The sequence below is a fragment of the Falco punctatus genome (assembly GCF_963210335.1).
Source record: "Falco punctatus genome assembly, chromosome: 16".
Classification (NCBI taxonomy): Eukaryota; Metazoa; Chordata; class Aves; order Falconiformes; family Falconidae; genus Falco; species Falco punctatus.
In genome coordinates this window covers 3,148,060-3,289,509 of record NC_137596.1, presented here as the reverse complement: position 1 = coordinate 3,289,509, position 141,450 = coordinate 3,148,060, and the positions used below count along the sequence as shown (strand labels likewise).

The following is a 141,450-nucleotide window of genomic DNA, read 5'->3' as shown; positions in this document are numbered from 1 at the left end:
AGCCCAGGATCATCCTGACCACATCTATTTTCTGCCCGTGCTGTTTCCCCAGGCGAACCCTTAGGACAGCTCAGGGCTACAGTGGACTTACTCCTTTACTGCAAAGCTACCCTGCAGTTGAGCAGGTTTGCAGTTAAGTTATTCGACAGAGGCAAAACCAGCCATCAGAGAGGCTGTTATTAAACTTTCTGAATGGCACAAAAAGATTAAGAGGAAAGTACCAAATACTGGAGATTGTAGAATGAAGCAAGAGATTTTTAGAGTAGACTAGATTCAGAATCTTTTTGCATCTGCCAAGCGTGCAGTTTAAAGGTTTTGGCTCAATTAAAACAATTAGTCCATGGAATAGTTTTGCGTAGACTTGAAAAGAAGGGTCACTTCTTGTTTAAATTGCTCAAGAAAGCAATCATCTGGAATGCATAGCCCTCTGCCATATCTCTCCTGTGCTGCATAGCATTTATCTTCTACACAGGCAGGTATATTTCTGAGTTTATGGAGGGAAGCACTTCTTAACCATGCCAGTACACAGATTTCATCTGGTACTTGCTCACTGTGTCCTTGCTTTAGGTAATGGAAGAGCCTTTTTCTCTGTTTTTCTTGCTCTCTAGTCACTTATGTGCATCTCTCTGCTATGTTATTTCCCCACACAGCTTTAGATAAATCAATGCGTATACCCTACAGGAGAGCAGACCTAAGGGTACGATTGTTTTTAAATTGCTTTCCTCTGGATACAGTACGGGTTTGCTTTACTATGTTTTAGAATTTAGAAAACCTACCCTGAAGCACAGGTTATATATAGAGCTCAGCACATTAAAAACATGTAAGCATCTCAAGCCACATCCTCTCCCATTGCCCTTCACCTGAGACAAGCTGCGCAAAGTGGCCTAACCCCTTCCTTTTAGTGGTGAGCTGCAGCAAATCTGTCTGGTTTGTCAGGTTTGATATTCCTTGGGAAGCCACTCTTTTTCTCCCTGCTAAGAAAATTGGCAAGAAGTCTCAGATAATCCTGAGTACGCTACAGGAGCAGTGATCTAAACGCATGGTACAGAAAAGGTGTAAATTACACAAGGTGGCAAGCAGGACATGGGGACCTGCAGCAGCTTGCTGATGATCCTGGAACTGCTCAGTAAATGAACCCAGGAGGAGACTGGTGTATCTGGATCCCATCTCTCTTAGCTCAAACAGCTAAAAAATTATTTCTGGATTGCAGGTAAAGCAGGACAATATGAGAAAAGGCTGCAGAGCAGTTGGCGGGCAGATCCAGGAGCCAGGGCAGTGACCTGGGATGCGGCTGAGTTCCTCCTTTCGCCACAGCCTCCCCAACATGACTGTAAGCCTCCCTGCCAAGTTGTCACAGTTCCTCATCTCCAAACTGGGGGCAGGGGGGTAGCAATAATACCTTGCAACACGGGGTGAGTAGGGAGAGGAGGAGCTCCCAGTAGGCACCATGAGCTACGTGGGCCATGGGAATACTTCAGCACCTTTCAGAGGACGGTGCAGGGAGGCTCGTGGCCTGAGCAGAAAAGCAAGTCCATGTGTGCACCACTGCAAATGTACAGATGGGAAATTTCTGCACTTTCACTGCACAGTATTTAGGGCTCTACAAATCAAAGAAGGTTGTGGTGCACTAAACTTATCCTGAATGAGGCCCAGGTTACTTTTACTACAGATTTGAGGAGGTGGTAGGGGAAACATGTCTTATTCCTGCCATATCTCCCAAATTTTGTGCTTTCAACACTCCTGCTTTCTCTCTTCCTTTCTGACATTCACCCTTTCTTTCCCTCATTCTTTCTTCTTTCCATTTACTCTTCCTGCCCATCTCCTTCCCTCCCCCTTCTTTTAAGACCCTTCCAAACAGTGCACTTGTCACAAGCTGCAATCTAAGGGAGAAAGTTTCAGTTCCTGCCAGTTTGCAGCATCTTTCTCCCTGGGTCAGCAAAAAAGAAAAAAAAAAATAATAAAAAAAAAATTTAAAAGAGACGACTTTTAAGAAGAGATCAACACCCCACCCAGGCGATAGGCATCTTTCGAAATCCTCCAACCCAAACACACCCACAGAGCCTCTCCCTTCAAGGCTCTTCTGTTCAAGCTGCTTCTGTACTATAGAGCTCCCTCAAGAAGAGCCCGTAAGAACTGCACAAGGGTCCCCCAAAGCAGGAAAGTCAACCTTCTGCTGTCTAAGATTTGAGAAACTGTGCGAGTCACCTCAAGGGGCTTGGAAGAGGCTTGGTTTATCTTTGCAGAGGCCGAAGGACCGGCCGCTCGGATGAGGGGAAGGAGGGGGAGCCGCTCTCCAAGTTCCAGCAGCGTCCTCCGTTGCTCAAGGCCACCAGAGGTTGGTTATGTTCGTGGTTTTTTACCACACCCTTTGCTTCCCCTTCCCCATGACTCGCCCCAAGCGAGGGTGATGTTTCTCCTCCAAACCGCCCTGTCCCTCGCTGGTCGTGTCGTCCCGTCCCGTCCCCCCCCCCCCCCCCAAAAAAAAAAAAAAATCAACCCCCCCAAAAAAAGAAACAAACTGCCGGAGGAAACGCGCGGGCGACCACCAGAACGGGCAGAGCATTTCAACCGGGGCCGGGCGAGGAAAGCAGAGCCGGGGGCGCACATCTGGGGCCAGCCCGGAGCCCCTCCGGCCGCCACCGCCTCCCAGCCGTGCTCGCCGCCGGCCCGGGCCCCCCCGCTCCCCGCGGCGCCTCGCAGCCCCGGGCGGCGCGGAGCCCCGCGGGCAGGAGCTGTCACCGCCTTTCGCCAGGTCCCCGCGGCCCCTGCTCGGCCCCTCTGCGGGGGCAGCCCGGCGGCCGGCCCCGCACCGCCCCGCCGAAGCCGGCTGCGGAGCCCCCCGAGCGGCGGGGAGGCGGAGGGGAGAGCCCCGGCCGCTGCGGGGCGGGGGGACGGAGCCCGACCCCGGCCCCGCGCCCCTGCCCAGCGCCCCCGCCCCGCCGGAGGGGTCCCCCAGCCCCTCTGCCCCCCTTACCTTAATAGTGCCGTCCATCTAGAATAACTTCCAGCCGGTACCAGCAATATTCCACACATTGACCCGGTTTAGCCTGCAACCGAAGCCTCCTGAAGTTTTTTATCCTTCTATTTTCGCTGCTCTCCCTGCCCTGCCAGCGGGTTTGCTTTTCGCTCTGTATCCCCTCTCCTCCTCTCTCCCTCTCCCTCCCTCCCTCTCTCTGTCTCTCTCTTTTTTTAACTTTGGTTGTTGCAGCAGAGCGAAAAAGACAGTTAACCGGATGAAACGTTTTTTTCTGCTAATTTTGGGAAGTGAAGTCACTCGAGGAGGAAACTTTCGTCTCTCCACTGGTCCTGCCTTCTTGATGAAAATATATATATTTTACATACAGGATATTTGCTCCATTTAGATAAGAAGGGGCAGAACAATAGCTACCTCTGTCAGCTCGTTTGTCGCTAGGGCAGCCAGTCCAACGCAGACCTTGCCTTGCACCCCAGACCGTATTAGCGAGCGCCGTGTGTCATCCCACAGTTTAGTTTAACGTGTTTTTTGCAATTTTTTTTTTTTTTTTTTTTTGGCTGGAGCAGCTCTTTAGCCTGACTCACTGAATTTCCGTCTCTTCCCACAGATTTTTTTATTAATGCGTTTTCCAGTCACAGGCAAAAAAATTAAGGAGAGAAAACCGTAAATACAATTCGGTCGCGGCAGGCAGAGAGAGAAAATAAAAAGTCTGGCGATTAAAACGTACTTAGAACATACTTCGGCCCCTCTCCTTCACGCCTCTCAGCACGGAGCGTGAGACGAGGGTCCAGTCCCTGCCAGAAATGAGCGGTAAGTGCAATAATGCAAGACAGACGAACAACTCCAGCAATTAAACACAGGCTGGAAATGGGGCTGCAGGGAAGCGGAGGCTCTTTTCCACTTTCACCCTTCTCTCCCGGTCCTCTCGAGGGTTGGGATATCGGGCTCTGAAGCAAAGCTACTGAGATGGATGGAAGTCCATCCATTTCACCCCAGGGGCTGGGAGTACTTTCCCCAGTCTCCTCTCACAGTGAGAGTTTCTCGCTAAGCTGTTAAAACCCCACTTAGGGGGGGGGGGGAAAGCCCAGCCCACTTTATAAGCTAAAAATGACCAAAATTTACAATAATTGTCAGATCAGCTGCATTTTCCATTCCTGGATGCCGTGTCGGAATGGGCACTGCAAAACCCCAACCACCAGCCTTTAAATCTCATTTTAGACCTGGCGAGCCCCTGACGTGCAATCTCTTTCATTCAAACGGGAGCGATCACCAGAAAAAAAGAGACGCGCTTTCCTTTTTCCGGGAAAAGCTGAAACCCTCCAAAGAACCCGAGGAAAGGAGACAATACCCGCCTGTACAGCTCACCCGCTTCCCCCCACACACACCCCTTGCAAAAATAACAAGCGGCTAACAGCGGAACACATCATGCAACGCTTTGGGCGTCCTTTTATGCCCCACTTCTGCAAACGGCTGCAGACCGAGGAAAAGAGCGGAGGGTGGAATAAAAAAGGAGGGTGAAGCCAAGAAAGAATAGTGTCAAGGCAGGAGGACACCCCTGCACGTTAGATCTCTCGATGGAGAGGATTACCTTGTCCAGTGCCAGTTGTGTCCAGTCTTTTTGTTTCCCCCTGTCTTTAGTCCAACCACGGGGGGTGGGGGGGGGGGAGGGGGGGGATATCAAAATTATATCCAAAGTTATTCTGCACCCGCCCCTTCCAAAAGGGAAATGCAATAATGCCACTAGTGTTTCTACTCGGCTGCGGCAGAGATGCCTTATTAATACTTTATTTCTCCAAGACCGGAGCTGGCAGGAGAGAGCTGTAGATCCCCCCTTGCCCCTCCCTCCCCTCCCTCCCCCTCCTCTGAAATTAGCCTCATCAATTCAGCTACAATTTTTTAGTTCAGATGCAGACACGGGACTGAACGTGACCAGACCTGGAGGTTTTGGCTTGCTGCTTGCCAGCGATTGAGGCCGTCTGCAGCCAGGAGGTGAAAGGGGGGGAGCAGAGGGGACAGCCCCACCGCCTTCCCTCTCCCCACACCCCCGTCCTCCCCCTGTCTGCTTTACAATCCAGGGGTCTGCGCCGCGGTCCCCGGAGAGCAGCACATCTGGATGCTGCTAGCGGGGTCAGGTCCCCCCTTGCCTAGGGCCACAAGAACTGGAGTTCAATTAAAAGAAATCACGGTTAACCCTTTGCTTTCCTCATTACTCTTTCTTTTCCCCTGCCCTCTGTTCCCCCACCCACCCCCCGCAAATACTCTCTTTGCCACTCCCGCTTCAGCGTTACCACATGGCAGGCTGCAGCAACCAGAAAAGCAAGAGGTTAAAGGGAAGAGTGAAATGCATCCTTTCAAAACCCAAATGGTTTCCTCTCTAGACAACACTCTCTACCAGCCCCGAAAAACAACGGGGGTGGGGGTGAGAGAGAGGACAGGCTGAGGATCTTAACCGCGAAAGGAAGGGGGAAAAAATACCCTGGAAGGAGCCTCTGTCATCCACGGACCTCACAGAGCAGCTTGGTTTTGGGCTGCGTGACCGACAGGTCTTGGACGGGCTGGCGGTGGGGGAGAACCGGGGAGCTGAGAGCGGCAGAGAGAAACCACCTGAAAACGTGCCCAGTTTGTGGGAGAGGAGCCCAGCATTCGCAGAACACCCTTTCCCCAGCGCCGGGCTGGAGAGACAAACAAGTCCGGCACTCGCGGGGAGTCCCCAGTGCTCCCAAAGGCTGGAAGATGTCAGGCAGACCCCCCGCCATCCCACCTGGAGATATTTTAGGAACCCAGCTTTGCATTTTATTGCCAGACGGGCACCGTGACCCGCAGGGGTTTATTTTGCATGTCTGAGGATGACTGTAAATGAAGCCTGGTAGGGTCACTTGCTAGATCGGCTCCATCCATCAGGGATGTTCTGTGCTTTACCTTTTGTGTTTGGTCTAAAATCAGACTTGCGAAAAGCTCGAGAGATAAGGTATTGAGTGAGGTTGTTAAACATTGTAACAGACAAGCCGAACAATCTCCTGTTTTCCTCCCAAATAATGCAACAATAGAACCTTTACTTCATCTTTTCTCTCCCCCCGCTCCCCCCCTCCCCCCAAAAAAAGGAAAAAAACCCAACCCAAACCACCCTTGAATTATCTCAAACTTTTTGAAAAAAGCTGGAATATTCATAACCTCCGCACGCCAAGCTCTGAATCATCCTAGGTGATTGTTCAGTGACTTTGGGTATTTAACTGTTTGAGAAGAAGGGAGCACAGACAGGCGGGGGAAAGCAAAGCCATCGCCGGGCAGGCTGCTGATCAATGTGCGCAACTTTTAATTTGATGCTCGACTTTTGGATGCATATGTATATACAGTAAAGGAATTATGATCTGTTTAATGTGGTTACCACCAGACATCTGGAAAATCATTTGATCTTGGCAACCACGGAAGATTTCAAATGCTTACATTGGGACAGGCTGGTAGAAATCAGTTACTCCTCAATTATTATTATTTATTTCACTCTGCTTATGAATGAAATGAAATTCTCGACCCAAGTTTTTAATTAGTTCAATACTGGTCTCTAGCGCTTGGCATATCCCCACCTCCTCTTTTCGTCCTTATAATAGGGTTACACCGAGTGCAGCCTCACACAGGGAGGGTGAAAACGTCGGGTTTGTCGTGATCCGATTGGAATTAATAAGGGCACGCTGGGGGAAATTTGGCCCATAACTATTTCACGTTCAGAATCAAAGGAATTAACCACTCGGTGTAGTTCAATGCCAGTCCTTGGCGGGACTACATAACCTCAGAGATACGGATTTTCTGTCTGTAATTCACGCGGGATTAGTGGTCACCGCTTCATAATTAAAACCGTCTAGTTATTCTATAGGAATAAACCTAATTAAAACCTTCCCGGGCCTCAGTTGCAGGTTAGAAATATTATCTTCGGCGAATGGGAAAAGGGGTTGGCTTATTTCACCCTCTCTTACCCGAACAGCATCAGCTGAGCTCTCGTTAACCACAGCCTGGGACTGTGGCTTTGAGCTAAGGCGGTAAATAGGGGAGGGGAGCCCCAGAAACCAGCAGCTACGCCCGGACTTTGTCGCTAGAAAGCGGCTCATTTCCCACTAGCTGTAACAAAGCGTCCTTTTTTTTTTTTTTTTTTTAAACTAGCTTTCTCTATGCACATATTTACACACCTTGTGCCAGGTATATTGTGTGCAGTCATTATATATGTGCAAAACTTCCTATGTATTCTATCCTCTATGAAGATATTTACAATCTTTACCACCATTCTTTGCCTGGAGCCGTGTGTGCAGAAGGCCATGGTCTATTCTGTTCTAGTCTTTACTACAGGGAAAATCTCCACCAACTTCAGTGAACTTTTAAAATTTCCGTGTCTGAGTTTCCTCTGGCACCGACTCCGTTGCAGAATGAAAAACGCAACGTGTTTTGTTTATTTTCTAAACCCCCATTCTTACAAGCAAAAAGCCCAAACTACAGCCCTGGGATTTGAACCCCAGAAACGAATCCCAATTCTAAACTAAAGTAACTGGGCAAACCTCTGCTTTTCAGCTCCAGAAATAAAAAGTAGTCAGTAGAGTTTGCCAGCCCCAGGACTGAAGGATCGGGTCCCTCCTACCTCCTACCTCTACCTACCATGGTCTACAGGAATAGCCCATGGGATCTAGGAACTTGAAGCCGGAAAGTTATTCACTGCTAATCGGTACGAAGTAAAATATAATGTCTTAAAAGTGGTGTGGAGAAGATGCAGTAGCTTTGAAGCTGCGTCGCAATTAGGCGAAGAGTGGGGTAAGCAGTGTCCTGGCTAGTTTTATTTGAGCTCCATGTCCCAATAAAACAGCCCCCGCCCTCCCTTCCTCCCCCATCCCGCAATTATTGAAAAGCTAAGGCACAAAAAAACAAAAATACTGAAGGCCAAAAGAACAGACTGCAGTGCACTAGCTCCAAACGTCTGGCCCCTCGCTTGAGGCCATAATTAATTTGAGATTTATTTTTATTAGAGAACCCAGTCTCGTCTGACCTTAGCCAAACAAGACTTCAGCTAGACCCTTGATGCGCTTGAATGGAACAGAATATTTCTCTCTAACTTCTCTTCAGGCGTCCGTGCCTGCTTTGAATTTGTTCCTCAGACTTCATATATTTGGAGATTTGCAGGAAAGATTTAAAGCATTTTTCCCCCTTAGCATTCACTTTCTTTTTCTTCCCTTTTTGCTCCCCATTCCCTCCACACCTCCCCTCTTCCTAAACACAAAGCTGGGAGAGCATAGGAAAGGCTGGAATACAAAATTCCCTGCACACAACATGTTGGCGGGGGGCGTTTTTTTCTGTAAATTGTGAAAGAATGGAGCCATTAGAAGGTCGCAGAGTTTGGGAAGGGGACTGGTTGCTCGAATGCTGCTGTCTAAAGGCGGGAGTCACTGTAAAAGTTTGTCCCTTGTGCCCAAGAGCCTGGTTTATTTTAGAAAGCTCCATCATGCTGCATTTCCAGGAGAGAAATAACATTTCTCCCACCTTCTTAACCTAAATTCAAAGCGTGTCTTGTAGGTAAAACGGGGAACAAACAATGCCAGTCCTTCCCCAAGCAGCCCTGGGGTTGAGCACGGGAAAAAATGTCAGGCAGGATTCTCTGGACGGCGGGAAATGGAAAGGGATTTTTCTATTTAAAATAGAGAGGTAGGTGCAAACGAGTACTAAATCCTGAAGCACCAAGTTGTCATAAGACATTCATCAACGACTTGCCAAAGTGCAACAATTTATCAGTGTTTCTACCTCAAGAAATGACCCCCCTCCAAAAAAACAAACACCACCACCCCCCCCACCCCCCCCAAGAACGACTCAGTATATACGTAGATTAATCACGAAGTGTGAGAATGACGTAAGGAGTTCACAGCAGCTTCTGCTCACTCTACCCCAGCCGACAAAGCTACTGCAACTCCCACCTTCTCTGGAGGTGCCTGGTCTCGTCCTCCCGAGCCCAAGTGGGAGGAATCGAAATTCTACGGGACGCCAGGAATTGGGGCTGGGGGTGGGGGGTGGGAAGAGAAAAAAAGGGGGAAGAAAAAAAAAAAAAAAAAAGAGGCAGAAACGGATAACGCACTAGAGGATGCTCTCAGTAGGAGCAACACTAGCTGTTCCTAAGAGCGCGGTGCAGGTTTCTATCCGCTCCACATTTCGAGCATCCTTGAGCACCTGTGGGGTGACCCGTGCGCAGGTCCCGCTGCAGCGCCTTCCCCTCGTTGATTCACCGGGCAGTATCTCTACCGCCAGATATATGTTGAGAAAAAAAAAATAATCACGGGATATTCTGTCCTTGCAACCTGTCCCCGAGCAGCCTCTGGCTGCTACTGTTGAGCGGCAAAGATGCCGTGCCAGGGTTTGTCAGGAGCCTTCGCATTGCCCGCTCCAAAGAAAATCTCGCTGTTTTGTCCTTAATAAAAAAAATATTAAAAATTAACCTCCCCTTCTCTATTTAGGGCTTCTGTAAACCTTCTAGGCAGAGTGAAAGCAAGAACAAACCAAATATTGTTTCCAGCTACCCAGACTATTTACCTCCATGAATATGCTCCTTTGTGCGGTACCACAAACGCTACGCCTGCGTGAAACCCGCTCCTGCAGCGCCCAGCCCCGCGCCCGCGGGTGGCAGGTCCGTCGCGCCCCTGCGGAGCGCTGGGCTGCAGGCCCTTTTCCGACCCAGGTCGCCAAGGGGAGCCCGCAGGCTCCTGATGGGTGTCCCCCCAAGCCCTCCGGGGGGTCGGGTCGGGGGGCGAGCCCGCTGCCCTCCTCCGAGAGCGCCGGGTGTGCGCGGGTCCAAGGCACCCCAGCCCTTGCCGGAGCTGTTTTTGGGGAACCCCCTCACACACCCCCACCTCGGGGGACGGCTTTAAGCATCACCCCGCTGCGCGGCGGAGGAAAGGGGGAGAGCAGGGGTGATGCCGGGATGCCCGCTCCCGTGTGCGGGGGAGCATCACCGCCCGCTCCTTCGGCTTCTCCTCCTCCTGCACAGGCCAAGAGGCTTCACCCTCAAGTCGTGCCTCAAGCTGGCGGGGCTGGTACCTGGAAAGGGGGCTCCAGGAGAAGGGGGCGGGGGGTCACCCCGGCCCCGGGATGCTCTGCAGAGCCCCGAGAGCTCCAGGCGCTGCCGGGGGGGGGGGGGGGGGGGGGGGGGGGTGGTGTGCAGGAGCTGTGTTTACAAGCTGAGGAACCGAAAGCAGAAGCAATGACTTTGTGCGGAGGGGAGCGATCAGAGATCAGTTGCCAAAGGGCCTAAGAAAAGCGCGGGTGAATAACACACCCTCAAAATTATTCTTGTACTGCCTTTAAACACATATTAAACCGCAAACTGGCAGTACAGAAGGGAAGCAAAGGCTGCCGTGGCTGGGAGTAGCTTGTGGCAATGGTAATAATTAAAAATCCAGTATTCAGAGGTCATGTTGCTTTGCTTATAGCCCTAATTCTTTCCATATCCCTACAGTCAGGTCTTCAGTGCTGTCTTTTAAAATTTAATTTCCCAATTATATTACATGTTTCATTCTCTAAAGTCAAATACTCATGTTTAGATGAGATTAGCACCCTCTGATATACTGTAAATTATTAAGTACTTGCAGATCAGTAAGTCCCATAACGGTATGATGAATAGAAATACTTTATCAGTTATGTAGAATAAACCAGTAAACATCAAAATGATCTTTTACATTTATGATTTCCTACCCCTCTATCGCATTAAGGCCCATAAAAGAAGCATGTATGAGAGAGAAGATGGGGCAGTCCTTTTGTGAGGTTATACAGGATCTTTCAACAGTGCTTTAGATACAGAACCATAGGTCCTATGTGGTTGTGATGCAAATCAAGGTTACAACACTGAGAAGCTGAACTTCACCAGTATGACTCAACATAAACTACCCTTGTTAAAACATTTTAAAAATTAAATCCTCCTCTTCCTCCTCCAGCTACCTAGCTCCACCCCTCCCTTTTGCATTTTGAAAGCCACGACAAGAAAAACAGTGTGGCCTGAAGGTGGTCATAGGCTATTTTGTACCCCAGCGATATGGCAGCGAATTTGTTCCTCCTGGGAGCTCCTGTGGAACGCCCTGCTAGTGACCCTCTCTTTGTTACAACATCTTAGAGACAAGGCATTTTTATGTACAAGCACTTAATAGAGTTTATATACATGGTGCATTTGTTGAAGAGGATTTATAGAAGACATTGATCTCAATCTTGCTTTTTCTGCTGTGTAATGCAGGTAGTGTACACATCACCAGCTGAAATCCCACAAAAGTAATAAATAAAATACTTCTCCCTCCCACAAGATGAGCAAATAAGTTTTTCTGGAGAAGGAATGACATGAAAGAAAATATTTTTTTAAAAAAGAAAAAAGATCTGGGAAGAGAGGAACTGGTACTCAGCCTCCTGCTTTTCAAACTTCTTGCTCACCACAGCTTGGGAAGTCCTCAGAGATCAGCATGGGGAAGCAGGAAAGAGAAGGCAAGTGCTGTCTAAATCTGAAAAGCACCTTGTCCTTACACAGCACTTCCATCCATGCTTTAAAGATGAAGAAATAGAGGAACAGAGAGTTGAAGTGTCTTGCTCAGGAACATTGAGCCCACTCTGTCAGGGCTTGGATCTGTACCCATGTTTCCCGACTATCTGTCTGTATCATCAGCCAATCCCACCTCTTCTATAAATAAGCTGGTTACCATCAGACTCCCTGTTGGCTCTGGATGCATTCAAGTCAGTAGAAACTGTCATCAAACTCAGAGGGACCAGAGGTTGTCCTCACCTATGTGTTTAAGCTTCTAATTCTCTTGAATTTAACCATGTTCCTACTTACATGAACAGCCCCACTGGTCTGAATGACATACTCAGGAACTGTTTTGCACTACTGGTACCAGTAAGCCCAACTTAAAACTTCTAAGAATCAATGGGAGATATTTCCTTTGTCTTCAGAAGACTTTGGATCAGTCTTAAGAGACTTCTGTCAAAATCCCATTGAGTTTTTTTCAGCACAGGAACAAGTCATTTCCCCAATGACATTGGTGTGAATGAAGCTTTACAGACAAAGTATCAATGACAAGGTCCTTGCCCAAAATAACAGCAGCTGACGGTGAAGGGTTGTAATAAAAGGCAGAGTTCAGCATCACACAGCTCTCTTATCCCTCTGCCACTGAAGCACTGGATGCAAGTCCAGCCTGAGGAGTTCTTCCTGGTAGATAAAACACATACTTATGCAAAGAGAACTTTGTCCAAGCACTTTGCCTGCAGGATTGTACTTAATGAGAAGACTATCCCAACACTGTTATGGACAGACTCACTCAATCCTGCTGGAATTATTTAGGCCTCGATCTTGGTTCCACTTAATTCAAAAGGAATTTTACTACTAACTGGAACGGCAGCTGGATCTAGCCTCACAACAAAAGGCAATGATACCATAATATAGGATGTCAAAGGGCCTTCATCTCTTCATTGTAAACAGAACACATCTCAGATCATTTCCCACATACAGGAACTCCAAAGAGAAATGAACACTAAAGCTAGGCACAGACTGTGTAACATGTTTCTTTACTTGAACTTTGAATTTGCTTTCATGAGACTTGAATTTAATTTGTTTTCCACCGAGCTTCTATCCTTCCAGAATCTGGTCCAAAGCTATATGAATTTAATAAGCAACATTAAACCATTAACATTTCCTGAGATACCGAGGTAGGAGTGTGGTTTTAGGGGTTATCAACTGAATGTGGAATCTTGACCATTCCTGGTCAGATTTGCTCTAGAAACCTGGTCCAGAGTGTGACACAAGTTCACCCAATCAGGGAATACAAGTAATGCCACATGATCTGGGATTCATCCCACCAAGTTTGCATTTTAAATACTAATATTCCTAACAAACTATCTGCAAAATGAGCCATAGCCTAGAGATTATATAAAGAAATAATTCTGTGAATCATTTCTAATAATGTGTACATACATGAAAATCACAATTGGTGCATGGATCATTGACTACGAGGAAAGGAGAAAAAAAAAAGATACTAAATTCCTGTAATAAATTATTCATTACAAATTATCCACCCAGCTCTAGTTAACACCCTTCTGTGTTTCTTCAGCTTGGGAGAGAAGAGGCTTGTGTTTTAGATTTTCCCTAAGTGCTGTTGCATGCAGGGTTTGCCTTAAACGTGTAACCCAGATGTCCCAGGCTTGGTTTATTTACATTCTTGGGAACTGTTGTGGAAAAAAACCTATATGATGTCAAATATAATATAGCACTCAATTGAGCTATAAAGGGGCAAGGCTGTGCCAACCCTTCTTTGGTATTTGTTTTAATCTTATGAAAAAGAGAGGCAGAAGTGGCCCATCAAAATACATTCTAAGATCCACTTTTTTTACTAAAACCAGAGATACACAAACAACTATTTAGAGTGCGAGATCTGGTAGTATCTGGCATTAGCCCTTATCAGTAAAACCAGCTGAAGTCATATTGCCTGCTAAACTGTATGGAAACATTGCTCAAGAAAAACCATAAGTAACACTGTGAAAGAGATCCCAGTATTATATAGCGTTGCCTGGTGTGACAATCCAATTCTTCAGTAACTGAAAGATATGTTTTGGTTTAACTCATCAAATATTTTTTCCCCTCTAAATCCATTCTGAAATGTACCTTCCAAAAAGCTATAACCTCACATATCATCTTGCACATTGAATTCAGTAGTTGGCACAACAGAGAAGTAGTGGGATATTAAATGAAATTTAGCTCTGGTTCAAGACTAAATGGTATCTAGGAAATCAGAAAATTAGAAGCCAATTTAAGAAACCACTATGATATAACGTTGGTAGCACACCACCACTATCATATTGGTTTCAGAACAACAAACCACTACTATAACATAATTCAGGACACCCTCACTGTAATTCTGGTTATAGTATAGCTCATCAAACCAAACATCAATACATTATAAAAGACAAGACCACTTTAAGATACAGTTGGTCCCTGATGATGCAACTTTTGACTGAACCCTGCATATTTCCAGAATGGTAACTGTGATACTTGGAGACCCTAACACCTCTCCCACTGGAGGTAGAGGGATTTTATTATTAATTTTTTTTTCCTGCTAAATTCAGTGAGAATGGAAATGAGATTTTAAACTAACACAAATGACTATGAATTTTGGAGGATTGTAATTTTAGACATTACCTGTTTAAAGATGCTGTCATGTCTTACCTTGACGTAAGACGAAGTGTCTGGTACAGTCTGAAACATCCTTACTTGTTTAGTAGATATATTTAAAGGTCCTAAAATTGATCTGAAATTAAAAAAAATCATATATATGTACATAGAAAAGTAAAGAAACAAAGCATTGTTTAAAAAGTAAGATTAGCAATAAAATTCAAAGAGAAGTGATCAAGCATTTAGGTGTACTTTTCCAAGGACCCAGAAGGACGTCCACCACAGTAACTAAAAGTCAAGTAATAGACAGGTTTTCATAAAGCAGCGGTTTATTTCCATGCTTTAATAAGAGTTTGGTTCTGCTTTCAGATTCTGCCCCTCTCCTCAGGAAACGAGCCTTCTTCACTTTTGACCAGAGCAGAGGGAAATGTTTGACATTTGATTAACTGAATTTCTTAGCCAACAATTAAAAGCCAGCTGAAATACTCATGTTTTCATGTCGAGACTAGTTAACCCTATTGACTTGTATCCAAGGGTTTCACTTGGCTAAATGAAGGGCAGTTGCCTTTTGTGACTCATTGAAACCATTCCGAGCCATTAACCTGCCGGCCTCTATTGATTTAAAGAACCTTTCTCACCAATAATAATTAAACAATAAATTTAAAAAAAAATAGCGAACGGAAGTATCATTCCAAATAGCAATAAACCCTCCCCGGGTTGTCAATCTCAGCCCTTCTTTTTCGGATAGTGCCGTTACTCAGTCAAACTTAGCTATGCTTTATCTCAGGCGTGCATCAATGCAGTACATCTGTTTTTCTGTACTTCTAAGACTTGATGATCTCCTGATGAACAGGTTTTTTTGCCTCCCCCCCCCGCCCCCCCGCAAGTCATCACTACAGAGATGCAGAGATTAACAACGATCGTGAAAAATGTAATGGTGTGTGGGAAAATAAATCTGCAGTCACTAAAATACCGACAACTGTTTTTTGCCCCCCGCTCTTCTCGGGATCTTTAGTCCCCTTGGCAAGCGCCAGAAAGCGATTAGCTTAGTGTAATTAGTGCATCGTTAAGAAGTACGACCCCCCGCCCCCCCCACCTCTCCGTTAGCATGCAGCTCCTAAGTGCTGTTATCCTGACGGTCCCATTTTCCTGGGGGTCCCATTTTAGTGGGGTAGGAAAAGTTAGAAATTTACCCAGAATTTACTATAGAAAATTTATGCTACAGAATTAGAAATATGCATAAAGAGTTGTGCGCAAGTGGTCAGTGCTCTTGGGTCGGGTGCTTTTTTGCAAGCCCTTCAGGAAAAGCTGTGGGGTCCTAACTTTGCAGCTAGTTCAGTTTGTCCAGCTGTAACACAAGCCAGACGCCGCCGGTTAATCGCGATATATCCTTCGTTTGGTTAATGAAGAAGCCCTGGGCGCGCTGGAGCTGCCTGCTCCCTCACCCCGGGAGCTGCGAGCCCTCCACCGCGCTCAGCGCCCATCCTCGCCCCCAGCAACGCCGAGCAGCCGGGGGGACACCCTCCGTGCCCCCAAACCAGCGCCACGGACTTGCTTCGAAACATCTGCTGATTTAAAAAAAAACACCCACACAAACAACCCAAAAAAACCCTACAGCCCAATAACTCTGGAAAATAAAAGTTCGCTATCTGCACGTACCACCCCCCCAGCCCCCCACCCCTTTTATTGATTTTTAAAGCATTTATTACGCGGCCAGCTGGCACAGAAGGGCAACTGATTATAAAATCGACAATGTGTTTCTGATAAGTACAATTCTTTTTTCTGTCGTCCTCCCTCCTAACACATTCCAGTTTCTTTTGCTTCTGAACTTGCAACGGGGGTGGCGTGGGGGTAGACAGAGTTGAGGGACAATTTTGCTTAGCCAGTAAATTTTCTAGGGTCAAGGATTCACATATCAGTTTCCCCTGCTCCCCTCTTTACCCCTGATTAGCACTCCCCCCCCCCCCCTTTATAATTACGCATGTTCATATAAATAAATACATCTGCGTATTTGGAGCTAGTCTTACCAAGTCTGCTGTGGATTATTTATCCATCGTATTGCCCTGCCAGCATCAGTCGCTATATAAAAGGGCCTCTTAAAACTACTTTTAGATTCGCCTCTTGCTTATTCTTATTACTATTATTTAAATGACTCACCTTTTATACCCTTTCCCCTCAACCAGTGGCAGACCAGTGTGTAAAGATCCAGGTTGAGACCAAAAATAAAACTCCCCACCAGTTCTGGATTACTACCCTGCCGCTGCAGTTTTGCAAAGAGGAGAGATTAAACTTGTTAGATCCAAAGCAGCGCTGAAGTTAAAATTCCCAGCCCATCCAGACAGGCTGCATCAACCAGGCATTTCCTCAGGGGGCTTCTGTAATGCTCGCAGCTCCAGGACGTGCTTTCCTTTCCCTCTCTTCTGTGCCCTCTACTTTTCATTTGATTTCCGTTTTCCCCCTTATCAATATTTCAGCTGCTCCCTCAGATTAATCATAGCTATGTGACATCTTCGCCCAATGAGCCTGCCTGGCGCTATTCGCAACTTTATAGAAAAAAAAAAAAAAAAAAAAGGAAGGGAAAAAAAAAGAAAAATTCACAACTTTCTTAAAAAAATATTACTGAGGAGTCAAGCCCAAAAGAGACGCTGAGTGGAGCTCAAGTGCTACTTTAAATCCCCTTTTTTTAAATAAGGAAGTTTCAAATATCCGTTTTTAAATCATTGTTCCTTACTTTGAGCTTTTTTTCCTGACTCTTACCTTGAAAATAGTTAACCCATTTCCCCCTGAAGTAGAACTGAAAATATGACAGACGGTGCTGCAGATGCACATGACTGGAAAAGCAAGATGAAATTGTCTCGAAACTATTCTCTCTATTGGATCAAGAATTCAGCATTTCCCTCTGCAAGCCGAAACCTCCAGATCCTTTTAGCTATTTAATAATACTCTATGAAATAGTAACGCGTTTAGGGAGGGAAAGGAAACACATCTTCAATTCAGGGGTGGATTTTCCCCCAACGGGGTCGTGTTTCTGGTGCATATTGTCATCTCAGAAGGGTTCGCAGATAATATTTTGCACTAACTTGGGGAAGGAACTTCCAGGGGTTTTAGTACGACATCAATTTTAAATGTAACCCTCAGAAGGGTTACCAAAACTATTTGGAAAATGTCCTTCCACGCTCTATTCTCTTTCTCTCCTTCCCGCTTTGCCCCAAATTCCAACATATTGAAACATTTTTCTCCTTAATAAGAGGAACATATAAAGTGAAGGGGTGAAAGGGCAACTTGGGAGCCGTGCCTAGAGCTCCGCACACCATTTACTCTCTGGTAGACGAGGCATTTAGCATTCCTCCCAATTTCCAAAGAAAACAGACTCAGACCTGTACCCAGTGACCAGGGACCTCGCTAGAGCCACTTTTTAATATAGAAATTCTTTGGATTCTTTGTTATTATAATTGTTGTTGTTGTTTTTTGTGTTAAGAGAAATAGTTTCCTAGGCAAGGTAAAGCAAGAGGGATTTTAGGGAGAAGCTAACTTCTAATGGAAGGAAAAAAAATCAAAGCGACAGGGGGAACTTGTGAGGTGCGTAGGAAAGAAAGGGAATGGGAACAAAAATAATCAGCATTGCCACTTCTAAATGGCTTAAAAAAAATAATCGCTTACATTGGGGTAAAAATGTCATTTGCAAGCCTTAATCTCATTATTCTGTGGGGATGTGAACAACTCTTTCTGCATACTCACAACTGAGCTAGCTAGTGACCGAATCAGATCACATTTCAAAGTCATTTTTCATTCTTTTCTCACGTTTCCACGTGTGAATTACACAAAACTCGTAGCTGAAGAGGAGCCCCGAGGGTTTACTATTGTGTTAACAAAACCCTCTTCCTCTTATTTTTGTTGAGGGGCAGCTAACAGGCATGTGCTTCTCTCCTCTGTGCCTTTCCCCCCACAGGTTTCCTTTATTTTTTAAGCAAACGTACCCAAAAATCTCTGACAGGGACCCCTGAGCACACACTTACTAAGCTGCAATGAAATAAACTTTAAAGGTTGGTGTTAACAAAAACTTAGGACGTTAAGCACTTACAAGTTCAGGGGAAATACTCGCCCTGAATCCTGAGTTGTGCTTGCTACCTCTTGTAATCAAACCCCACAATCGAGTCAAGAAACCCATGTGGCTAGTTGCAGTCATCTTGGGAGCTTTACTAGCCCAAAAGAAAATTGCTGGCAAATTGGAAACAGCTGTAGCATTGGAGACAAAAAAAACCCCAACCAAAACCAAACCAAAAAAACCCCACACCACCACCACCCCCCCCCCCGCTACACTCCTGAGCAGAGAAAGTTACAGAAGTTTTATTTATACAAATAGCTCCAACTGCAGACATGACATTTCAAGTTTTTATCAACAAACTGTAGGTGACTTGTGTATAAGCAACATTTCAACATTCATCACTGGCAGGGATTTTGTAAAGATACTTATGAACCCTCTCCCTCTCGCACACAGGCGCTGCCAGTTTGCTCCTGTGGCAGCTGCTCTTGCCTGTGCCTATGCCCCCTTTAACAGGGTGCTAGCAACACAAACAGTGACATAAAACCCACAGAGAATTTTATCCAAGGGGTGGGATTGGGGGGGAACCTGACAAATGCTTGATTCTCATAAGCCTGTCGGACAATTGCTAGAACAAATGAAACAGTGGAAAAGCTCGGAGTCCTGCAAAATGTGCTCTTTTCATGTTTTCTATTTATTAGATACGCTAAGAGAAAACAGACTCATATGAGTCCCAAATGTAGGCAGAGTATTAAAAGAGGCATGTGTATGCTCCAGCAATTACAGCTGAATTTGATTAAAAACGTCATGAGGACTGCAAAAGCAGGAGTTACCTGATACACTAACCCTGAGGTTCCTTTAGGATGAATTATAACACAATTCATTTTATTTTAATAGGTCACTATAAGATTAACTGTTTAAGGATGGAGCTGTGCTATAAATGTTTACATCAAACCAGAAATAAGCAAGCTTTACTTTCTGGTTGTTTAGAAATAATGTTTATTACATTTTAAAATTCCTCAACATGTTGATTAGAAATAAGGGGAAAGTATGTGAAGTCCAAAGGAGTTCCAGTGCTTGACATGTAACCACACACACACTTATGTGCTTCAGTTTCTCTTTCCTAGGAGGAAAATGTGGTGATTTTTAAACTGGCCGTCATCATTTCCACATGCTATGGGAGAATAATGACAAATTTTTCCCCGCCCTGCACCTTTCACGGTCTTGGTTCAAAATTTGAATGCACTTTGTAGCCTGGGCCCATGGTCAGGAAGACCACCCAGCACCTGGGTGACAACTCTGCCTCAGTGGGCCAGAGAAATCAGCCCCCACAACAGCCAGATTTGTGTGTGGGGGAGGGAGAAAGCTTGAAGACCCATCCGTGACCGAGGGGCAAAATTTCACAGGCATGAAGGGCTTCAAAACACTTTCCCACTTTCTGTTCCCAAAGCGGGGACCCTGTCTTTGAACTTGCTTTAGCTGGTACAAACATATCCCACAGACAGGTCCAAGAGACCGAATAAAATTAGCTTCATAAATTTTCCCCTCAAGAAAGAAAGAAAGGGTGAAACAGAACTACCATGAAGAGATGATCATCTGATTTTTCATCTGGTGTACTTCTGGGGAGTTTTTGGATGAGATAAGAACCCCTCTGCGGCTGCAAGGTTTTTTTCTCCTGTGCTGTCTTTAAGCAACATCTGATATAATAGGTACTTGTGTATGGCTGGAACTCCAAGGAGCAGTTGAATTTAATTTTCATTAGTCATAATAGCACCATATTTCTGAAACTAAAATATTAATTATATAGGAAATTCCTACCTGTTAAAGTGTATTTTCATTTACAATTGACAAGCCAGGCAAATTTCAAATTTTAGCATGAAAAGAGATTTCTGTAACGTTTACTTCGAGGAAAACTGAAATTATAATCTCAAAAAGGTTTCATTCAGAGAAATCAGAAAGACCCATTTCAATGAAGATAGGCTGTTTCATTTCCACTAGTCGATGTAACTAAAAGCACTTTGACAAATTCCACTGAAAATCAGCAAAACCATTATAAATATTTTTGGGGAAAACCTTCCAGCTTTGCTAAATCGCTCTCTACCAGGACAAACACCTTTGAAACAGAATATGTTTCACCCTGGTCTAATATTAATGATGAATGTGATTGGTATATTAAAATAAATAATCATAAATTATTGATAAAATCATTATCACAACAAAAGAAAAGCTTTAGTTACAGAGATAAAATGAGGGGATAGGAGAAAAGAAATTGCCATAATTGTTAGATTCTGTATTATTCTTGAAAAAGGAATGTTGGGTGAAGGTTCATGTATGTCTCAGGAATTATAAATTTTGCTTAATAGGAACAAGATTTTTCACTTTTGCTGAACTGTCTTGATTTGAGGACATGTTACTGTTCAGACTATTTACTTTGACTATTGTTTGTTGAAAGTTAGAAAAAGTGTGGGTTTTGGTTTTGTTTTGAAAGACATGATCATTTACAAAATGTTGGAGTTTCTACTCCCTATTGTTTATAAACATTCGAGGAAATTTTTTACTGTCCCTAGGATGCCATGTAACTCTCCTGTTGAACCAGTTCTGGTTTGTGACTGGGCTCTTTTGGTCCTCAGTTCATGTGTTTTTTCTTTAGTTTTCTTACTAGACTTTAGCAATATCCTCCTGCAGGTTAGGTTAGGCAGAATACAAATGTTCTAATGAAAGACTCAACATTTCCTGACCCAAATACCATTTATTAGACAAAAGGGTGGGAAGAAAGGTTTAAGGTCAGGGTGGTAAGACCTTAGGACCCATGAGAGCATCTTAGTGGCAGGCAGAAGTGGGACAGAAATCATTGCGAACCCTTTAGGCCACGCAAGCTCTGATCCTCCTGAGTGCTCCCCGCCAGCCGTTGCACGGAGCCTACACTCTCCTGGGACCTCACTGCTGGAGATGTGGCCCCTGGTGATGCCGTTTTTACAGGGATTTTTGTGTTCAGCCCCTTCAACGTTCATTTGGTGACAAAACACCTGTTGGCCATGCTGCCCCTTGCAGCTGCACCTGGAGAGGTTTACCTGAGCAGCCACGGCCACGGGTGATGGGGCTGCTACCCGTTCCGAGGTCCCCGAATGAAGATGGGTCATGCTGAGGTCTCCTCCATGGCAGGGACATCTGAGGTGAATGGTGCCTGGGGCCTCCTTCATGCCCCTGAGGGGTCTTCAAGCTTGTTGAAGGGCAAGGGGACATGCTATGGGGGACATGGCCCTTGAGAGGAGGAAGGGTCTGTGCTGGGGGGGACCCTGCAGCCCTTAGGGGGCAGAGGGAACGGGGCCCTGTGGTCCTCCCCGGGCCAGACAAAATGGCGGGACGTGTTGTGAGGAGCGCCCCACCCTGTCAGTCTCAGCCCGTCAGGGGTTTGCAATTGGCTGTTCTCCCCCAGAGGGCGGGTCAAGGGCCACGGGCAGCCAATGGGAAGTGCAGGGCACTTCACACCTCTCCAGAGCAGCCGTGAAATGGCCGCTGTTCTGCTCCCCTCAGCCGCCATGGCAGCTGTGGCACTCAGCACGTTCCTCCCCAGAATCCCTGCGCTCCCTGTCTTGCGCCCTCTTTTGCCCCTCTTTTTTCAGAGGAGGGTCCATCTTCTGCACCCTTTTTTGCCCTATATGCCTACTGTGCCCCTTCAAGTAAATAATACCAATATTTTTCATCCCAAATGAGCCCCTGCCACTCTCTTTCACTTTCACATGCCAGCATAAACACCTGCCTAGCGAACTAGAAAAATAGAAGAAAAAAGTAAAAGAAATTAAAAGCAAGCCTCTTCCTCTGTCAGAGTTTTGCCTCAAGAAAAGAGAAGTGGCCGTGACCCCAAGTTCACTGCAAGATTCACTGTTACTTTGCTTTTTCGTCATTGATTTTACATGAGGCACCTCTTCCAGGAGAAGGGAAGATCAAAATCTTTTTTTGAAATGTAAAACTTGAGGTTGCCCTTGTCTCCTTCATGGCTCCCCCTCCTTGTGTAGTCCAGCTCCACAGCTTGATCCCTTTGTGTCTGGTCCTTCTGGGATTTCTTTTTTGCTTTCTTTAAGCAAAACCCTAAAGCCTTGCACTGTGCTGACGGGAACACGCAGCTCCCTCAGAGCCTCCCTGGCCATTTTTCGCTTGAGCTCCTGAAGTAGCTGCAGCTCAGAGACCAGGCAGCCTATGAAGACACATCTGGAGCTCTAAAGCTCCATCTGCTCTGGTGTCCACAGAAAAACAAACAACCAAGCAAACACATCAATTATTTCTTTCCAGAGGTTAATTTCTTGAAAACATCTCACCTTGTATTTGAGCCAGTGTGGATGGTAAAGGAGGTAAAGGATGATAAAGGAGGGAAGAGAGCGAGAAGAGAGTCAGCTCCACCAAAAGGCAACATAAACAGCTGAATGCATGGGAAGGAAACAAAAAGGAAAAAAAAAAAAAAAAAGAGAGAGGTAATTTAAAGCAAAAGAAATGGCTAAACCAGGAGCTTGATGCAATTCCAAGTGTTTTGACACGGAAGCATGTTTCCCATTCCACTTCTCTGCGGAGAAGGTTTCTTTTCGAATTAGATGAACCGTAAAATAAAAAGGAAATTTAGAACAACACTGTAAAATGGTGTTTTACAGCCCTTTCCACGAAAGGCTTTCCCTTGAAGAGCTCTTATACCTCAGGCCTTGTCTACGCACTATCATCAGACAGCTTGGAGTATACCAGTCAAATTAAAGCATTTCAGTGCCCGCTCCTCCCGAGCGAGGCTGCAGCTTTTCGGTATAAAGGTGCTTTATGTGAGAGTAACTATTCCCATATGGAAAGGAGCGATGATTTGGGAAATCTCTCTGGCTAATATTATGAAGTGCTTGCTGTGAGCATTTGCTGTATCCTGAAATGGCTCGATGTCAGGGCATATCCCTGTTTGCTGGCAGGGCCTTGGGGACATCTCTAGCAGAACAGAGACTACAGAAAGTACCGAGTTCAGTAAGACTTTATTTTGACCGGTGGTTTATGGGCCAGCCTCCTTTGAAGATGAAAGTAGTGTTCCCTATGCAAGGAAAGGAGATGGGAGGAATGCAGATTTGCCTCGGACAACAAAGGTGTGGAGGGGATGAGGCAGGGATTTGAAGGAGATTCACAAGTGAAAGAGAAACCTGTGAAGAAGGGAAGGCTTGGCTTCCTTCTGTGCCCATGACAGAGCACTTGAGGAATATGCTCAGAGGTGCCTGCCCCATGGGCACTGCCTGGAGCATTGGTTCAGCTCTGGTGCCCTGACCACACCAACCCTGGGACACTGGAACTCACTACCAAAGCTGGATGTGTGCTAGGACTGTGACAACAAGGGGAGGAAAACTGAAGATGCTGGAGCAAGTTAACTACAGAATAGCTGCATCCAAACGAAAGGCTGTACCAGTAAATGAGAAAAAAAACCCCACTCACCCACCCAACCAGATAAGAATACCTTTAACTCAGCTAAATCAGTGCAAAGTATGTGGTGGTCCAGGGTTCTGCAGCTGATGGTTGTTGGAAATAAATGTCACTATGGTCTCCATAAAGCTCTCTTTCCACTCAGTAGCTAAGATATGAAAGATATGTCACAAATCACACGTTTTAAGGTAAAACCAGACCACCTCTCCTCAATGACATGGTTTGCAAGTCTTTTCCTATTTAGAAACAAGCCTCAGAACACGAAGACTTCATCTAGTTGGCTTTCATAGGGAGGGTATACAACCTCACTTTTTCATTCCACAACCATGCTTAGAGACAGTCTTTTGAGCTGTCTAGAACAATGTGAATTACTGTTGTCTGATATAACTCTCCCAGATATTTTTGTCTTTGAAAAACATTACAGATGAAGCCTACACACTTTTCCAGTTACTATCAAAACCCTTGTCCACATGGGGATAAAAGGTGATTATAAAAATATCCTAGTGACCATTGTGAACAGCTACTACCTCGTCCTGTTGGTACTAAGCCACATTGCTCTAGGTGGCATATGAACAAAGACCAGATGATGCTCTGGGCCCCAGAGAGCTTCTAGATTTACACAACACATTATAAAATCCTGTAGTGTGATAGACTGACCTGTGAGCTGCTGTTGAAGCCAGCATGTGCTCTGCAATCCTTGAAAATCAAGCAGTTTATTTTAGGAGCCTGCCTATGGATTGAGTAGCTTAAATTTGGGCTCCTAATTGGAAAATATTCCAAGTCTATAAAGAGATCAAGATGTTTTCTTTTTCCATCCCAGGCACAAGCCCCCCCTGAACAACTAAAAGTGAATCCCCTCTAAGCACTGTTTGCTGCGGGGAACTGAAGTCGTGACACTGAGTCACACATCCTTGGGTCTTTAGAGGTGTCCGGTTGCTCGCTCAACGTGTTGACTCTGCTCCAGTCACTAGCCCTATTTCCTGGACTTATCTCACCGACCAGATTTCCCCTCCTCTTTCTCCCTCCTGTGGCTCATAAACACTTGAAATCTACTGTAAACCCAATCTAGGCTCACAGCTTGTTGTGAGTACAAGCAGCAGCAGATAGCAGGAGATAAGGAGTGAGGCCACATTGTCTTTTTCCAGCCTGCACTGAATATTCACTTTTAAATCTGAAAATTGTTTGCTTAAGGAAAAGGAAATGTGCATGTGTGCTTTGGGGGTCAGCAAGAGAGGGGAGGAAAAAGAGGAAGGGAGCTGTTTTAGAGACCAAATTGGGTCATACGAAAGGGAGGATTGATGGAGATTGATGAAGGAAGTTCAATGAAGGTCCCAGTGCAATGGGCACTTGTAAACCCTCTGCTCCTGTTATCCTGCCCTGTTCCTAAGCATCAGACCATTCCCAAAGGGGAGGTGGTGTTTCCGCAGTGGAGCCCTTGGATGACCATCTCCCTCCACGCACTCCGAGGCCAGGTTTTACTGGAGTGACACCCAGTGGGAAGTTGCCCAAGCCATGGGGAAGGGCTCCAGGCTGTGTCCACATGAGAGAAGCTCTGCCGAACTGCTGTGCTATTGGTGTGACTTAATCACTAAACTGGTAAAATATCGCAGTGTAAACACACTCATACCCGCTGCTCAAACTGGAATGCCGGAACGGTAGGAAATCTTACCTCCCCTCTCCTGCATGCATGGAAAACACTCTATATTTCATGTCCCAGCAGCGCCAGATGACATATTGTCACTTGTCCATATCAGCTACTGCTCACATCAGCAGAACTAACTTATTTCACTTCCCGGATCAAGAGGAGGTCAGGTCTAACTGCGGGCTTTGGTAAGCACAGTTCTGTTGATGCCCGCGAAGCAGTGTGATTCCTGCCTGACAGCACTCTGCCGGCAGCATTATGGTGCTGGGGTGGTTGCAGTGACAAAATAATGTACTTTTGCAGGTGCAGCTGACTTTGCTCATGTGGTGGTTTTATTGCACAGCTACAATGCAGAGCTGCAGCAGCTCTGTCTGTGCTAGGGGTGTTGTGGGGTGCATGGATACTCCTGAGCTGGTAAAATGCTCAGAGTGAAGGAAAACTCTGGAGCTACATGGCCATAAACACTTTTATACAACTGTTTCTGCACAAGGCAGGGATGGTCCCTTTAGCTGTATCACTACAGTTAACGCAGCAAAGCTTTCTAGCACAAATTTTGATCACAGTGACAAAGCTCCCACTGATTCCTACAGGAAGAGAAATCTGCTCAAAGTAAGCAAATCCAGCAGCCCCAGAACGCTTCTCTCTGAACCGTGCAAAATTTTCCTTTTGATCTTTGAGGTACCAAGATATCCCAGCTTCCACGGATCAGATAATGACTCGGGGCCCGAGGCAGCCCAGGTCTGAAGGGAATGATAAAGGAGTGTTTGTGATCCCTGCATGGAAAGTGCTATGTAATTTTATGAATTGATCTCCTGATGGTGCTGAAGTCAAAAAAACCCGCTGTTGCACTTGCTGGGTGCAAGATTGAGACCTTCTTTTGTGATAAATTTGGAGTTCTTTGTATGTGTTCCTTGAGAAGCTGGGATACAGCAGAGATACAACCAACACAGGGAAATGTGAGGGATTAATCCTCCTCTCTTCTCTGCGGGGCAGCTTTAAGGTGCACGTGCAGGAAGGACCCACATTTTTATAATAGCTTTCAGACCAGCTACCTCTCAAGAATTGTCTTTGTGGACAAACGTGCTGGAAACAACCAGAAACAGTGAAAAATTATGAGGCGTAAGAAAGTAAAGAAGGAATTGGTCTGGCCATTGCTGTCTTCTTTATCAATGGACCAGGCATGCCTCATTTGGAAAACTTGACTCATTTCCTGGGATCAGAGAGGCTCTGAGGAAGCTCCAGGAGCTGAAAGAGGAATATGAGCTGGTGACCAAGTGCTCCGTGGAGGCAGCTCTTCAACTTGTAGCAAGTCAACTACCAAAAAGATGTCTGTACCAATAGATGTAATGGGTCCTAGTGGGATTTACAAAACTCTCTGGCCCCAGGAAATGCAGTCAGTGGGAATTAAGTACTAGTGCGCTTTGCCACATGCCGTTTTAAAGAGTCTGTACTTTGCAGACCTGTCCTTCATCTGTCCTGTGTTTTGGTTCCCCATCTGCAAAATAGAGATAATAGCATGGCTCCATTACACAAAGTCATTGTGAAGATAACTATGCTCAGATGCTATGGCAACAAGGGCTGTGTAATATTGAAGATAGCAAGGGATGCTAAGGACGGAGAGCTGGCTTGTGTCAAGCATGGCCTTTTGCTGGGAAAGGATGGAGCAAACCAGCAGAGCCTCCCTTCATCAGTCGTTTCCCAGAGAAACTGCGCAGGTCTCACACGCAGGGAGTGGCTGAAGTGTCGGACGAGTTTATTTTAGAATGAGCAGTCTCAATCCACGCGGATTCTCTACTCCATCACATCTTCTCACCTCCACACACCACTGTCTCTGACCTCCCTCAGCAAAGTCCTTCATCTTCCTTGTGTTTACGCATTGCCACTGAAGTAGAAGGGCAATGAAAGCAGATGGCAGCTGAAAAATCCGAGCTTTTATGGCCGAGCCATCAAAAAAAAAAGGCCTCAGAAAATATGGAGTGGAAATCTGAGGGCCTGGGGAGCTGCTAAAACACCACCCTGAGTCCCTAGCTGAAGTCAGGTAAGCTCTTTGTGGGCTTTCCCTCACCTGGACCCTTCGTGGTAGAGTGGTTTCAGCTCCTGTTCTCCATCCTTGCCCATTTCCTGGCTCCTGCTGCGACACTTTGATTCATAGGGCCCAACCACCCGTAACCACCCAGGGAAATAGAAGGTAAGCCAGGCAGCTATGGTCATTCATTTTCCCCTCAGGGGAAGGAAAAGAGGCCAAAGATAAGATCGCTTCATTTAAGCCAGAATCCATTTTTCACTGGCCAATTCTTGCAAGTGTGATCCCTCCAGGAGGAACAGCATGGCCACCACTGTCTTCAGTAGAGTCAAAACCTAAACTACCTGGAACAAGATTCTTTATCCTCAGAGCCACCTTTCCCTGGCTGATTTTCTGCGTGCACAATGCAGACATTTCCTGGGAATCAGGACTTTTAGTTCTGCCACAGGCATACCAAATGACCCTGTGCCTCAGTTTCCCCATCCCTGTTTATCAGGACTTTCGCGATACAAAACCATCGGACATTTCCACTTCTCTGAAGAGCCTTGGTGACAGTTCCTCGTCAGCTTGGGAGGAGACAGGCTCTCTCCCATTTCCCATTCCATTATCCTCTTCATAAAAATGAACTTTCATCAGGCCTATTTTAAAATGTTTGGGTTTTGTTTGCTACTGTAATCATTAGCTAGCCGCCAGATGGCAAGGCAACACAAGCCAGCAAGCTTTCCAAGTTTCTGCTTAAGACAATGACACAATCGAGGACAAATAAACAGAAACAGAAGAGCAGAACGTAAGCAAGCGCAGAGCACCAGGATGTGGGAGCAGGAGGGGGCCAGCCCTGGAGAGAGGATCAAAGAGGCACCCGCCCCAGCAGGGCAGTCCGGCTCGTGGCTGCAGCCTTGCCCTGGTCCTCGTCTGCCCCAGCACCCAGTGGCAAATACTTCAGCAGAGGGTCCAAGGAGTGTCCCTGAGAAGGATGCAACAGCCTTGCATGGCGATTGGCTTTCTTGGTTGGTTGGGTTTGGTTTTTTGTTTTTTTTTTCCTTTCTCTGTTGCAAGATGTTCTGCGGACAGAAAAATTAATAAGGCCTGGTTTCCTGTGGGCTCGTATTCCTTGTCCCCTAACTCATCACATTCCTCCCACTGTGTCCTCTCTGACAGGCGAAGATTAGGCCAGGGCTGGGCTGGTGCTGATTAGTGCTGGCCGCCAAGCAGAAGGCGTAACATCAGAGCCCTGCCGGCCTCTTCCTTGGTGGGGGGCTAATCTAGGTCTCTCTCCTCCACCCAGCTGCTGATTTTTGCGAAATCTGTAGAAATTTAATTACGATTGGGACATCTAGCCTTTTAGAGGCTGGAGTCAGCCAAGGAGGTAGAGAGGGGAGTTAAAGCAGATGGGCAAGTGAGGAGATGGCTTGGGCTTCCTTTCCTTGGGAGCCTGGCTAACCCTCCCTGCTGCGTGGGTGCAGCAGCACGGCAATGGTTCACAAATGTCCCTTGAATTCAGACGTTCTTCCGAGTGTTTTCCAATTGGAAGTGCCCTGTTTTGATAGTTGTCAAATGCTTATATTTTTTTTCCATCCTGAGAAACATTTGGTTAGAAAGAGCCTTTTGATTCTATTTCAAACAGCACAGAAGCTCAATATTTAGGTGTTTTGGTTATTTAAAAAATAAATACTCCTATTTTCATGACCCCTTCCCCCCTCTCTTTTTTTTTTAAACATATTTCAGCTGGAATAGTCAAGGCTTCAAAAGCACTGATGAATCAGAAAGCGCATTTTTTGCACTGTTTGGTGGAGTTGCCTGTCCTGGGGGACGTGGCTCATCGCTGGCTGTTCCTCATCCTGCTCTCACTGCAACGTTGCTGTTCACTTCAACGGGACCAAGATACAGCCGGCGATGTCCGGCAATGGGAAACTTAGGCTGGTTTTGAGTCTGAAAGCTAAAAGGTGCTTACACTGCGACCATGAATAAAATGATTTGCCAAATGTAGGCTGGTTCCTAATGTGTCTTTAGGATCAATGCACTTGGCAAGAGTTGGGATGAAGGATGAGGATCGTTGCAATGCCAGGGCTGAGCCACGCAGGCTGCGGCTGAGCTGCAGGCAGGGCAGAGCAGAGCGTATAGGCTCCCTGCCCAGGCTATATCTGCCTGGTAATTATAGAGACAGCCGTGATGTCACCCAGGGTGGAGATTTACATTCACCAGCATGAAATTTTGTATGGGCAGCCTGTAAAGCAATGCAGTGACCGTCCCTTTCCAGCATGCATGCAGATTAATGGGTCTGCGAAGGAAACCATCACCCTCCGGCCTTCTGCCCCGTACCACTCTGGCAAGTGGCAAGATGCTGTTTTGCCTCAGGAGAGGGTGACACCACGAAATGTCAGAGCTTTGCCTGTGAGGGGGGAATTCTTTCCATTCCTCTCAAAAGCCCTGTCCCAGATTTTGTCCTGGAATAATATCAAATCCTCTGAGGATTTACTGTGGTGCTTATTAAAGTTTCCAACGTGCTTTGTGTGTCTCCTAAACACCTGAGAAAGACGAGCCTTACCCTAGAAGGCTCGCCATCCAAAACACCTCCTCGCCCAGCAGAAACCTTGTCTCTGGGCAGATGGCCACGTCACGAGCTGAGCAGCTGGAGGAGGGTGAATTATTCCTATTACTTAACGTACTACAAAAATAACAGCCAGACCACTTATTCCAAAGCTCCCGTGAGAGTCTGGGCACAAGCTGGGTTAGGAGTGAGTGGCACCACCCATCCCGGGTAGACCACTGTGGAGTGACTTGCATACCATGAGTGGTATGTGTGCCCGTGAAGTGGCTCCTGCTGCTAAAAAGTCCCTTGTGCTGGGTGTTGTGATTGCCGTCTGATTTGGCACGTGATAATTTCAGCTACCCCACAAACTTGTGGAGCCTGGGCATCCTCATTCCTCATCTGCACAAGAAAAATGGCCATAGCTTCTAACTGTGCTGGCTTGAATGATGGCAACAGTTGAAACAGCAACACTGAGGAAAAGAAGTACCCCTCCTACAAATCTGGAGCTACCTGAAATATTTCAAGATCCCAGATTTCCCAGTGTACAAGTATAATTGGGATCACAGATCTTTTGTTTTTAAGTTTCCCCACCCCACAGAAACACTTTTTATTTGCTAAGTTCAAATCACCTGCCAAGGTCATGATGATCATCCCAGCTCTGGAGACAGTACTGTCCCTGCCCAAGGTCACAGCCAGTTTCTCTATAATTAGTCAAGATTTTTCTTCATATTGAAGAAAATATAAAGTTACCCAGAGAAAGATGCTGCATTTGGTGGCATGTGGAAATACCAGCCAGTATTTTCACCAAGGCTAGAACCTCACTGTTCTCTGCTTTACTCAGACTCCTTCTTTCACTTATGGTAGTTTCACAAGGCACAGAAAGATTTCCAGTTTTCAAGGCTTGAGGTTATTCACTGCCCTGATGCATCTCAAAATTGTCAAGGAAAGATATACACCGTGGTATTTTTCACTTGGCTGGGCAACATGAGATGGACCCAGTTGGAGACAAGCAACCTCGGCAGACAAGAAGAAGGATGCTGAAGCTTCCCATGCTGGCCAGAGACAGGGCAGCACCACCCAGAGAAAGCAATGTTATTTGTACAAAGAAGCCAGTTTCTGCTCTCTGAGCTTTAGAGCTTGTATTTTCCTTATTTATTTTACTTAACCCCTTGCTCTGGGGGAATTAAATGATGCAGAGGGTAGAGCTCAGACCTGGGAACTGTGGCAAGTAAATCAGGTTTGCTGGTGTAGAGAAATCTCTCTGCATTTCTGTTTGGGCCTTTTTTAAATGACTGCAATGGAATGAGCATAGGCAGGCTCCAGAAAGGATGGCTGAAAGGCACTGCATGGAATATCTGTCTTTATTTAACTTGGAAGGAGCAGTGCTATTGCCTTTCTATTGCCTACTGAGGTCACTGCTGCAGTCCGTTGCGCTTGCTGGCTCCCGGCTGCTGGGACACGCTGCCCAAGTCCCGCCAGTTTATCCGACAGCTGGCCACCATCAGAGGTGTTTTTCTTTGCACCGCCGCTTCCCAGTCTCGCTGGGAGACCTGCTTGCAAGCCAGCGCCTGTCACCAAACCAGAGCTCCACCTCTGCCAAATGATTCATTTCTCCTGACTTCAGACTTTATACATATATATATATATATATATATATATATATATATATATATGTATATAATTACATATGTAAAACCTACCGCAGCGGTGTCTGGAGGTGAAAGTGCTCTCTTGTGGCATGCTGTCCCCTGGCTTTGCTCCCAGGGATCCCTGTCCCCAGCCAGGAAGAGTGGGATGGGGTTCATGCTCTTGGTGGGACGCAGCAGGGGCAGCGGCTTTGAGCAGAGTTGCAGGATTGGGTTCAGCTCCCAGCTGCAGCAAGGCTCAACCCAAGCAAGACGAAATATCCTGCTGTCTGCCTCCAGCACCACGGCACGGTGCACAGATGAGCAGATCTGAAAGCTCAACCAAGGTATGAACGTCATGCCAGATGATCCAGACTCAGGCACAACCTTTCAGCCGTGATTACTGGGCTTTCTTTAGGCAACTGCATGCCCTGACATGAAAATAGTAAGTGGAATCAGGCCCATCAGGTGGCCAGGGCTGCTGTGAGCACGTGGAAGCATGGGCCAGGGTGGGGTCTGTTACCTTTGGACCTGTCATTGACTTGCAAAGTCAGGCTAGGGAAAAGACGGGTGTTTTGGCATGGGTTTACACCTGGAGGGCTCAGCGTCTGAGCTTAAATCAATGACATTAAAACAGTGCAGAAAGTGGGCTGGGGCACCAGGTGTAAGCTGAGAACTGGCCTCACTTCGGTACGGCTGAGGTTAACCAGAGCAGAAAACCAGATCAGGATGTCCCCATGTGGGATTGCACCAGCCTGAGGGCACTGGTGCAACCCAACGAGCTTCCCTTTCTGTGGGGACATGTCCTCCTGCCCTCTGAGATGGGCATTTGTCCTTTTTAGGTATGCTAACCCAGCAGCGTTTCCTGGCTGGGCTGTCTGCAGGTGCAAGGACACCCCATGACATTGGCTTATGCTCCGACCACCAAGCGAAGATCATCCGAGCAAGGACTCAAGTCTTGGCTGGGGACACTTGGGTTTCTGTTCCCACGTGCTCTTGGTGGGTGATCTGGGGCAAGGTGCTGTGCCAGGAGCCATGAGCGCCCTGCGGTGCCTTGCTCCTGCTGACTTCCCAAATATCATCTCCGTGGAGCTGCAGAGACCTAACCACAGCCCGTCGCAGTGCCTGTTTGCACTTTGGGATGAGTTTGCAGAAGGGGAATGAGAACACTTCCTTACCACCCAGGGATGCTATAAATACAGTAAAGATTATGTCATGTGCAGATGAAACAGGCCATAAATGTCCATCAGAGACACCCATACAGCAGGAAGGCTGCAGATCTGCATGGGGTTGCCCCTGGGAGGTGGGTGTCAAAATCCCCCCAGCTTTCATGGCTTGGTGGCCGGGGATGCAAGTGCTTTCCCTGGGAGCGGGGATGTTGCTCACACCTGTGTTGTCAATGTGCTGTGAGGCTTTCGTGGGAAGTCCCATCAAGTCACGTGAAAAGGAAAGCTGCAACCTGCAGCCTTCATGAATATGCCTTCTTTCCCATTTTTTTTTCACAGTTATTTTGTTGTTGTTGGGGTTTTTTTGGTTTTTTTTTTTTTTTTTTGCTTTATTGGTCTGGCCAGATGTTCTAAACATCTGGCAACGGCATGTTTATTTTTTAGGCTCTTCTGCATTATGTTAGTGACATAGCAGCAGAGAAAGGAGCAGGAACGTCTCTGTCGCATCTTTTACTGCACATCTCAGATGTTTCAGCATCTTTGCTGCTGGTCCGCTGGTGCCTGGTGGCACCCTGTGGTTGGCAGCATGCCATCCCTGGCTTTCCTGTCATGGCCCCAGTTAAACTGGGCAACCTCCAGTATATCCCAGTGCCAGGAAGCCTAGTTTTGAGGCATGGTACAGAAGGAGATGAATAATCAGCGAGGCTAAGTCTGAGGTTTGGCTTTGGTAGGGCTCTGCTTTGTCACCTCTAACATGCTTTAAGCGCTGTGTAATAAGTCACATGTAAAGTTCTGGCTGGAATTTTTCCCTGAAGAAAGGTAATGATAAAATACTATTTTTATTTTCTAAGTGAAAAAAATTCACAGACTTGCCCCAACTGTAGAATGGAAATATTATCAGGAAACTACAAATCAATATTTTTTAGTTATTTAAAGAAAAGAGATAATAGGTTCTTTAACAAAAATCAATTGGGGGCATAAGGTAAAACATTTGTTTTTCCACTTTGGAGCTGAGAAGTCCATTTTATATGTGTGTGGGGAAAAAAGCCGTGCACGCGTTCTGGACAAGCTCCACTTACGAGCATCCCCCGTCTGTCTGTCGCAAGAGAGCACACACTGTCAGCTCTCCAGCTGTGGTTTTGAACTGCCGGCCTGCGGTGAGCAGGAAAGTAATTACTCTATAGCGCCGTTTTCACAGCTCTCTTTTATGGAGACAGTATTGTCTGGAAGCTGGGTCTGTCTCGCTAAATATTCACTGATAAAGCTGTGGCTCGCTGCTCCAGAAGTGAAACAGGAAATTTATCCAACACCTCTGTGGAGCCACAGAGAGCAGAATGCTGGAAGACTGGAAAGTGTAAAAATTATTTCAAGGTACAGAAGTCCTCGGCCTGGGCTTTGGGTTGTGAAAATTGAGGTTGCTCTGCTGACATTTGTACAGATTTGCTGCAGCGAGGTGAGGAATTTCATGATTGCAAAGGCATATTCCCAAGCAAAATTGTCCTCCCGTGTTGTGGTCTTAATAATAAAGTTCCAAACCAGCTGGCTGCTCTGTCTTACCTCAAACCAAAAGGGGATTTGTGTTCTTACCATATTACCCATCAACTTCAATTATCTTCCTTTTCCCTCTGTGTGGGAAAGAAGATCCACGAAACAAGTCAGAAGGGAAAGAAATACATTTTTTTAGAAACAAATGTGTTAATTCTCCCATCTCCCCATCTCCAGGGGAGTGGTCAAAGAAGGAAGGGCTGTGAATCAGGACTGCTGGGTCTTATTTTAAAGAGAGCTTTTGAGGGACACCGAGGGCACACCGCGGGGCTCATTGCCCACCGTCAATGGTGCTTTTAAGGAACTACAGAAGAAACATGGAGCCACTGAGGGTTTCAGCTGCCGTGGCAGGTTGCTGCATCCCATGTCCCAGGTGTCTCAGCTCTGTGCAGAAGGGATGGACTCTGTTGGTGCCTATCTGGGGATCAGCACGTTATCGAGGATTAGAGGAATTACCAAAGGTTTGCAGGAGACTACCAGCAAGCTAGCGGGGGGTCAGAAGGTTATCAGTGTGATGGAGAAACTATATTTCTTGTATGTCTTTTCACGAGAGGAAAAAACCTCAGCTGAGTTGGAAACACCCCATTTACTGCTCCTGCTCAGCAGCACTATCATGTAAGATTTAGGGGACACCAAAGAAGCTCTGTGTGCCCCAGGACAGTGACTCCTGAAGGAGGACTGGGCCCACAAAGTCATTCTTCTCGTGCTGGGACCTGGTGGAGGGCACAGGGTGGAGGGCAGTTGGTCAGCTGGGGCGTGAACAGAACTGAAAGAGCTGTGAGCTCCCCAGGGCTGGCCTGGGGAACGTCCCTGGCAGCAGCGATAACTGATACAAGAAAATGGAGAACTTCCTCGCTTTTGTCTCTCTCAGTTTGGGGAAGTGAAATGGAAATCTCCTGCTGCAGAGTGCCTGCAGATGCTGATGAAGAGGTCCAGCAGAAACATTTGCACAGTCCCAGAGAAGGATGATATTTTTGTCAAGCGTGGAAAGAGGCAGCCCTCAGCCCAGCTGGAGAAGCTGTGGTTCTCAGTGGCGCAGGGTGGCCACTTTCTTGCACCAGTGAACACCAGGACGTGTCTTGTAACAGGGCAGCGATGGGCTGATCCCCATGATGCAGCCCCAAAGCTGGTGAACCAACCGTCGCCTGCGGCTCAGACAGCACCGACTTCCACCTCCCCGGGAAGATGCTTTCTTCCACATTCCCCATCTCTGCCCTCTAACAAACGTAACCCATGGGGAGACAGAGTCGATAGATGGTCGATACGTGGTCGATACGTGGTCGATACAGCCTGGGCAGGGTTGGGGGGAGCTGGTGGAGCCTGGGGGGGGGTACGACCCATGCTGCAGGTTCTCCGGCAGCTGAGCTGCCGCACGGCCGGCTCCCAGCTCGGGAACACTCTGAAATGCTGGCACCTTGTGGCAGATGGGATAAAGAGCATTCAGACCAAGGCTAAAGCTGTTCTTTGAAATGCCTTGCTATTTCAGATCCGGTTGGATGCAGGGGCGGGGGGGTGGGTGGGGAGGGAAGTTCTGATAAGCAGAGAGAGAAATTGGGCACGTTTGTCTGGGGACAAGGTATGAGGGTGCCAAGAAGGGATGGGGAAGTCCTGCTGCTCCCACCGTGCTGTTTCTGCTGCAGCCCTGTCCCGGCTGCACGAGCCTTTCATAGGATGTGGTCTTTCAAACAACAAACTTCCCAGATGGATTTTGATCCTGATTCTTCCTCCATGCCATATTTTGGCGTCCCTGTGGTAACTGGGCTGGGAGTCCGTGTCAATCAGCTGAGGAACTGAGACCACATGAGACATTTTCCCTCATCCTGGAGCTTTCTCTCATCTGATTTTGGAAGATCTAAGCGACCTGAGATTTGATAGCAGCTCTGTCTCCACCAGCCAGCGGTGCTAGACATATTGTAGGGGTGAAAAATATCTGTGGGTTTGGCTCAGATCTTGTCCAACTCTTTTTGCCAGATAGGCTATCAGCTGAGCTCAGTTGCAATGCTGGGAATCCTTATCCAGCAAAGGAAGGGTTATTTAAACCATATGAACAAGTGAATTCCCACGGATGCAGGTTAAGGTTGATTCATATAGGTGCTCACTGGGTGCCAAATCTCTTCACTAAGAGTCTGGACAGCCCTCCTATAGGAACACACATTTTTATCTCAGTGCATTAAATTGTCAAGAGCAACTCCCATCCCTCCCTCCTGCCTCTACGCTGCTTTCCCAGCGCTGCTTTTCCACGCCTGCCACTCCTGGCGTGGAGGCACTGTCTGAGATGCCCCAGGAGCTCCTATGGTCCTTGTGCTTTACTGCTTTGAGAATGTCTTGGGGACCTGGAGCCCTTTAATAGAACAGGAAACGTCAAATATTACATGGATATAAATAACTCAGTAAAAGCCGGTTACCAGAACATCTGGTTTTGTACACTCCCATACAGTCTGATGGCACTGGGCGAGAAACAGAGAGACAATTCACAATTTTTGTCTGTAGCAGGACACCTTTGGGAGTCAGGAGGGTCATGCCTTGGTGATCTGAATCTGCCCAAGAACAAGTCCCCCGTCAGCTATGGTGGGAATCCAGCATTAAGGATGAGTCCAAATCAGTAGCATAGTGAGTGGACGTATGTCCTGCCTCCCAGACACAGTCCTACTTATCAGCTCTCCCAAATACTTCCCTTTGCTTACCCATGTTGACTGTCCTGTCCAGGTTAAGGCACAGCCAGCTGGCCCTTGGCCAAGGGACATCTCACTCAGGCACTGGGAGATGTGAACTCAAAAAAACTGGAAAAGATGATGTAGATCCATGAGTCCATGTAGCTGTCCTGATCACCTGGCAGTGCTGCAAGCAGTGGTCTCTTCCCTGCTCCCCATGGCTTCATGCCTTGTCTTAGAGGCAGGAGGATGGGAAGGTGTCATGGAAATTGGGGGAGCCACGAAGGTGTTTTCTGCAGAACACCTCCTTGTCTCACAGCCCATGGAGGCTGGAAGGACCACGGTGGCTACACAGTCCCAGCGAGGACTTCTTGGGAGATGTGTGCATTTACAAAATGTGCTGGGTTGCTTCTGAGAAAGATAACCGACTGATAACGAATATACAGAAGCAATGTTTTTGCAGCCATGATGGGCTACAGAAGATAGTGCTTGTAGACAGAAGACCAACTTAAGATAGATCAACTGCAACAGTGAGAGAGAATAGACACACTTTTGGGGGCAAGATCCTTCTTCAGTGACTGCTTTGTGCCTTTATTTTACTGGTGAGACAGCCTGTGAGCGTTTCTTTACCCAGAGAGGCTTCTGACATGTAAGCCCAGCTCTAAATAGCTTCCTCCTTTATTAGAAATAACCATTGGCACAAGCTGTCACGGGAAGTGATGGATTCTCCATCTCTTGAAGTCTTTAAATCAAGACCGGATGCCTTTTTGGAAGAGATGTATAGCCAAACAGAAATTATTGGGCTCACTGTAGGAATAAGGGGATGGACTCATATGGCCTGTGTTAGACAGGAAGTCAGCCTGGATAATCTATGGTCCTTTCTGGCTTTAAGATCTATGAAAGTTCAGATCTGCAGCCAAAGTATGGGACTCTTCACGTGTCTTTAAAACAAAAGCACTCCGGGGTATGGGAAAGCCTCTGAACTGCTTGGAAAGCTACCAGTACCTATGGATTTATTTTCACTGGTACCTGAAGCAATGCCATTTCCCAGTAAATTATCTCTTCTCTAGACTTTAGATGGGGAGAAGAGCTCAGAGGGCCAGATGGGGACCTGGGAGGCAGGCAGGGTACTGCAGGATCTGGCTTGCAACCCTGCTTGGGGAGATAACTGCTGCTGGAGGGACCACGTACAGCACAGAGATACCAACATGAAGAAATGTTCTGGCATGGCTGGTCCAGGCTGCTGAGTTTGGCTACCCAGCTCTGCTGCTATGGGATAACCCTGCGGGGAGTTAAAGAGGGGCTTGGGAATATTTTGGGCATCACCCCAATGTCAGGCTTGGGTCCTTCACACTGCCATGAAGCAGCCACCCCCCTCGAGGGGACCCAGGAGGAAAGTGAGACACATGGCTGCTCAGTCTGATGCAGCAAAATAATAAGTAAACCGAGGGGAAAAAGGAGCGTAGACAGGCAGGTTCGGAGTTCAGGAATGAGTCAGTGTGAGCTAGGTTTCCCTGTGCACGCTGGCCGGTGCCTGCGGCGTGCAGTCAGGTATGTCACTGTGTGGGGAGGCTTTGTCTCACCCACTGGGACCCCTCTTTCTGTGGCTTTCGTTGCCCCACACCTGCCTCTTTAGCCCAGGTGGTGGTTGTGGTGGTTTGAGCTGGAAGCAGACCGAGCCTCCACCAAGCTCATTTCATGCTACCCGTCAAAAAACATCCAAACAATCGCAGCTTTTGCCTCCCAGGGATAGTTGGGCACTCAAGTCGTGATCTCAAATGCATCTTCACCATCCATCCCCTTCCCAATCCTTCAGCATTTGGAAGTGACTCTCTTTCACCCTCTCATTGCAAGTAAACTCATCTCACAATAATTACAGCAGGGGGGAAAGCTGGTGCAAACTCCCTGGCCCTGCAAGTGGGCCAAAACGAGCCGAGGTTGGAGAATATATTTTATATATATATATATATATATACTCTATCTCCTCTTTTCAGCAGCCAGGAGATGGATGTGGAAAGCAAGCCAGACAAGCCAGTAGTGAATGAATCCACTGGGTGCAAAATTAAGATGAAAAGCAGGATGCAGATCTGTTAACAGCAACACTGCGCTTCAGATCTTACAAAGGTGAACCGAGAAGAGCAGAGACCAAAGACAAGTTTATGAGTTTTTAATCCTTGTGCACATTTTCCAGCTGATCTAAGCAGAAAAGATTGTGTTGCCTATGACTTTTGCCTCCCTGCAGGAGAAAAGGGGTCAGAAAAGGAGTCTTTCTTCAGCCAGAAGCCTGTCTGCACCTGCTAGATCTTGTGACCTTGGTGTGGAGGAAGGTGAAGGTGGGTTTGTGCTACACTTCGCTGGGGCTCACTCATCTCTAACCCTTCCCAGTTTGCTGGCTCTGGCCCACGGCTTGCAGTGCCGGCCGGACGGCACCAGGCGGCTCCCAATGATGCTTTTCAGGCCACAGCTTGTTGCAGGGTTAAAACAATTCCAGAAACACAGGGAAGTGGAGCGTCACTTCAGGGAAAAGCAAAATGTGAAGTGTGTGCATACATTTAGTCCTACAGAAAACAAAACAAAACAAAACAACCCCAAAACAACCCATCAATAAGTAACAAGGTGCCGAGAAATGCATGCAAGTCTTCAGTGGTGAGAGGCACCCGGCTTTTGCTGCAGCTCAGATGTTTTTTGATGTAGCATGAAGTCTTTTAAGTGAAGTCAACAGTTTAGAAACTGTCTTAAAGAGTTAAGTTAAACCTTAACCTTAAAAAAAAAGCTTCTTCATTACCTACTAAATACCTCTACATTTCCTCCTTTTTTCAATTTAAATGAAAACATTATAATGTTGCAACCCAAACACTTGTGCTAACAGATGAGAACTTGTGGCATTGACTTGCTGCTGATAGTAGAGGGAAGTGAAACTGGTTAAAATGTTTTCATTACCCAAGCAGAAAGAAAGAAAGAAGACTAACGCATTATGATTTTTAGTTGTAGAAGGGCTTCACTGTAACACCAGTGAGTATTTTATTTGCTTCTGCTTTGAGGTAGAATATGTACTTTTCATGCAACTAAAATAAATATCAGAAATGTGTGTGTGTTTGCTGAAGTGGGAGCAGCAGAAGCATATTGCACCGAGCCCAGGTAGGTCTGCTGAGCCCCGGGGTGCTGAGCAGCAGCTGTGCCAAGCACTGGGTTTCTGCTCAGTGATCGTGGGCAAATCCTCCCTTTCCTTGTGCTTCAGTTTCCAGCTGTATCATGAGGATAACAAAATCTTCCTCTGTAAGGAGCACTGAAATGTGCTGAGGGTGAGAACCACAGCAGAAGTGGGGCTTTGTCCTGCGTTGCCCCCATGGACATACATTTTACTCTCTATAGATGCCCTGCCTGGACCTCACCAAGTTAGTTACTCCTGCTGCGGGGTGGGATCCCGTGACGTGCTGTGATGCTCTGACATTGCTCCGCAGAGGTGCCTGCACTGGCGCTGCCTTTCTTGGAGCCAAGTCACTTGACCTCTCGCTATAGCTCAGCTCACGACTGTTTCAAAAGTAAATACACTCCTTTCCTACGGTGGGGGTGACTGCACTTCCCTGCCTTACAGATGTGCAGCAAAGATAAACAGCCTGAAAACTGTGAGCTTCTCCAGACGCTGCGATGGGGGCAACCGGAGACAGAAATAACCCAGAAAAGCAGGATAACACCCCATCTGCGTGCTCGGACCTGATCCCCATGAGCACAAACCTCACGACAGCGCAGTGATTTTGCCAAAGCAAGGATTTGCTTGTGCACAATAACCCTTTTTTATCAGAGGACCCCTCGATTTGCCCCCTGGGGAGCTCAAGGGGGGGAACACCGGGTGAGGAGTGCCTTCAGGAGGCGTGCTTGTACTTTCTTAGGGGCTCACCGCCCTAGAAGGGAGAGGCGAAGCAGAGATGCAACCCCTTCTGTTTATAGCAAACCATCTCTCAAAAACACAGCATCTTCACTGCAGGAGACGAGGCTTTCTGGGAAGGTGCTGCCTGCCTCTGCTGTGAATTAAAAAAAAAAAAAAAAAGATGCTTTTAATAGTGAACTAAAAAAAATTCAGGGGTTTGAAGAAGCAAAATCAACTTCTAGGATGCTGGAATAGGAGGAACCTATGGGCTTCAGTGTTACAAAAAGTTGCATCGAGGAAAAGCACAGCTCGTCGCCTGTAAGACCCCAATGAGGGTCTTACGTGGGAAGGTGTCTCTAAAAGGGTGCTCTTTCTTATTTGGGTGGAGGCTGCAGTCACCTCCGCTTCCCACATGGGATGGTTTGCCAAAGCTCTTAGTCATGTTGTGTGTGCCCCAGAAGTGGCTGCCCTCTCCTAACCTGCACCGTGACCTCCAGAGGGGAAGAAATACGGTGGTCTGAATGGAGGGAGGGTGAATCAGGAGTTCCTGAGCAGGACCGGAGGAAAAATAAAAATAATTTGGAGAAAAATAAAGCCTCAGCCCCAAATCCCTTTATTTCTTCTCCTGAGGCTGCATCCCCTTCTCCAGCTTGGGAACTGGCTCCAGCAGTGCTTGCTCGCTGCTCCAGCCTTGCAAATCTGTGATGCTTCTGAGCAGGATCAATGTAAAAGCACCCAGATGAAGCCGGGGGGGACACAATTGCTTGCTGAGACTCTCCTCTTGATGAAAGCCAGTGGGGTTTTTCACCAATAAGGCAGGAGTGAAAGCAGGGCCTCAGCATGCAGCTCCATGTTATTAAATTGCTTGTAATTCTAGGCAATGTCCCAAGGCCTGCCAAAAGGGCTGTGTTCATCATACAACAAAATAATAGCCATCATAATTAATGAACTCTAATGGGAAAACACAGAAGCCAGAGCGCAGGTAAATGGCAGGGGCAGAGGATCCTTTTAACATCTAGAGGACTAACTCTTCAAGCTTCCAACAAAGCTGAATGCACTTCAAGTATTTTCCAACCATTTACACATTCTTGCCTTATAACTTGCATTGCATCCCTTTGCAAACACGGTAGCTGAGATTTCCAGGGCTGCAAGGCTTGGAGCACCCGTGGATTTGCCTGTCCCCAGCTAGCCTGGAGTGGGCTAGATGCCACTGTGGTCCCTGGTTTTCCTCTCCTTTCCTGCCAGCCCCATCCCCATGCACATCTGGCCTCTGTGTGAGCACGGCCGGGGGAGATGGAGAGGATGGGAGGGCTGGAGTCACTGGGCTGGGAGAAAAGGGGGGAGCAGGGGTGCTTAAAATAAACTCAATCCACACATGAATGTTATTGCAGCCGTGCTGGGTAAGTCCAGGGCTGTGTCCTCCCAAGAGGAGTGCTGGCCGACAGCAAAAATCCTCTTAACAACAATTAATGGCATCTAATTACTCTTTCTTTTGTCTTTTTTTTAGCAACAGGGCTCAGCCCAGGAAGTCCTGGCTTCCACTGTTGTAGTGTTTTGACTCTGGGACTGCAAATGGCCTCATTTCTTGGAGAAACATGACCATGAAGGTCCCCAAGCTCTTGCTGGTCCTCTCCTACCCACCACACACCCCCAAGGGTGCTGAGTATCATGAGGAGGTACCCTGCACCACCAGCATCCCCTCTGCTGTGTTGTGTCTTGGCGTAACCTGAGATGGAAATTTTTCCTCTCCTTCTCTCCCCCAGTCTCTTTTCCCACAGTGTCTCCTCAGGAGCTGTGTCTGTCCCAGGGGAGAAAGCCCCCAGCTCAGAGGTGTGTGATGAACTGGTTGCATTAAGCCAAACCAGTAGCCCGACTGTTGGTTCATACTGGGACCCAGAGGGGGAAGTAGAAGGAAAGGGCCTGATCCTTCCCCAGTATCCTCTCTGAGTGCCGATAGCCACAGTGCTGGGATTTCCTGACTCCAAAGTGGTTTCTTTAGTAGCCCTCAATGGATTTTTCTTCCTTGATTTTTTTTAGAGCTGGTTCTTGACCCCATGTCAGCCTTTCATCTCTTCTGGCAGTCTCTGATAGCATCCGTTTCGCTGTCCTCTTGTGGTGGACAAATGGGCTCCAAGGTGGCATGCAGCAGGACTCCTGGCCCGTGGCACAGCATCTCCACAGATGCAGGAGATGAAGGAGCAGAACCGTCTCCACAGGGGGACTTGCAAGGACAGTGCACAGCAAGGATCAATTTTAACTGCTTGGAAAGAGCACCCCGATGCTGAAAGCGTGTGCAGCTGGGCATAGGTGTCTGGGGTGCAGAAGCACCTCGTTGCAGATGGGGTTTTTGGGGTGGAAATGGTGGGGGATAACCACAAGCCAGTCCCTGCTGGAGTAAAAGGCTGCAGGGATTCCCTGTGCCCTGTGGTGTGCATGGAAAGGGGGGAGGAGGTCCCGCTCCCGAGTGGGGATGGAGGGGTGAAGCCATGTTTGGGGAGGATGGGTGCGTGGCAAGCTGGCAGGACGGGCATTTACCTTGGTCAGTTGGAAAGCATGAAAATGGGGCAAAATTCTGCCCTTGAGCTGAGGGCAGAGGAGGGACCCCTTTTCTGCCACGGAGGAGGCACGGGAGGGGACTGGCCCAGGGCAGGGCAGCAGCCACACGTGCGGACAGGAAGAGGCAGCTAAAATAAGCAGATGGGTGGAAAAGGGAGGAGAGAGTATTAAGGAGATAACATAAAGGTTAGAGAGGAAAGTTGGAGGAAGTGAGCTGAAAACAGCCTGAATGTCATGAAAAGGTGAAGCTGAACCTCACGACCAGCACAGAGCGCTGAGATTAGCAAAGCCGTGTCATGATCATAGAATCACAGAATCATTTGGGTTGGAAAAGCCTTTTGAGATCAAGTCCCACCGTTAACCCAGCGCTGCCAGGCCCACCATGAAACCACGTCCCTAAGCACTGCATCCACGCATGTTGTAAACACCTCCAGGGATGGTGATCCCACCACCTCCCTGGGCAGCCCCTTCCAGTGCTTGACCGAGGCTGTGTTGAGACACACTGAAAGCTGCCCCCCAGCATCCTCCTGCCTCTGGCATCGACCCAGGGGATCGCTTGGAAATCATCCATCAGGTCACACGCGGGCTCCTGAGGGCAGCGTGCTGGCAGCGGCACTGCCCACGCCGGCAGCAGCTGGGCAGGCTGCCTTCTCCCTCGTGGGATTATTTTTTCATTCTCTCCAGAAGACGGTCCGCTGTTTTGTAGCATGCACTATGTCATTGGCATGTGGGAATGAAGCCCAAATAAATGGTTGGCTCCGATTGTTTCTAATGCGGGATGGTTTTTATTTCAATGGCTGATCCACGTGTGGGAACAGAGCTGGTGTAACACTTTGCTGCTGCTTCAACCAGTGAGCCAGACTGAAATACTCCGGGGGGGTGTGTGTGTGTGTTTTCCAAACTGAGAGCAAGCTTACGACTAAGCCCCCAGGTGCCATTACCTCATGTTTGTTTGCACAGGCTGGGAATAACACCAGCAGCATTTGGTGTCGAAGCCCTGCCAGACACCTTTTCGCTTGATGTAATTCTTGCGGCAGCCACCCCAGCACCGAGGATGCTCTTTGGCCCTTACGGTTTACTCCCATTTCCTGACTGCCAATCTTCATTTAACTCATTGAGCTCTGCATCACCGCACGGCCAGGGGGATGAGCCTCATGGCCTCTGTGGAGGAGCTGGGGCTGCAGCAGCTGGAGAAAAAGGAAGAGGAGAGGACTGGGGAGATAAAGCCCCCTCCCCAACAAGCCTGTGCTGCAGCTGATAAGAGCCCTCATGGGCTGTAATGGGAGCCCTGGCTGCCTGTTTCCTCACAAAGTCATGACTCAGGGATAATGTTCACATCCTCCGAACGGCAAGGGAGCTAAAAATACAGCCAGGAAAATGAGAATGAGTGAGCGAGCATGAATGAGAGCGTGAGTGAGAAATGCACTGGGGAAAAGAGAGAGGAAGCATGAATGAAAGAGCCTGGGAGAGAGAGAGTGAAAATAGCTGGACCATTCCAAGTTTCCAAGCTGCAAACCTTTGCTTGCAATCAACGCTCTGGCAAAGGCATGCTTGCAAGAATATAAACCCATCTTGTGAATTTGTCTTTGCAGGCAATCCTCCTGGTGGCACCTCCCAAGAGGGGGAGGGCAGGACACCCCACTCTGGAGGAGCTGCATCCCCCAGGGGCACCGCAGGGGCTTCCCCCGTGCCACCCATGGCACAGCATCGTCTGCAGCGGAGGGTGTCCTGCCTACCTGGGTGTACTTGAAGACACTAAGACATGCTTATGTCTGCCTGTGCTCAGATCCAAATGCACAAGCAAATTACCCCGTGGATGCACACATCATATGTAGCCTCTCCCGGAAGGAGGGATGTGCTCTGCCCTCGGTGTGGGTCCTCGCCGACGTGGAGTAGGCTTGGGGAGCCCCACTGCTCCCCCAGACCTTGTTTTTCCAGCATTTCCTCATTTGTTTTGTTTTGTTTTTTTTTAATGAGCCTGTTGCTGTGAGTAACTTCCTTGCCCCTCTCCAAGCCTCAGGCACCTGCACGCACACAAGAACTCATTCTCCTGAAAAGACAAATTATTTTCCCCCCTGCCGTAGCCCCTTTGTATCACAAATGGCCCCTTGGAGCTGAAATATTTTACACATTTATCACAATGCTGAGGTTTCACCTGCAGCCCCCTTGGCACTGGGCACTGTATCAGCACAAAGGAAAGGATGCTCCCTGTTCCCCATCCTCTACAGCTTCCCTTCTGCAAAGCCAGGGTATATGAATGGGTCTTCAAGGTCAGGAGACCTTCTTTGCCCTCCATGGAAGGTATATTCAGAGCAGAATTATAAAAAGTGGCTCTGGGTGCTTGGGAAGCACCTTCGACATCGTTTTCTCTCTGCCTTTGGCAGGACTGAGGTGTGCCTCCAGTGGAAAGCACTTTTGTGCACACTGCAGGAGTTCAATTACAGAGAGGTTTTTCTACCACAATGCCATTTTCTGATGTCTCCCCCTCCCTCACCATCTCAGCCGGCAACACCAAACGTGAGCTTGGGCAGGCGGGTGGCTGGTCCTTGCCCATCGCTCCCAGAGAGAGCTGGCAGGGACCAAGCGCCCCGACATATCTCATCTCTCGGCACGTGCCGGAGCCTTGTTTCAATTATTTCCTCCTGGGGATCTGACTGATCTGACACAGGCCCTCGCCTGCCACTTCCCCGCTCCTGGATTTTGTTCTGAATTTCTTTTGTCCAAGATTTCCTCCGAGGGGTTGGGCTGGGAGAGGGGTGCTGGAGGGATGCTGCCATGTGGGGCAGGGAGAAGCAAGTCTGCACGGCCCAGGGGGAGCCCATGGGTCTGTAAGAGCCATTAGACGTGCACTGACCATGTTTCATACGGCCTCGGGAGCAGGTCTGGAGCATGCAGGTGTTGCAGGGGTGCTGGGATCAGGAGGATGCTGGGGCCAAGCCACAGGCTAAAAGATGGGGGAAGAGCTTGAATGGGGACTGCTGCCACCCTGGCCCTTCTTGGTGGTGCTGGTGGCAGCGGCTTTGTGGCAGAAGACCCTCATGCCAAGGACCAAAGGTGCTAAAAAATCCTTACAAACAGGAGGGTCTCTGCCGCTGCCTAACTGGGATTTACCTAAAAAGAGCAAATCCAGCCCAACATGTGCTAAAGCCATAAAAAAGAGCAATTCTTGTGCTCCACCCTCCAGACCTGCATGGGAATTGGGCTATGGAGGGGATGCAGGTTCCTAAGCAACTTTTGGGGGGAAATAAATAAAAAAGGATTGCTGACTCCTAAGTCATATAGGTCCTATAGGCACTGCGGGATTCCTGCCAGCGGGAAGTCACTCCCAGCCGCGCCACTATTGCCAGCCACTGTCTGGGTGTCTGGATGCCAGCGGGTCACCGAGGGACGAGAACAGCCGGCAAAGCCGGGCTAAATTCGACCTGTATCACAGATAGGAAGCAAGATTAGGTCCTTCTCCGTCATCGCTGCTGAGTCCAGCTCTCCTGACAAAGGCCCCAGGGGTGAGCCTGGTGCTAATCCAAGGAGCCAATTTTAGAGCCCTCTCTCCGCAGACAATCTCTGATTGTTTGGGCTGTTTTGAAGTTTTTCCCAGCCGCACCGTCATCGCATCCTGTGACTTGGCAGGAAAGGCTTTTGCGCAGGCACTGCTGCCAAGAGGCTCAAGAGGTGTAACAGCGTGGGCTGCACGTCCCACCGTGTGTCTCCCCAGGCAGCGGGAAAGGGGCTCGGTGGCTTCGGTGGAGGTGGCGGGGTAAAGTGGGTGGCTGCAGGCAGCGGGCTGCCTGCAATGTGATGGCTGTGCCAAGGGGACCGAATGCAGATGTGGCATCTCAGGGCCACCCACCCTGGGTGCGGGGGACCACTCCAGCTGCGGCAGGTGCGTGGAGGTGGCTGCAGCTGTGGGGTACCCTGAGGAGCTCAGATGGGGCCATGAGATGCTGAAGGGAGCAGGGGATTTTCTCCTGGGCTGGGGGTAAAGCCATTACATCTGCAGCACAACTCCTCCCCTTCTTTCTCCTGCTGAATAACGTCTTTTTCCTCCTGGCAAACTACCAGCTCCACGTGCATTCCTGTGCACCCCCAGCACCTCTGTACCCCCTTTTCAGCTCCCTTTTCAGCCACTGGGCATGATCCAGCTCTGCCCATGGGTTTGCCCTTTCGGCTGTCAGCAGTTTTGCCAACCCTCTCTCGTCATGGGAAGCAGCCAAAGCAAGCAGAGATACCTGAACCTGCCATCCACCCACTTCTTGTCTGGACTCAAGATGTTTCAGAGCGCTCCCCTTTCTATTTCTATCCTTATTGTCATCCTGCTTTGAGAGGAAGGTCTATTATTCCCCCCCTCCTTTTCTCTCTACAAAAATGGGACATTGTTTCTTCTTTCTTTGATTTAAAAGCCAAAAACAGTTATAGGAAACTGTTCAGCAGATGTTTTACAGTATGAACCTAGGAAAAAAAAAATAAAAGCTCTCCGATTTTGCTTGAGGATCTATATTTAGCCTAATGCTTCCTTCGATTCAGGGTTTGTGTTGGCATAGATGAGGCGTAGGTTTAAGCACTTTGATTGTAGTATTTATTTTATTTCTCCCATTTGCTGCATCCATTAAAATCTGGAGCTGACTGCACAATCTAATGAAGCTCATTCAGGGAGGAGGTAAATTCAGCTTGCTTTGTGTTTCAGCAAGGTCCCTTTCAGCCCACAGATGCTCAGGGAGGGATTGAAAAATAATTTCTCATCCTATTTGCATTGGGATAAGCAAAGCTGTGTCCGTGTTCATGGCATTGCCCTGTGTTTGTGTCTAGGGTGGCCAAAATAAAACAAAACTCCTGGCTGAGATTTATAAAGTCTCAGGGATATTTATAGGCACTGAATAAACCTACGCTGTGAGCCTCGGTTCCTCACGATGTGCTGAAAATGCTATTCGCTGATTTTTGGAAACAGCTTCAATCAGGACAGCCCAAACTCATCCCATAAACCTTCCCCAGGCCAGACTCCTGCTGACTTCAAAAACCCAAGGACTCGGTACCAGCTGAGCGAGACCTTCTGGATAAGGACGAGGGTTAATGTCGCCAGCCATGTGTGTTCCTCCCTCAAGCAGAAGCAACAGAAGAAACCTCATCTTTGCACTGTGAGTTTATACTGTGGGTGGGAAATAAAAAAGCCATCTGCTACCTGCATGTCTGGGAAAGGCTGGGCTAGGATGGCATCTCATCCCCTGTGAAATCCATCACCAGGTGTACTCTGGTCCCAAATGCTTGCGGTGCCACTTGACGAGGCAGACCCAGGAGGGGTTTGCCAGTGGAAAATTGAGGCTTGGAGTCTGCCCAACGGACCAAGAGGAAGCCAATTCCATGTTATCACTGCCTGGTGAAGGCTGAGGAATTCCTCATCTGGGAAAAGCATCTGGAGCGGGAGTGCCAGCCTGCTGATACTCTGCCACGGTGCTCTCCATCAGCCCTTCCTGTGAGCCAGGATCCCTTTCTCGCCTGCTCTCAGTCTGAGCCAGAATTTCTGTATCCTGCTGCAGGGTGTCTGGCTAGAGCTGCCAGCTGGACCCTGGGGATGTCAAGAGAAAACCTGAGGGAAAACCTGCTGGGATGCAGGTTCCCACAGGCTGGCACTCCAGGTACATGTGCAGGCGGCTGCATTTAGGTGGCCAGTGATGGGAGCAGGGACAAGAGGCTCAGAGGTACCTTTGGGATGCAGTTTCTTCTGGATTTTGTTCTGAAAACCCACGTGTTTGTAGCTATGAAAGGTGGTGATACCAGGACTTTGTGCTGGGTCTCCTAAGGAGCATCTGCAGTGGAACAAGACTGGGCAGAGACCCTGTAGATAGTAAAAGATGGATAATCATCATCATCAGAAATCAGGTGTTATTCAAGGGCACAGATAATTCATGTTAATGAAGATACAGCTTGTTTGCTGCAGCTGTTCCAGCAACTAGCCCAGAGATCCTTTGCAAACCTTATCCTAATGGAAAGCCAAATCTAGGACCAAAAGTAAAGCCCATACTTGCTTACTATTGGAAGTTTTCAATCAGAAAAAGCCACACTGTGGTCTTATCTCTAGGGCTGTAAACCCAGGGCATCTCCACCGAGATGCGAGGTGCATGTGGGCACCCAGGTGTAAGGGCAGGGGGAAATTAATCAGCGCTGGGACATGGGCTGGCCTTAAATGTGACACTGGGCATCACTGGCAGTGATCTGGGCTGTGGTTTCGAAGTTGAAATCAAAGCTGTGTTTCCAGACATTAATGGCTTGTTTGTTGTCTAAGATGCTGGAAAACCAGATAAAAGCCATAGCCCAAATGACCTGTTTGATTTCCAATAGGGCATTGTTCACGCAGTTTCTAAATAGCCTGCATTAGAAAGACAGAGCAATTAAAAAGGCAAACTCACCCAAATTCATGGGCTGAGCTCTGGGATGCTGGAAGGATAAAGGTCTAATTCATAGAAACATCTTTGGCTCCTTTATTTAGGATTTCTGTATATTATATATGCAGACAACCAGGAATGTCATTTTTTCCAGACTGCGTTTTGCATAAATTAGGATTGTTTGCCGTTCATCAGCTAACCCCGCCGTGACCCCCCCTCCCTTCCACCCCCCTTTGCTCTGCTTAAAACCCACAGGCCCATGCCAGCTCCTGCAGACTTCTGTGAGTGCTGGGAAGGGGGAAAGCAGGCTGGGGCATCCCAGGCTGCCCGAGGTGGCTTTTTTTGGAGAGCTGTGGAGCTGCAATAAGGATGAGCAGGTTAATGAAGCACCTAGAGCAGGTCGTTGGACACCGGTGAGAGTCGTCCCCCCCTCTTCTGGGTAGGTGTGCCTACCTCAGCCATCCTCAGAGCATGGATGCTGGGATGTGGTCTCACCCCTGGGGTCGTGTAGTGCTGTATGGGAGGTGTGAAGCACTCCTTAACCAGCCTGGGTCCAGGTGGAAACCCGCTCGGCCCCCGGGAGCGCTGATAAATGAGACGCTGCTGCTTCCCCTCCCACCCACACACTTCCACTTTCACTTCACATGTGGGACCCAGCACTTGGATCCCCAGCCTGGCCATAAATAACCCCTCCATCACCAGGCAGTCATGGTGACAGCGTGTGTTAAGCCTGCTGGTACAAGCATTATTTTTGCTCTTTTTTTCCTTCTGGAGCTCTTGGTGTCCTTCACGGAGGGGAGCACCACACCTCTAGGGGGATGTCACCTGTGTCCTGTTATCCCACCTGAGCTCCCCCGAAAATCAACAGAGGATACAAAAGCAAATCTGTCCAAACGTGCTCGGTGGAGCTCAGGAATTAAATATGAAAAGACACAGCTGTTTCAAAAGCCTAATCTTTGTCACAGACAAACTTTCCTTGACCTGGAACCATGTGGAAAATAAACAGAGAGGTAAAGGACATGTTAATAACTCATTTCCACAAACCGAGCCTCACATTTCTGCTACCGTATTTTTTCCCCACCTCATCCTCACTCTCATAACAAAAAGTATTTTGCAAGATAGATACATTCTTTGCATTAGTTTAGATGTGCAATTTTCACTCTGCTGAAATGTCTCCATTCAGCTGCCAGGCACATCACACAGCTTTCCTGCCCTTCGGTTCCTCACACAGAAACGCAGGATAATAATATTTTCTTTGCTGAACATGTAACATGTTTCTGGCTGGACAGTGGTACCCAGGAGGGTGCAGATTTCAGCTCAGACCTCCCGTGACTATTGTAAAAACCAGCAAACCTTGGTTGTCCTCTGTTGTGTGCCTGCCAGCTGACAGAGAACAAAAAGGTCTGTTTGATTTTGGAAAAAAGCCTCAAGAAAAAGAGAACTTCCCAGGTTTATCAGCTAGTCATGTGAAATGCAGTGAAACCTCTTCATTCTTCTGTCATTTGAATTCTTTCTCCTCCTCAGCCCAGCACAGTGGCATTTCTGACATTGAAAAGATGTGAGCCATGAAAGGAGAAGCCCAGCGACTTCAAAGGATGTGCTGTGTTGGGTCTGAGTCAAGTGATGAGTCATGAAATGATGGTGATGGAAAGCTAACTGCTCCTTTCTCCACGCCTGGGATCACGCACAGGGACCGTGAGCTGATTTATGGATGCAGCTGAGATGCTGTGCTTGCCGCTGCTGCTGAGATGTCCCTCTCTTGGGGGGAAAACAGACCTCCTGAGGTCTCCAGGACCACCTTGAGTGGAGCCAAATGGGAAACCTGGGCTGTCCCTTTGCAGCCCCTTCTCCAGATGCTGCTTCAGCCCCGCTGACAGTCCTTAGAGGCAGAGCAGGATCTTTTTCACCACTCAACCCTTCCCCAACATTTTTGGAGGCACAGCTTGCCAGGAGGGAGGTCTTCCAAGCCCGGGACACCAAAGCCATCACACCCTGCTCTCCAGGCAAGGCCACCTACGCTACAGAAACCTGTATCTAAAGAGAGCAGGTGGCCTGAGGGGACCGAGCTTTCCAATTTCGGACGGTGTCCTCAGACAACAGCAACAGCAGTAATGATAATTACAGCTTCCCATTCATTATCATCATAGTTTAACCATAATAAGCTGCTTATTATTTTCAGAATGGGTTTTATATGACATTTTCACGGCGGTGCTAATCTTATTTTTTTGAAAGAAGATGCAAAGGGAAGCAGTTAAATGATGTCAATTCATTTTCTGTATTTTTATACTGGCTTGAGAAGCAGTTGACTTTTTTAAAATGTCAAGATTTTTATCAACATTTTAAATTTCACTACAGCAAGATGCAGGGAATATTTTAATAGATAAAAGAAAATAAAAATATCTCTCTTTTTTTACCCCCATGCTAATAGTAAGTTAAGTAATAAAAAGCAAGTGATTAACTGGCTGCTGAATTCATTTTGAAATCTGGCCAGATGTGTTCAAGCAGGAATTGTTAGCTGATAGCATTTTTGTAAATCTGATCTTTATTTATATGCTTGCCTGGGAAAAGAGCACTTCTGAAATCTGGCTTTATAGTCTTAGATTAAATGATTTTGGATGAGGATTTTCATTTACAGATCTGAAGAGGGTATATGTGATGAAATCCTATCTGGCTTTTTTCTGAGTGTATCAGACAGTCTAATAAAAGAACCCCCCTCCTGACCAACAGGCCTAATTTTTCTTGAAATGAGGGAACTGGTAAATGATGGCTGATTTTCCAGTTAACATTTTCATAAATTGTAATTGATTTACCTTTTTCTTACAGCTTTCAGGAGTCCCTGTGTATCCTTCCCCTGCATTGTTGACGGTGTGAGCAGGGTAGGCACGTGCACAAAGGAGATTACAATGATAATATTTACGGTGGCTTTCAGAAAAGTGATTATTTTTTGTGCTTGCAAGGCAAAATTCACAAATTTGCATCTTGAGGGCTCAGGCTGGCAATGTTATGGCTAGAACTTTCCTAGAGATGTTGCTTAACATCAGAGAGAGAGCTGAGTGGAAATTTCTCACTTCCAGAATGAAAATATGGATAGGACTTGGTGTTATTTTGGGTTTTGTCATATATATACACATATATGTATTTATAGTCATGTGTACAGAGTAAAAATGAAAACTCAAGTTGAAGGAGTTTTTCTGCACGTTGTATCACACCCAAGGCAGCCCAGCAGCTTCAGATGCCTGTTGTTTAAAGCCTGTTTCTGCACAGTTCTCGTACCCCTTCTAGAAGTATGAGCAAGTTTATAGCAATTAACTCAATCCATATGAAGGAGATTTAACTGTAGTAGCTTCTAACTGAATATAGCCTCACGAAAGTCACGTGTGGACTGCTTTAAGCATCCAGGATGCTCCCATACACCCTGAACTGCTTCTTTTTTAGTTTATATCCTGTATCCATCACATCATATCCAAGATGATGGATCTGAGCTCCTGCCAGACCCAAGGATGGAAAACCCCTATCCTCCTGCTTTTGGGGACAAATATTTCCCCTCAATTTGGACAGGGCATACAGCATCCTTGGGCTCCATACAAGGAGGCAATTCATCGGGTGTTTGTCCCCAGCCTGCTGGCCAGCAGGGATGAGCTCTGGTGGTGCCTCTAGTTTGCTTTCGAGGCCAGGCAGTGACAGAAAGTCTCAGCACCTGGAGACCAGATGTGCACAGCTCTTGGTGGACCACTGCTGAAGCATCTAGGGCACAGGCTGTGTGTCATTGCCTTGATTTTGAGGAGGGGCAGGAGAGAATGTTGCTGCAGCCTGGGCAAACCTGCCACAATATTTACAAGTAGAGGCAGCTCCTTGATCTGGCTGTATCACCTTCTCCCAGGGCAAACAGAGGCGGGGAAGATAACCCCCCAAATCAAGATCCCCTTTCTTGCTCCCTTGTACCGGGGTCAGCATGGAACACTGACTAAAAGCAGACAGATTCAGGTGCTCAGGGTCATTTTATCAGTTCCTGCTCCTTTTTCCCAGTGTAATATGGAAATGATGATACTTACAGATCCATAAAGGGTTGTGGAAGCTTATTACATGAATCTTCTCAACCTTAGTGGCTTATGATCCTCAAGCAGGGCCACAAATCTGCAGGATCTCTCCCTGGAAAGTAATCTGGGGTGCAAAGCGGGTGAATTGTAGCAGGTGACAGCTGGTGAAACTCAGAGCACTCTGGCTGTGACAGATTTTTCCCAGTGATCCATGTTTACCCCCCAGCTCCAGGATGCAAACCATGACCATCTCCAGCCGTAGCCACCTTCAGTATGATATTGTTCTCATTTTCCGTGGTAAGGTGATAGGGTTATTGGGAAAGGGGCTGTTTCTGCTGACACCTACATCCAGCACCTTCCAGAAGGAGCCTGTGTGCCCCTAAATTTAAGCAGCCTACCAGCGCACAACCCGTGGAACATCCATGAGACATCTCAGGTTCGGTAAAAACATTAATAACTACTTAAGTTAAACATTAAGGAATCATTTTATTTTTTTACGAGTAGCAAGAAAATCCAAACCATCTGGAATGGAAAGTACTTCTCAATGCACAATGGCTTTATGATAAATTCCATGAGCTACCCGAAATTGAACCCAACTTTTTGCTGCAAGCTGAAGCAACTGGCTTGGGTGACTGATGTGACAGCAGTGACCCCGAAACAAGGCAACCACATGCAAGCCAAGTGAGGTGATCTGCATGCAGCAGATATTGTGCTGCCTTGTAAGAAACAGCCAAAACCAGAAGCCTCTCCATTTTGCAGACACACAGTCGATTGGACCGTGATAATACAGAGGCTATTAATATATATATATTACTGTATCGGAAGAACTGTCTGCTGCAGAGCAAAGCATCCAGCCCAGGGAAAGACATCTTGTTTGCAGCTGCCAGCGGGGTTATCCTGCAGCCTTGAGAAGAGTTGCCCAGATAAAAATTGATTGCTGGATGCATTCCACTCCTTTGGTGCTCAGACATGACTGAGCCTTTGTACCAAAGCCCAGGAGGCTGGAAACCTTCCCAAGAAGATGGGAACCCTGTAAATCATTTCCTGCATTAAAATAGCTACAAGAGCAATCCGTGCCTTACGGCTGCAAGTTCAACAGGTAATGTATATTCAGGCCACCTGTAGCTGTGTTTTGCTAAGTTAAGGCAAAGGCTCAACGTTATTCACTTAGGAGCTCGAGAAAATCCTCAAAGGACCTGTTAATAGGTTTATGTGCATAAATATTGGGGTTTTCTTGTTATTTGTCACTATATGCATTCGAGTAATCTCCTGGACTGGGCGTGAGGAACAGGAGAGATCTTTTGGCCTGTGAACGCTGGTTTTGAACATTTTATTTCTCTGGGAAGTATTTGGCAGCAGTAGATACCACAGAAGCCCTATGCAGGCAGGAATTACCCATGTCATAGCAAAGACAGTTTTGGTTTGCACTTTGCAAATGTCTACTTAGCTGAGAGTATCCAAAATACCCATTTCTGGACTGGGAAAGGGTGTCCCCAGGAGTTATTTCTCTCCCTAGATGGATCTCCAGCCTGGATTTCCAGTGACGGTACTTAGAGGTACATGCTACTTTTTTTTTTTTCTTTTTTTCTTTTTTTTTTTTATTTTATTGTGAGGATGCTGCAAACTTTCTTGAAAACCAGCCACTTGTACAAACGTTCTGGCAAGCAGAATATTACGGCATCAGTGCACTGAGTCAATAAGGGCTGAGTCCCATAGCTGTGTCCTCCTTTTTGCTATTATATTACACTTCGCTATTAGGATTCCTAGGGAAAATCACAGCAGCTATTCCCAGCCTCTCATTTTGCCCATAAACAAAATATTCCAGAACAGCACATATGTAACTCTTGGTGTTTGGGCTTTGCCTTGCTCCTGGGGCTGCTAGCAGGGGCTCAGCAGGAGTGGTTGCTCATGAAGGCGTCGTGACAGGGATCTGTGCTGGAGCTAGAGAAGATTTTCAGCCTGGAGCCCTCTCCTGGAGGAAAAGGCAGCTTTGCTGCCTGGAGAGTGAGAGCAGGATGGGCACATCCTCCTGCATCCAGGTTCTGGGGGTAGCACGGGGGCTTCGGAGGTCCTTGGCCAAGCTGTGAGGGCCAGGCAGGCAGGGCAGCGGGAGGCAGAGGCGTTAGGAGAGGGCAGCCCCAGGTCCTGCTCTCCCAGAGCAATGCGGGTGATTTATGCTGGGGTATTTGGAATGAGCCCGCTGCCACCTGTGTTTCTGCCTCCCTCCCTTTTCCTGCCCAGCCGGGAACGTGCTCGCCTGCCTTTCTGGTCCCAGCAGCCATCAACTCTACGGGGAGCCCCTGGCCTCCTTTAGCATCTGCATTAAAAGCTGCCTTTGGGGTGATGCAGGTTGGGATCACCTCTATCAGAGGAGGGAGCTGAACCAGTGGCTCCCAGTGCTGCCCAAGCATCCCCCCTTCTGTAGTGCCTTGTAGAAGGGCAGATTGCTTCAGCCTTTATGCTTTTAAAAGCAAGCAGCAGCTACCTTTTTTTTTTTTTTCGTTTGTTTGTTTGTTTGTTTTTGTTGTTGTTGCATGCCTGGTACCAGAAGCACGGATAAGGGGTTTTAGGGTATGCTACCAGGCTGGGTCCTTCCCAGGGTTGAGGGTAAGGCAGGCACCAGAAAGCGCAGCGCTCTGGAGCCAGCAGTGCCCTGGGGTACGCACGGGAGCAGGGAAGACAGAGCTGCCCAGGGGGGCTTTTAGGAGGAAACAGCAGTTTCTGCCATTAGGCACCTCCGGGCAGAGGCAGCAGCTGAGCTGAGCGAGGTTCAGGGATCAGGGCTGGGTAAACCTCACCCTGGTCGTGATCTGCGTGCCTTTTTTTCAGTTGTCGTGCAAGAATATGCTCCACTTCCCGGGGGCTTTGGGGGGCCGGAGTTCCACTCACAAAGCACGCCGAAGCCCTCGGATCACTTTTACAGGACGCAGAGGCAGCACAGAGCCAAAGGCCACCGCTGCAGAGTGGCAGCTCGCACCGGGGGGCTGGCAGGAGGCTGCCCCCATGCCCACCTCCAACCAGCATCTCTTGCTTTTTGTCCCACCGGCGTGACATCTGCCAGAGGTGGTTTTTCCATGGCTGGCGGTGGCCGCTGGAGCATGAGCAGCGTGGAGCTCGCCTTTCCCACCGCCCTGGATGCGGGGTTGACCACTCCCCCTCCCTTTGAATAGGCAGCCCTGCTGCAAACACTATGGTATTTCCATCCTCTCCAGCTCCAGCGCAGAGGATAGCACCAGGTAGTTGGAAAGAGATCGGAGACAAGTGTGGGAAGCCGTGGAGGACATAAGCTTTTCCCCTGGTCTTTCAGCTAAGTAGTAAGTGGCGGTGGGGAGAGAGTCTCTTTAAACTCTTTCGTGGGTTGTAGGTACCTGTGTTCATTTTCAGGACATCTAAGATTTGTTTTGCCGGTGATTTACTTTTACTCTCTCCATTTCCAGTTTCACCCAGTAACTGATTCATGTGTTTGCTAGAAGTACTGCAGGGTCTTATACAAATGTTGGAGCTGATGCTTCCCTCTAAAAATCCTTTCTTTTTTTTTAATACGGAGTATATAAATTTTATATGTGTGTTTAGGAGAACATGATTATTTTCCTCATCTAGGTAGAAGGCTGTGCATTGGCATTATTACAGTGGATTAAATTTGCAGTTCCCTTTACGTTTTGAGTTTGAATGGGGGTTTGTTTGTTTTTGTTGCAAGGCAGGGGGAGAAGCAAAGTGCTCAGGGTCAGATGCTCCCTCGACTCCCTCCAGCCCCGTGCGTGGACAATCAGAGAAGGAGCGGACCCTCTCATATGGGGGCTGATTCCTGTCTTTGGAGGGATGCTTGTACGGGGTTTGCTGCTGCATCTCTGCATGTTTGCAACAGCAATGCCATCCCCCAAAGGGAAGAAAGTGCCACAGGTGCCAGCATTTGCTTTTGGGAGGAATTGGAGCCCTGAGTCTGACAGCTGCAGGGAGGTGCTGCCGTGCTGCTGCTGTTCCTTGGGAAGGGCACAATCCTGCACCCCTCAGTCAGCCAAAAAGAGCCAGTGGGATTTGTGAGTCCCTGAGGAGCACAGCCAAGGCCTTCCCCCTTCCTATTAGCCTCTAAATCATCGCTTTGCATGCGGCCACTCATTTGGTATTACAGTTACCATCAACTTCCCATCCTGTTCTGTCAACTGACACCTTTGGGGGCTGTGGGCTGGGTCCAGAGCGGTTTCCTGCTTACAGGCCATTCGTGCTGCCTCTCATTTGGCTGCTTTTTTAAGCTCTCCCCCACCTGTCATGTAAACATTTTTCTGGCAAACCAGATTTTTTGGGCTACCTGGACATTTTTGCCTTGGGCAGTAGGGAATGGCACTGCTAACCCAGTGGCTGGGATTTGTGTGGGAGCCCACTGTGCATTTTGTGCACCCAGCATTGGGAAGTATGTATGTGTCCCTTGTCCTCAGCTTCACTGCTGAGTTCTGGGGTACCACGTGTCCCTCCACATCAGAAAACACCCAAGTGCTATTTTCTTCTTCATACATCTGGAAGCTGAGGCACAGAGAAATGGAAGTTAACCTAACTTTCTAAAAGAGTTTGGATACCTAATGAAGAGAGGTGCTTAGTGGGATTTTCAAAGCACCATCAGATCTGGGCAGGCTGGTGCCAAGCGTCCTGCTGCAGGTCATACAGGGAGTCTGGAGCAAAACACAGACTTACAGCTGGGCTGTCAATCCCTGACCAAGACCCCTTTGCCGCAGGGCAGATTGGGCTCTCCGAGATGGGGAACGTGTGCTCATCATGGGGCCAGATCCTTCCCTGGTGTAGGAGATCCTCGCTAAACAGTGGGAAACTTACCCAGTTCTTTCCCCCTTCGCTTTGCCCTAGCTGAGGAGCTGGCCCATGAGGTTGTGCTCTAAATCTATTATTTCACAGAGGGAAATTCATAAGTGAAATAACAGATGACCTAATTAACCCCCCCACACCCATTCACATCTTCCTGCAATTGCAAGTAGCTGCTACGACCCAAGAGAGAGCTGCAAGATTTAATGGCAACAGCCTCTCTGGTTTAGGGTCTCACCTAAACCCCTCTGCTTGCCATGATCTGCTTTGTCAGCTCCCTGTAGATTTGGTAGTACTGTTGACAGTGGCATTATTTTAGCTCAATTATAAAATAGCAGCTGAGTAATAGATGAATGAGCAGGGCAAGGGAGAAGTCTAAAGCAGAAAGCAGTTTACTACCAAGCCTAGAGAACAAGGGCTTGTGGGCGCATGTGTCTGGTCCAAATTGTCCTGGCACTACCTCGCGACAGCTGTCATCCATCTCAGCTAGAGTTTGTCCAGCCAAATGGAAGGCTCTTAAGGTACCATCATATCTCCTTCAGATCTGACAGCTACTGATAAAAGAAAGAGCACAGCGTTAAAGCAGAAAGTGATGTGCTGACAGGCAGCCCTCCCCTGCCCCTGCTAGCTGCATCGTTCCCAGAAATGGCGCGGACAACCTTCTTACAGCAATGCTAATCCGACTGCAATCACCACCGTGTCGTTAAGATAGTGGCTCAGGGGTTCAGATACTCAGCCTCTCACCCTCACTTTCTCCATATGACCTTAGCCAAGTCATTTAATCTCTTGGAGTATTTATGGAGGGTGCAGGAGGGCAATTGTTATATCGCTCTATTTACCATAACATCATTATTTACTGCCCTGCCTGGTTCCCCTTCAGTAAATCAGTTACTATCTTTCAGAACACTGCGAAGTTTTAAAATCATAACAAAGGTGGGGTCCCCTGATATGAAGCAGAGGCAGGAGGTGGCCGATCTGTTGAAAAGCATGGTTTGTAAATAGGCAGCAAGAGAAGCATGCTCATTTCTATGGCTTGTAGCCCTGCGTTGGGGATGCTTCCTTTATTTTAAGCTGGTGCCAGGGTTTGATGAATGGAATGAGGTTTTTAACATACCAACAGATCAACAAACACTCCTTCCCCTGAGAATCGAATTGGCAGGCGGCCTGGAAAGTGCCAGGATTTCAAGGGTTAAAGCCTTGCTGAAGAATGTCATTTCCACGAGCCATTTTCCCCACCCCCTCAAAGATGATAAAATATTACTTGATGCAAAAATAAAATGGCTATCACTAAGCAGCTTTGGGTCAGCGAGCTGCCTGTGCAACACCCCACGGCAGATGGTTGTGCTGAAGGTGCTGCTTCTTATTTTTAAAGTCTTGATTCACATTCTTGAAGTCAGAAATATTTCGATGGGGTTGCTGCTGCCCCATCCTCCTGGCTTCCCACCTAACCCTGTGGAAAGGGAATCCTGTTGGTTTATTGGAATGGAGAAAAACTCCTGAATACTCTTTTGCAGCTGTTCCAGTTGTGGACCCCACAGTGACACCTTTAGTGGGTTGCCAGCCTGGGGCTGAGGGATATGGGATGAGCAGAAGCTGAGTGTGGTCCTACAGCTAGAAATTGGGGAGCAATCTGAGCTGCAGGATCTTACCACAGACCCATACATTGAGCACCACACCGGGAAACAGAGATGGGAGCTGCTGGTCTTGACTCTGCCACAGGAAAATCCCTGTTATCTCAGCCCTGTTCCTTTTTCCATCCTTAAAATAATGTAATAGTAAAACACTATACAAAAATATTGTAAAGGGTCTTCATAGATCCCATAGACAAAGTTTGCTTTGTTTTAGCATACATTTTTAACTCCTTCCTAACTTCTGCATGTGTGTGTGTTAATCATCAGGACAAACAGCTTTTTTCCCTTTTAAACTAAGCTTGGTAATTTGTTTAAAAAAAATAAACCTCTTGTAAAAAAGGAGGGATGGATGTTGAAATTAAATTAAAAATTTAATTTAGTTTAGAAATGACCCAAGAGTCTAATAGCTTTGGCTGGTACTTGATCAAGTCCCAAAATAAATGCTGTTTCTCCTGCACGTTTTCACAATAAGACAGGAATAATAAGAGCAAACAATAAGACTGAAGTCAAGCTGTTAAGTCATTAAGGATCTTACCAAATGGCTCTGATTCTCCGCTATTTATTAACAGCTCTCAGCAAGCCGTGGATCTTGATTATCTTGGTGTAAATCTGCAGTGATTTCCCTAACATCAGCCAAGTTACCTGCCACAAAGAGCGCGATCATTGAATTTAGTTCAGCTGCAAGCTCCTGAACAGTCATTAAAGCTATCTAATGGCGTCCAAGGGGAGGAGAGGAACTATTTAGGCTCTTATTAGAGGAAGCTAGAGAGAAGAAAAATATCGCTCAAACATCAGGGAAACTTGCTGACAGTGAGAGATGTATTGGGCTGTGAAGTAGTTTCCTATGGGAAGTGGTGGAAGTTCTGTTAAAATTAGCCTGGACAAAGCATACTCGAGCTCCCTTTCTGCTGTCATCTTGCCTCCTGTTGCTGGCCTCCCATACCTGTTTTTCCAGAGCACAATTATTTTGTGCGTAGAATCTGCTCACTGCCTTTTTAGAGCAGGTCTTGTCTTCCACGTCCTTTTTTTGCAGCCTGAAGCCTGCGTGTGTCTGTCATTTAACTGTTATCACCCACAAAATCTGCATCGGGTTGGGGGACTGATTTAACTTGCATTCAAGTTGGACTTGTCTTGAACAGATGAAGATGCGGGTGCAAATGATGTTTGCATTGTATTTCTGACCCCCTGCTTGTGCTTTTTAATAGTACAGCTTGCTGGGGAAGAGAAACTGAAAAAAGCAAACTGCCTTTGCTATAAATCTATTGGAGCCACTGTCTAGAGATGGTAATTCCCTTTTTCCAGGCCAGGGCTTGGGAGGGGGTTGCTGGTGCTGCTTTACACTCTGGCAATCTTGATATTCTTTATTGCATGAAGCGTTGTCCTGGGTGTCAGGATGGGTTTAGTGCTTCTCCTGTCACCGAAGCACATGCTGCTTCAAGCATCAACGTGTGGTACTTTGCTGGAAGGTTCAGCGGGCAACTGCATCCTGAGAAAGATTCAAACGACACTCAGCGAGGCATGAAAGCAGTTCTCGAGAACCGGTGTGACTTAGGTGTCTTGATCAAAGGAAAAAACAAAACAAAACCAAAGCCCAACTGCCTATTGCACAAGATGCAAAGCAGGAAAAAAAGCTGCTGGTGGGGACTGGTGTTTTAACTGCTATTTTAACGCTGCAGCTTCTTACTTTCAGACACATGTGTGTCATCGAAATAGGTGAATCAGCCCGGTGATTTCTCTGTCTCCATTTTGCAGCGTCTGTCTTGCTTTGGTACAGTTTGGCAGCATTAATCTTTACTCCAGAGCAAGAGGGAGACCAGTTCCCTTTTACGTGAGATGGTTTACATTTGTTTCAGGTTAGGATCAGGGGACAAGTGTGTGACTAAGCGCCTTGCCCTTCATTAGCTGAGTTGCAGAAATGGGCTGCGTGCACCTTCTTTGTTTTACCCAGCTGCAGGCTGACCCAGCTGCAATGAGACTTAAGCAAACGTGTTTTAACGCCTAGTTAGAGCAGGCTGGTAGGGTGCACGCAGATGCTGAGATTAGTTAAGGCTTCTCAGCCGCAGCACTTGCAATGTGTGTGTTTCTGGGTTGCTCTAAGCGCAAAGAGAAATAAGCTTGTTGTTCTTTCACCACGTAGGTAGTTTTCCATTTTGTGGATTAAGAAAAGAAGTTTAAAAGAAAAAAAATTAATACTGGTGTTAGAGCAAAACATAGCAATAACAAGCAGGAAATGATGATAATAATTTAATACACATACACATGCAGGTGTTTCACATTTGGCCATTAGTCACAGAGCGCAGTGGGAGACGCTATCTGGAGTCCCTGTTTGCCGAAGTGGTGAGTGAGGCACAGCTGAAGCTGGCTCTGCCCTTTGCCGGCATGTTTGCAAACCGCCGGCTGGCCCCTGGCAGCAGCCAAGCCCCTGGCCCTGTGAGCATGGCAGGAGGGGAGGGAATGCTGGGTGTGGGTCCCAGTGCCTCCGGGAGCTATTCGTGGGTGCAGCACAGAAGTGGAGGCTGAAGGTGACGTGGTTGCACTGGCTCTGTCTAGAAGATGACTTGGAGAAGTGTTTGCATCTGCAGCGGTTACAGTCGGTAGCACAGGAGGTCTGCAGAAATCAAAAGGGCGGTATTCCAGCGGTGTCGGAGCTGCTGTGTCCTCACAGAGGTTAAAGCAGCGGCGGCTCTTCCATCTTGCAGGCTATGCCGTGTATCAGCATGATGAAAATAGCCATTCCCCTTGGCTCCAAGTCATATCCTGTCTGAGTGAGCCCTTCTGAGCCCAGGCTACTCCCCCTTTACTCTTTCCTCCCAGCACCTTTGAGTCATATTTCCCCAAAATACAGAAAGTGCATTGGCCCTGCATTTTCTGTTGTGCATTTAAAGGAGAGCGGGAGCAACAGCTACATGTATGAAAACAGAGCCAGATAGCACCTCCTTCACCTCAGCTACACAAGTAGGCTAATCAATGATTAAAAATCACGTCTAATGAACAGGACTGGTAGAAGGACTTGCTCACAGGAGTACGTCCCATGCTAGGAATGACATGTGAAACTGTGACATGCTCCTGTGGGTTGAAGATGGTTATTTAATGCACTACAAATTATTCAGGAATAGAAGTCTCAGCAATGCAAGGGAGAGCTTTAGCAAGAGGAACGTAAGCTAATGCCAGAAAACAGAAGGTGCCTCTTGAAAACAGCAAAGTTCTTTGTGAAACATATTGTTTTTGACAAAACTTTTACAGGAAAGGTGTTGATCTCAATGAACTGGTCTTTTTTTTTTTTTTTTCTCTCTCTGAAAAGAAAAAAAATTGGCAAGAATTTCCCATCGATTCTACAGCAAAGGAAATATGATCTCATCTTCCCTCAGAGTAGCTCCATCAGCTTCCAGGTGATAATTCATTCACCATTGTCAGACTCTCAACAGTTTACACTTATGGATCTGTGTGTTTGCATTGTTGATACAACACATCAAATCACAATATCTGCTGTTAATACAGATATTTTTCCTCTTAACTTTCCCAGCTTAAACTCATTAAGATGATAGTCTGGTCCTAGCTTTATATGGCCGTGAGAAAGCACAGATTTAGCTGATGCTATCAATTTTTATGCCTTCTGCATCAGGGCATCTAATGTCCATCTCCATTTCTGCAGGCACCTCTGAGATGATGAGTTACTATATGGACACAACCATCGGCAACACAGCCCCTTATCCTCTGACTCGCCCCGGAGTGATGGTAAGAAAGGAGTTTGGGTTATTTTTCTGTTTCAGTTTGTTTTCTCTTTGGTTACTGTGACTTTGCCAGCCCATTGACTGACACGGTTTGGTGTCCTCCACTAAATATTCCAAGGTTTTACGTAGTTCAGAGCAGTGCCTGAATGCTGAGTGTTTACCCGGAGCTTATCTGAGTCTCTCGAGCTTGCAAACCTCAACTGGAAGTAGGATCACTGCATCGGATTTCCTGCGCTTGTGTTTGGAGGAGGATTGTTAGGGTAACCATTGTCCTGGTGCCTCCGCTCCCCGTGCTGACCTTCACCTGCTGGGGATGAATGCAATGGGATCAGCACAAAGCAGATCAGGCTTTGGAAAAGGTTGGGTCAGTTTTCTGGAGTTTTTGGACAACTTTGGTACTCCTTCTCCTGAGCCAGCTCCTTTCTGTCTGTGCAGTTGATGGGTGGTTATGTATAATATATGTTTAAGTGTGATCCCGGGCCTGTCCGTGCCAACTGCCAGCAGCTATGGGACAACTTTGACAGTGCTTTGACCCTTATTTAGAGAAATCAGACCCTGATTTAGGAGAAACATATTAATAGATGTTTGTCCAAAGAAATGCTGACCAGCGTTCAAGATAGTAGACAAGGTCAGATGAAAGCTGTAACTCTGAGCTGAGACACCAGGCTGCACATAAGACTTGCTAGAAAGCAAAATTTTCACCAAATTAGGAAAAAAAGACCACTCTGACACGTGAAATATTTCTAACATAGCTTGATATCTTTCCTTTAAATGGTTCCAAGCATGCATTTGGCTTTTAAATACTGATTGGAGATGAAGCAAAAGTTTTTCCCTGCAGGGAAATAATAATAATAATAAAAATTGAAAGCATCCTGAATTTATTTGTATGTATGGCTGTGTTGTTATCCTCTTATATATGCTTTTGTGTACCATATATATTTTATGGTCTATGTGTATATACATATACGTATGTATACCATATAAGTATATATGATAAATATGTATATAAGGTGTATATATACACACATACTATTTGCACACACTATATAGATACATATTTATAAATATCTATGTATAAAATAAAATGAGAATTATATCCTGGGATTATTTCCATGTACTTATATATGCTTGTATATATAATACATCTATTTTCTTTATAAAGTACAAATAGAAATTTATATACAATGAAAACAAACGTGTAATACCTAATGACAGATATAACCTAGGTTTACATATGTGTGAGTGTACACTCACCTATATCACACATACAAACAATACATGTATATACATATATCATGTATTATGTGTAAGCATATAATAATACAGTAGGTTCTGTAATATATATGTAATAATACATAAGTTTATATAAATATACACCTGTATATATACTTCCTGTGCATACCACATACATATATACACATGTATATATATACATATATCTGTCCATGGACACATAGATATAACTAACATAAACACAAATAACGCAAATATAAACATAAACATAATAATCACAAATAATATCCATAGGAATATGAACATAACTGTGACGGCTTGCCCCAGCACCTGCCAGTGCGGGGCTGGGCTCCCCCACAGTGCCAGGCCGCGGCCTGGGCAGGGCCATGGCCTCTCCCTCCCTCACAGCTCCCCATATTTCTGGGGGGGCTCTGGGGCTCCTGCCTCACACAGCCAAAAAATATAACTTCCAGCTGGGGGGGCTGAAACGAGGCCCCCTCACGGAGGGTGTCCTCCCCATGGCCGGCCCTGAGGAGAGCCCCCTCGCTGCCGCCATCTTGCTGAGCACAGCCTCACTGTGGGCCTTCATTCTTTTTTCCCTCACATTTGTTTAAAAAAAGGGTCTTTTTGGCCTCATTGTGACACCCCTCAGCCAGGTGAATTTAGATGGCACTGTTTTTTCTGAGCAAACTCTGCTGGCCCAGGGCTTTGTGCCTGGTTTGGAGAGGGAGGGAACGGTGCACAGGGCAGCCATTTTGTGGTGCTGTGCCCCTGACGCTTTTCCCTCTCCCGCTCCCAGAAGCAAGGTGCTGCCGGGCCCTGTGAGGACCCCTGGGTGACCTGCGGCTTTCAGTCTGCCTGCTGCCAGCCGAGGATGTGCTGCCCGCTCTGGGACGAGCCTGCCACGCAAGAAGTGCCCACCGGCCTGGAGCACTACAACACAGGTAGGACACCATACCAGCGGTGGGCTTGCAAACCAGGACGGTGCCTTTCCCCCCCGTGCCGTCGGGCTTGGCAGTGTGCCTAGGTGAAAAGACAAGCCTTAAAGGCCTGCCATACTCTTGTTTGTTGTCTAGCATGTCCCCCTTGTCTCCTTCCTTCTGTATTTGCTTTCTTCCCCGGTCCTGACTTAATTTATTGGGGTGTTTTGCCATTAATGCAGCCACAGGGCACCTACTGCAGCATCACCAGGCTGGTACCTGACTTGCTGGCTGTTAAGGGTCTCCCTCAGTGGAGACGGGGCCAGAAAGCAGATAAAAATCCTAAAGCTGCTTTGCTTAACTGTTCTCCTGTCAGAGCTATGCTAAAGGATGGGAGCTTCCTTCTTCCCTGCCATGGCACGGGTGCCCAGCTGGGAGAACCCCTCTCCTCTTTCGGGTGGTTAATTTTGATGTCCTGTGTGCACCTCCCTTGCATTTAGGGATTGCAGCCCTGGTTACTGCTCCCTGGGGTCTTGGCAGACATGGGGGTCTCCCTGAGAATACCGTAGGCAAGGTGAACCTGCCAGCCTGCTGGCTGCATCTTCATCATTTCTCATGGCGTTTGCAGGACTGATGTCCTTGCCAGTGGCTTTGGAAAGTTGCTTTCATGGAAGGCTGCAAGGAGCCGGGGACCCCCAAGTTTTAATTCCACTGTGGTAGTAATTTTGGGTCTATTGCTCTTGGAGCTATCTCATCGCCTTGCCTCTTGGGAGGGTGGTGACATGCTCTTCAGGTAACCACAACTGGAGATGTGCGGTCATGCTGAGCTGTCAGGGCTGCATGGTTACAAAGTGTTGCACAGATAAAGCAATCCACTGACTTGGACGAGGTGATCATCTTTAATGCATTTGTAATTTGAAAGTCGTTACAAAATCACCGGTGACTAATTCTTGCCCTGCACGTTGTTCAACCCGTGAATCTTCAAGCTGAACTTGCAGTTTGGGCTGCTGCTTGTATAACCAACAGGCAGCGCAGATGTCTGGCGGGCAGTCGGTCCTCCTGCCTGTGGGACGGGTGATAAGGCATCAGCAAAGCAGCCCTGCTCTGCTGTGGCGGAGGAGAGGGCTCAGGTATGCTGTGGCACAGGCCAACCGCAGGAACTAAGTGAAAGAGCTCAAGTTGCACGAATGTGACCTTTGCAAAGGGCCAATATGAAGTTTATGTTTCACTTAAGTCCCACATAAGCCTATCATGAAGCAGTTAAATCCCATGTAAGCTTTTGCATGGCATGTGCTGGTCTTCTGTGACTTGTTCCCGGCTCGTTCGTTATGCACATTGGCCTCTTGGGAGGGGAAAAGCCCTGATGTTTAGAGACATTTTGCAGCTAAAGAGTTCAGCAGAACCAGTGACTGTTGCAGTCAAATGTATAGTTTGAAATCTCTCCTTGGCAAATATTCAGGCATTCCAATTTTTTTTTTCTCCTTTGGTGAGCACTTGTGTGTAAGCAGGAGATGGATGCAGAGCACTGTGCCTGTGGCTGGAGCAAAACTGCTGCCTATTCCCAGCCGTTCTTATTTCAGCTATTTGCTCAACTCCTGTGGGTGACCTCTCTCAGCATGATGTCAACTCTGCTCTGATGAAATCTGCCCTTGCAGCATTTGGATTTACTCAAACATTTTGCAAATCTGTGCCTGCAAAGTTTTCTTTGTATATTTTTCCTTACCCTCTCCCCTTTTCTGTGAAAGTGGTCTCTCCAGGGACCAACATAGCTGCAACCCAGATCTTCATTACCCCATGCTGGGTCTGTGAAATTTCTTGTTGTAGAGACTGGAGCCTGGTTCAGACCTCAGTGAAGCCAGTAAAAGCAAAAAAAGCTGTCGTTGTCTTCAACAGGTTTTGATCAAACTCTCAGTACATTGGGAGGGTAGGACAGGCCTCTGATCCTCTTGCAATACCTAAGAATTACTTTACAGTTCTTCCTGTTGCAATGCAAGGTACTCTTTCTCTGATTTTTTTTTTTTTTTTTACATTGCTGTTTCTTCAGCTTAGAGCAGTTTCTAATTTTAAATGAGAGGAAACCCTCATTTGTATATATCGCTAGGAACAGTCTTTCATTTCTCCTTTGTGTTTTGGGTGCACATTAAAACCATTTGTCATCTATTCTTCTGGTGTACTAGAGGCTATTTTGGTTTTCATGGTCTTGATGTTGGTGAAAGAAACAAGTCAACAAGGAAAATGCAAGTGTGAATATATCCTCTTGCAATAGAAACCCACAACATGTCTAAAAGTTTTAGAGCTGCTTGCATTTAGAGAAGATATTTTGCCTTTGAAGCTTGGGTGAGTTTATTTACATTGTGCCTGAAGTCTGATAAGATTATTCAGTGATAGGGATAAAGGAAAGCCTGATGCAGATTTAGCTTGTTGCTAAAGACAAGAAGGGGTAGTGGTGGGGTTTTTTTGTTTAAAAAGAAAAAAAATTGTAAATAGTAAAGAGTCAGTTTTATTTGTTAGCTTGCTACCACAATCTGCAGTACATATGTTGGGACTGTTACTGCCCAGAGGATCGACCTAATCTGGACCCACAGCAAGCAAAGGGCACATCCCAGAGGTGGTAGAAAAAAACAGCAAGAAGGGAGCTGCTGCTGCCTGGTCACGAACCTTGGAGAGGTGGGAATGGGAATGTGAAGGCCGTTGCACCTTAGCTGAACCATCTGGCAGCCCAAAATTAAGGGTGCCCTGTGTCTGCCCAAAGCAGCAGGGTTGGTGAAAATGCTGAAAGCCACACTTAGCACTGTATGTTTAATTCATAAGGTAACACTATCCTAATATTACTCCCTAGTAATATATTTTTGCTGGTACAAGGTTAGACAAAAACTGGAGTGGAGGAAAAGATTTGATAGCGGTATTATAATTCCAGCATGGACATAGTGCTGGCTGTGCGTCTATTTGAGCCAAGGCCATATTGACAAGCTCTTCCACTCTGAATGGGTTTGTTTTCCTTAGTGTTAGGTTAGATAAAACAGTGAGATAAAACTGTTGTTAATGGCAAGCAAGGGATGAAACAACTGGCTGAAGAAGTTTCTATGACTGTTGTGCTGAATTAGTACGGCTGGACTGAAGGTGCTGCTAGCCTTTTGGGCGCTACAGGAGCATTTGAGGGAGTGATCCTGCTTTCACTGAGGCAAATGGGATTGGCTTTGGGATTTGCAAGGCAAGAAATTAAATTAAAGCCTTTCTAGAGGAGTAATCACAGCTGTGGGTCTGATGCTGCCGTGAAAGCAGTTGAGCTGATTTTGGTCAGGTTTCCTGCACCAAGACACTGTCATGAACAAAAGGTATCACCTTAGGCTCACCCTCAATACCCAGCACCATTCAGGCCAGTGCTGTGGGAGACCAGCCTTACCCAATCTGTTGCCAGTGTTGTCTGGACGTATTAGCTTAGTGCCACCTCTCAACCCACAATATTTTGGGTTTATTAGCTTTGGGGGTGGCATCTCCCTAATGCAGCAAACCTGCATCCCACCCCCTGTTGCTTCATGGACACCGTGTCCCTGCAGCTTGGACTATGGTGGTGTTGCGCTGGGTTTGGCAGGAAAGCAAAGCCCTTGTAGCTGGAGCAACGCATTGCAGCGTGCCGCTTTGCTCCACGCCCACGCAGACAAGATAGGGATGCTCTCCCTTTGCTCCCATTCTGCTGACTGTAGCTGTGATCTTCCTTCAGGCTCAGCTCTCAGCTCAGCCTGGACTGCAGGCAGGGGTCCCATGGGGGCCGCCTGCATCTGTGGCAAACTCTCCCTGCTTTTCCCCACGTTGCCCCCTCCTTCGCTGCAAGACCTACTCCTTCCCTGGTGGAGATCTCTAGAGGAAAGCTTGTTCTGTGAGCAGTTTCTGGGCCGTCTTCCAGGCCCACGCTCGGAGGAAGGGGGCTTGGGGAGGAGGAGAGGGGGGGGAAGGTGAAAGCTGACCAGGCTCAGCCCGATGGCTTCTCCAGCTGCAGCGCATTTTCTGAGCGAAGCTTTTTTTTAAAAAAAAAAAAAATCTGCATTTTTTTTCATGTCCTTTTATCCTATTTTTAACTGCGGCCTCCTTCCTTTTCTCAGCCTCCTCCAACACTTCCCCCCTCCCCTGCACTGCTGCTACCTCCCCCGCATGCTCTCCGCAGAGATGAATGGGCGTCTTTTCACAGGGCACGCACATCTGCTGGCGGATCGAGACCTAGCAGGACTTCTCATGCAGTTCTCCTGGACTGGTCGATTTGTCCTCTCCCTCCCTAATAAATGAGGAGCAGACAAGGGAGGACGTGGAGGAAGGTGCAGGGGAACAGAACAGGGGGAGAAATAAAAGGTGTGAGCCGCCACTGGGAGGGACAAGGCGATGGATGCTAATTCATTTCAAGGCTCAGCAAAAGCTGTGTGCAAAATCCTGCCTCTGCCCAATCTGCTGCCAGTTATTCCCCCAAATCTGCAGCTCTCCCTGGCCATTTGCTCTGGCCCAGGGGATGAATGAGCCCTTTCTGCTGGGCTCTGTTGTCATCCTCTGGCTGGTGAGGTGGCACAGTCTCTTGCAAGCCTTGGGGTCTGCCTCTGTTTATAGCCTGGTTGGAATGGGGGTTTCTCTGAGCTTTTTTCCTCGTGGCACTCTTTGGGTGTTTCATTGGCTCCAGTCAAAGGCGCGTCACACCTCCTATACTTTGGCTCTCTGGGTTTGTTGAAGGACACGCATAATTTTCTCCGTTAAGAGCACTTACTCCAATCTGTCAGCGGAGAGGAAAGATCCCTCTATGCCTTGTGAATGTATCACAGAGCCATGGGCTGCCTGCCGTGTCTTAGACTCTCCTGGCCCTTTTGCAAGGGCCCTCTGAAGGATGCAGAGCAGTTACTGGTTTGCTCTTCTGGTCAGTGGGAGCTGGACTCAATGTCTGGTTTATGTGGATCTTAGTCATTTTGCAGGTGAGGAAAACACGTGCAGACAACCCATTGATACCTAATGATGCTCCCTCTGCATCCCCTGCTGTAACCTGCTGCAAGTCAGCACTAGTAGAGGTTTATTTGCATTGAAGCAACAGAATGACAAAAATCCAGGCTTTCACTTTTCTATTTGTTTCCTGCCTGACTGGAAAAATCCCTGTCTCGCCTCTCAAAGACAAAACCCAAGGGAGCTCCCTGCACATTGGGTCATCACCAGAGAATGAGTGCTGAGCTCTTTTCCCACTTGAGCTGCAGACTGGTGTCAGCTGGGGATCAGCTGCTGCGCAGGGAGGCATCATGCTCTGAACAGGGCGTTGGTCCCTTGGATGAGTCTGGATGAAAGCTGGAAGTTTTTTTCTTGCTTTTTAGGGTGATGCCTGCAGATTTGCTGAGGTGCTCGGGTATAAGAGGAGGATGGGAGCTCACCAAAAGGCAAAACTCAAGCTAGTGTGCTGCACCAGGACTGTTGCAAAACTGAGCAGCAGCACCGGCAGCTTCAGTATGCCCTGGGGAAGGAATAACTGGATGTCGAGTTAGAGTCAAGGAGGAAAGGGAGTAACCAACAGGCTATCCATAGCTTCTGTGATGCCTTGAGGATGACTGCAGAAGATGTCTTGTTTTTGGATGGTCTTAGAGTAGGATTGGTTCCTCTGTGGGGATGGAGTGAGGTGGATGTATCTGTTTCTTTTTCCGGAGAAGGCTCTCCTGCACCACCACTTGCTTCAGACAGGCCACACAAAGCACAGCTGCTTTTTTTTGAGCTTTCTCAAACGCCTTTGCCTACAGACCCATGAGCACTTGCCTCTGGGGAGACTGGGCAGCAAAGCACCCTCTCTAGAGGGTTTGGGTTGCACGTGGCCAGCCCTTCTTGTAGCAGCACCTAGGTGGGTTTTGCTGCCCCAGCATGGAGCAGGGAGGGCAGCCTAAGTGAGACCAGCTACTGTTTCTTCTCTGGATGGACTGGGCTGGCTGGGTGATGCCAGGAGAGCTATGTGCAGGGCAGGCAGAGGATGTGGGGAACGTGGGGGGCTGGGACCCTGAAAACAGCCTGTTTCTTTCAGCTCCTGGCAGCATGAAGCACCTCTCTCTCCCTCCAGATGTTCGCTGTGTTTATAGCTGCTGAAGCAAGAGACTGAACTCTCTCATTAATACGTTTCTCTCTCCCTTTTGCTCTCTCTCTCTCTCTCTCTCTCATTGAAGCCAGAAGTCTCAGCTCAGAGGTTGCAGCTGGAAAGGAGCTGGGGGTGAGGGGTGGGAGAGAGAAGGGAGGTGTATGCAAGCCTCCCATCCCATTCAACTCCCCCTCTCCACTTTCCTCCCCCCGAATCCTCCCAAAATACACATGCCCTGAAAAAAGAAAAACACTAGCAGATTTTTTATTTCAGAAAGTAAACACTTAGGCCATGGGGGTCTGGAGGTTATGGGAAAAGAGGAAACCATTGGGCTAATCAGGCCGGGACACACTTCCCCTGCTGAAATAAACCAGAAATCATTGCATTACAGGGCGACGCCGTGGTTAACCCTGGTGCTGCCAACACAGCTGAGCGCTGGGGAGCTGCAGAGAGCCCATAGCCTGCCCACGCGTTTTCCCCTCGTCCCTGGTTTTTAGCCAGGGCGAAGCGCTGATGCGGAAGGGGAGCCAGCACACTCAGAAGCAGCCCTTTGGCATGCCGGCCCTTTGGGAATGATCCGTTGGGAATATTTTAGTAGGAAATGAAACCTTTTTTTCTATGGTTTATGAGCCATCCTATAGAATTTCATAGTTATTCTTGCCTGAGAACTCTGCCTGACGGTTACAAACCTCTGCAGAGAGGAAATCTTTCTCTGCTTGAATCAGCGAGATTTGGGGGTAATTTCTGCAGAGCTTTGAACAGGTTTCAGAAAGCTTTTTTTCATCCTTGCTAGATTTGCATTAGGTGTATAAACCATTAGATTACTGATTATTTGGTTGCAGACCTTTCAGGAAGGAATCCTTCCTGCTGTCTTTTACTCCTGTGTTTGTAGAGCACCCAGCATATGGGATCTGGCTGTAAGATGGGAGGAGACCCCTGCTGCTGCTGCAGGACAAAGAATAGCTGTAGTCCAGGTGTAAGTGAGCTAATGGGTCCTTTGTACCAGCTTTACAAAGAGATCTCAATTTACCCTCTCTAAGTTGGCCTTGGACTTCCCCTGGCTCCTTTCACAGTCTGAGTTGCGTACTATAAATGGATGCTCACTACCATGTACCACACATTTTGAGATCACTGCGTCTATCTGTGCTTCAGAAAGGCTAGGCTGGATCTGTAAGCACAAATGTTTATCACCGTAAATGAACACTAGAGATTGTCCGTCACTGTGAGCCTGGGTCTGTTTGATCAGAGCTCCTTGCTGCGATTGCTGACTCCCTTTACAGCCTGCCAGGCTGAGATTTTCAGAGAAGACCAGCTGGGTTTTGCACCCAGCTCCCTGTTTCATCCAGGCTGCTTTAGAAACCCCACATCTTAGCATGATGCCCATGCTGACACGGTCTGTGAGGGAGTTCATCGCATAGCACCCTAAGTTGGTGCTCTCCCAAAAGCCTTCCCTCTGCTAGCAATTACTTGAGAGGGAGCATGACTGAAAGCAAAAGCCAGCACGGAACACTTCGTAGCCAAGCGAAAGTGATCTTTTCATTAACAGCACCCTAAGGTTTTACCTCATCTGTTACAGTGTAAAGGCTGGCGGTGAAAGGTGCCGTCACCGGTTCCTTGAGCCATCAGCCCAGCTCTTGCAACATTCCCACCAGAAGGCAAATCCCCAGATAGGGAAAGGTAGGGGAGCTGCAGACCTGCCCTGTCCCACCCTGCTATCTCAAGAATGCATTTGAACAGTAGCTGTTTCTGCAGCCTCTGGAGGTCGAGGCTTCAGATGGAAATCAAGCTCTATGGAGATAGTCCCACAGGGCAAATTTCAGAATTTGTGAAGCTGGTGGTCAGTTCAGATAAGCCCTTGAGAGCCCAGATACTTTATCTGAACCTTATCTGAGCTATTTGCATCACTTCAGTCTGAGAAACCGAGCTGTCAGACGTTTGGGGAGGGGGGCAAGTTGCATTAGGATGGTCTGTCTTTTTTTTTTCCAATTGTTATTTCTAACATATGGACACCTCCAGGAGGATTGGACTGTCCTGTGCCCCATGCAGCTCAAGGAGCTTGTATGCAGGCTGGATGGATGAAGAGCAGGAAGGAGAAATACCATGCTTAGAGCCATACAAGATTAAGGACAGGATTAGGACAAATATTCTTAAAAGCCCTGTAAGGGTTTGCATCTCTCTGCTCTCTTTCTAAAATTGAATAGAAATAAGGTCAAGCTGCTCCCACTGTTAATTGTGGATGGAAATGATTCTTCCTTCTCAGAGCAGACCCAGGTCTGAGCTTTCTCAAACATGGTGTGCTTTCTGCACCTTGTTTACTAGACCCTGTTTTGCTCACGTCTAGTTTCTCACCTTGTCTGGAGCTCCTGGGGGGCAATATGGGGTCAGTGCTCTTGCTGCTTTCCTAGCATCTCTCCTCTTCATTCCTGCTTTTCAGCAGTTAACTGTTTGACTGATAGGACCCTGCAGTGACTGGTCTGTATAATGCAACATCCTCCTCCCAGACAGCGGGGCAGTTTCTTTCACTTGAGCTCTCAGTCCTAGTGGCTCTTCCCCAGCATCCACAGTCTTTTTATAGAAGAAGAGTTCTCAGGAGTGGTGGATTTAGGAGATCTGGCTGAGATCTTACAGCTGGGATTTGGAAGACTCTAGCTACATCACTTAACAGAAAATCTTTAGGCATCCAAACCCCATTGACTTCCATTGGACTGAGATGCCTAAATCATTCAAAAGGCTGCCTGTGAGCCACTGCATAGCAGTTTCTCACGTTGGAGATGCAGATGATTAATTCATTGCACATTTTATTGCGATGCTTAATTCATTGAGGTCAGGCGAGTGGCTGGAATTCCCTGGAGAATGTTGTACAAGTGCTTGATATTGTAAAAAAACAACACCAAACCCCGACGTCTTACGCGATACCAAGCTGCTAGCATGGCTGCCCCCTTGAAGCTGCCTGCAGTCTGCTGAACACGTGCTGGAGTTTACACAGCCCACGGGATGGAGCTTCCCCTGTGGGGTTTTGTATCAATAGGCTTTGAAAAAGTTCCAGCGGGTCAATTGTTGGCCATTTCACAATAGATGAAATAGGGTTTCTCTCTCTGCAGCTGGTTCCCGGGAAGGGAGGCTGCCTCTCTGGCAGCAGGCAGGGCTAATGAGGTTGTGTGTGTACGACGGGAAGATGGTTTCTCTGGTTTCGCTGCAGAAGAGCCATGGGAGACTTGCAGCAAGCAGCTTGCCGGCCTCCAAATGACTCGAGTGAGGTGTGGGAAAAGCTGGGGATGGAGGGTGGAATTTGCATGCAGGCTGTTTTTTTGGCATTAGGCTTATGAAAAGAGATTCTCAGCCAGCATGAGCGGCGCAGGTCCATCCTTTGGGAGCTGCCTTCAGAGACCTCTGATCCCTTCTTAGAGGCAGGGCTCCTCTTTGGGTGTTTTTTCTTCCCCTGTGATGCTGCAAGGGCAGGTTATAATTCAAGGCCAGGATCTAGCCTTTAGACCCTGAAGCCCACCGTGAGCCTGCAAGAAAACAGGGTTGGCTTCAACCTACTCAGTGGGAACGCTGCCATCGATTTCAGCAATGGGGAGTGGATGGGTGCACACACAAAAAAGCAATATAATGAAGTTCATGACAGGACTTCCCTTCCTGGAAAGCGAAACAAGGCCACTGGCATGGCATATGCTGTGTGAGCAGGGGCACGCAGGGTGGTAACAACCCTTGCAGATATTCATGCTTCCCGTAGCACAAATGGGATGGAGCAAAAGAAACTGCTCCACCAAAGCAGGGATTTGATTTCTGAGAAGAATTGGGCCAAACTACTTTTCCCTAACTCATCAGCAACTACTCTTCAGAAGTCAGAAATGCCTTTCTCCCCAAGTTTGTGTGATTCACTCTCCACATCCTAAGCTGAAGGGGGGCCAGAGAGCACTTGTTTTGGCCAAACTGATGTCGTCATTGAAGTAGAATAGGAAAAAAAGGAGAAGATGCCCCAAGGGAACCTGTTCATGGAAAAATTCTAATTTGGTCAGTTCCAGGCATCGCACAGAAGAGCCTGTGCTTGGGAGATTTCAACCCTGTTTTGCAGGCTCGAGAGGCATGACTAATTATGGAAAGTAGTGATGGAAATAAAGCTGGCATCTCAGTCCTGCCCTGGACTAGCTCCTTGCCACACTGCAACCTTGGGGTATCTGCATCTCCTGTGAAACATCTCCAGAGACGACCAGACCTTCTCTTCCCTTGCTTTGCATCTAGTTACTGCCTAACCCCAGGAGACCAGATGCTTCCTTTGTCTGGCAGCTTTGGTTGTGTTTCTATCCAGGCAAACAGCTACTACATGAAAGTAGTAGCAGTTTCCCTTGCTTTACAGTAATCAAAATGACAGGATAACACGGCAACCCAGTAGCCTGCTTTGCCTTCCACTTGTGCCGAGTTCCAGGCTGGGTGTCAGCTCAGTCCCCTCTCTAGATGAACTGTGTCTTTTTTACTTTTCTTCTTGTTGCTGCCAAAAGCGACAGATCATTCTGCGGAAATCATCAATATTTTGTCAAAACGAAATCCAAACATTTCCAGCCAAAACTCAGCATTTTCTGGTGCTGGCTGTGTTGGTGCAAAAACAAATCTCCGTGGGAAATGCCAACATGGAAAGAAAATGGAGAAATAGATTGGGCTATTCTGCAGAATACTTCTCCTGGCTCTCTGATTCAGATGTGTGTCTGAGGGGCTGCAAGGCTGACGGTAGTTGAACCCAAGAGCTTCATCTGGACCCCTCGTATGTTTATTTAGACCAGACTGGTGTAAACAGACAGGCTCTGTTGACATGCAAAAGGAGCCTGGTCTGTGCAGTTTGTGCCACAAAGTACGCGTGCACAGTAAGCACCGACACTCGCTCCCTGCTTCCCAGTATTGGGATGTGATGCTTCATCCGAGCTACAGCTTCAAGCTAAGGGAACTGATTTTTAAGGTTTCATCCATCTGCTCTTGCCTTGTTTTATGTCACCCTGTCTTTCTTCCCCCACGTTTACACCTAGTAAGGCTGTCGGTCTGCCGCTGTGTTTAGTGTAGCAGATACTTCCATAACCATCCATCTTCTGAAATCCCTCTCCGTGGGCCTCGCAGTGCTGTAGTCAGCAGCTACAGTGGCACCAGATCACAGTGGGAGGACTTTCCGCTCCACACCCACCTGAAACAAAATGGTTTTATCGGGGTTCTCCCACGCCTGTCAAGTGCATCTCGATGCTCCCCTCCCTGTTGCTGCCGCTCCTCACTTCATTAGCGCCAGAGATGTTTATAAATGGAAGAGATAATATTTTTCGTTTCCAGTTTGGGTTTCCAGGGCAGCCACTTTCTAAAGCACTTAGGAAGTTTAGAGAAGACGAGGTTATATAAACGATTTTTCCCCCCTGGGCTCTTATTAATCAAGTGGCTTGTGGAGCCATTCCCATAGCTTTGGGATCAAGGGCACTAGCTGGGTGAGGGGAGGCAGGCGGTTAATGTAAGACATCTTTTTCTTGGCTCTTACCCTTTTTTTGGTAGGTTTGCGATGAATGAAGCAGTCAGACCTAGCTGTTGGGGTTTGAAAGCAGACAGAGGGCTGAGTAGCAGCTCCTAGGTTACATTCAGACTGTGTTTTCATCTTGACTCTTGTATTAACCCCTTCTAGGCCTTCAAGTCATGTAGTATCTTTTAATGATGAGTTACCTGGCCCTGTTGATATGTCCCCGTAAAATCTGATCATTTGATGTAAAACATTTGCATTCCCCGAACATAGGCTAAATATGATTTTAATAGCAATGGGCAATGGGTTGATCCTTGTCCTTTTATAATAAAACCCTATGGACAAACACATACACACACTGATTAATATATTTCCTGGCAAGCTCTGATGCATTTCTAAAGCTCCCCAGCATTTTCCCACTCAGGCTCACACAGCAGCTGCTACCCAGGATGGCTGTGAGCAGCATGGGTAGCTCATGGGTTTGGGGAACAGGAGCAAGCTTTTGTTCCCATTAGAACAAATCCAAGCTCTGCCTCCTCCTCCTCCTCCTCTGTGTCCTTCCTCCTGCTGTCTCTCCACCATGAGAGCTGAGGAATGGAGTCTTTCTGTTTTCCTTGGGTGCACAGAGCTCTGTCTGTAGCAGCAGGTCCAGCTGTTTCAAGCCTGGAGCCGAAGGTCCACAGGAAATCAGCTCATTAGTCTGTTGACCCGCCTTCCCAGTTTTCCAGCTATGTTCTCTTGGTGTGAAAATAATGATTTAAATAGCCAAGGGTGGAAAATAATGATTTAAAGGAGGTAAAGGGGATATTCACAACTATTGCTGACTGTAGACTTGGCAGAAGGAAAGTGTATTTCTTCCGGGTCTTGGGAGCGTGTGAGAAAAGGTGTTGAACATCTGGAGTGATTTAGCAGTTTTGTGCTGTTGTGTGAGGCTGTGTGCTGCAAACACAGCTCACCCCAAAGAACCGGGATGGGTTGACGGAGCGAAAAGTTGCTCACAGCTTTTAGCTTGAGCAGGTGCAGGCTGGGCATTACAGAAGAGTCATGTCGACCTCCTCCAGGGACAGGTGATGGTTGTGGTGGCCCCTGGCCTCCATGAAGCACTGCTGAGAACATTGCAGACAGCCCCCGTGACTTTTGGTATATCGACGGAATGAATTTTCTTGACTTGCCAGACTCCAAGTATCAGAGACACTTTTTGTTTCATCTCACTCATGATGCTAAAACATGAATCGGGCTTCCCAGCTAAAAAGGCAGATTAATTTCAGCTCATCCACACCTGAGACCTACCCCTCCCACAGAAACCTCCTTGAAGAGGTAAACTAACCAGGCAAAAAGAGGGTTTGTTTACAGATTACTTTTAATTGACACTTCCCCCCCCCCCCCCATTTTAAAAGAGCAATATTGAAAAGTTTTAGCTCAGGTTGAATGACACACCATTTTCCTTGTTTATTTTCTTTTCGTTGTTTTAGCCCGATGAGAAGTGTGTGAAAAAAAACACCAAACCGGTTTGCATCAATCTGGAACATATTTAGAAAAAATATTTATGTCTGCTTTTTTCCTCCAACTACCAGCAAAGCACGAAAAAATAATAAATAAATCAGCTGTTTTCACAACTGCTGCTGCAGGCAGTGGGGGAGTACCCAGGGAAGCAAACCAGTTTGTGTGCTAAACCCCCTTAGATCTTCTAAGTATTCCGAAGATACTTAAAAACCCTGAAATAAGTGCTGATGACGATGCTAATAGCTGTAGATGGGTGACCATACTTCCACTGGTGTCGCAGACCCCTGCTGACCAGCTGTCTCTTCCCCATTTACACCAGCAAGGATTTAGGACCTAGGCGAAGTAATCAGGAGACCCTCTTGGGGAGAGAGGCGTGTTATTTAATTAGCTCTACAATGGACTGACTGGGAGGCACGTGGTGGCTCTAATGGAAGGAGATAGATGTCCTTTTAGCTGGGCTAATTGTTAGGAAATAGCAGAGTCTTTGTTCAGCCCCAGCATGTGGCCTGTGATCTCTCAGAGCCCAGGGCTGCCCGCTTATAATTTTAGACAGATCTATTCAAGCCTGCTCTGGAGCGCAGGGCCGAACAAGACGGGTATTGTTGCCGAGCCAGGATCGCCGTCCAAGAAAACCACCCCGAAAAACCCAAACACGTGTAAAGAGGAATATTTCTCTGTCGTTTATTCACTATCGGGCCGGGTTGCCAAGCGGAGACAATTGCAAGCGAGGAGGTTTCCAGCGCCAGGCGAGGGTTTTTCCTCTTTGAAGCTCACAGGCAGGCGAATCCTTCATGACAGGAGCGATGCAGCGGGCTGAAAAGGTGTCTCCAGTGGCAGAGCCTGCCTGGGGAGGGCAGCTTTAGGGCTTTAATTGCTAGGGTGGGTCCCATCCCCCAATTCCCTTGCTGTGGGCATGGTGTACGTGGGATACTCATGTCCGTTGCTGAATCATCTCCATAGCCTGGCTGTATGCACCTGTCATCTCACGGTCATGGTGGGACATGGTTTGGGCTGGGGGGGTCTTGGCTGCTGGACCAGTGTCTGTGCCTCCCAGGGTCCTGTGCAACAAGAGAGGGAATCTCAGTTCTCTTTCCTGAGCTTTTCCATCAAATCTCTCTCTGGAGAGACCCTGTCAGTCTCCAGCCCCCAGGCTTTTCCTTCGGGACTGCTGAACTGATGCTCCCAGTCCCTTGTGAAGTGGGAAAGTGTTGTTTCATTAAAAAAGGGGAATGGAGGTACAAAGGTTTGTAAGAGGTCATGTGGAAATATTGCTTGAACCCCTATGTCCTGACCACAGCATTAACCTGGGGGTCATTGCAGAAAAGTGTTTTATTTCCCCGTGCTGACCACTTCCAACTGGCTGTGTGCAAGCATGTTTTTCTGGAGGCTGCCATTTGTATACGTGAATATGGCTGTGAATTTGTATGCTATAGGTTGGTGCTGGACTCACCTTCCTTGGGAGGTGCTTGTGTGGCTCCTGGTGCCTTCCTGAAAGTGATATGTGGCTGTTACTTGGTATTTCTTGAATCAGTGGGTCTTTTTTTGTTGTTGTTGGGTTTTTTTGAAAGAGTGAAAGAGCAGGTAAGTGTTAGTGAACACAGTCTAGCTGTTCAGCAGATCTGCTTCATTAGCAACAATCCTATTGCCCCTCCTTCGTAATCCCTCACCTGTTCTCCAGGGAAAGGGATCTCAAGAACCATCAGAAATCGGTTCGTAAGCTCTGTTGCCAGAAGTCGGTGAATGCCAAGGTGAAATCACCAGCAGAGATGTGCTGCTTAAGTCTGAGCTGGCTGCACTTGTTTCTGCTATGAAGGAGGCTGCCCAAGAGATCTGACAAAAAATGAGAGCTCCGACGGGTGAGGTTTGATGTGTATCATCTGTGCGTGCTCAGAGCATTTGTGAATACCAAGAGTTAAACAGCAAAAATCCTCAGGTTATGTTTACCAAGAACTCAGTGCTGTTACTTGAGGAGGAGAGAGAAAACGTACAGCGCTGCAGAACAGCTTATGAGGATTTTCCATCCAGCCAGTTCTTCCAGCAGGGTAACAAGTGAGTGACAGCACCCCCCGCCAACGAAATTCAAGGCAGAATTACATTGCTCAAGCTCAGATTAGCTAATCAGGTTATGAATCAGCATGGGACCTCTGGGAAACCAATAGCAGGAGACACTTGAAGATGCTCAAGCAGCTTGCCAGACTGCTGACTGAGGTACCTACGGCGTGTCGACCGGAGCTGTTGCTCCCTCGCAGCCATGCAGGGATGTGTGCGTGCTGGAGTCCTGACTCCTAGCTGGCCACAAAGATGCTTTTGTGAGCCATCTCTGCTGGGAAGTTAATGAGAGCAGGAGTCAGGGAGGCTCAGAGGCAGCTTCCTCTGGTCGTGCCTGGAGGGCAATCAGAGGATGGTATTGTGGCAGCAGTGTCTTGGGGCTGAGCTGGGGCCTGAAGTCTGGATCTCCGCAGTGTGAACAGAAACTTGCTTTAATGCAGACAGTGCGGAGGATGGGGACTTGCTGTGACTCCAGCCCTATAGTGTGGAGCGGTGAGGGGACCCCAGAGGCCACAGCCATCTGGGTCATGGAGGAGCCAATGCCTTTGTGGTGGTCATCACCTCCTAGCTGCAAATGCTAGATCTGAGAGCAGCCTGCCTTCCCTGCAGACAGCCCAGGAGGCACACGCAGTACGTGCTGACTAACAAGCTCTTCTTTCCATGTCCGTTGCTTAGCCAAAAAGGGGAGGCTGTAGTCACCAGGACTACTAATCCAGCCTCTTTTTACCAGCGTAAAACAACTCTCTGAAATACTTCCCAGCTATTACGGTGCTTGAAAGAATTTCTCATATCATTTTAAATTCCAGGAAAGGTATCTCCCTGGGGAACGGTCATGGCAGCTGCTTGCTCTTTCCTCTTATTGCAGAGGACCACCTCCACACCCAGAGCCACCTCCCTGCTCTTTCCTTTCCTGGAGTGGTGGTGGCTGCTGCTCTTTCCAACAATGTCCCCCTTACGATAAATCCTTTCATGTCTCCATTTCTCCCTGGAATTGCACGACACTTTCCCCGCCCCCGCCCCCTTCCCCTTTGCTCCTGATTTTTGTCTCATGCCCTCTGGATATTGTTTACTTGACAAAACATCAAACCGAAGCCGTGACCGCTTGCAGTCATTAAAAATGCCATGGCAGTTTTGGGGAAGGCTCCAATTTGGCTAATTGTGTTCTGCCATAAATATCCCCCTGCAGTTTTAATTGGATATGGTGTTCTTCATTTCCTGTCCATAACAGCTGGGTGGTGTTGCTCCGCGTTATTACGTAGCCGTTGTGTTTCACCCCAGAGGTGGCCATGTTTTGGTAGCAGTGGTACTAGGAAAAGCTCCTTCTCCTGACTACTGCTTATACCTAATCCTGAGCCTGCTGTAATGAGGACTGGTAAATCCGAGGGAGAGAAGCTGTCCCAGTTCCATAACATCTGGAGGAGAGCCAGCAGCTGCCAATTTGCAAAGGGGCTGTGACAGGAGTGAGTTTGGCCCTGCCAAAGGATAAGAGCTAGCCCCAGCTAAGAGGGAGGTCATGGAAGTGCAGTCCTGCCTGCCTGCATGTTCGGAAATCACAGCAAAAGCTGCGGTCTCATAATACCGTTCCTCGATGCTAAATGAATAATTATTATTATTCTTTTAAACCAAGGTTAGTCAGCGTCCCTGAGAACAATGTGGCATTACTGCCCGTCCTTTCTTTGTTCCAAACTGTTGAAAAACAGTCAGGCTGCATTGTGGAGGGAGGGCAGATGGTTATCTCCGATCAACGGCAAAATCTTTTGGCTATATTAATGGCAGGAGGGCTGTTCTCTGCAACTCAGCATCCTCCCTCAACAGGAGGGAGCCTGAATAGATATAACGTTGAATAACGACAGAATGGAAAAGGAGAGTGAGACTTGGATGTGGAAGAGGAAAGATTTTTCTAAAGCCTGTAAGCAGCAAATAGGAACCAGTTGCTGAGGCGAAGTCATGTTTGGCAGGTCTTGGACTCCAAATGGTCACATCCCAGCTGAAGAAACTAATCAATGGATTCCTTCCATGCCTTCTGCGAACACTGAGCCATTGAGCGGCTCAGCTGGAGTTCAGAGCCAGGGCTTTCATGTTGCAGGCTCTGAAGTGAACACAAATTAAGGCAGCCGCTAGGACAGAGTCGAGCTCGAAGGAGAGATTCAGCTGCCCTGGGAGGAATTCTCAGCCTGCAAGTCTCACCATTCTTTTCCTCCAGTTTGGTTTTTTTGCCCTGGTGCTACTTTTGGAAGCATTTCTAGTTTCCCTGCATGTAGGGGCTGCCATACATTGCACAAGCAAGATGAAACAGAAGTTTAGGGGAGCTTGGAGGGGGGGTGAGGTAGGGGAGTGGAGAAGCTCAAAGCTTTGCTGCAGCCATGCTGCACCAAGCTGTGGCTTAGTGTCATCGGCTTTGCGGGATCAGGGCTGAGCCAGCATGCCAAGAGCGTGTGTATCTTTCCTAATAAAAAACACACGAGCTGTGAGAAAGATCTTTATTAGAGTCTTTGTACCGGTCCAAAGGAGAAGGAGCCCCATTACAGGTGCACGGGACTCTAGCCAGTTCTTAAGACCATAACGCTTGCAGAAGAGTCTGAGCCAAATGCATCCGCCCACGGGAGCAAGGCAGCCGTTGCCTTCTCTGGTGCCACTTTTTTAATCCCACTGGCAGTTCCATCCGGGACCATCTCTGCTTATGAGAGCCTTCTGCGTGGCATCAACACCCTGTCCCTGTCAGCGCCCACTCGGGCGAGCCACGGTGACCTCGCCGTGCGTCTCCTCTTCTGTTTCAGTCTGGGGATTGTGGTTTGCTGCAGGATGCTGTGCTTGCTCTGAGCAGGGTGGATTACCGAGCGCCGCCGAATCGGGGGGGAACACTTGGGTCATTTCAATACGGTTGGGACCGCAGGTGCTTTCTGATGGCTTCATCGCTGCGGCCAAGAGCCCACAGCCAGCTGTGCAAACCGGTCCCCCCCGCGCCAGTGCACACACACGCACACACTCTCCCACACTCACCCCGCTGCAGGATTGCAGTGTGCCTGCGTGCATCCTCGCCCAGGAGTTTGCAGCGCATTGAGCAAAGTGTAGGAAGGGAAAGCTTGTCAGGCTGTGATAACTGCATCAGGTTTCTCTTCTCAAGCCTGCTCTGGAAGGGATCATACAGAAAGGCAGCTGTTTCTCCTGATCCCCTTTTGATTTTCAACTGGAAACGTTCTGCTAAATCTCTCCTCTGTGGTTGCTACCTTCAGTCATTGCTGTCCATCGCGTGCGGGGAAGAGGGGAAAGAAACCCAAAATGAAGGGCAGGTGCAAGCACATTATCCTGTACGGGGAGAGGCAACAGGGACCAAGTTTTATCCTTGCAGCCATCCTCTTTTCACTTTCAGATTTCCAGGTTCATTCCTCAAACCAAGGACCCACCACCTGAGCTTTTAAACCTTGTGTTCTGCCTCAACACAGCTCAGTTCTCCAAAGCACACAGGAATCAGTGGAAGGAGGTTATATATTGGTCACACAGTGAATCACTGGTCCTACTCTGCTGCTGCAGGAGTAGGTTGCCCATAACTGAGCTTGCAAGTAAATTGAAAACACGATTGCCTGTAAAATTGGAAATGCAAGTGCTTGTGAATGGGTGAGACGCCTGAAGGATGAACTTTTGGCTGGAGCTAGCTGCTTGCCCAGCTTTGCTAGCTCTCAGAGTTCTTGCTGGCTGTGTCTTGAGCTATCTGCCTTGGTAAAACCAGTTGCTTGTGCGAGCCAAAATCAGGCTCTCGATTTCTGGCCCCAGTACCTCGCAGCTTCTTTTAGTTACATGAACTTTCCTTCTATAAACACGCCTTAGGCAACTGAGCAAGGCACCGCTGAAGAAGCTAGAAATAACCCTGAGCCGTAACGTTTGCATCTGCAGCTCATCTTTCAGTGCGTTTGAAGGTTTCAAAGGTGTTTGCAAGCAGTACCCTGGTTCATACGGGTTAGCAGGCAGCCTTGAACCCTGGTGGCTGACTCAGGCACCTGCCCTCTTTCCCCTGTTACACCCGGGCTGTTCACTTGAGCCCATCTCTGAGCAGAGCAGCCTGGTCTCTGCCAGTGTGTCGAAGACTGTTAAGACTTTCACAGTGAGAGAACCACAAAAGCTGGTTGCTAATGACTTTTTTTTTTTTTTTTTTTTTTTAACACTTGTACCGGTAAGTTGACATCTGTGAGTCATAATCTCCCTTCTGCTCTGCCGTTTGTGGTCTGAAGTTTGTGCTACCTAAATATAATAAAACATATTTCATGTGAAAAACCCATATTCTTCTGCTAACTTCATGCCGTGCCAGCATGATACTCATCTTGCATCTTGAAGACGTTTTTTATACACTCAGTTCCCAAACCTTTCTGGCCTCCTCTGTAGGATGCACACACCTGTGAACAACCTGGCCGTCACCCGTCACCACACGACTGAGCCTGGGCACCCACGCTCTGCCCTGGCCATTGCTTGTGGTGGAGAGAGCATCAGGCTGCTGCGAGCGTCACCAGTGATGGTGATGTGAGCATGAAGGGGCGATGCAAGTGTGAAGGGGCAATGCAAGCGTGAAGGGGTGGTGTGAGCATGGCAATGTGACCATCAAGGGGCAATGCGAGTGTGAAGGGGCGATACAAGTGTGAAGGGGCAATGCGAGTGTGGTGATGTGACCATCAAGGCGTGATGCGAGTGTGAAGGGGCGATGCGAGCATGGCGATGTGAGCATGAAGGGGTGATGCAAGCATGAAGGGGTGACATGAGCGTGAAGGGGCGATGCGAGCGTGAAGGAGTGATGTGAGCGTGAAGGAGTGATGCGAGCGTGAAGGGCCGATGCAAGCATGAAAGGCGGTGGTTCTTGTCGAGGCAGGCAGGTGAAGGCAACTGGTCTGGTTTCACGACACGTCGGTTCTCGGCAGCCGCCGCGGCTCCAGCGGCGCTTTCCCATGCTAGAACCGCAGCTCTCTCCCCTCGTGTGTCGGCGCTGGGACACCAGCAGAAGTCGCGGTAGAGGCGCAGCAGCACCCAACTTAGTGGGGGATGCGCTGACCCCCCCTCCATCACCCCGTGGCCCCACCTCGCGCTCCCCGCTCCCCGGACCCCTCGCTCCGCCGGACCCCGCCGCAGCGCCGGCTCCGCTACCCGCGGCGCCGGGTGCCGGGGCCGCCTCCGGGGCGGGGGCAGGCGGGTCCCTCCCCGCCGCTGTCACCGCTCGGGGCCGGCCCAGCGCCCTCCCCTCGGCGGCTCAGCCCGGGCCGGGGCGGCGGCGGCGGCGGGGGACGGGCGAGGCGGAGCGGCTGCGGGGGAGCGCGGAAGGGGCGGCGGAGCAGAGCGGAGCGGAGCGGGAGAGAGGAGCGAGGGAGCGCGGAAGGAAGGAAGGAAGGAAGGAAGGAAGGAAAGAGGAGGAGGAGAAGGAGGAGGAGGGACGCAGGCAGGCGCCCGGCCGCCGCTGCCCCGGGCGCCCCGCTCCGCGCACGGCGGGGCTCAGCAGCCGCCGCCGCCGCCCCCCGGTCCCGGCGCGACGCCCCCGCGGCGCTGCCCCAGCCATGAAGGCGGCGGTGGATCTGACCATCATCAAGACGGAGAAGGTGGACATCGAGCTCTTCCCGTCCCCCGGTGAGCGCCCTGCCCTCCCCTCCGTGCCCCCTCTCGCCGGGGAACCCTCTGGATCCCTTCTCCCCCTTTTGCGCAGCGAGGGCGGTGGCAGGGAAATACCAGAGCGGTGAGGGTTGAGGGTTTGTATTTTTTTGGGGGGTGGGTGGGGGTGTCTTTGGGAAAAGGGGACGGAGCGCACCCCCAAGTTGCAGCGGAGCGGCGCCGCCCGGCGCTGCGCTCCCCGGCTCTGCCCCGCAGCACCGCTGGGGGAAGGTGAACTTGCTTCCCGAGCAGTTTTAAGACTTTCCACCCCACCACCACCCCACAGCCCCCTCCTTCTCTTAAAAAACAACCCGCCGCCCTTCCAGCCTCCTTTTCTCCTGGCATCCTTGCGGGGATGTGTGCAAGCACCTCCGCCTGGGAGGCAGGAGAGATGCACTCGGGGGGTTTGGGGTTTTCTACGAGCTCCTCGGTACCCTCCCCCGCCTTTTTCCCGAGGGGGTGACCCACACCGGGGCTGGCAGCCCTGCACAAGCTCCTTATCTGCGATGTATGTTCCCCCCATCCCTTGCTGGAAATATCTTGCGTGGTCCAAACACTCCTTGTATTTGGGAATCCAGACTGCAGCGGTACCTCTAGATTTACCACATTTAAACCAGGAAAGTCCGCTACTTTGATTTCCCCCCCCCCCCTTCCCCCCTTTCTCTGGAGCTGGATAAATGGGGATAGGAAGGGTGTAGGAGCTCTCAGGGAAGATAGCAACACGTTACTGAAACGAGGCGTGTGTTGGGTTTTTGTTGTAGCGCTAAGTTTTAACTGCTGCAGGCTGTGGTTAATGCTAATAGTTGAGTTTTTACCATAATAAGGGCTGTTCACATACTGCTGTCGTCTGCCTGCCTGCTGACCCCATACACTGAACCGATCCTGCCTCGCTCAGTCGAGGGACAGGATGGGGCTTGGAGGGCCTGCAGGGAGAAAAACGGAATTCTCTTTCTGGGTCCAAGAGAGGGTGAAATGAGTCCAGTTGCTTCACCTCTCCCTGCTGTAATTCCTACTGCTCTGAAGTGGTGGTTTGCTGGATTTTGTGCAGTGCCAGTGGGGTGAAGAAAACTAAATTGGAGTTGGGCATTTCTTTGCCAGTTAGCAAGTTTCTAGGAAACCCAGAAAGGGGGCTCAGCTCCTGCCAGGCAATATGATTTCAGGCTGCATGTGCGAAATAAAATGACAGCTGACTGCTGGAGTGCAAGGCGGGCCGGAGCAGCACAGGGGCTTGTGCTCAGACTTAAAATAGATGCTTGTGCAGGATCAGCTCGTCTGCAGAGCGCTCCGGTAAGTCAGCACATGCCTGGGGGTTCTGCCACCAGTGGGCTACATGGTGTCTGATGCTGGGAGAGCGGCTTTCCCATGATCCATCTTCCCCTCTACCTGCATGTAGAAAGAACCTGGTTGCCAGTTACAGCTATTTTGGTGCTCCGTGCCTCTCACAGCAAGGCTGAGCCTGGCTTTCAGGTGTGGGCTCAGAAGGACCAGACTTCAAAATGCAATAGGATGCTGAAGAGGATTTTGCAAAGCACCTGTGCACATTAAATGTGAGGCTCAGCTAGAGCTGAGGACCTGTTTGTGCCTATTTCCTAAAGCTTTGCTTAAAAGAACATTTTACTGGAGACTCATTCTTGTAACCTCGGTCTGTTTGCTTGCAGGGGAAGAAAATGGGATGGGAAGAAACACCTGGTCCATTGGGGCAGGGCTGGGGGGATGTGGAGTTTATTTTTTAGTTCAGACCAAAGTATCTGTTTAAATTTACAAGTCTCCTGGCATGGGTGGGAGCGTGTTACAGAGGCGTCTCTGTTGTTTAGGTGTTTGAGGATTGGATCAATATAACTGCCTTGTGCCTAAAGTGAGGACTCAGTGTTTCGTGCTGCCTTACACTCGTTTTCTTTCTGTGAAAGCTCATTTGGAGCTTATGTCAGCACGCAATTTTTAGAGTTGACCCAAAGTTTAAACTTTGGCAGGAAGAGCGCTGAAAAACAAAAACCAAAAAGGTAAAAAAGAGCTGACTCCCTATTGACTTCAGCTGCAGTTGCTTCTGTTTTGGTGGCTGTGTTAACACTGTGAGCCAAAAAGGTCAATGTTGTCAATTAGCTGGCTTAACCTCATTTCCCCTCTAACTTTTTAGAGAATGCTGAAGCTTTCTTGCTTGGTCAGATTGATGTTGAGAGAAGGAGTAGGGATGCTGGTAGCTTATGTTTCTGGGATCCAGCAATGCCACATGTAGGGGGCATAACTTATGCACATGATTTTTCTCTACTTCTGTTTTGGGGTGCATCTGAGGACTTTTAACTGCTCCCTGAGAGCTTGTTCAGCTCTTGGTCTTGGTTGCTGGATCTGCCATGAAATGTGCCCATTGCCCTTCTTTTCATGATGGGCATTGGCCTCGCCGAGGAGTCCAGCCCTTTGCTCCTTTACATGCCAGCAAGCAGCAAAGCAGATTTACTTCACGGTATCCATAGGGTTAACCTTACGCAGGGAGAGTCGTTACAGGCATAGGTTTTCAATTGTGCAAGACGATTAATGCGCCAGGTGCTTGATGCCCCATAAAACTGCAGAGATGCATTGGCTGCACAGTACCGTCCCCCTCTCACTCCCCTGAAATAAAACCCTGCAGCACGCCACACGTGCAGGCAGCCTCTGCATGGAAAAGTTGGATGGGATTTGCAGTGTGTCCAAAGGGTTTAAAAATAACCTGAAGGGGATGTGAAGTTGTACAAAACTTCCAAAGCCAAATCTCCCCCTGACCCTGCCGCCCCCACTGCTGTTGCCAGCAAGAATGTGTGAGTGAGATGAGTAGGTCAGGAGCCAAAAAACCACGGTGGTGGACTCCTCCTTTTATTTGCAAGTTGTATGTGCATGGGTTTTTATTATAAGGATCTGATAGTATTTAGTAGCATCACTTTTGATTGCAGACATATGACTGATCCATCAATGGGTTGGTGGGACTTGGTTTACTGGCTTATTATCAGACAGTAAAAACCCAAACCATGCAAAAATCAGCCCCAACAGGAACTTCACTGTGCAACTGGTAAACACAGAAAAAAAAAAAAGTTTCCTCAAGTTCTGCAAAGCTCTCTATGCTCTCTCTCCGTGGTCAGAGTTAAAAGCAGCTCCGCAACCCTTGCTGGAAGCTGGCAGTGTGTAATTGGGAGTCCCAAATACTGAGGGGTAGCATTTTTTGCTAATGAAGCTGCTGACTTGCTGCCCCCGAGGCGTACTACAAGGTGCCCTGGAAGGGCTTAATGGCCGGTGGTGATGCTGGGCATTGCAGGTGAGGCAGAGATGCTGGGCTCCCCATGCTCCTGCATCCGCTCCCCCTCTTGCTTCCTTTCTCTGCAGGTGTGTTACGGGTGCGGTGATGGATTTATTCCTCCCTGGCATCAAAAGAGGTCTGTGCACATGCAGCGTAGAAATCCTGACTGCCAGGAGATGGAAGGACCCCGTGTGTTTCGGTGCTTCACATGCTGTACCTTAAGGACAGCTGGGAGACAGACGCATTGTTTCCATTGGCCTGTGCGTGGGTGGCATCCCAGGGGTTTATTTTTATCTGGCAAGAGCCTTTCCCTCTGTTTAGGGTTTGGGACAACGTTGGGCTGAGGCTGAAGCAAGATTTCTCCTGCTGTGGTAGCTGCAGGGTACGGGGAAGCGGACAGCTTCTATGCAGTGTATTTTTGGATGTAGGACCTGCCTGAATCACGCTGCTTCCCCTTCCCAGAGCCAGGCCAATCTTTTTGTCCTTTGCTTTCAGTTTTAGTGCAGGCAAATACGGAGGTTTGCATTTAAAGCAAGCCTTCTGGAAAATGCATACCCTCCTCCACAGTGCCCTGCTGCAGGGAAATGGCAAAGTACTTGATGAATCAGAATACATCTTCATTATGGTCTTAGGATGGGATCCATCATCCTTCCCTCGATCTTGTCTAGGAGGGGCAAGTTTCCAGCCATACCTTCGCTCCCAGCTCTTTATATATATGCACAGAATAGGGTCACAGCTGGATCAGCCCATTCAAGGGGAGGTGATTTGCTGAGCTGGTTGGGGGTAAGAGTAGTGCGCAGGGACTTGGAACATCTTCTCTTCCAAAAAGGAAGACTTGATCCTGTGTTATCCTTGCACTGCACTCAGGCTTCAGGCTGGTCCCTACAGCTGTGGCAGCTGCTGGCTGACTCAGTTTCCCTGCTGCTGTTAAGAGATTGGTCTTGTTGGTGGCTTGCATGGTCACGTTGTCGCAAAGTGGGATGAAACAGTAGCAGAACAGCAGCATTTCCCTCTCTGCTTTGAGATGTCCTCTGTCCTCTGTCCCTTCCTCTGCATCTGTTGTACTAGAAGAGCATTTACCTGTCCTCGCCAGGATGGGCTGCATGCACACAAACTGCCAGAGCATTTGTCTGGAAGCCCAGCAAAGCCTGGGGAAAGGAGAAGCAGCACTGAAGGGTGAATGATTTCAGGGATGCAGAGAGTTGCATCCAGCATCTTTCTGAATGCTTTTTGCTTCTGCATTAACAGCAAAGGTGAGAGCTCGGCTTTGGCTGTGGATTGCTCTGTGTGGGCATGAATCATCAGCCAACAAGGGTGAGAGACTCTAATAAATTGAGAGCTTTGGGCTCCTCTGGTGTTTTCAATGCTGATTGCCTGTGGAGGAGGTGAGAATTTGAACTGAAAAAGAGCAATTATCTTTCTATGCGCTTACAGAATGCCCATTACTGTGGTATCCAGCTAGGATGGGGTAATGAGAGTTTCCCGGGAGGGAGGGGACTATGTGCACCTGGCTGCCACCAGCTCCAGCTTTAGTGTCAACTCTGTCTGCTTAAGGGACAAAACTGTGAAAAGAGGTGGAAGGAGGCCAGCTCCGTCGACCTTTCCTTCAAGTGATACACCCGCGAAAGCACATCCCTGACTACAGCATTTTTAACCTGGATACAGGGAGTTAGATTTCCAGGGAGGAGGAGCAAAGCCCCATTCCTTCCATTTTATCATCATAAACTCCCCAAAGCATGTAACAACTGTGTAATTGCAGCGTTGTTACATGAAGTGGCCGCTAATTTGCCATGTAATTACAGCGTGGCATGCTTTGATAGGCCTTATAAAATGAAGGGATAACACAGTCTCATGCTGGAATGCTGCACTGAAGCTCTGCAAAGCAAGCTGAGGAGCCCATCGTATGCCACCCCGCTCTCCCAAATCCATAGCAGATTGCTGACAGGCAGGCAGCAAGTAGCCGGGAGTGCGCGTGCTCTCCAGTGGGACTGTGGCACGCTGAGTTTTACCGCGGGAGCCTTTTTATATACCGGCTTTTAAGTATGCTGCTGTGAAAAAGCGGTGACTGGATCCTCCTGAATAGATCCCTGCGGTGTGGCTGAGCTGAGGGGGCGGTGGGGATCAGGTTTAGGGTGCAGAGATTGTCCTGTGGTTAGACCCTGAGATTGCAGTTTGATGCTGGCAGCAAAATGGAAGGTGGCTTGGTGTTCTTCACCAGTTGGCGATGACAGCAGATACATCATAGGCACTTGGGGAAGAGGTAAGTGTAAGACCAGACTATTGTCTGAGTACGGTTAGGGGTACAAACTCGCAGATCTGTTATCCCAAATGGCTGTTTTCAGTTGTGGTACTGCTATCAGCTGGGATTTTGGGGAAGGAAGGAAGAAATCCATGTGGATTTCTCCCAGACAAGGAAAGCAAGCTTTTTTGCACTGTCAGCTGGCCCTTGCATGGCACAGGGCTTAGGAAGGCAGGTGTCATTGCTGTCCCTGGAACGGATCCAGAGGATGGAGCTGCTGGCATCTTCCAGATGTACGTATTTTGCTCAGGGGAAGACCTGTGCTTGGTAGGATGGTGCCAGGGGACTAAGTGAAGAGAAGAAGGAGGGGATGATCTGCCCGACTCGAGCCCTGGAGCCAGCGACTGACTCTTCGTTGTTCTGTGAGGTTGGGGGATCCCTACGGAACCTGGGGTCTTCCTTATGTGTGCCAGATTGTGCCTCCGTAGGTCAAGACCTGACTCCCCAGATTTGCCTTTTGGCTGTGAGGTGTGGGCCGGTCTGCAGCTTGTCCAGATCCGTGTAGCTCCACTGAAGCCGTGGATATATGCTCTGATCCAGCGTAAAGCCTCATCACTGCAGAAGCTGTGGGACAAATCTGTAGCCGATATAAACTGTACAGCTGTCTCACAGCCAAAAATTGGGCCTGCAGCCCCCTTTTTTTTTTAACCCACGACATAGTTATACATCTCAGCTCTTTTGTTCCTCTTCCGTGACTAAGCTGCTCGCTGCCTGTGTTTCTTTTTTATTTTTATTTTTTCTTCATTGTGTAGTTTATAATCTTCCAGCTAGATACAGAAAAAAAAATTGCAGTGCTGGCCAAGAAGGCTCTGGTTTCGCTGGCGTGGGGCCATGCTTACATCTCCAGTCAAAATACTGCTGGTTAAACAATAAATATTTATTGATTCTCCTACAAGCTCCTACATTTTTCCCAGGTGCAGTGGAATTTGCAGGGGGGCCACTTGAGTCCTGCCTATTGCAAAATTGCGAGATGGCTCCAGAGATAACAGCTTTCTAGTGGTCTCGAATGCGAAGGTGACCCTTGCAAAGCTGGGTTCAGTCCTGCTGTATGGCCCTGCACATCCAGCCTATAGATGTGCTCTCTTCTGCTCTCTTCTGTCCGGCCCAGCTTCCCCAGGTTTGAGGATTTGTGCCTGTAATTGCAGCAGACTTCGGTGGCAGTAACATGAAAATGTGCAAATTGGCAAGTGTCTTTACCAGCTGAACACCGAAGGGACTTGCATTCTGAGGGGATACAGTTTGATGTCAGGTCCAGAGAGGTGGCCCAAAAACCCCCAACCAAAAAAAAAAAAAAAAAAACCCCAAAAAAAACCAAACGAAAAAACTAACCCAGGGTGGTTTCAGTTTGTAATTTGGTTAAAAGGCGCAGCCTTTGTATCTAGATTGTAGACACCCGCTGGATCTGAAAGCGTTTAACATTAACAGGCTGCAAATGTTTGCATGCAAAGGCTGAGCTGCTGCTAGGCTGCTTGTGTTTAGGTGGAGGCAGAGGTCTGGGTGCTTGCATTCAAAAGTGCTCGAAGTTGTTCTGTTCCTTTCTCCAATGTGGTGGGTGGCTCAGTAACTTTTGGTTTATTTAGCCCTGGATGGGGGGCAGACTCAGAGCTCTCCACCATTGCTCACCTTTTTCCGAACCGTGGGATGAAACTGCACCTAATTTTGTGGTGGGCTTTGGTGTGTTTTTTCCCCACTCAACTGGCAAAAATCTGAGCCCTGGTTTGCTCTTCTGTCCCACGAACAGCATCAAGTCATTGGGGCGATATCTATACGTGCAGGACTGAGCAGGTGATACATTTTTCCCCATCACCTCTCCTGGTCTTGCTGACTGTGCACAATTTTTTGGCGTGCCTTGAATTGCTCTCAGTACCTGGCTTTGTCCAGCAACCTGCTGCATGCACTGTGCAGGTGGACCTGTTGTTTGGGAGAAGCTGGGATGCTGTGCTGGTGCAGCGCAACTATTCGGTCCTGCGTCTGGTTCCTGTAGGCATGCAGCCTGTGGATATTACAAATATCCAGAATGGTATTACAAATGTAAGGAAGAAAGAGCAGCTTTATTTCCCAGAGAGGAAAATCCCCACATTTCTGTGGGTCCCTCTGGTTTGGGAATGAGAGTTGCAAATCAAGAGGTCACTGTGAGCCCTCAGCTGTTTGCTGTGTGCTGGCAGCAGCCCCTCTTGTGGATTGGGCTCTGTCTGGGTCGCAGGGCTCTGTCTGGGTCTGAGCTGGTCAGACTCCTGGGCTGTAATTCCTGTCCCCATCATCTCTCAGGTGGTGTTGGACACAGCAGCAATCCACTGCTCCACCAATCCCCTGCTTTCCAGCTTTTTTTTGCTCCTGGTAAACCTTTCCTGTAAAGCCAGACGAGGCAGAGACCTCCATCTCAGGTTGCTGCTGCAGAAAACTCATCATTATTCATCATTAGAACACGCTGCAAAAAGTGTCCGGTGGGCTGAGCTGTGCTGGCTCAGCATCCCTCAGCACCCTGGGTGGGTTTGCAAGGAGGATTGCTCTCCTGTGCGTAGGAAGCCCTTCCCTGCCGAAGACCATGTTGCTGGGGTGGCTGTGGAGCTGCAGGCCGGCTCCTAACCCCAGCTAAGCGTTCAGAGCTTGTTAATGAACGAAATGCTTTTTCTTACACGGAGGGGATTTTAAATTGGCTCCACATGGATTATGTACGTTGTCGCACTTTCCCGGAGGGTGATGGCATGAGTAGGAATGTGGGTTTGATGAAAGAAGCCAGACACTGAGTCAAAAGCAGAGCAGCTCCCCCAGCACTCCCCTCCCCATGCCCCCTCTCCCCCCCATCTCATTTCAAATATTTGACGTGATTCCAAGGCATTCTTCAGATGGCTGGTGGGGAGCGCAGGAGAAGCCAGCCAGTGGGACTTTGCTTTTTTTTAAAATGCAGCATGCTTTGGGGGCCTCTGACTCCAAAAGATGTTGAAGAAAAGCTTGATGAGACCTGGGTTCAGGGGAAACTGAGGCACAGTGGCCCCACTACCCTGCAGCAGCGATGTGGGAGCATCCCCAGCCATGTGGTCCAGGCCTCCCTCTGCTTGCAGTATTTAGTTTTTCTCGTGGTCTGTGTTGAGCTGTACTGCACCTCTCTGAGTCCTCCACAGCGCCACGCAGGCCAGGACCCATCTGCCTCTCGGCATTTCCAGTTTAAGTATGCTGGTTGAGTCTGATTTGGGCTGGGAGCAAGACTGGGAGGGAGGCACATGGCTCAGCCCTGCGTACCTCCAGGAACCAAGTGTCTTGCACAGCAGGATGAGGGTTGCGCATCCTTGTGGCGGCTGGAGTCCTGGGCAGGGTTTTCCACTGGGATGCTGCCTCTCCTGGGATGTCCTTGGAGGTCTCCGGATAAAACTGCTGACTAAGGGAAAGCTGCTGCTGATGTTGCAGCCAGTAGACCCCAGAAACTGAAGCTGGACACTGGGAAGTGCTTTGGGGTTTGTTTTCTGTTGCTTTTTTTTTTCTCCCCTGTCAGCACCATCTATCACAATAATCGAAATGTGGCTTTTTGACCCACATGAAAGTTTTTTTTTTCGTAGGTGTCTGCATGTGTTTGTGCAAAACCACTGAATTTTGGTCAGCGTTCTGGAAGCAGCAAGGGTTTTTTTTCTTACCTTTTAGTTTTGAGAAATTGTTTACCGAAACCTGAACTGTCAGAAGAAACAACTTGCAAAAGCAGAGTACTCCTGGCTTTTTCCACTAAAAAATTAAAAAAAGATGTAGTGGAACACGTGAAATTTGGGTCTTATTTCTTTTCCTTCTTCTTTTTTTTTTTACACATTATTGTTAGAAGCGGTTTTAAAATGCAATGCCAAGAGCTTTCTCTTTTAAAATGCTCAAGGCATGTTACTCAACTGCTCTGTCTCTCCAGACCGCTTTGTGAGGTCAGTAAATGCAATTCCTCCTCATTTGCAGCCGGAAGTGGGGAAAAACTCATTTACTCAATCCCCAGCATCAGCCCCAGGCAGCAGATGAGCCTGGCAGGTTGGTAGCAGCATCTTGGCTCCCCATGCCGTGCCCTGACCCTATAGCGTTTCCTGGACCTATCCTTTCGAAGGGATGCGAAGAAATGTGTGCTTGGTGGCAGAGGGCTGTCCCCACTTCTGGGAAGCCCGGTGCCGCTGCGGCGCTGGGAAAGTTTCGCTTTCCAGCATCAGCAGTGGGGTTTCGAAGCTGTCACGGTAGCCATGGCCCGGCAGGGTGGTTAGTCACTGGGGCTGGTTTCCATCCCTTTAAGCGGCTCCAGATTTGAAGCTGGCTCTAAAGCTCGCAACTTGAAAGGCCCCGGCCGTGCGCCTGTTTTGCCTTTGAGCTGGATGACTCTCGCGTGTTCCTGCTTTCAAACAGCCAAGTGCCGGGACCATATGGATCCTATAGAGTGACCTGACTGCCCGTTGGACCAGCGTAACGTCAGCTGGGTGAGGAGGGAAGGGAGCTCAGCAGGGAGGAGGAGGCAGCCCCGGCGCTGAGCTGCTCTCAGGGTGAACCAGCCCTCTTGCCACCAGCCTGAGCCATTTGGCATCCTCAGCCTGTGATCGAGGGCTGCTGCCTCTTCCTTGGCTTCCCAGGGAGTTTGCTGGCTGCTGGTCCCAAGCACTCATTGAAAGGCAGAGTTAGGACTAAAAACAAACGAAAAAAAAAAAAAAGAAGGTGGGGAGGGGAACTCACCCCTTCCCCAGAGAAAAAGAAGAAAAGCAAAGGGGAAGGATAGTGTGCCTTTAAACAGCTGTGCGCCAGCGTGTGTAACTGCGCTCGCTAATCTGGTGACTAATTCAGTGCGCTGCAAAGCAGCAGCGAAGCCGGCTGCCAAGCCGGGCTGCGTCCCTGGCTGAAGGCTTGAGGAGTCATCAGGTCCCCTCCCTCCTTTCATCCTGCGCCCCGCCGGGTGCCGTCCCCCCCCCAGCCTCCCCACCACTCCCCATGGCAATTTATTTACTCATCTGGAGGGCACAGCCCTGGCGGTCTCTTGACTCAGCAGTCCGGGGCTGATGGGAGCTGCGGGAGCAAATTCCAGGCAAGAAATAATCTCGTGACTTGTCTCGGAAAAGATTGCTTCGAAAAGATCCCCTTATGGTCACGGAGCACTCCGTGCCCGCCCCTCCGGCAGAGCCCTGACGAGGCTCCCGATTTCCCAACCTTGGGGAGCCGGAGCAGTCAGCCAGGGCAGCTCAGCGGGACTCGTTGGACCTTTCTGCCTTGGAAAAAGAGGGATGGATTCAGAGATGGGGGATGGTGTGGGGGCCCTGGAGCCAGTGTCTGACCCCCCCAGGGGCACAGGGGTATGGCAGGCTGGAGCTGGCTTGCCAGGGCAGAGAGCCCAGAGGTTGGGGTTATGTTGATTTTGGGGTCATTCCTCTTTTTTTTCCCCCCAGTTCTCACGGAGGGCTTCAAACCCTTCCTTCGTCCCCAGGCAATTTGAGTTCTTCCATCAGAGTTTGTGCTGCAGCGGCGCTGGCGTTATGTTCAGTGGGGCTGGCACTGTGGGATGACTTGCAAATCGTATTTATGCTTTTTTTTGCCTGCTGACTTTTTTCCATCTTACGTGCCTCTCTTGCCCTCTCCTTTTTTCCCCACCTCCTCCCCATCCAGAGTCACTTGAGTCCCATCCCCTTTTGAAGGCACTTTGGGAGGTCTGGTCCCATGCCCAGTGCCTTCCCACGGGTGCTGGGAATGGGGTAGGATTAGATGAAGTTGGGAATCCAGGATCTTTGTAAACCTGCATTTTTCAGGGAGGAAGGCTGGCCCCCTGGGTGGGCAGGGCTGCTGAGCTGACAGCTCTTGTGCCTCCTCAACTGGGATCAAGGCTCGGGAGCACACAGCTCCTGGGGCTGTGACCGCCGGGACACGGGTCTCTACAGGCATCCTGCCTCCCTGGAAGGGTGCGCATCCACTGCAGCGGCCTTGCTGCTTTTGGAGATGGAGATGCCTGGGGAGAGGAACCAGCCTGTGGCTCCTGCTCCTCATACACTTAGGGTTTCCCCCCAACCCCTAAGCAGCAGGAGCACAGGACCAAGCCACCCAGGGCAGCAGGGGGGCTCACACCCCCGAGCCACACATCCAGAACCTTGTCGAAGCTCCTCCAAGCTTGTTATGGTCGGTGGAGGATTCCCAGAGTTCTTGGCCAGGGCTGCAGTCTCCCAAGTTGCCAAGTGACACCCCCTCCACCCCCTCCTCCATTTGTGTCTCCTCCTAATAGCCTCTTGGCCTGAGCAGCCGAATTCAATCAGCCCTTTCACCATCTGCTCCCAGGCACTTCTGCCGGGGAAGGCTCGGGGCCAGGGAGGCTGTAATTCCTTAATAGCTTCCGGATGCTGCGCATGGGGTGGATGCGAGGGCTGGAAGTGTCTCAGCCTCTCTCCCTCTCTAAGCTCGGGCTTCCTCTGGGCTGAACTGAGCACCGCTGGGCAGCACTGAGCACCTCCAGCCACTTTGATTTATCCCTGCCTGCCTTTTGCTCTCCCATCTCCCCAGGCTGAGGCCAATAGGTGACATAATCCCTGTCCTGGACAGCCCTTGGCTCCGGGATGGGGATGACTGAAGCTGATGGGGCAGCCCAGTTCATCTTTGGCTGCCTTCCCCAGCTTACTCCCACCTTCTTCATCTTCCCAGGGCTTTGTTTGGCCCAATCTCTGCACTGGTCCCTTCCCTGATGGGAAGTTTCCTAGAAGTAGCAGCTGGAAAAGAAGACCTTTTCGGGGTCGATCGAGAAGACTCTTGCTTCTTGTGCATGAGGATCGTGATAACCTGGAGATTGCATGGTGTAGCCCAGAAGAGGCAAAGTCCAGGAGCTTTGTGCTCACCCTGGATGAGAAGTTTTAACTCAGGGCTCTTCAGCTACCTAGGGTGCTTGGGAAAATCATCTTGTTCTTTGTGTTTGTTTCCTTGTCTGCTTAAAAATAAATTAATACCAGGAGAATTGTTCCATGAAATTGGTTTGGCACTGGTGTTTCTGTGGCTGTCTTTCTGGTGTGGGCTGGAGAGTTTTGGTTCCCAGGTTTCTCTCAGGGCCCTTTCTGGCCTTTGTTGCTGGAGGAGCTGAGCAGCTTGGTTCACTCTCCAGGAACAGGGCGGTGAAACAGTGTCGGGCTCCAGTCAGGCATCCAGGGATGGCCTTGTCCCTTGTCCCCCCTCCTGGCCCCAAGGCCGATGTGAAGTTGACCCTCGTTCACCTTGCCGCAGTGATACCTTCGCTTGCATGGCTTTCAGCCCAGCCAGCAAATTCATCCTCGGTTTGTGGTTGCTGCGGTCATCTGTGCAAAGCACGCCTCTCTGGGGGCTGGTGGGTGGAAATGTTCAATGTGCAATGGGTGCAGAGCGTGTGGCCCTTGTTTGTGGGCTGGGATGTAGATGGTGCTCATGGAGGTGTCATTTGGTGGCATTGGTGGAGTCATAAACCTGAGAGCTGCCTGGTGAACCAAGGAGATGGAGCTGGCTCAGGCAGCAAAGCGAAGAGAGCAGGTCCTTCGCTTTGAGCATCTTTTGCCTCTTCTGCTTAGTTGGTTCTTTCTCCCCTCCTGTTAAATGGTGCTGTGCTTGAGAGATGCAGCTGGTGTAGGGAAGGTGCTTGGAGTGTGCAGTGAATATTGTGAGCTACTCTCATTTTGATTTCAGCTGCAGGGGGCTATTGTGTGTATTTCTGAGCCACAGAGAGGGGAAGCATACCTTCAGAGAGCAGGGGTCAGGATACTTGCAAGTGTAAGTCTTCAGTGGCAGTAAATCCAGTGATGCAAAGAAGTAAATCTGTATCTAGCGCAGGGGAATTAGAGGTATGTGGATCGTTATGCTACCTGCCATCTCTTGGCAGCTGTTAGCAGAGTTGACTATTTGCTCTAAAGAGTTATAAATAATTTTGTTGATTAAAATGATTGATTATCTTTGGTCTAATATTATTTAGTCAGAGCAAACAGTGCTGAGATTTACCAGCCGCGCTTTCACCTCCCAACCCTGGTCTGTTTGCAGAAAGCCTGTGCAATTATTTGTTTGATTTCAAAGCGAAATACCCTAATCTCTCCTCTTCTTTGGTAACTGCAAAGACAACTGGACAGCTCAGCCTGATAAGGGAGGACAGACCTGGAGTCCTCCTGTGTGGTGGCAGGTCCCTGGGCAGAAGGGGACGAGGTGGTGAGATGGGGACCTGTTGGTCACCAGGTGAGGACAGGGTAAAGCTCTTGGGCTTCTCCTCCGTGCCTACTCACCTTGCTCACTGAGTGCTGCCTGCGCTTCCTGGGCAGAACTGAAACACTCCTTGCTGTATGGAAAAAAAAAAAAAAAAAGATACTGTCGAAAGCCCGATGTTAAGAAGGGCTGTTCTGGGTAAGGCAGCAGTGATCCCTCTGCAGTCCGTGGGGGATGCGATACGCTGTAACTTGCACCCTGCCATTGAGCAATCCGCTTGGCTGTACGTCTGGCTGGCATTGCCCTGAAGGGAAGGGTTGGCCAGGAAGGCTGCGGAGGTGGGGGTGGGACAGGTGGCAGGAATCTGCAGCTGCAGAGAGATGTGGCAAGCTTCACCCCCATACCCTGCTGCCCTGGGGCAGCATGCGTGCTCGGGAGGTGACCCAAAGCTGCTGAGCCTTCCTTCCTTGTCATTAGCTCGATCCCTTCTGCATCACTGGCTTCGTGCTCTCTGCATTATGTGGAGATGTCCTGGGCTTGAGCAATGCCATAGGAGTATCTGAGGGCACCTTCCACTCATGACCAATAGGCACTTTTATTGTATGAACACCACCAACGTGTCTCCAGAGCAGGTCCAGCCCTTCCAGCTTTAACAAACATTCTTGGTTTATGAATGAGAGAGCTGGTGAGTGGAGGAGAGCGACTTTGATGTGGACAGAGATATTTTGGGGGTTGAACATCATCCTAGCTTGAGGGCACTTCAGATTGTGCCTTGCCATGTGGTACCCTCGTGTCTGGCATGACGTGGCATTGACTCAGCCTTAGGGCAAGGGCTAAGGCCAAGACACAAAGAGAGATCAGTTTTTGCAGGACTTGGGCTGAAAATCAAGTGAAGTTTGGGCAGTTCCTTGGGACAGACAGACCGGAGGCATTTGGCTGGGCGAATGCATGTCTAATCCCTTTGAGGCAAGGATAACTGAGGCTCCTTTTGGACCAGTGGGCTCCCAGCAGCAGGGACATCTGTGGAGTCCATCTACATCAGAAGTGTGTCATACTGTGGTGATGTGCAGCACAAATAATTGATCGTTCTGGGTATGGAGTCATTTCATGTGGCCATGGATATGCAATGAAACCATCCCAAGCTGTAAGGTCATATGTAGCTGCTTACAAAACGTGTTGTCGCAGCATGTTCTTCAGGTGTGTTTGAGCCGACTTAGAGGGGTTGGAATCTCTTTGTGGGGTGATGAAAGAGCTCAACATGAGTGAAGGTTCCTTGGCCCTTACTCCTACTGCGAGGGGGCAGCCCTGCCAAGAGATCTCAGCCTTCCCTTTTCACACTTCCAATCCTGACAGCATCTTCCTTGCACAAAGTACAGCCAATTAACCTCAACCCGGCCTTGCAAAATCTCCACTCTCCCTTTCTGGGAGACTGTCACGCATGGTTTGGCAGCCCCATCCTTCCCCAGAGCAAGCAGCTGGAGGCGTTGGAGCTGAATCCCCATTGTGTCTGTCCGTATCCCTGGACGATGAAGGAGCCGGAGATTAATATCTGAAGGAGAGAGCGAGGGCTTGCTTGGCTAGAGAAATGCTCGATCTGAACTGCTCGGGTGTGATTACAGTGGTACCTTGGTAGCATCCCGTGTGTGCTTTTGCAGCCCAGGGTAAATATATGTCAGGTTACTGGCATGCATCCTTCTCTTGGGACAAATCCTCCAGTTGCATCACTTCTTCATCGAAGATGCCAGAAATGGCATCATCAGCCAGAGATGTGAGGTGAGAACAGCAGAAGTCCTGCTTTTAACCTGGTTGGAAAGAAATGTATGCTTTTACAGATATTGGGGAGTGCTGAGTGTGGATGACCTGGACCACTGTCTCCTCCGTGGAGTGATGGAGGCCAGCCATGGGTTTGCTTTGGGAGGGCTCAGGCCGTGCTCTTGCAGCTGTGGAAACCTCCAGGGTGGTGAAGCCAGCACGGCTGGCCTTGCAGGTCTTCCAGCTCAGCCTGAAGAGAGCGAGGAATTTCAAGAGGCTTCTGGTCCCAGGCGTGAGCTGTTTAAATACCTCGGGCACCCTTCCAAGAAGCAAATGAATATCTAGTTGTTTGTTCGGTGGGGATTGCTGGGTTTTCGGAGGGCTTTTTTTTTTCTTTTTCTGTCATTGCTGTTGAGCAATTGGAGTTTGGCTGCTGGGGCTCAGGGGTGAGGAGCTGGGGTTTAGCTTCTTTTTTGCAGAGGAGCATCTCCCGAGCTGGAGCATTGATGCGGGGCAGCTGACACGGGCATGACCTGGACTTGCTGTTTACACTTGACCTCCTTTTAGTCGGGGCTGGGTGTCCATTACAGGCTTTGCTGAGCCCACCCCGTGCTCCCATTAGTGCGTGTGTGCCTGTGCATGGGGATTAGAGCTCTTTAGCAGCGTGGTTAGTGGGGATTAGAATGAATTATCACAGGGTGAGCATGTCTCATAGGTTTGCGGGAGGCAGGGAGCGTCCTCCCAGCCCTCCCAAGGAAGGGTGGGAGGCAAACAAGCCTGAAAGTGAGATGCTAATCCTATCTCCGGCTCATGTGAGGTTCGATTGGGAAAGCAGGAGGGTGAAGGGTGAAAAGGGCCTGATCGGTGCAAAAAAGGGCTTTGACTCCCGAGCAGGAGTGGTTTAGGCACGTGGAGGTTGTTCCTTGTTGTCGCTGTGTTGGCTGTAGCCTCCTGGTCTGGGTGTCTCCAGAGCACTGACCTGTGAGTTCAGCCTCTGCACGGGTTTTACAAAGGTTTAGTTAACCCTGGAGTCTGCCATCGGGCTGGCGGGTTCGGAAAAGGCTCGTGCAAGTTTTTAGTTGCAAAGCTGTAAATGTAAAGCGACAGAAGCCGTTTTGAAGCTGATTTGGGGAGGGGGGGGCATGTGTTAACGGCGGTGCTGGAGCTAAACCACACCGACCTCGTGGCACAGCCTAACCTCTGCTGTTGCTTCATCTTGATGGAAAAATCTTTTTGCTGACTGCTTTGCATAGTTTTGACAAGCGTTGTTAAACCATGGCCGTGTTTCCCAGCCTGAGAGGTGGCAGCATCTCCTCAGTGCTTTCTTTCATCCGTCTGTGCTCCTCCCAACAGCTGAAATGGGGACGGAGTGAAGCCCTTCACGGAGGGAAGTCCTGCTTTGGGTTGCTGCAGAAAGGCGAACTGTAGGTCCCGTCCCTGGCTGCTGAGGCTGGGGAAACTTCCCTGTAATTGCAGCGAGCGTTGACTCAAGCCCTGTGGTTTTGCTTAGCTTCAGTCCAAGGGTTTCTCTAGCGCTTCTTTCCCTCCTCTCCCCCACAAAAGCCGGGGAGGACTGAGTGAGCTGACCACCAGCCTGCTGTTCCCCTGTGAGCTCCTGGGACTGCAGGGGATGCCGCTTTCCCAGGATCTCCATCCAACACCCACATTATAAAGCTGGGAGGGAAAGAGAGGGATTGGAAAGGAGCTTGAACAAGGGAAGCAGGCAAGCTTGGAGGGCAAAGCCTGTGACTTTGACACCATCAGGATGGTGGGTGAAGCATCCTTTCACCTGCTGGTGCTGCTGCCTGGTTCCTTGCCAGCTAGAAGACACCTAGAGCCAAAACAAATCCTCCCTCACCTTTTGGTTGCTTTGTGTCCGGTTTTCTTCATGGGTGTATCTCCCCCAAGCACCCTCTTATAGCAAGCTTGCACCCAGGTGAGGGTGTCTATTTTACAGAGGGTTGAAGCAACTTACCTCAAAGCCTGAAGCCAAGCAGAGCATCCTGACATCTCACCCTCATCTTAACCTTTCCCCTTCCTCACTCCCTGTGATGCTCTAAGTGCTTGAGAGTCCAAACTTGGAAGAAATGCTTTTATCTGCATTAAGGGAAGACAGTTTTCAGGCCCTTTATTTAGGGGAAGAGTTCGCCCCCATGACACACCACATCTCCATAAGAAAGCTGCTGAATTCCGGAAGAAAGCCGGCTTTGTTGTGCTTTCTGCAGCGCTAAGCAGTGTGGGCTTTCGGTTTCCTCTCTTGTTTTTCTCTTGAAGCCCAGCTTTCATCTCAGAGTATTTATTTTTCACTGCTCGAAGGAGAAAAAAACCCACTTATTTTTCTTTTTCTTTTTTTTCCCCCCAAAAGAAATATATTTATTTTAAATTAAAATAACAAATGTCTGTGCCTTTTGTGCCATTCCTTGCAGAGGGAAGCAGGGCTGGTCTCTGTTGAGTTGCTGCAGGAAGGGGAACCAAATCTCCCCTCCATACTGCCTGGTCCTCTGCCTCTCTCCTCCCATCCCATCCCCACATCCCCAGCCAGTGCCTCTCCCTGTGCTCACCCCTTCTCCCAGTCTGTCCTTGCTTCCCAGATTTCCCTCTGTTCCCTTTTTTCCAGCTTTCTGTCCCTCTTTCCCTTTCACCCCCCCCTGAATTTTGCTGCCCTTTCGGTCTGAGGAGCCCTAATTGGAACAGGCCGGCTCTTCTCCTGCTTCCTGCGTGGGAGTGAGAGGCAACGCTTGTGAAAACAGTTCAAAAGTGCAGACAAATTTTTGCCTAATCCTGCCTAAATAACAGGGGGCTCAGCCGGGGTTATTTGCCCGGCGTTCCCCGCTCCAGAGCGGGGGGCACCTGGGAAAGGCAAAGCTGCCCGGGGGGAGCGGAGGTGCCTGGTGGAGGTGGTGATGGAAACCTGAGATGGAGAGATGGTGCCTCCATGGTGCCTGGGCTGCTTTGGTGGGGAGCGTGGGAAGGGTCTCAGCTCCCGGCCCCCCTCTCCCCAGCCTCCTCTTATCCTGAGAAAGGTTTCTCAGCTGCTGAACCCTGCCAGCTGGGGGATGTTGGGAAATGTGTGCTCCGGCTTCCCCCATCACTAACTCTGCCCTAGTTTTGGTCCTGGTGAAGGCTGGGATAGAGGGGGATCAGCACGGTGGCAGGATGACCTCGGGCGGCGTTGGGCTTGGTGTGGGCTGGAGATGGGGAGCTGTGGGGCTCACTACAGGCACGTGGGAAGAAGGTAGGAGAGCAAACCCGTGTGTGTCACTCCTTGGAGAACCTCTGAGAAACACCTCCTGCTCCGTCATGGACATCCAGTGGTGGGAGGACATCCTGGACCGTGGGTGCCTCGTGGCGGGGCAGTGCTGGTGGCTGTCACTCATGGGGCTTAGAGGAGGATCTCGGCTAGCTCCGGGCTGGAGGAGTGAGGTCTTCAGAGGGAAACAGGCACAAATTCATGCAGCCCTTGGATGCACAGTCCCAGAGAGATGATTTTTCTCAGCTCTCAGCAAATGATATGGTTTGAAACCAACAGGCATCTTCTCCGAAACTTGTCCCCGTGCCTCTTTCAAGCCACCAAAAGGCCTGAATTCCTCATGGTATCAGCATGCTGTGGGCTTGGTCTCGGGCCTGAGAAGGGGAGGATGAGGGGGCTGGGCAGGGAGCAGGGTTTTACCTGAGACAACAGCACACTGAGTTCCTGACCTTGGTGTCCATCCATCAGAGCAAGGCAGGAGGAGGCCACAGGGTCAGGTGGCTCCACTCTGACCCACTGTACATCCATTTACACGCAGGCTCCCGGGTAAAATAGTGGGGACCAGACAAGGACACACTGGGCCTTTTGACGGGAGAAAAAGTGAGTGGCCGAGGGGAGCTTTTAAAGAGGCATTGACCCCAAGTGGAAACTCGGGTGAAAAATGGCTTTGCTCCCATCCTCCTGCTCAGAGCATCTTTTTTTTCCCCTTACTGCCATTTATTTTGCTTATTCAATCAGATGTTAATGCTTTGGCGTGCAGCAGAGTCGCTTGTGTTTTAAGGTCAAAATCCCTAAAGTTTGTAAATCATAGTCTTTAAAAAGATCAGATGCATAGAAATAGTTTATACATGAGGAGCCTGGTGGGAGCAGAGTGGGAATTTGTCTGGGAGATGAACTTGGTGATCTTGGCCTCTTTGTCTGTTTGCTGGCTGGTTTTCTCTCAGGCTCCACAGCTGTTGGTGCAACACCTAGCACAAGTGGGGTGGTGGGTTTGGGGCAGATCCCCCTTAACATGAAACCCACATAGGAATGCAGCACTGGTTCTTGGCAGTGTCAGGGTTGTTATCATCCTTTTGTCTTTCAGGAGTCCTGTTCCCAGGGATGTTAGGGAGCTGGAGGAAAAATAAGAGTCCGGTTTTGAGAAGCCCTTGGGGTCTCAAACTGAGCCCCCAGATCCCTCCTTGCTTTGGAAAGCTGCAGCCAGATGAATAGATGTCCCACTCTGCCTTCCTGCCGTGCAAGGCAAATTATTTATCTCTGCTCCACAGATGCTGGAGATGCTGGTGACATAATTTTCCAGAGTGACTGAAACTCCTGTTAGTATTTAAAAATCAAACTATAACACCCTGCCTGGTCTCCCAGGGGGGAAATCAAATGCAGCCCTCGTGTCAGTGCAGCAGCAGCAAGAGGAGGACATGGCATCTAGGCAGCAAACTGCACGTGGCAGCCGTGTCGATGAGGCTTTAATGGGTGTCATAAAAAAGATACAGCAGACCAAGTCTGGGATGCAGTGCCGTGGTCTCCTGGGCCCCGCTGCTGCACTTGCTTTTCGGATTAAACCCCTGAAATTTCTAAACTGAGTTTAGGAGTAACAGCTGGGTTTGGTGCTGGCTAATGCTGCTTCCCATCCATTTCTTCTGAGCCTGTGTGTGTGCATGCATGCGTGCATGTGTGTACTTTGTGGATAGCGGGAGGTACCCAAAAGGAGACGTTTTATTTGTGCAAGATTTGATTAAAATCTTGGAAACAGGTTTCAGATGGCAGTGAAAGCTGAAACCAGGGGAGCTAAGCCCAGGTTGCTTTTGTTACCGAAATTCTGCTTGGCTCTGACCTTGAGGCATCCCAGACTGGAGGCGAAAGACTTCTCAGTGGGTGCTGGAGGACATCACCGGGGCTTGATTCTCCTACCTGGGAAGTAACTGCCCTGCACCCAGCAAAGCTGCAGTCGGCAGAGCTGGGTAGAGCCCATTGTGCTCCCCGGCCATGCAGGGATTAACAAAGAAAATGATATTTAAGTAAATACAGTATCTCAAAACCTGCAGAGGCAGAATTTAGATTAAAAACTGCCCGTCCCCCCTGTCTCTTTCAGATCACACAGCTAAGGCATGTCCACAAACATGTATGCAGAGCTTTACACACACATTTACACATGTGAGCTTCTCTATCGATGTGGGACACTGCTGACTAAAATAAGGCTTCTGCAAGCGTTTGCAGGCTTGGGGCTTTTTGGCTGGTTTGTCTTCTGAAGAAGTTTTAACTAGTACCTACAATCTAACAGGAAAAACGTAGATGAAGTTTCAATCCTAAATCTGCCGGGTACAACGTATTTTGAAGGAGAACCTTGAAATGCACATTTTGGTTTATTTTGGTGTTTAAATAGAAACTCTCTTTCGGCACTTTTCTTTTTCTTTTTTTTTTTTTTTTTTTTTTTCTCTTTAATTTGAAAATAGACTGTTTGCTTCTCCGATGACCTCTCCCTGCGAATCACTTTTAAGTCTTCCCTGTTTTGACATGTTGTTTGTGCAGAGCTCAGCATTCACCTTACTAAACTGAAACCTTATCCCCCGCTACTGAAAAATTGATTCGCTGGGTATATGCAAACCCAGCCCCATGAATCCTGCAGGAGAAAACGGGGGATTGGTGGTAGGTACTCACTTGTATCGCAGAGATAAAAAAATTTTCACACACCTCACCTTGCCCTGCTGCTCTTTGTGGCTTGCCTGAGGAGGTCACAGGTTTTTCACAAGCGAATCAGTGTAAAAATTGGGGTTAGAAACGTTTTTTTTAGCCTAACTGTGACTCATCTTCCCATAGCACCCGGGAGCAGTGAACTGCCGTTTAACCAGTCGGCAGAGGGGAGCGGATTCCTGGGTGGTCCCTGTAACCACAGAGCACAGAAAGCAAAGCATTAAAATGTAACATGAGGATGAAGGGAAAGGGGCACTGAACCACTTTCTCCCACTGTTATCTCAACACAGCAGATGGGGAACAGAGATAGCGAAGGTGGCTGCTCATTTTTCTGTGCCCTCTCCAGCCAAATCCAGTAAATAATGAAGTGTAATTTGCCAAATAGCCTTTGAACGTATTATTTGCTTTCAAAGGTCCTGATACTTTCTCTGTGGCAGGCAGTCCTTGATTTATGTGGTGGGGTTGAGGGGAGGAGTTGGGTCCTGAGGGACTCAGTGTTGGGAATTTTACTAGTCTTACCTGAGCAAAGAGTTGTGCAAATCATTACTTGAGTGCCTTGGTGACTAACGTTGGAAGGAGCTGCAAATCGAGGGGGTGATTTTGCATGTCTTTTACTTGGGGACGATGAGTGGAAGGTGCAAAGATGGGGACAGAAAAATTGCCCTTGTTTGGCTTGGCAGTGGAATTGCATTTGGTGCATCCAGGTGACGATTTGGGGATGCTTTGCAGCATGTCAGCCTCACCCTGTGCTATGGAGCTGCACGTGGGTGCTACTTGCCCCCACCCTCAGATTCCCACTTGCAAAAAACCCCTCCAACATCACATTGTTTGGACTTGGATGCCTGCAAGTATGGTTGTGGAGGGACCTGAGTGGAGCAGGAACCCCAGACTGGGTTAGACTGGAAGGCGGCGTTGTACTGGGCTGCCTGTGCTCGGCGGCCGCAGCGCTGTCTCCAGCCCTGACTTGCATTAGGGATGCACTCAACTCTGCTTGAAACAAACGCTGGCCAGCATTTTGCAGGTATAATGGCTGATTAAATCAGAGCTTAAATTAACTTAGAGCAATGGTGAGCCGAGGTGGCTGGGGTTTCCACAAAACAGAGAATTCTTTGATTTTTGATGTCTACATCCAGACATTCATGAAAACATCAAAGAGCTTGTGCATGTTGTCATTTTTCCACTGAGAACAGTTTTCATTGAAAAATTTCCAATAGGCTACAGTGCTAAACCCATCTCAGGTGGAAGATGTACGTAGGAGACTGATAAAGTTCAGTTGTTTGAGATGGTGGTTGTATGAGGCTTTCCTTCTCCGTGAAAGATGTTTTTCAGGAATGCTTAAAATAGATGAAGAAGAGCCAAACCTTTATTCTGATTGAGGAGGGTTTTTTTTTAACTGGTTGCCTTTGTTTATGAAAATGTTTGGCTACAACTGTCTGCCTCCTTCCAAATAAATTAGAAAAAGCAAAAAAAATAAAAAGAAAGGAAGAGCTTTGCTTCTCATCAGGACTTACTCCAAGGCCTGGCTCTTGGCTTGGTCCTGTGCTCTCCCATGGGGGCGGCTGAGCATTGTTCAGTGACTCACCCCGAATCGCGTCGCTCCGTGCTATGGGCTGCGCATGATGTAACTCTGTCCTAATGTGGGATTTTCCAGCTCTTTGTTTTCCTTCCCTCCTTGAATGGGTTTTCTGCTGGTTCCTCATCCTGCCTCAGCCTGCTGTCAGCTTACTTTTTCCAGGATTGCCCATGATTCTTTTAAATTATTTTTTTTCCTTTTGCTTTTCTTTGGACCGGGATGCCCAGAGGTGGAGTGGTAATTTGGAGATGCTTTTCTCTCTGCTTTCTTGTTCACCCTAATGTGGGACTCTTCACCTTCATTGGTGTCTGGACCAGACAGCTGTCTCCCAGGCTCCAGATGGGGGTGATGAAGCCCAGCAGGCTGATGTCTGGAAAGGTCTTTGATATCACCATCTCATTTCTAGTAGCGCATTCATGGTTGGTTTGTAGGAACACCACGTGCACCGTGTAACCTAGCTCACCAGACATGGCCTGTTTATGCCCTTTAAGTACAGGCTTATTATCATAGAATCACAGAATGGTTTGGGTTGGAAGGGACCTTAAAGATCATCTCATTCCACCTGCCCTGTCGTGGGCAGGGACACCTTCCAGTAGACCAGGTTGCTCAAAGCCACATCCAGCCTGGCTTTGAACACTCCCAGCGATTGGGCAGCACATTCCAGTGTCTCACCACCCTCACAGTAAATTCCAAGCATAAAATTCTTTTTTCTTGTATTTAAGATGCCTGCTTGTGGACTTACAGGGTGTAGGTGTAGGAGGTAGAGGGTCTGGGTGTGAAAATTCCAGATGATAAAAAGACGTCTCTATTTTTCTGACAATTTAATGGCCAGCATGACTCCTGTCATCTTTCCCAGTCCCATATCCTTATGACCATTTTTCTCTCCTGCTTCTTTCAGATATGGAATGTGCAGATGTGCCTTTATTAACTCCCAGCAGCAAAGAAATGATGTCTCAGGCATTGAAAGCCACCTTCAGCGGCTTCGCAAAAGAGCAACAGCGGCTGGGAATCCCCAAAGGTAAGACATGGTTTCCCACTGAGCAGCCGTGGTAGCCAAAAAAATTGTGGCCTCTGCCAGGCTGCACTTGTCCACATCTGCCATCTCTTGTGTTGATTCTCTTCATGTAGTGTTGCCTTGTTTTCTTGGCAGCTTCAGCTAAAAAAATCTGGACATACAGGCAAAACCTTTTAGTACCACTTGCCAACTACACCTGTCTGATGGATTGTACCTGTCTGACAGATTGTGCCCGTCTGTCCTGCTCAGTTCTGCTGGGTGACCGCTCCTGCAGCTATGGGGACCTGCTCCTTTGGAGACACCTCCAGGACTCCCATTTGCGAGTCATCTCCACTATACGGAGAAGCAGCAGAAACCTTTTACCAGAGGCTGATGACAGGGAGAAGCCAAACAAAATGGAGAAGTGGGTGGCAGAAGGGGTCAGAGAACTGGTGGGATTTTTAAAAGTCCCAGATGAATCCAAAGCTCATTCCTTGCGTGCAATATGTCTGCAGTAGGGCTGCCCCAGACTGTAGTGTGTAGTATGACATTCCCCCACCCCGTTTTACCCCTGTGCCAGTGGACAGCCAGGCTGTAGGGGACGAGGCAGTGCAGTGCAGCTGTAGCCCTGTTTGTGCCCTGTTTTCCTGAGGAAATGGCCTGTGGTTGCTCATTAATGGATCCCTTCTACCACCCCCTTGCTGCAGATCCCCAGCAGTGGACGGAGACGCATGTGCGGGACTGGGTGATGTGGGCAGTGAATGAATTTAGCCTGAAGGGAGTGGATTTCCAGAAGTTTTGCATGAATGGAGCTGCCCTCTGTGCCCTGGGCAAGGAGTGCTTCCTGGAGCTAGCGCCTGACTTTGTGGGAGATATCCTTTGGGAACATCTGGAGATCTTGCAGAAAGGTGAGTCCTGGAGTCTCCAGGGTGAATGGCTCACACCGTCCTGGGTGACTTGATTTTGGGCCTTTCCAAAAAGCTTGGCTTGTGGTCTGGCTGTGCAATGAGGTGTTCACCTGGGGCTTTATTCCCCATAAAAGCAGCTTTCAAAGCCCAGCTTTCCAGTGGGATTTCAAATGGGCATCCCAAGCGGTAGTGGCCAGTGCAAATCCTGGCACTGCTTGAAAGAGGAAGAGCATTTGTGCCGGCTGCTTGGCAGGAATCCACAGTGGGCAGGGACACTCTGCCTGCCTGGGAAAGGGATTTTCCAAAGCATTCTTCCTCAGCTCCCGTTGTGAATTTTACTACTTCCTCCGGTAGAACTAGGTACAACAATACTGCTGAAATCCACCGTAATTTCCCAGTTGCAATTGGAAGTTGCTCTGCTTTGTTTCATGTCCCAAAAGGTATAAAGGCGTTTTGTTAAGAGTGGCAGTGTCCCCAGCCACAGAAGCCATCTCTGCCAGTCCCTGCATGACAGCATTCGAGGGTGTTAATTTTCATCGACTGGGGACGCAAACATGGATTTTGGGTGTTGATTTTCACAGTGTCTGGATGCCCAAGCAACACTTAACCTGGGGTGGTTTCTAAAGAGCAAGTGAAGAGCTTAACACCTGTAACTGAGCCACAAGCAGGAGCAGCAGCAAATCTGGCCTCTTTCTGTAGCTCCTTTTTGTGTGGAGGCATTTGCTTTCCTGGCATATCCCTTGCACTGTTATACTGACCCCTGCGTGCATGTCAGCAGGCTTGTACTGGTGGCAGGAAGGGGAGGGAGAGCAAAGTTATGCCTTCCAGGAAACCATTGACAAATGAATGTTAATTGCTGATTACTAATTTTACTGCTACCTGTGGTTTGCAAAAGGTAAACACAGCTCTTCCCAGGGTCTGTGTATGACAGGCTGTTTTTCTGCGCTTTGACTATATCTGTTCTGTTCTTCTCTTTTTGCATGATTTTTATTGAGTGCTTGTATCAACAGAAAGCAGCTAAACCAAACAAAGCGAAATGTTGCAGTCATCCCAGTTTTTCCTTGCTATAAGCCATGCTTCTAATGCAGCTCTGCCTCCCCGCAACCCTTCGTTTGTTTGAGCTGTAACACACTGGAGAGGGGGTCCACGCGCTGCAGGTGCTGACTGGGGCATCACAGCTGGGTTTGCAGCTCCTTCCTGCAGATTCCCCAAGGCATGGAGATGAACTTGGTGCTGTAGTTTCATGGTAAAGTCAGGATCATGTTTCCTTATAGCATTGACACACACAGTGTTCAGATGCTGCAGTTGTGAGGATGCAAAAGGTCTGAGATAGAGAGGAGCTTTTACAGAGAAGCTGGAAATCTTTGTGCCTGTTGCAGCTTTGCTTCCAAAAGGATGAGAAAGAAGAAAGCTGTATTTCATTGTCTCAACACTGTCGGCGTAGCCCTGGGAGCCTAGAAACCTCTGTTCTCTTGTTCAGTTTTACTGGTGACTTCGTCACTTCTTGCATAAGCTATCTGAGCCTTAGCTTCTATGGTGGGTTCTTAACACATTTCCCAGAAGGGCAATGTCTGTGAAGTATTTGTAGAGTAACTAAGAAGAGTTTCCAAGAAATAACCAGCCTCACCCCAAAGACTAATTTCTTTTCCCTGTAACTCATAGAACTTGTATTCTGGTAGTACATCTCCAAACTTGACAAGATCTGGGTTCTGTTGTGCTGGTGCTCTACAGATACAACGTGCAAAATTGTCTGTGCCACATCCCTTTCCATGCAAGAGGACATGGTTGTTTCCACTTTGCGGCTGGGGATGCAAAGTGTGAAGAGGTGAAGGTTTTCCCAGGCTCAACCGTGGAGCCAGGGTCCAACTTGCCAGCTCCCATCTCTTCCATCGTCCCCAGCCACCCACCATCATCACTTGGGTGTGTGGATGCTGGGAGTGGTGGTTAACCCCAAAATGTTGAGCTTTACCTAAGCGGTGCGACCGCCGGCGTTGGGTCATGCTGGGACAGGCTGTGACCTTGCTGTCCCTTCAGCTAACATGCCTCCCTTGTGAGTGCTTTCTGAGAGTGACTCATGTACCACAGCCAGCTCAGGGTTTAAAAACGGCAGCAGATGGGCGACTTTTCCCTGCATGGATTTGGGTATTTTCAGGCATATTTTTCCAAATTTCTTCCTAAAATAACCTCTTCAGTTACCAGCAGTCAGCAGTGCCCTCCACTTGACTGTAAGCATAGCTGAAGGTTGCTCTCTTTCTCTGTGGTCACCCACCCTGCCCCTTGGCAGACACCGTGGGGAGAGGAAAAGAGCATTTCTCATTAGGTCTCTCTGTTTGCACAAAACCTCCTTTTGTTGGAGAATATTTTCCACCCTGCAATCCCCAGGAGAGAGGACCAAAATTAAGCTCCTTGCAAGCAAACGTGCGTTATCTTCGGTTTGCTTCTCTTTAGCCTCAGCAGAAATAAACATAACCCAGAGTTGTCTGTGGTTTTTATTTTGGTTACCCTCTGCAAAGAAAATAAAATCTCCCATGCGGGTGTCTCTGCCCACATACCGAGCTGGAATGATTAAGGTGTTAATGGAAAAACTGGTCAGGGTAGGAGCAATGTGGCTTTTACATGGGAAAGCAAAAAATTCAACGCCAAGCCCAAGAGTACCAAAGTGCTCGGAAAAAGCAATAGAAAGCGGAGAATCTATGCTTTGATGTGCTACGCGCTCTTTCTCAGTGAATTAAGCCTGTAGAAAGGCTAAAATTTTGCATGCTGCCCATATATACGCCGTAGAGTGTCTTGTTAGGAGTTGGGTGACAGACAGCAGCAAAGCTTTTTGGAGCATGAGATCTTCTGCCTGCATCAGGTGCAAGGTGGAAGGTGCCTCGTAGGCTGGGAATTAGCATTGCTTTGGGGCTGTAGGAGTTGGTTTTGGTATGTGTTGCCCACTCACTTGCACACACCTACTGCTGGTCTCAAAATAGGGGCTTTTTCAGGAAAACAACTGGCCGCCCATGGTGGAGTTTTTTTCACAAGCTCATAGATGTAAGCGTGATAAGCAATTCTCAAGAGAATGAAAGCTGACAAAAATTGAGGCAAGCAAGGAAATTATGCAACTAGTATTTCAGAACCACCTGAAGCCTCTGATTGAGAAAGTTGTTGTTGTTGTTTTTTGTTTTGTTTTGTTTAAATTTGGGCATGCCTGCAGCCAGAATTCCCAAAGGAACCCAAGTGCATCAAGCACTTGTTTCAGTGGGATTTCAGCTCCTAACTCATTTCTGTTCCTTTGAACATTCTGGTTTAACCCAGAGAGGAGCATTTTAGGAAGTTCAGACCTCTCTGTATTACAGCAAGCCTTGCGAAGCATAATATGCCGATGGACGTGTGACATTTCCTTCCTTTCCTCTTTGCAGAAGAGGTAAAACCGTACCCAGCAAATGGAGTGAATACAACATATCCAGAATCCCGCTATTCTTCAGACTACTTCATTAGTAAGTCTCAATCATCAGTATCATTCTGGTGCTTCCAGTGCTGCCTATTAGAGATTTGTCTGCATCACATGAAGACTGTACCATGCAGTTGTTGCTCTGTTGTGGCAGAGCGTGCAGAGTGTGTAATTTTATCTTTCCTAGGCTTTTGGGTTCATTTAAAAGCCATCTGTACTTTTGGGTGACTGCCTTGAGATGCCATAATCTGACTTTGCAAGCACTGCTTGCTTGAAGCTGTAGCTCAGCTGACCTGAAAAGTGACCTCAACACTCCAAAACACTGGGAATTCTTAAGAACTTATTAAAAAATAGAGGGAATGGGGGAAGAAGGCTGAATTCTGGGTTGCTAGGAAGGAACCTAGCAAGGAAAGGGATGAGTCATCAGTCTGGACTCCTGCATTTCCCATTGCCATTGGTTTGAAGATGTTCTTTAAGGGCATTTGAAAACTGTGATGTATTTCATGAACCAGCACAAAACCCCAGCTCACCTGAATTCGGATTCCAGGCTCTGGCCAGTGAGGAGAGGTGACTGTGGAAGCGACTCATCTATTAAAATCATCAGTGAAACTTCTTTGCCCTATATCCTTTGCTGAGACTACACTCTTCCATGATTTTCCAGCTTTTTCCCACTAGCAGCTTGCTTGAGAGGAGTTTGATGTAATGCACATTGGTGATGGTTGAGGATGTCTTATTTTTCTAACTTGCTGCAATTTTAAGACACCATTTATCTGTAGCTTTTAGAAACGTTAACTCAAAATTAGTGCCCGGTTGTGCCAGGTATTTTATATGCAAAGGCAGTCTGCTCTTGCACTGCAGACCTCAAATCTCGCTGTGCTGTGGGAGGCTGGAGGGGGAGCAGGCAGCACCCTGGTTTCCTTGAGCTGTTTGGGTTTGTGTTGCTTTCTGACCCTCCCGTTTTGCTGACAGGTTATGGCATCGAGCATGCACAGTGTGTGCCTCCCTCCGAGTTCTCCGAGCCCAGCTTCATCACAGAGTCCTACCAGACCCTCCATCCCATCAGCTCGGAAGAGCTCCTGTCCCTCAAGTACGAGAACGACTATCCCTCAGTCATTCTGCGTGACCCAGTGCAGACGGACTCCCTGCAGACAGACTACTTCACGATCAAGCAAGAAGTAGTAACGCCAGATAACATGTGCATGGGACGTACCAGTCGAGGTAAAGTTGGACATCTCCCAGGGTTTTCTTGGGTTCTTGCGATTCTACCTCTTTCAACACGAGTGTTGCCTTCCCTTCTGTCGGAGATGGTGCTTTGGGGGCCTCGAGGCCATCAGGGAGCTGTGCGATGCCAGTAACAAAGCCATTTCCCAACAGATATACCTTATGGGTTGAACTCCCATGGATTCCCTGATGGCTTTGAGCCCTCCCCTTTTCTCTCCAGGGAAAGTATGAAGAAGGTCTTTCTTTTCTCTACTCTGCTGCCTGCTTTTACAACATCTGCAAAAATGTGGCATTTCTGGCTCTGTACTTTGATGTCAAACTTCAGTGAAGTTGAAATAGGCTTTAAGGTTGTTAGGGACTGCTGTGTGGCTGTATAAATCTCATTTTCCTAGGAGACCAGGCAAAACCTCACAAATTCTTCACAAGTTCTCATCAGGAATTACTGTCCAAGGCTCTGAAGGATTTTATACACGATGATCCAAAGTCTTTATCCATTATCTCCATTGAGTTTGATGGCTGCTTGCCTGAACTGATAATCTGTTCTGATGAACCCAAGCCCTGTGCTTTGTTAGGAGATGCAGATGTCATGGGTTGAGTCAGCGACAGAGCTGAAGGACCCCCTGAATCCTTGTGCTACAACCCTACCTACAACCAAAGAGTTATAGGTACATGATTCCTGTTTGAGATGATGCGATTTAAACACCTAAACACTTTAGAGGATCTGAGCCAAAATACCTTTTCAATTAATATTATTAAATTCTGAACACATGGGGCCCAGATGCCTGACTACTTTGTAATTACATTGCTTAATGCAAGGCTGAGGATCTGGCTTACAGTATGTATTCAAAGCAAAAGTTTAATCCATAGAGCTCAAAGTCACTTACAAAGGGGGTATCATTATCTCCTGATTCCAGGTAGGGAACCTGAGGCACGGGGAAGAGATCTGACCTGCCTGCGATCACACCCTGAATAGAATCCAGGTGTCTCCATGCCTAAAATTCATTATAGTAACGTGTTGCTGTGAGCCAGGTTTGATGTTGAACATTTAAACCCATTCATCCAGCTACGAGAGCTGAAGATATGCTGGCTCCCTGTGAAAACCAGAGCCCCTTTGCCCGTCTGCGTCACATGTGCATTGCTCAGTGGAGCTCATTTTAAGTTTCTCATTCTTTTTCCAAGCTGGGAGAGCTAATGACAGGAAAGTTATTATTTGTATTATTACCTCTGCTTCTGCTGCTGGCTGAGTGTTAATATGAGAGAGGTGATTGGATGATATGGTGAGCCAAAAGGGCAGCGGTGTTAGAATTTTAGGTGAGCTCCTCTTTCTGGGTTTTGCTGACTAGCTTTCATCAGTGTCTTTCCCTTTCCTTGACCTTTTCTTTAACATAGGTGATTTCATAATAATTCTCCTTGAGATGCAATGATTCAGGCATGCTTTTGCAATCGTACCTGGAGGCTGTTCTCCCTGGCAAGCCTAAAAAGGCTCCAGGGCAGGGAAGAGTGAACCCTTAACTTCAGCGCTGGGGGGGGGGGGGGGGGGGGGATCAAGGGCTCCTGGTGTTAGAAAACACTTCAACATACTGATTGCGATTGAAGAAATACAACAGGCTATGGCTGTGCTTACACTAACGCTTTCAGCCATGGAGAAAGACCTTTGGGTGGCATAAATCCTCCCAGAGTGGTATAAAAGAAGCCTTAACGTAAAGCAGAGTCCAGTTCATTTATATTTACGTATGTCTTTACCTTCCGCTGTCTGAAAAGGTTAGTCTGTCGCAATGTCAGGCGCTTCAGCCGTGGCAAGTTGAGGATGAAGGTTTTCCAGACAGTCGCCTTTTGGCTTGCTTTGTGTCGGCCTCAGGAGGGAATTTTGTGGTCCCGTGGGAGTTGTTCCACGCTACCTTATCGGCGAGGGCGTCTGGCTGGAAAGTGTAGCTGCCAAACTGTTTTAAGTTTCTCCTGAGTAACTGCAAGGCCTGATTTTTCCAGCTAGGTCAAATTTAGGTGAATTTTCAACGAATTGACACAAGTTGCATCTTCGACACTGGCAGATTTTTAATTCCCTTGCTAAACAAGCTTGTGCTGCAGTACTTCTTAGGGGAGTGGTTATGCCAATTAATGAACATGCGTAAAGTGGTGTTATTTCTCTCTTAGCCAGATTCAGGAAAGGATGGAAGTGTATTCTGTGACATTCTCAAAAAAAAACCTAAAAGAAAAATATTAGAATGAATCTGAAACATGGCTGTTACCAGCAGATTCAAGCCAATGGATCCAAACTTCTGGGCCAGCAATCGGGGCAGAGCCCACGGTAGTTGTGTCTGTTCACAGCAAGTGCTCATCAGACTACAACACAACAAATATTTGGGGGAGCATGCCAGCATCCTTCCACGTTCCCGTTCCCCAGTGATTTACTATCTGGGCCCAAGCTGCGGGTAGCTCTGCCAATGGAAATTTCTCCAGGAGTTCTTGCACAATCCCAGCAGCTGTTTTTAGCCCAGTTTGGGAAATTAGTGAACTTGAATGATCCTGTTACGCTCTTAGTTTGTCAGTAAAGATGTTGAGCAATCAGCAGCGTACGGGAGATCAGAGAGAGAAATTTCAGTTTGTTCTTTGGATCCTTTTTTAGCTCTCTGTTTTAAGTACAGAGGGTATACTTATGCTGTCTCTAGTGGGTGTAAATCAGCATAGCACTGCTGAGGATCTGGCCTCTTGTGTTCTGGTCTTTACTAAAAATACCCCAGAGAGTAGCCTTGATACAACCCAGCTGTGCTCACCTTACCAGAACTGGAAAAACAGCAGTTTGAGCTTTCAGCCTTTTCCTCTCCTCCTCCATCAAATCTGCTCCTGTTTGGGGATTTGGGGGTGGAAGCTGGTTGTAACATATGGCAATAAAAGGCTGCTGTATAGTTTTGTAGGAAACATCAAAAGTAAAGTAGCCGAATGTCCAGTGCCCATGAATATGCTTGAGCAGCATTTATATAAGGCTGGCAGATATAATGTGGGACTTATTGGAGACCTGTATCTTTCAGCAGCAAGAGCGAGAGGTCCTGGAGTGCCCATGTTTAGGTATCTGAACTGAGCCTTGAATATCTGTGTAAAGTAAATTATTTCTCTGCCGTTGCCTTTTTGAAGGGAGGACAATTCCCAGGTAGCCCCAGGCATCAGTCTTGGTTAAAGAGTCAGGACTTCGGGTTTTTCCTCCAACTTTCTCTGCCTTGCTCTGCTGCCTGAACTTCTCTGGGGCTCAGATAGCCCTTCTCTGAATTAAGAAGATAGCAAAGTATCCCAGTTTCAGGCTGTACTTTGAGTTTGTTCAGAGATGAGGTGTAGTGGGACAGCATCATTTGTCTGGTTGCCTTCTGCCCACCGAGTGGGCAGGCGAAGCATCCCTCTCCTGGCCGCGGCAAGCCAGAGCATCCCTGTGCTGGCCAGGCACAGCTGACGTGCTCTTCCTTCTCACCAGGTAAACTGGGCGGCCAGGACTCCTTCGAGAGCATAGAGAGCTACGACAGCTGTGACCGCCTGACACAGTCCTGGAGCAGCCAGTCCTCCTTCCAGAGCCTGCAGCGTGTCCCATCCTACGACAGCTTTGACTCGGAGGACTACCCCGCCACCCTGCCCAACCACAAGCCCAAGGGCACCTTCAAGGACTATGTTCGAGATCGGGCCGATATGAACAAGGACAAGCCTGTCATTCCTGCTGCTGCCCTTGCTGGCTACACAGGTAGGGACACGCTCCTCAGGGAACCGCATCTCTGCTGAGCACCTTGGGTGGAGCATCTCCACTGGTGGAGGGCAGAGCCTCCAGGGTCTCTGGGTTGCCTGGTGTCTGTGTTGCTGGTTGGGGGGGTTTGGAGTGTCTCTGGGGTCAGTCATACGCATGTGGGCACACCTGAGGGCACACAGCCCCTCAAGGCTGCATGTCCTTCAAGCATGGGCATTCCAGACCTCAGGGAAGATGTAGGACCGGGCAGACTGCAGCATGTGTGATGCCTTGGGTTGTCATTTATACCTAGATGGCTTCTGGCTGGGTTTGGTAGGAACTGGTGTCTGGTTTGTATCGCTGAGAACGCAAGGTAGTAGAGAGCCCCTTTTTCACCTTCTGACACTTCCCTGAGATGTGCTGGCCACTTGCTTGTGGTTTTCCCACATCAGGCAGGAGTGGCTGCATTTCTGGCATTGCTGTGTGTGATGTGAAATAATCTTCTCCCCTTCTGGCATGGAGGAAGCACTTGGTTTTTGCACTTTACCTTGGTGCCAGGGAGGGATGGGATGGTGTCAAAGCAGACCCAAACATTTTCCATTCCCTGCACTGGGAGAGGTGAGAAGGTGATAGGCCATGGAAACTCCGGCTTTTCCATATGACAGCCCTCCAGCAATCTGGCATCTCATGGAGAGAAACCTGGTGGGATGGGGCTTCCAGCTAAAACTGAGATAATCCTTTCCAGTCCTTCTGTGCTGTGTCTTTTCCCTGTACTGTAAGTAAAATTCACAGAGCAGCCTGCTGCCAGTTCCCCTTTTCCTTGCACATACTGATCTCTCCTGCCCCAGCTGGTAGCAGCTGTGGCCCGGAGGAGCCAAGTGGTGGAAATAGTTTGTGCCGATAAAGATCATCAACAGGTTCAGAGTAGATCCTGAGGTGCGGCTGTCCCTGAAATCTCCTCCCACGCACAGCTCATCTTAGGGCTGATATCTAGTTTTTTGTAAGGGGCGGGGGGAGAGAAGCAGAGGGGAGGTGAGGTGGAGAGATAATTTTAGGAGCGATGTGTAAAAAAGGAGGTGGTTTGTTGCTATAGCATTAGTCAGACAGAAAGCTCAGCCCTGCTTGCTGAATGAGCCTGTTTCGACCAAGTGTATGCAAAATAAAAGTGTGCTCTGCTATTCCTGAATGATTTTTGGCCGGAGGATGTGGTGGGGAGAGGCATGAGTGGTAGGAGGGGCCGTGCCCTGGGACACCGTCCTCCGCACTGTGCCATGGAAGTTGATGTTCCTAAGAAAAGAGACCAGTGAGCATAACTTGCAGTTTTTATTCCTATTTTCCCAGATCACGCCTTTCACTACAGCCCATGGAAGTGTTTTGGGTACCCAGGGCATGGGCAGGAGCATTGGTTGCATTTTAACAGCTGGGGAAACTGAGGCACAGGGGCACGGCACTGGCAAAACTAACTTTATTTTCCGAGCTGGATGTTTCCCAGAATCCCAGCTGTAGCTGATGGAAAAGAGCCGCCCCCGCAGAGAGGTGATGTTCCCAGCTCCCTCCGCCAGCGAGGAGCTGAAGTCAGCGGCTGGCCCCTCTGTTTTGCCAAGGAATATTAGCACCCCAAAGACTGTCCTTGGACCCGTGCCGCCAGGAAGGGGGGACTTCGCTTAATGCAATGCCAGAGCACACTTCCAAACGCTTTGTGCTGCGTAATATTTTCCCTTGCCTCATTTCAAACCCTGTTTTGAGCCGGGAAGGTAATCCCTTGGCCCAGACCTTTCCGTGTGATCAATAAGTGGCAGTGCCTGATTTTTTTTTTTTTTTTTTTTTTTTTTTTTGCATTGCTTCACTTGAGCATCTTTAAATGGGGAGAGGAAAACCAGAGGTTTCCAGAATCAGCAGTCACTTGGAAATCCTTGGGCTGGAGCACAGCTTGCTTCCTCTGAAGGCTGCTAAGCAGTAATTCAGTCCTCAAACCATCACAGCCTGCATTTACTGTTGGCAATGAACTTTGGACAGGTGATCTCTGCAGGCGTGTGACCGGAGAGGTCCTCTGTCCCTTTTTAAAGCCCACTGACCTGTCAGCACCTTAAATTTTCAGTGCAAGGGGAGCACAGTATAGGTGCAAAGCAAAGCCCAGTTGCTGTGAAAGCAGGTCACAGTGAGAGCAAGTGAGAACACATTGCATTACAAACTGTAGGAGAACTGGGCACTCTCAAAAGTGTTTTGTATTACCATATTTCTGGAAAAAAAAAATTAAAATATCCAGGCTGGCCACTGAGAAGTGCTGGACCTCTTTCTTGGGCCAGCTGAGCAAGGAGTGTGAGGACTCTCAGGCAGAACTCCTAGGTCCTTCTTTTTTTGCTTTGCTTTACATTACTTTTACTTTACTCGGGGGAGGAAGTGCTGTCTAGCAGCTAGAGCAGAGGAACTTAAAAGTCTGGGCTCTGTTTGCAGCTCTGGTGAGGAGGTGGAGCCTCCAAATGAGCAGAGCAGGGGATTACCAGCCCAGGGTCCCAAAGCGGCGAGGACCCCTGCTTTCCCTTTCTCACGCCGATGCCTCGAGCGTGTGTCCAACACCAGTCACCAGCCAGTGGAGCACCCGACGTGCCATGGTGTGCACCTTGTAGGGCTGGAAGGGTGAAGCCTGGGAGATCACGTCCTTCGTCTCCAGGGCTCTCTAGGTTGACTTCAAGAACTGAGTTCAAGACAATATTGTTCAGGTTTTGTTACCAAGGGCCTTTTTTGCCGGTGGCCCAGGGAGGTGGCACAGCACTTTATCGCAGCCATGGTGGCAGATCTCTGATGGTATCTGCCCAAGGAGGCGCGTACTTTGGTGAGAAGGTGCATTTTGGCGGAAGCTCCACTTGCGTTTGATGTGTTCTTCACCTAGCTCGCAAGCAGCTTTACAAAGCTGCGTTATCTGCCCTCACATCTTGACCTAATTTAACAAGTTGCCATGGTTGCTCAGATAGAGGTTGATGCAATTTTCTTATCTTTTTTGAAGGAGAAATGTAATTGCTCAGGAGTTGGTGAACTTCAGTTTCCATAGCTGCAGTGAGGGCCAGCTCTGGACACCTCTGGTTTTGGAGCCAGCTCTCTCAAAGCTTGGCCAGCTTGAGTCTTAGGTTAAGCCATATTTTATGTTTTTATGAGATGACGTAGGAAATGGAGACAGTGTGTCTATTAAATTTAGGCAAGTGGTGTGTCAGGATACGTCTTCTCTGCAGGCAGATGTGCTAAACCTTACATGGGCTTAGCTGAGCTCAGTTTAAGCTTCCTCCTTCATGCACCAGTGCAGTGTTTGGTGTGGGCGGGCAGTTTGTGCTAGGTGCGTGCTGGCACATGGGTGTAGATCCCCCACCTGAGGCCAGCAGGGCTCAGTCGAGCTCGGCTTTGCAGCCCAGCCTGTGGCTGGTCCGTCACTGGATCCTGCAAGCCACTGCCTCCGATGGGTACCGTGGCCACCAGCATCCTTCATGAGACCTGATGCCACGTGGATAAATGTGGCTGGTCTGTAGTGGGCAGCCCACGCAGAGGGCAGGTGGTGTGGGTCTGATCGCATTGTTCTTTGGCCTTTCTGCCCTATATTCATTTTTCCACTACACTGACCTACTTGTGCAGCTGCCCTCCTGGTGTTTGCAGGTCCAGCAGAGGTTCAGACCCTCCCTCTGTCCCCGTGGTTGGCGATAGCCACTCAGGGCTGAATTGTTTTCGGCTTTTCTTGAGAGCCCCAAAGCATCTATGTGGGTTTATAGCCAAGACGTGGTGTTTGCTTTGTGGTACATAGGGCCTCAGCATCGTCTGTGCGGGCTGGGGCTTTCCATCTGAGTGCTGTCTGCATTGCCACACCAGAGCTGTCACGTGCCGAGCTGCTGCTCCACATAGCTGAACAGACAGAGCAGAGCAGTTCCCCTTGTGTTTGAGAGGCGAATGGAGGAAAGAGGGATGAGAAGGGTGAACTGAGTGTACACCAAACCTTGATGCTTCATCTGCAAGGCTGGCTTTGCGTTTGTGATGCTGTCCTTTGTTATGGACTTGGTTAGGAAGTTGCCGAATGCCTTTACAGACAACCTCAGCACCTACAGAGTTAATGCCTCCTTCCCTGCTGATATCACACATGACCTGAGTGTTTCTCTTAGTTGCAGATTGCTGCTGTCTTCATTCTCATGCTGCCCTTAGAGACAGAAAGTAGTGCAGGGAATAGCCACATCTCACAGGTGCTATACTGCCCAAGCATCCTGAAGCGCTTCTGTCTTCCAAATGGTTGTGTCCAGGCTGGGTTCCAGCCCTGATCCTTGCTATCAGCATTCACACTACCATGTTAATAGGGCCCAAATTTGCCTGTTAAACCCATGTGCCCTGTCCAAATTGTCTGCAGTGCAGAGCCTGAAGACCTCAGCAAGCCTCTGCTTCTGAGTGATGCTTATCTGTGACACAGAAGTGAAAACACGCAGCTGCTGTTTTGCAAGAAATTCAAGTCAGTGCCAAAGAAAGTGGGTCTCTTTCAAGACAGCTTGTGTGCTGCTTCCCCTCTTCTTGGTGCCTATGCTGCTGGCCTGGATCTTCCACCAGTGAACTCCCAGGACATGCTGTGGTCATCCTCATCCAAAAATCCACCAGCAGCTGCTTTGCTGGCTCCTCTCCCACAACGGTCCGGTGATCTGGCTGTCCTTGTCACCCAGTCTGTGCAGTAGCTTTCCTAGAAACATCAGCATCCTTTCTGCTTGCCTGCACTTCTGGAGAAGTGTGCCTGTTACGAGCAACCGTAGCGACGTGTGTCTTGGGTTAGGGGAATCAGAAGCAGCACAACAGCATCTCAGTCCCCCGTGCAATGCAGGGGATGTTGTTAGCATGGTCATCCTGGGTCATACCTTTTACCTGCCCTTGCAGGGTGACTTCAAATGTGACCAGCCAGCGGTTCCTGCCCACTTTCAGCCTCTGGTGCAGGGCCTGCAGGGGTCCAGCAGCCCATTTTGCCTCCACAAGGTGGGGAGCTCGAGGGTGGGGCTCAGGGCTGGTTTAGTGGCTTCTCCACCTGCCAGACTTGTGCAAATGACAGTGAAATCAGCCGCATGCAACATTGCCCAAGCGTGACAGCAGCTCAGCTCACACCAGAGCTGCTACAGCCCCTGGCAGCAGCATCTTAGCAGCCCAGAGGTGATGGCACAGTACCAACTGTGGCTTTGCCTCTCCTTCGAACAACGAGCTGGAGTGTTGCAGGGCAGCTCTTGGCCTGCAGGACCACCTTCAGGGGAAGATGGGAAGCTCATGAAACCCCTTGAGCTTTGACAGATGCCTCTGAGTGAGACCAGTCCTTCCAGCATGTCATTCCTCGAAACACAGGAGATGCATCAGGAAAGTCAAATTGGCCCAGACTGGCCAGCCTGGCTGCTGTCCTGCATGGCCAGAAGCATGTAGCTCCCCAAAAAAGGTGCTTTCTGGGTCCTTACCCAGTTTCTCCATGGCTGCTCTTGGGAAATGCTTCTACCTGAGCTCCACTGCTGCCCTCCCACCACTTCATGGTGGCGTGACTACCTGCACCAGTCCGGGCAAGAACTGGGGAGGAGGTGGCTGGGCTTGGTCAAACAAGGGAGCGATGGGGATGAGCTTTGCTGTCCTCAACACTGGGCGAAACTGGGGACCTTTGGTGCCACAGTGCCCTCGAAGGGGGCTCGGGCAGGGCAGGAACATGAGTGAGACGAAGGCTGTTTTGGAGACGTTGCTATGCCCAATTGTTTTGTTGGGTTGGAACCACAAACCACAGAGCGAAAAGCATAGGTGCGCCGCTTTTTTTTTTTTTTTTTTGGTAGGGTTTTTTCTTTCTTCTTCTTTTCTTGTTTGAAAGAAGGAAAACAAAATAGAGGCCGTTGAGAGGGGTGGGGGTGTGAAACCGTCTTGAGAGAGAGTGGGGATGACATGTTTCGGGCTGTGCCTTCCTGGGTACTGCGCAGGCGCCTGTCTGCCCAGCCGTGCGGTGCCACCATCACCGTGCAAGTGAAAGTGGCCATCGTGCGTTTTTTGCTTTCAAACCCCACCAGAGCCACCGGGTAGGAAAGTGGTAGGGGACCTCCAATCCCGACCAAAGGAGGATGGCACAGGGATGGGGTGGCGCCAGACCCTTTGCTCTGGGGACACCCATGGGTGCCATCAGAGAACCGGTGCCAAAGAGGCACTGCTCAGCCAGCAGTTCCCACTGTAGCAGCTGGTCGTCATCCGGCTTAAGAAGCATATTTTCCCCCTGACGCGGGAGAATTCCTGCGGTGTGACACTCCCCGCTGAAGGACCCTGTTCAGTGCCACCGAGGCCAGACAGGGCCCCCATTGTAGCCCTGTAGGGTGGGCGAGCCCCTCCAGCCAGCACTATTCTTAGCATCCTTCACGGGTGCCGGAGGTCTCGGTGGGGTGGGAGGGCATCCCACCACCCTCTTGAGTTCTCGCCTTGTCTTTTGTGCAGTGGGGGCTGCCCCTCTTCCCCAGCCAGGGCTGGGCTTGCTCTGGGAAGCCCCGGCTTGTGTGCAGCGAGACCGGCGCCATAAAAAGCGGCTCATGTCCCTCCACCCCACGCTTGGGGCTGCGTCCAAAAAAAAGGCCGGGGGAACACTCCGGCGGTGGTTGTTTTTGGAGATAACCAAGGCAACAGGTTGCGTGGTGGGATACACCCGCTGAGCTACACACCGGCCTTGGAGCAGTCGGTGGGGCCGTGCGTGCTTGTGCCGTGAAGTGATCCGGGCCAGGTGGTGGTGGGGATTTCCAGCCCTGGCCAGCGACTGAGTGGAACCGTTGAAACAGAAGGGATGGAAAATAGGCGCTGCTCCCAGCTCCTGAGGGGGTGGAGGGTTGGGGTGCAGGAACAAGCCTGGCAACTTCATGCTTGTCTTGATAGCTTTGGGGATGTGACGTTGGAGGGTGGCATCGCTGCATGAGCCAAAGGTCCCCTCGAAATACCTGTAGACACTGGGTAGAAAAACTCCCTGCTCCTTGCTGGTCTGCAGAGCAGGCTAAAGCAGCTTCTTTCTGAAGCCGGCCCTCTCAGCGCTAATTACAGCTATACTTGCCCACCAGATGATGCAGGGACCTCCAGCATCCCTTCCCTGAGCATTTCACCCTCCTGCCCTGCAGTCTCGCCAGAGCTGTTTTCGGGCACGCAGGCTCGGGCATGTGCCGGGGTTTGGTTCCTGCCACCTTGTGCATCGCCTGCCTCGCTGACATTTTGGAGTCATGCCCCAGCGGCAGCGGCACATCTGCAGGGCCTCCGCTGCCTTCCCCTCCAGCAGGGCGTGTGTTTATAGGAGCTGAGACATGCCTGCGAGCCCTGCAGTAAACACATTCTTGACATAATTGCTTGTCCAACATAGAGGAATTTGGGGTTTTACGCGTGTCCTGCAGGCAGCTCGGAATAGACCTTGGGAATCCCTGTTCCAAGGATGACACCGCTTCCTTCAAAATCCCAAAATACCCGGCAGAGCGACACCTGGTGCAGCAGCCCTACCTTTCTTACTGGAGAGAGGGTGAGAAATTGCTGGGTTTCCCGACACCTCTCCATGCCAGCTGGCAGCCAACCTGCGAGCACCAAGCGTGAACTGCGCTGGCTGCTTGGCTCAGGGTTAACGACACTTGAACCTTGAAAGGCTCCTGCAGAGCCAGGGTGGTCCAGGGGTATTTTGAGGGCAGTTGCTTACCCGAACCTGCCGCCTAGGTGATGGTCTTCCATCCATCTCATTTTTGGGAAGGAATAAAAAAAATAAATCCTTGTTCTCAGCTGGGCAGGAGAGAAATCAATGTGAGGTGATGAACCTGGTCTTGCTTCGGTTTTGTCTCCTAGGGCTGTTTCTCTGTTAACCTGATTTGGATGCTTTCTGTGTGTGGGTAGGGAATTGGTGTAAAGTCAGATGGGCCAAAAGAAACTGTCCCCAGCCGAATTCACCTGCGATTCCCTGTGGAGGAGCTCAGGCGGCAGAAATAACCTTTTTGGTCCCATGTTTTCTCTGCATTTAAAGCTCGCTGCTATAAATAGGTCTAAGCTTTGAGATGCGGTGGCATTTCAGGCCAGGGTTTTGGCTCTTCCCTTTTTGATGAGAGGCAAAGGCGTCATCTGAATTTCCTCCCTCATTTTGGAGCGGATAACCCAGCTCCATCCCTACCAGAGAGCGTGGCCGCAGAGTCAACATCTTGGCAAGCTCCTGCCGAGAACGGCGGGCTGGAGCCTTTCCCTGCTGAGTGTCATCTTCCCATTTACAAGCAGAGAGAGATGCTGTGAGCTCCTTGCTTTGTCCTGCCCCTGGCTGTGCGATAACCCCAGGGCTTGGTGGAGGATTCGGTGCCTGCAAAACCCTGGAGTGATTCCTTAGGGATAACAGGAGGGAAACGATTTGGGGAGGGCTTGATGGGGCACAGCGATTCCCCCGTCCCAGAGCCAGCTCTCTCATTTCCTCCTCCCCAGCAGCTTGTCTGCTTTTGAGTCATTTTAAACCTTGTGGAAAAAGGGGAAGAGCCCTCTCTTCCCTCCGAGGGTTATCCTGCAGCCACAGCTCTGACAGTCTTCATTGTCATTCATGGAAGGAGGCTGTTCTCCATCCTTTTTTCTGAGTACATAACTTTTTTTTTCCCCTGCTTGAAGCATGTGCTCATTGCTGTCAGCAGGCGGGTTTACCCCAGCCTGCCATCCTAATCCAGCCTGTGCAGTTCTTTTTGTGATAAATCATTTCCTCTAACCTCTGGCTCTGTTTATTATTATTATTGTCATTCTTCTTATTAATGATATATTCTAAGCTGTGTTTAAAACATGGCAAAATCTCTCCTGAAACATGTTGCCCAGAGCTTAAGTGCAGTATTTTGGGTGCAGCTGCATTTGGACGTTGCTCATCAAAGGGAATTTGGCTTGAAGGCTTCTCCTCTACCTTTGGTTGGGACACGAGTGCGAAGAAGAGATAAGTATTTCGAAATCACTCCACGTACGCAATTAATCCAGCCAAAACCAGGCTGCGAAGCCGCAGGCTCTCAGTGCAGTGCACCGGGTACTGCAGGTTAGATGTGTCGGGCTCAGGACCCCGAGGCAAATTGCTGTTGGCCAAAATTAGCACCCAGCGGAAAGATGGAGACTGCGGCGTTGTAAGGAGAGGCTGAAAGTATCTGGCATGGGATGCTGCGCGCCGCTGCGTGCCTCGCTGGCTGGATTAGGGGAAGCAGCAGCCGCAGGGAGGTTTGCTTATGGCTTTGCTAAGGCTGTGCCAAGACCATGATGGGGAGATCCACCTGTCCTGAGCTAGTGAGATTTGTCTGCTGAGCCAGGCAGCCCTTGTCTTCCCCACACGGAACTTAGCGAGCCGATGTAGCCCATTCCTGCAGCAACATGCCCCGGAAAGAGGCCAAATAATTTTCATACCTGGGTCTCCCCTTATCTTGGTAAACAGTGATGGAGCAAAGAGTCAAGGTCGGGAAGCAGGAGTCTGCTGGAGTTCATGCGATGGCTAGCAGCTTTTTGGCACAGGGGAAATGATGGTGCTCTTGTGCCAAGACAATGACTCCTTACTGTTTGGATGCCAGGAAAATAATCCTATTTATGTAACTCGAAGTGAAGCATTCCAGTGCATGAGTATTCAGCTCTTACTGCAAATAGGAAGCTCTTTTACCTGCAGGATTTAACTCACCTCAGCCCAGACCTTTCCCTGTGGCTGCTGATGTTGTTTGGGTTTTTTTTTTTTGACAGTAGAAGGTTTGGTTTTTTTCAGTGGGCACCATTTGCATGTGATTCCCCCTCCCCGGGACAGAAGGAGCTGTGCTTTTCCTAACATTAGTGTCTTATGTTTCCTTTGTCTTTCTAGGCAGTGGACCCATCCAACTGTGGCAATTCCTGCTGGAACTGCTCACTGACAAGTCCTGTCAGTCCTTCATCAGCTGGACGGGTGACGGCTGGGAATTCAAACTTTCTGACCCAGATGAGGTAGAGTGTCTTGGAATTAAGTGCACAGCCCAAATTCCTTTGAAATATTGGTGTGGATAACCCTCCCCGCCTGCCTTCAGGGATGAGATTTGCGCAGTCACGTTATTCTGGTCTTGGGTATGTGTAGGGAAACTGGTGAATTAGAGCCCAGCTGGAAACTTGTTAAAAATTGGGCTGCAGTAATATCTAGGAAGCAGTGATTTGTGCCCAAAGTTGGTGGGAAGTAGCTGAAACACCGCAGAGAGGCATAGTGCCAGAGCTCTTCAAATAGGATGTGTATAGGTGGAAGGGGGGACTTCCTACTGGTTTGGGGGAACAGATGGGATGTATGTTCCCTTCCCTGACTTACATATCCTCATAGAGTCCTCTGCAATGTTCTGCCCCTGCATGGAGGTTGGTTTTCCCAAACACTAATGCTTGTGACCCATCCGTGTCCACCTTAAAGATGAGGAAAGTGCTCTCCCCTGCCTCGCGTCTGGCAGCGCTGCTCCCCAGTAGCTCCACTGAGCCAGACTGATTTTTCCTTCCCTTCCCTGCAACGCGCATCCCCCCTTGAACTCTCCTCACCCCTCTCCCAGGTGGCCAGGCGATGGGGCAAGAGGAAAAACAAACCCAAGATGAACTACGAGAAGCTGAGCCGCGGCTTGCGCTACTACTACGACAAGAACATCATCCACAAGACGGCCGGGAAACGCTACGTCTACCGTTTCGTCTGCGACCTGCAGAGCCTGCTGGGCTACACGCCCGAGGAGCTCCATGCCATGCTGGACGTCAAGCCCGATGCGGATGAGTGAAGGTGGCCGGCCGGGGCGGAGAAGATCACCCTGTGTCGTTTTGGAGAGTCGATGGGACTTTTTCTGTTGGTTCCTTTTTTATTTTTGCTGTTATTGTTGTTGTTCGTTACGTTTTTTTTTTTTTTAAAGAGCAACTCAGATTTGATGCTTTGAGGATGTTGGGAGAGAGGGTAGTGGAAGAGGCAAACTTTTGACTGAAACCTAAAAAGTTTGGTTCGGAGAAGGATTGGGCTTTTTGTTATTGTGAAAGCTCCAAGACAGGCTTTTTTGGAGTGAAATTCTGAGTTTTAAGAAAGCCAGAAAAATGTAGCTCACAAAAAGAAAACAACAACAAACCCCTCCCCATCCCTTACTGTTCAGAAAAAAATATTATCAAATGATCCCTTTGGTTTTTGTGTTATTCACACACAAACTGACAGTTCAGGAAATGACGGTATTCCCAAGCATTTGAGGATTTCAAACTTTTTTTTGGGACGGGGAGAGAAAACCAAAGTGGGTGAATATTCCTGCTTCGGGGAGGGGCAATATAGAAGAAATCCAAGAACTGTTTCTCGTTCTTGTTACATCACCTTTCTGTCAGTTGGCTTCTTTTCTACAAAAGGAAAAAAAAATTGCTAGGAGGGATCAAGACTTTTTTTTTTTTTTTAAATTTGTTTGAAGTTTTATTTTATTAAATTTTGTGCCAGTATTTTTTTTTAAATAGTCTTAAGCTCTAAGATGGTCTCAGTATTGCAATATTGTGTGTATTTGTTTCTGTTATGCCAGCAGAGAGTTTTATCACAGTGAGGAAAAAGAAAAAAAAAAAAAAAAAGAATTAGTTTATGTAGACCCCACTGGAGAAGTGTAGTGCTACTACTTGGCATCTCCGAATCGTATGTGAAGGAAAATTAACTCCAAACTGGCTCCTAGTGATGCTGGCTGGGTGTGCCGCTCTTGCTTCCAGTCCCACACGCTTTGCTCCGCCGTTTGCTGATCAAGCTGGTTGAAATTTCCGCTTTTTTTGTTGCTATTAAAAAAGAAGCCTTTTTGTATTGCTGCATTTTGTGCATGAAACCTATGAAGATCTGCAGGGAAAACGGCTTTTTGCATTTTCCAAATCACTTTTTTTTGCTCAAGGAACACTTTGGTGCTTTCAGAAAATTTGGTTTGGTTTATTTTTATTTTTATTTTTTTTGGAGAGAGAGGAAAGTGGAGAAATTCCCGTGATTTGAATGTGGTAAATGGAAAACACATAAGTTGGGGGAGTGGGGGGTGGGGGTGGGGGGGTGGGAATTGGGAAAAAGTTGAAAAACCAAAGGAAAATGTTTTTTCCTTCCTGTTTCGACCAGCTCTATCTATTGATGAATGTCTTAACTGTCCTGGGCACACGCAGGAAGGGAAATTGTCCTTGCAAATGGGTCCTTTACTGCTCTTTGTAAGCCTGATCCTGCAAACCTGTCAGGGCGTGATTAACATGAAGCGTATGACCGGTATTGCCGCGGTCTCATGTGCTTGCCCCACCGGGTTGCAGGATCAATCCCAGGAGGAGCTGCTCCGTCTGTCCTGCAAACCTTTTACAACTGGTTTGCGTTCAGAGGGGTAAATGCTGCTGCACCGAGCACTCCTGGGATGCTCTGAGCAGACAGAGGCTGACGACCGCCTTCAGCGTGAGTTAAGAGGATCGGGTGCTGAGCGTTTCGATATCCAGGGGTGACCCCGAAGGTCCAGCTGCCGAATGGGATCTTTCCCTCCTGAGAGCCGCTGGGCTTTTTCTTTTTAAAGACAGTATTATGTGTTTGGACCGAAAGTACCTTCTTCCAATGTTGTTCCTCTGCCCGTCTGTGTGTTTTAGGTCGTTGCATTCATTACAGGGGCACTGTGAGACAGTAGTGAGGGGTGAGGCGGGGAGAGGCTTTCCCAAAATGCTCACCGGGCAATGCCTGCCGGATACAGGCTGATGCGTCGGGTCGGCAGGACGGGACTCCGCGTGCAAAGAGCTGAAATCCGTGGGCACGTAACCCCCTTGCACAGAGGCAGTGTTGGATGGGGAGCTTGACCCCAGGGCAAGGTGATGCTCAGGGGTGCTGAGCTCTCCTCCACCTCCTCCAGAGCTGGGGGGACCCAGCACCTCTGTATCTGGTCGTCTGGGGGCAAGTCAGCCCCCAAACTTCTGCGTGCTTAAAAAAAAGGTGATGGTGGAGGGGAAATGAGTGGGCCAAGGGGGAGCTCCAGCCAGGGGGGATGGAAGCAGATGGCGGTTTAGGTAAGGGAGTTTATTAGTTGTGCTGTTAGCTCACGGTGCTGGGGCTGCGCATCATCCCCCTGAGCACAGGGAAAGAAAAGGGTGGGATGGAGGGAAAGGAAGGCAGAGAGGATGAAAGGAAGGTGGAAGGAGCTTGCACCGAAGGAGGAAAGGGACGCTGCCCACTTGGAAGTTAAACTTCAGCTCACCGCCTCGAGCAGACAGGGAGGATGGGAGAAAGAGCAGCTGAGCTGGAGAGAGGAAAGGCAAACATAGATCTGGATGAGGCCCCGCACCAGCGAGGCACCAGGGCAGAGCTCTACCGCAGAGCCAAGGCTCGCTGAGCTGCTGAGCAGGCTGGAGAGGGAGTCGAGCAAGCTGTGACAGCCCAGAGGTGTGCAGGGGCGGAGTCGTTACAGAGCATCCCAACAGGATACACCCCAGGGGTTGGATTTTCAGCAGTTGGGTTTTTTTTAGGCGTTCAGGGTCGCTGTCCTGCGTGCGGATGCAAAGTGCCCTTAGCTTACCCGTCACAGGCCACTTCTAGCAGCGCTTTGAAAAATCGCCCTTACGCCCTTAGAAAGGGTGCTGCCAGGAGGCCAGGCACCCTGTCTTCTGCCCCTGGCACCATGCCGTGTCCCAGGAGGTGTCTCCTGCTTTGCTCAGATGCTCCACTGCAGCTGAAGTGCCTTTTTCAAGCAAACAACGGATAAAATTTCCCTCCAATGGTGAGGTATCGGCCCCGTCTTTCTGCCAGGCTGAATCCCATGTTCACTCCACCATGCTGGTTTTTTCCAGGTTTCTAAGCCGAACCTGTGTGTTCCTAGTGATTTTGGCAAGATAGTTTAAAGGTTAGAAAGGGTGAGTCGTGGAAAGCAGCTCTGTTTTTTGGAAGTAGCCCCCGGCTGGAGCTTCTCCATTGTTTCTCCCAGCTGTTTGCCATCCCAGCTCGCAGCCGGTGCAGCAGGAAAAGGGCAGTACAGCCCTAGCAATGTCAGGTTCATCATTTTCTATTTTCCTTTACTTTTTATTCCCATTCTAGAGACCATCCCAGAGAGGGCTGTGTGCTGTTTATACACTGGAAATTTGCAGATTTGTTTTTGTTTCCTTTTTTTTTTTTTTTTTTAATTCTCTTCTGCTTTTTCATTGCCTGTTGAACTGTTGGCGAGGGATGTACTGAGCCAGATGCGCTGGAACCCAAACCCTCTGTCCTCCTGTTCTTTGAGGCCGTGAAAATTTGGTTAATCCACTCACATGTGCTGGGCCAGAAGGATGGGTTTGAGAGGGATGATGGAGATCTGCCAGGGACAGGACTCGCTCCTGTGCTGGTTTCTCTGCACGGGAGCAAGCTTCACCCTTGGGAGATACACATGGCTTTTGGAAATTGGGTAATTTTGTCTCGTTTTGGAATGTCTCAGGTGCTTTTGGTGATTTTTTGGGGGGGATGTTTTCTGTGTCCTGCTCATGATGTGCTGTTCTGTGGGGGGACATGTCCCCTTGGCCCCCCCGGCAGAGCCTGAGCCTCCCTTGGGAGCGTAGCACTTGCAAACGGCTTTCTGGGGCCTCGGCAGTTGGTATGTGGGACTTAGTAAAAGGGAAAAAAACCCAAACCCTGATGAAAAATGCAGGCACTCTTTCTGCTGCCTGTCCCTCTCCATTTCTGTGTGTAGGATGGCCATACCCTATTTTATTTCCACGCTACCACCATCCCGCTCCTGATGTGATTGCTCAGGTGGAGAAACAGCCAAACAGGGTGAGGAGTAGAAGATCCTGTATGGGAGAACCTTCTCATGTCTTTCCAAACCAACACCTCCTCCAAAAAAAAGGTCCCCATAAGCACCGATAAATTCAGATGCTGCAGGAAACATCTCTGTCTTCTGACTTTTGCTTTTCTGGAGGGGTTTTCTGTGAGGCTTTAGGGCTTGGTTGCTTGTTAACGTTGCAAAATTGGGATGCCTTGACGTGCTCTGCTCTCTGGTAGGGTCTATATAACATCTGTGAGCTGTTGTCTACATTCCAAAGAGGTTAAAATAAATGATAAATCTATGTATACATATATGTTATAATGGAATATCTCCAGGAATTAACTGCCTCAGTAAAAAAAAAAAAAAAAAAAAAAAGTCTTTGTTTTGTTTTGTTTTGTTTTTACACATGGGATTTTTTTTTTAAGCTGATAAACATAGAAGAAAAAAAAAAAGAGATTGTTATATTGTGCTGTTCGACTATTTTCCAACTTGTATTTTCATATAATTTATATTTTTTAAAAGTGGAAAAAAATTTTAAAAGCAAGATTAAAAAAAAAAAAGGAAAAAGCAGGTGCTTTTTAAAAAAACTGAGCTGAGGTAGCTTAGAGATGTAGCGATGTGTGTGTGTGTCCGTGTGTTGTGTTTTGTTTTGTTCCGTTTTTAAAGGATAAAAAAAAAAAAAAAAAAAGTCCCTCCTACATTGAATTCTTAAAGAAGGAGGGGATTGGTTTTGTTTTAATTGCTGATGCTGGCACATCATTTTGCTGGAGAGTTTTTTATATACTGTAGCCTTATTTCATATCGTATTTTAAACCATGTGGAATTAAAAGAAGAATAATTCATAACCTTCAGTGTCGGTGTGCTTATTCATTGCCTTTACTTTTTAAATTCGGGGAGCAAAGTGGAAAACCAATGCAAACACTTAGAAATCCCAGTAACTTTTTTAAAATTATTATTATTGTTATTAAAGAAAATTGTGTGGTTATAGGAAATAAAGGTCTGGCTGGCATTGCAGCCTCTAGTCTTGGGGGCTGGAGAAGGGGGATGCTGTGCCCCACCGGCTCCCTCTCGCTTTGGGAGCACAACTTGTCCTCTCCGGCTCCTCGGAGACTTGTCACCACTCCTCATTGCTGTCCCAGGGACAATTCCAGGGTTTCAAAATGGTCTTTCATCTTGAATCGTCACTGGGAGCTTGGGATATCTGTGGTTTACCACCTCAAATGACTTTTGTAGTATATTTTCTTCAGCAGGCCCTTGTGAAATAGGTGTAGCCAACTGGCAAAGCCCCGTGACCGCCAACTCGCCCTCGCTGCGGTGTGAAGATGCTACTGGGCATCCCCGTTCCCACTCGAGACCTCAGGCTGTGCTCCATCAAGAGGAGAAATCTGCCTTTAGGCTCCCGATAGATCAAATTAGACCATTGTGCTTCAGATCTTTGACAAATACATGTATTTTTATACATTTTGTTTTTCCCAGCAGGTTTTATGCTTGGGTATCCCCTCATCCTCATCGAGCCGAAAGGAAATCTGTGTCGTGCCTGATTGGATGGGGGGTTGATCGGAGGCTGTTAGTGTGTAGGTCTGGAAGTGCTGATTAATGAAGCTGGCATCTGGGAGAGGTTCGTGATCCAGGAGCTGATGCTTATTCATAGCGCTGGTGAGTCTGCGTGATGGGAAATTCCCAGAGGACTGTATCATTGACGCTTGTTTGCTTGAATCAGCATGACGTGGCTTGGACAAAGCGTTCAGAAACGTGCTACGCAGATTTGTTGAATACTGAGAAGGGCGGAGAAGTCATCTGCGTAAAAGAGGATGCAATGGATGAATCCAGGAGAAGAAATATTTATAATACCTCCATTTATAGCAATGCAGCTTGCAGCCGTGCAGGAAGCCAGATGCGCCAGGGAAGGACTGAAGGATGAGGTGTGGAGCACCACGATGGTCCTCGCTGCAGCCATAGCGTGGTCATGGGATGCCTGTGGGACAACGCTGTGTACCGAAAGCTCAGCTAATCTCCAGCGTAATAACACCAGGGTCTGGCAGAGGGGCTGGGTGAGACCCCAAAATGGGGACAACCCTGGGGACAAGCCAGCGGGTGAGCACCCAGCCTGCTCCATCCACGTTTGGAGACATGGAGCTCCAAGCAGGAGCGGGGCTTGCCGTTGCCTTCACCGCCAGCCAAGCTGCCGCAGGACCTTGATCTTGCTGTCGCAGGACCTTGATCTTGCCGTTGCAGGACCTTGATCTTGCCATCGCTCTTTTCATCGCAGCTGGAGCCAGCGGACCAGCCGGTGTGGCCTCGTGCTCGGCAGAGCCCGGCCGCCCTGGGTAAATAAACAGCAAGTGCAGCTCCTTTCCCATCCGCTGCTTTCAAGTCTCTGCAGCCGCTCCATGCCAGCGGCTCTTCAATGTGTGGGAGCAGCTAAAAAGCAAAGGGGTGACTGTGCCCCCCCTTTTGGGGGGGGTGTTTCGCCTCCCTTGCAGAAGGGCTGTGCAAGCAGGGGAGCACGCAGCGCTCTGCATGTCCTTGCAAAACCTGAGGATGCTGCTGGTCCTTGCAAATGAGAGGGAAGGAGAGGGATTAAAAACTGAAAGGGGAGCTGAGCCGCAGGCAGCCAGCATCCTCATCGCCCCTCCCAGCAACTGCAGACTTTAAGGCTTGCACTAAAAATACCGGCCAGTGGCCTGCCGGGGGAAGCCCCCGTGCACCTGGGGTACCAGCTAGGGAAATGACGGCCAGCAGTTAACAGCCCCGGAGCTGAGCACCCCACCTCCCTGCTCCCCCAAAGGAAGCACCGGAGGTGGCAGACTAAGCCGATGCCCCCCCTTGTGCCCCTGTCCCGCCCTCTCACCTCTGCTTCCCATGCCGAGGCTCTCCAGGCCAGAACCAGCTGTAATAAATAACCTGCTTAGGAGATTTGGGATGGGGAAGCGGAGTTTGGGGAGGGAGCTCGAGCTGTTCCCGCAGGAAGAGCATCCCGGCCACAGCTCTGCACCCCCAAAAGCAGGGCCTGGCTGTTGCAGCAATGCACCCTGCGAGCAAGCTGTTAGTAAAAGAGCATCAACGTTTAGCTTGAGGGGTGGGTTTACTGAGAGGGATGAGCTCCCCAGCAGGAAAAAACCTGCCTGCGTGGGGAATAGCACCCGTAGGAGGGTTTTGCATGGCTTCTTGGCCCCAGGTGCTGTTGTGTGGCTGCTCAGGCGTGTGGTTTCAACAAAGCCAGAGCACCAAGCAGGGTTTTTCCAGACTCCAGCATATATATGTGTCCAGGGACACGTGCATCCAGCAGCGCAGCAGAGCAGGAGGCAGGGTATCCCCAGGGCCGGGGGCTGATGCCTGCGGGATGGAGGGGCTCTTCCACCCTTGAAAGCAGCCGCATTGCACCGAGAGCTGCTGCTCTAAATAGAGGCCAGAAAGCAAACGGGTATTTTTCAGGTCGGTGTCTCGAAATGAGACATCTAAACTGGCGCTTGAGGGAAACAGAGATTGAAACAGGAACCTAGATTACTGAAGGCTAAACTAAGGGAAGGGCTCTCTAGAAATCTCTGAGATAGAACAAGAGAGGTGGAAGGAGGCGGTGAAAGAGGAGGAAGGTGAATGTAGGGGAAGGCAGCAGAAGGATGGAGAGATGTAAGGAGACAGGGCGGGGCACTGCGGGAGCAAGGTGATGAGTTTTACCCCTTCCCTGGGTGATGTGGGGCATGCACACCCGCGCGGATGCACGCACCCCCTTGCACACGCATGCACCCCCTTGCACGCGTGCTGTTCATGGCTCGCTGGGGGCAGTGAGGGCCTTACACCAGAATAACTGGAGATTTAGGGCTGCTGTGAAGTATTTAGATGTTGGGCCCTATCCACCCGCCTGGGGCTCGCCTGCCCGGGGCGGTGCTGCTGCGGGGGGTGCCGGGGGTGCCAGGGATGCCTTTTGGAGTCAGCACTTTCCGCTCCACGCGCTGTTTGCTTTCCGCGGCCGGCTCCCTCCCGCTGCGCCGAGGCCTCTGAACACTGTCCAACAGCAACTTTCCGGCTCCTCCAGCGGCCTTTTCCCTGCGCCGGCAAGCGCTGCCGTTCCCTGGCCTCGCTTGAAAGCCAGCCCCACAATGAGCTATTGTGCCAGGCTGCTCCAGAGGGGAGGCAGCCACCAGGGCCAAAACCCAGCTGTCGGGGGGGCCGTGTGCCTGCCAGCACCCAGCTGCCTCCTGGGGAGCCCAGGGACACGGCTGCTCCCCAAGATGCTGCATCCCTGGAGTGGGGATGCTCCTGGGATGCTGCGCGCCCTCCTTGCCTGCAGCATCCTTTGGGGTTTGGGGTGAGAGCAGGACACTTCAGCCCTGGCCACACTGACCTGAGTTTATTTCTTCCCTAAGCCAGCACTGTGTTTGCACGGGCTAAAACCAGCATGCCCAGATCCCTCCCCCCAGCTTGAATTGCCCTTGGTGGACCCAGGGTGCTGAGACCCGCTGCCTCCCCCTCCATACCCCAGCCCAGCTCTGCGCAGGTTCTTGGTTGCCTTCCTACACCCCCCCTCTCCCTCCCATTCCCTTCTCCTTCCCCCCTCCTGGCATCCTAAACCCACCACCCTCCTGCCCAGGGTCATCCCTGGCCCCCTCCCTCCCATCTCCTCCTGCTCCAGCTCTGGCACCGTGGAAAAGGCATCGCAGGAACGGTGCCATGTATTTTCAGCTTCCATTAATGACATTTACCAGCTGGAAAGGACGAGGCGAAGCCAAAGCCATGCAACCCGTTGGCTCGGTGCAGACCACCAGTGTGCCCGCCACAGACCACCAGTGAGCTGGGGGCCCCGAGCCCAAACCCCGGCAGCCCTGGGGCTGGGGGGAGAGGGGTGTGGGTGGCTGCGTGGGCTGGGGGGGATGGAGGGGAGAGCAAAGTGCTGCTGAGCTCACACTCTGCCAGAGGAAGGGGTTTCTTTCCGAGGGGAGCAATCAGCCTCTCAGGGATTAGGTGCTCCAAGGAAAATTAAATATAAAAATCTCCACACTGGGATTTTCCTTTGGGGTATTTTGTGTTTCTCCTCTTCCCCATCCCTGCAAAAATCCAGGCTGTGGCTTTGCGCTGGTGATGGAGTTGCTGTTCACGCCAGGGGCTCCACTCGAGGGGGCTGAGCCCTTTGCTAAATGAGCTCAAGACATCAGGGAGGGGTGTTTTCCAGCAGGAAAGGGGGTTGCTGCCGCTCTGGAAGGGCAGGAGGGGTTGGCAGGTGTCCCACGGTGCAGGTTTAGGAGGCAGAAGCTGTGATGTGGAGCTGTTAGGAAGTTTTGCCCTCTTTCACCTTCTCTGCCTCAGTTTCCCCAAGTGCAAACCCATTTCCCAAGCCTTCCATGGCTGGCTTAAAAAAATCCACATGAATGCTGGGGGTCCCTGTTTGGGAGTGGGGTGGGATGGCTGCTCCTGCCTGCTCCACCACTGCTGTGTTGTTTCACCAAAACCTGTTTCCAGTTACCCATGTGCCTGGCCAGTATAAACCCGATGGTGCAGAATAAACCCATGCCCACACCTCTGACAGCTTTTCCCCGGCTTTTCCCCAAATGTCTCCCAGGAGGGTGGGCTGGGGGTCACCGGGGGATGTTGTCTGGGGTTTCCCTGGGACACTGTGCACAAAGCCTGGTGGCTGGGACCCCCGGGGCTGTGGGGATCAGGGTCCTGTGGGAAGGTCAGGAGGATGCTCTGCCTGCACCATGCAGGGCACTTGCTTCCTATGAACAGCCTTGGCAAGTGGCTGTGTTTTTCCAAAGACACCTGCCTGGGTCCCCAAAATGCTTTTCTGGGAAGGTGGGGGACAGCTGAGGCATCAACACAGAGGATTAAAAATTAACCCGGGGGATTTTGGACCTTGATGATGTACAAAAGCCAAACTCAGCTCTGCAGAGCATCGTCTCATCCAGCTTGAATCCATCCTGCTCTTTCAGGGCCTGGTGGGCTCAGGGATGCTCGAAATGGGCTCGGTAGCAGTGCTGGGTGAAGGCAGATGGAGGCACTTTGTCCCCCTGCCCCGAACCGTGGGTGAAGGTGGCCCTTTCTGGCCTGGGCTGGAGGCATTTTGCAGCCCTTGGTGTGAGCATCTTCAGCATCTGTTTCCAATCCGTCTGCCAGCTTGTGCTCCTCTCCCCCTGAACCCCCCCTAAAACCCCTTCTCCTCCGCATCCCCCCAGTCTGGGCAAGCGGAAAGCCCTTGTCGGAGCAGAGCTCCCCGTAAATCACCGGGCTTTGCATCACTGGGCTCGTTTTTCATTGTGAAGGCACCAAAGAAATAGCAAGCGGGGGAAACAGCACTCTGGGCATGAAACTGGCACAGCCCCGGCTCGGCTTTTCCCTCCCCCGTGAGAAGCAGCCCCCAGCCCGGCTGGCTGGCACGGGGCAATGCGTCTATTTATTTTCCCCTTTCCCCTTTCTGGGTTCGTGGTGTTGCTCCTGTGAGGTCCCACGTGGTGGCTTTCGTGGCAGATCCAATCCCCACTGATAAAAATAGGAGCCGAGGGCTTCATGCCAGCAAGGGAAAGAGGAGAAAGAGGGAATGAAATGCAAAATAAATAAAAAAGGCGAGCGAGCAGCACTGGCTGGGCTGCAGGAGGGCTTGTGGATCCGAGGAGTTGCTAGCTGCCATGTGTGTTGATAGAGGGGAAGGTCCCCAGCGGTGTGATTTTGCCACCATCCTTGGGTGACGCGGGGTGCAAAGCCACGGAGCTGCACTGGTTCACGCCCTTGAGTGTAAATCTCGATCCGACAGCCTGTCTCCCAGTTGAATTTGGAAATCTCTTGTCACTTGACCTATTTAAAAGCAATGCCAAGCTCTTGGCTGGGACGTGCTGAGGGGTTTAGATCCCACGGTGT

At 49.0% G+C, this 141,450-nt stretch overlaps 2 protein-coding genes and 1 long non-coding RNA gene across 9 annotated transcripts in view; 2 read left to right on the top strand and 1 right to left on the bottom strand.

The window, feature by feature from the left end:
• FLI1 (Fli-1 proto-oncogene, ETS transcription factor) overlaps window positions 1-16,602 on the bottom strand; it is an 86,766-nt gene extending 70,164 nt beyond the window's left edge. For 2 of the 5 annotated variants that reach the window (XM_080366622.1, XM_080366625.1), the window contains exons 1-2: window positions 16,290-16,602; window positions 14,160-14,268 (exon numbers count right to left, since the gene is read on the bottom strand). In XM_080366622.1, coding sequence (XP_080222748.1) covers window positions 14,160-14,225 — 66 coding nt within the window. In that variant the 5' untranslated portion in view covers window positions 14,226-14,268; window positions 16,290-16,602. Of the gene's footprint in view, window positions 1-2,974; window positions 3,586-14,159; window positions 14,269-16,289 lie in introns of those variants that run through there. The other 3 variants (XM_080366623.1, XM_080366626.1, XM_080366624.1) reach the window with 2 other exon arrangements.
• LOC308054211 lies at window positions 1,854-4,845 on the top strand. The gene is made up of 3 exons (XR_013924023.1): window positions 1,854-2,335; window positions 3,582-3,784; window positions 4,193-4,845. It is a non-coding gene; the product is annotated as an uncharacterized lncRNA (long non-coding RNA).
• Window positions 16,603-56,823: 40,221 nt separating the features above from the next.
• On the top strand, window positions 56,824-131,449 carry ETS1 (ETS proto-oncogene 1, transcription factor). 3 transcript variants are annotated; one of them, XM_080366619.1, is made up of 10 exons: window positions 56,824-56,941; window positions 63,720-63,802; window positions 65,831-65,975; window positions 110,545-110,664; window positions 111,348-111,548; window positions 114,950-115,027; window positions 115,951-116,199; window positions 119,663-119,923; window positions 129,723-129,841; window positions 130,420-131,449. In XM_080366619.1, exons 2-10 carry the CDS (start codon window positions 63,731-63,733, stop codon window positions 130,633-130,635), a joined length of 1,461 nt encoding a protein of 486 aa, XP_080222745.1. In that variant the 5' UTR covers window positions 56,824-56,941; window positions 63,720-63,730; the 3' UTR covers window positions 130,636-131,449. The 3 variants fall into 3 exon arrangements, with proteins under 3 accessions (XP_080222745.1, XP_080222744.1, XP_080222743.1); XM_080366618.1 differs by lacking the exon at window positions 56,824-56,941 and having other exon boundaries at window positions 63,716-63,802; XM_080366617.1 differs by lacking the exons at window positions 56,824-56,941; window positions 63,720-63,802; window positions 65,831-65,975 and adding an exon at window positions 86,237-86,671.
• The last annotated feature ends 10,001 nt before the right edge of the window (window positions 131,450-141,450 follow it).

Excerpts from the sequence above, each read along its gene's own strand:
- ETS1 (XM_080366619.1), top strand. The coding sequence starts at position 63,731 with ATGATGAGTTACTATATGGACACAACCATCGGCAACACAGCCCCTTAT. Across the intron at positions 111,549-114,949 it reads TCTGGAGATCTTGCAGAAAG|AAGAGGTAAAACCGTACCCA; the intron begins GTGAGTCCTGGA and ends TCCTCTTTGCAG. Across the intron at positions 119,924-129,722 it reads TGCCCTTGCTGGCTACACAG|GCAGTGGACCCATCCAACTG; the intron begins GTAGGGACACGC and ends TTGTCTTTCTAG.